This window comes from Gigantopelta aegis, chromosome 8, assembly GCF_016097555.1.
Source record: "Gigantopelta aegis isolate Gae_Host chromosome 8, Gae_host_genome, whole genome shotgun sequence".
Lineage (NCBI taxonomy): Eukaryota > Metazoa > Mollusca > Gastropoda > Neomphalida > Peltospiridae > Gigantopelta > Gigantopelta aegis.
Window position 1 is genome coordinate 26949024 of NC_054706.1, and position 144179 is coordinate 27093202.

General features: G+C 36.8%; 5 protein-coding genes and 1 long non-coding RNA gene across 6 annotated transcripts in view; 3 read left to right on the forward strand and 3 right to left on the reverse strand.

Moving 5' to 3' along the window:
• LOC121380237 (micronuclear linker histone polyprotein-like) overlaps window positions 1-69 on the reverse strand; it is a 3477-nt gene extending 3408 nt beyond the window's left edge. Inside the window, exon 1 of the mRNA XM_041509065.1 lies at window positions 1-69. This exon is cut by the window's left edge and continues 3408 nt beyond it. Coding sequence (XP_041364999.1) covers window positions 1-9 — 9 coding nt within the window. The 5' untranslated portion in view covers window positions 10-69.
• Window positions 70-4389: 4320 nt separating this feature from the next.
• On the forward strand, window positions 4390-25556 carry LOC121378210 (probable low-specificity L-threonine aldolase 2). The gene is made up of 10 exons (XM_041506289.1): window positions 4390-4495; window positions 11750-11972; window positions 15471-15554; window positions 17317-17405; window positions 17914-18096; window positions 19590-19727; window positions 20203-20258; window positions 22302-22438; window positions 23167-23291; window positions 24968-25556. Exons 2-10 carry the CDS (start codon window positions 11759-11761, stop codon window positions 25130-25132), a joined length of 1191 nt encoding a protein of 396 aa, XP_041362223.1. The 5' UTR covers window positions 4390-4495; window positions 11750-11758; the 3' UTR covers window positions 25133-25556.
• Window positions 25557-30652: 5096 nt separating this feature from the next.
• Window positions 30653-86136, forward strand: LOC121380050 (tyrosine-protein phosphatase non-receptor type 13-like). Its single transcript, XM_041508783.1, has 41 exons — window positions 30653-30763; window positions 36734-36892; window positions 37170-37342; window positions 38302-38367; window positions 38970-39068; window positions 41083-41187; window positions 41628-41778; window positions 43264-43692; window positions 44604-44724; window positions 45185-45290; window positions 45531-45605; window positions 46682-46850; window positions 47528-47675; window positions 48480-48774; window positions 49245-49295; window positions 50167-50390; window positions 51247-51335; window positions 52581-52687; window positions 53355-53401; window positions 54270-54406; window positions 55957-56019; window positions 56849-57571; window positions 58450-58555; window positions 58749-58842; window positions 59888-59948; window positions 60431-60673; window positions 62051-62265; window positions 63490-63582; window positions 64324-65040; window positions 65506-65661; window positions 66547-66738; window positions 67939-68175; window positions 68696-68863; window positions 69747-69838; window positions 71724-72237; window positions 72624-72714; window positions 75250-75511; window positions 77705-77870; window positions 78529-78657; window positions 80122-80184; window positions 83037-86136. Exons 2-41 carry the CDS (start codon window positions 36763-36765, stop codon window positions 83094-83096), a joined length of 7167 nt encoding a protein of 2388 aa, XP_041364717.1. The 5' UTR covers window positions 30653-30763; window positions 36734-36762; the 3' UTR covers window positions 83097-86136.
• Window positions 86137-87645: 1509 nt separating this feature from the next.
• Window positions 87646-88647, reverse strand: LOC121379588 (adenosine receptor A3-like). The gene has a single exon (XM_041508236.1). The coding sequence runs from the start codon at window positions 88645-88647 to the stop codon at window positions 87646-87648; it is 1002 nt and encodes a 333-aa protein (XP_041364170.1).
• Window positions 88648-98520: 9873 nt separating this feature from the next.
• LOC121379590 (alpha-2A adrenergic receptor-like) lies at window positions 98521-99852 on the forward strand. Its single transcript, XM_041508237.1, has one exon. The coding sequence runs from the start codon at window positions 98905-98907 to the stop codon at window positions 99808-99810; it is 906 nt and encodes a 301-aa protein (XP_041364171.1). The 5' UTR covers window positions 98521-98904; the 3' UTR covers window positions 99811-99852.
• A 29122-nt stretch (window positions 99853-128974) lies between these two features.
• LOC121378510 lies at window positions 128975-138555 on the reverse strand. Its single transcript, XR_005958740.1, has 3 exons — window positions 138232-138555; window positions 133532-133732; window positions 128975-129060 (listed from the first exon to the last, which is right to left on the reverse strand). It is a non-coding gene; the product is annotated as an uncharacterized LOC121378510 (long non-coding RNA).
• Window positions 138556-144179: the final 5624 nt, after the last annotated feature.

Below are 144179 nucleotides of genomic sequence, written 5' to 3' on the forward strand. Positions count from 1 at the left end.
GCTAGACATCTTCGTTTCCAATATTCGAATATGAATAATCTTTGTATCTAAATAATAACTAGAACAATAAGATAGGTAATGTCGTTGGTTACTAGGCGTCCTTATATATGAAAGGCGCGGACGCAAAGGAAAACACTACCGGAAGTCAGTGATCGTTTACGAAACGTTATTCTTAAGTGTGCTTTTCATTTCGAATTTTACATTATTTTAGAATTTATTATGAACATTTTGTTACTTGTATTTAACACATAGCTGTTCCCTCCAGTATTCTATCTTGCTTTTTTGTTTTCATAAAGTACAAAACCCGCCAAATATATTGTATTATATTAAGGTCGACGACAGTGACTTTTCGCACTCTTTGTTTTCGCTTCTTGCACAATAAATATAGCATATCTTACCGTAATTTCACTTGAAATTCATATTTCGTAAAAGATACACTTTTTTAATCACAATATTTTCATAAAATACATTCAGGTGTATTAGTAAAGTTCAAATAAAAAAAATTCAATAGCAATTTTGCACTGGAATTTTCCCAGCATTCTTAAAACGGAAACGCCACGTACCCAATTTATAGTTACTGTAAGGAGATTCAAAGTGACGTCTTTGGAATACTGACGTATTCAAATTCAAAATTAGCCACATTATTACAATGCTTCGCCACATTAAAATAAAAACTGGTCTACTAACTTCGACACCTGTCAAACGAGCAGACATCGCTGTTTACAGGTCGAGGGTGTTTTATTTTTAATTTATAATTCTGGACACAATATTAATTTTAAATTTTAAAAGATGAAAGAAATAAAAAGTAAAAAGTACCTTTTGTCAAATATAACATATGAAAAAATTACCTTTGGATATGTTTTCTTTATTGTGTACAAAGTCGTCGACCTTCAAATAATGTAACGAGCCATCCATCTCCATAGCCCGAGTACTCTGACTATAAGAGAGCTAGACGGACATTTGGACATAAACACGCTCTCATTACAGTCAGAGACCAGCCTATGTCTTTTTTTGGCAATTCCTGACTACCAAACGGTAGGCAACGAGTCCCGCTCTAATACCACAACAATCCTATGTTTGACGTCAAATACCTTTACATCAATCATTTTCGAGTTAAGTGATACAAAAAAAATCCACATATTAATCACTAATACACGTACTACAGAAAGAAACCCGACAGCACCCACATTCAGCTACGCTTCGTGACACTCCGTCGCAACAATTGCAAAGCTCGGCGATCTATTTCGAGACGTAGACCACGTGATCGCGCACTGGGCGATTCCGCCTTGTGCAGCAGTTACAGGGGCCGTCTCATATCAAGCGAAGTTACAACATGGAAGAGTTGGCTAATGCCGTTTTGGATGAATTTGGATTTCATTACGTCATTAAACCAAAACAATTACACATTATTGATTCCATTTTGAATTTGAAGGATACATTTGGGTGTTATCGACAGGATACGGCAAAAGTATGTGCTACGTACTGCCTCCTCTTATGAGATGACCCTTGTAACTGCTGCACAAGGCGGAATCGCCCAGTCTCGAAATAGATCGCCGAGCTTTGCAATTGTTTGCGACGGAGTGTCACGAAGCGTAGCTGAATGTGGGTGCTGTCGGGTTTCTTTCTGTAGTATGTGTATTAGTGATTAATATGTGGATTTTTTTTGTATCACTTAACTCGAAAATGATTGATGTAAAGGTATTTGACGTCAAACATAGGATTGTTGTGGTATTAGAGCGGGACTCGTTGCCTACCGTTTGGTAGTCAGGAATTGCCAAAAAAAGACATAGGTTGGTCTCTGACTGTAATGAGAGCGTGTTTATGTCCAAATGTCCGTTTAGCTCTCTTACAGTCAGAGAGCTCGGGCTACCATCTCCATTGCTAATATTACTGTTTATCTCATATTAATAGTATTAATTTTATAATATATATGCCTATTTACAATTATGTTAGTTTGAATTTTGTTACATAACTAGTAATCTATAAACAACAATCAATGAACACATTGAATTGAAGATATTAATAGATATAATCATATAGGCCGATTTCGTGTAGCTAGTAGGTCTATTAGCACCATGCCCCGTGTTTATAAAGTTTTCGATTCTGACTGAATTAGTCTGTACTACGTTCCAAATAAGCACTTATCCGTTTGTTCTGACAAGTGGAAATCTGCCCAGACAACCAAAATAGACCTTAATAGTTGTTCAGTGAACAAGTAAAAATTAATAATGCTGTTCAATTTTGAGAAACCAAAAACATTATCCTTGCACTTAAATAGAAGTAACAACTCGGTTGGACAAGTAAAACTATTGGTGGACAAGTAGATTTCTAGATGTACTTGTCTTGTGGACTAGTGACAAGTTCTACTTATTTCTGCCACTGTTGAGGTGACTCGAACTAAAGCAGAGTATACCAAAAATACCGCTCGATATCGGTATGATAGGCCTACCTCGGTATTGGTATGCTCGATACCGAGGTAAATCGCTCCAAAAATACCGATACTGATACAGAACCTCAAATTTAAAATACCGCCCAGCAGCTCTAGTGGGGGGATACTAAAAGAATAGACCAATTAACTAAATAAACAATCATTTTATCATTTCAATGTGGGGTTTTTTGTTTTTTTAATTAGCAGAAGTTTAATGGACAAAAGATGATACATCGTTGGACAGTTATTTCGATTTGTTTTGTAGCCAGTTCGACAATGGTGGTTTATTTTGTACAGGAAAATAATATACACGACATGTATACTTATTACTGGCTTACTGGGATGGATATTATTACAAAACATTTGCGACGCATGCCTGTTTTATCATTCCGCAAAAAATTTACCAAATAAATATAGCCATGTTAGCGTCATTGGTCCACTTTGTCAACGCTGTCAAGCGACCAATTAACTTTCTTTAAAATCATCAAAAAGTATAATAGCCGTCACATGTTTACCGTTTCGTTAACTAAATATAACAATATACTTTTTGATTGTAAGCAGTACTGTGCAGTAAATATCGTTGAATATGCATACTAGTCCAAAAGTCTCGCGCGAGCATCCCTTTAAGGCTCTCGTTTGATGCTCAGTCGGTCTGGGATCGATCCCCGTCAGTGGGCCCATTTGTCTATTTCTCGTTCCAGCCAGTGCACCAAGACTGATATGTAACAAAGGCAGGGGTATGTGCTATCCTGTCTTTGGGATGATGCATATAAAAGATCCCTTGTTGCTAATCGAAAAGAGTAACCCATTAAGTGGCGACAGCGGGTTTCCTCTCTCAATATATGTGTGGCCCTTAACCATATGTGTTTAGTGCGTCGTTAATAAAACATTTCCTTCCTTTACTTTAAGGCTTGGTGGCCATGATGGGAATGCTGGGTGAAATCTACGTCACGGGAACCGGTCATAATAACTACTCGCAGGCTTAAATTACTGGTCTGCAGACTAATGATCTAATTTCAAAACAAACAAAACATATTTTTGACCCAAGGGTATCAACCCCCAGCACACGCGGCTAACCAAGAAACTAAGCTTTCATTTATTAAAAAAACCCAAAACATTTAAATAATAATAATAATAAAAAGTATTTATTGTTTATTTGTAGTCAAAGCCGGATTAGAATTGAGAAGTAGCCCAGTGGGTTATTTTTCGTTCTGGATAGCTAGTGCACTACGACTGGTAATCATAATATCAAAGTCGTGTTAAGTGCTATCCTGTCTGTGAAATAGTGTATATAAAAGACCCCTTGCTAGCACGTGATTCCGGGTTCTGGTTGCAATTTATGGGTGTTTAATTAGTAGCACTCGATGTAGCCCGAGTCGGCCTACTAGCTCTAACTGTAAGAGTGGCAGGACGTATCCCAGTGGTAAAGCGTTCGTTTGAAGCGCGGTCGATCTGGGGTCGATCCCCGTCGGTGGATCCATTAGGCTATTTCTCGTTCCAGCCAGTACTCCACAACTGGTGTAACAAAGGCCGTGGTATGTACTATCCTGCCTATGTGGTGACGCATATAAAAGATCCCTTGCTGCTAAATGAAAAGAGTAGCCCATGAAGTGGCGACAGCGGGTTTCCTTTCTCAATATCTGTGTGGTCCTTAACCATATGTCTGACGCCATATAAGCGTCAATAAAATGTGTTAAGTGCGTCGTTAAATAAACATTTCCTTCTTCTGTCTGTAAGAGAGCTAGACTAACAAATGTCCGTCTAGCTCGATCTCATGTAGCGGGTTTCCTCTCTAAGACTATTCGTCAAAAATTGCCAAATGTTTGACATCCAATAGCCGATGATCAATAAATCAATGTACTCTAGTGGTGTAGTTAAACAAAACAAACTTCAACAATAATTATTAGGACCACTCGGTCGATTACGTATCGTCGTTTACAGAATCGGCCGATGAATGCCGATAGCGATACCGGATTTTACCGAAGTAGTACCATATGTTACAAGAGAGGAGGGTAAAACAAGAAAGAGAGAAGGTTCGGTTCGAAAAGCAATCATTGTCATCTTACAGTAAGTCTTAAACAAATGTATATCAATATTAATACATGGACGGTTATGTGGTTGGGTTTTTTCACAGTTACTGTCCTGTTTTTATAGAATCAGTATAATTAAAATACAGTCATTACAGTTTAAATGCCGACAATCGAAAGCCGGGCTACCGTCGTACTGTACTCAGACTGTAGTGTAGTTCATAAAAAAAGAGAAGCCCTTTCGCTTATGCCGAAGTCTATTTTAATGAACTACTGGCACGGGCGTAGGGAGTTGGAAAAAAGAGTGTGGGATGGGGGCACACACGCTGCTGCTATAAAGTTGGGAGGGGCTCGGGGGGGGGGGGGGGGCACACATGCTAACCCCCCCCCCCCCCCCCCCCCCCAGTTCCTACACCAGTGTACCGGTACTGATAGAACATTTATTATAATATTATCACTGTCAGTCACAGTACTTGAATACTGCAAGCTCGTATCCTTTGATTCGAACTAGCAAGTAACAGTACAGTCAGGGCAGTGAACATAATATATCATTGACTCAGAATTAGGTTACAGAATCTTATCAACATTAATTCTTACTTTGCAAGATATAGTTACTCCTATAAGTGATTTAAGTAAGTAAACTTATGAAGGCATATATACCACGCCCCCTGCCCCATTTAATGCCTCTATTATCATCTATAGGGTTGCTAGTCACTTCGTACCATGGTCATTTCGTACCAAAGTCATTTCGTACCTAATTTGGTCGTTTCATACACTGGTCATTTCGTACCATTGCAAAAAGTCATTTTGTACCTTGGTCATTTCGTACCATTGCAAAAAGTCATTTCGTACCCTAGTCATTTCAAACCTTGGTTATTTCGTACCATAAATGAAAGTCATATCGTACCATGGTATAACAATTTATAACAATCACCCCGGTAATGTCTTTTACAAAATAACATTAAATTACAAATTTGTGGTTAATTTAAGGGATATTTTATCAGCAAAAGACTAAAAATTATTGCCACTTTATATAAACATTAGCAATTGGCTAATTTGGCAATCAGTAAGGTAGTTAATGTTTTAATGGTTGTTATTGTTTATTTCTTAAACAAATAAGATGCAAATAAGCAAGCTTGAAAAGAAGACCTAATAAATAAATAATATTTTGTTGGTCCATTATATTGTTTTGTTGTTTTTGACTAATTATCTGGAGCCATTTCACACAAAATCGCAATTAGTAGTAAATACCATATACGGCTCTTGTCAGGTAAAATGGAAATAACAGTTGACAAGTATTATGGGTACCAATAACGATATGCTGCACAATAACATGTTCTGGTTTTCAAACTATCAAAATAAAGTTTTAAAACAAAACCCACTGCTTTTATGCTATAGTCGATTCGTTTTCTATATACTGGAATGAAATGACTAGGGTATGAAATGACTAGGGTACGAAATGACTTTTCACAATGGTACAAAATGACTAGGGTCCGAAATGACTTGGGTACGAAGTGACTTTTTATAATGGTATGAAATGACCAAGGTACGAAATGACTAGGGTACGAAATGACCAGGCAGCATGGTACGAAATGGATGGTACGATATGACTTGGGTACGAAGTGACTATGATTCATCTATAGTAGATGCAGAATCATGGATTATGTACTTATAATGTACAGAGAGAACTTAATTTAAAGCACTCCTCATTTTTTATTTTTTTGAATGTATTTTTCAGGAGAGCATGATCCGATACCCCCCTAGAAACTTTGCTTGCCACTGTCTAGACCTCCCCCTGCATTATTTCCTTCACAGACACCTGAAATAACAGGATAAGAAACATTGCATTTTCATGAACTGATTGTTGAAAGTAAGGTAAAATTTAAAGCTGCAATCTCTGGTCCAGAGACTGGACTATTTTTAGTAATTTCACTGACATTGTTATGCTCACCATATCAAAGTTTGTGGGGACATGACTGTGTAATAAAATATTCATACCTAGTTTTGTCTGAAATATGATGGGAAAAATAATGTTATCTGAAAGTTGAAACTATTGACTAACATAAATACAAATACCAGGGTTGAAATTAGCAGTCGCTCGGTCGCCCATGGCGACTTTTATTGGCTAAAGGCGACTAAGAATTTTACAAAGATAGTCTGTTGGGCAACCATTGAATTTTTGGGTCTGGCGAGTATGGCGCGAACGTAATTACATCTCATTTGACATTATGACATACTTTTATGAGGTTTATCTAATGATAACATTCAGTTTTTAGTGATAACGTACAATCAAGAATAGAATAAATCGTATAACGACGGGAAGTTTGTAATTTTAATGTTATAAAAACAATGCCAGTCCAAAAGGTCAGTCAGGCCTAACAAAAATATGTTTCCAGTTTCATGACCTATAGGGCAAAGTGACCATATCTTGACCACATCTTTTTTCAAAGCAGTCTGTGACGTATGCAAATGTTATAAACGTAATGAAGTCTCTACTGTTGCTATCCACAACACAGCCGGGCCCTTTTGTGGTCAAAAATAAGACATGTTGACATAACGAAGTATAATAAATGCCTCTTTTATTAAAGATGTCAATTCGACCATTTCTCGACCACATTGGCCTAGTCCTGACCACTTCAACCTAATCCCGATCAGCTGTTTACTTGACAAAAATACTTGATATATTTATACTTCATATATAAACTTGGTAAATCTGATGTAACATTATTTCCACAATACTTGCATATACTGTCTCATAATTGTATGTTGGGGGGGGGGGGGGTTTGGGGGTCAACTTGCCTCCCCCATTTTCTGGAGCAAATGTTCGCTTTCAGGCAAAAACATTGGAGAAGTTCAGGCAAAATTATCTGACTGGAAAACGTGTCACCATGTATTTCCATCATTCATATAAAAATGCCAACAGTGATTCGTTTGGAACACTATATAGTTATAGCAATGTAATTTATACATAAACGTTGTTATTCAAATAAGATAATTTTTAGATAAGATCATTTTCGTTTAATTCGGGCTCCCCCACCACTTTGCTCTTTCTCTCTCCCTCCCTGCCCTCCCCATGTGTGTGTCTCTCTCTCTCTGTGTGTGTCTGTGTCTGCGTGTATGCTTGTGTCTGTGTGTGTGTCTGTCTATGTCTGTGTGTCTGTCTTGTCTCTGTCTCTCTTTCTGTGTCTGTGTGTGTGTGTGTAGAGAGAGAGAGAGAGAGAGAGAGAGAGAGAGAGAGAGAGTAAACACGTGTATAATGGAAATATATCAGATATACCAAAATATACAAAATGTACCTATATATAATACCAATATGTGTTAAATGTCTACACTATAGATACGGAATGGTACCTTGATTTGCGAAGATGGTGCTACCAATCTAGTCAATGTTATCTTGACACAATAACATTGTGTATTTAATTCAGACAAAAGTCATAGATATGAGTATCAGCAGCTTGGCTAACACTACACTGTTCATGGCACCATGTTTCACACTTGTGACATTTTTAGTCCTCATTAGGTGGATCCTCATACTTTTCATAATACTCTCACAATTCCAATATTTGGGGACAATTCTGGTTTTTAAAAAAAATAGTTTTTGACAGATACACATTATACAACACTTTGCATGTCGGTTTCTGCAATGTTAATACTTTCATGGAATGGGATAATCTACAAACAGGATAGTACATACCATGGCCTTTGTTACACCAGTTGCGGAGCACTGTCTGGAAAGGGAAATAGCCCAATGGGCTAAACGATGGGAATCGTTTCTAGATCAATCACACCCATCATGTGGGCGCTCCACATACATGAATACCGGTACATACAAATGGACATGAAAATTTTTGTGTGCAATAATATTTAGGCCTAGCATTGCCTATGTATATTTAAACTTAGGACAATAAGTACATTTGATTTGATCTCAACCACCTGATTTGATCTCGATCATGGTCGCAGCACCCTCAATAGTTTAAGAAGTAGCAGGCTACAACAGTGATGATAGCAGGGGGCAAAGCGGGGGGTCTGGGGGCCTTCCCCAAGAAACATTTGAAAAATCGAAGAAATTAAAGAAGAGAAAACACTTTTTTTTTACCATCAACGAAAAGTAGGCGGCGGCAAAAGCTGTTTCAGGCGGCAATTTGCTACCGGAGACCGGGTACTTTTGAGGGTTCTGTGGTCGTCAATAGGACTTTTACGTGGTTGAGATTAGGTCAAATGTATACTTGCTATATAAACAAATGTTATAAAATTACAAATAAATATTTACTAATATTTATTTTTATCATTTTATGACTGAAAGTTAATTGCATATCTGTTTTAAGATTAAAACCTACAACCATGGGTGATATATATATATATATATATTTATAAATCATGATCCCTGATTTTTTGCAATCATCAAACTAGATTCGGAACATGTTGGTCGATAACGGTTTCTCGGTTTGATTCGATTAAAAAAACTGTTCCTACCTACCCTGTTTTTTTTGTCATGGATAAAACCTGAAAGTTGAAACACACATATTTGTTTTAGGCCTTGGCGAAAAAAAGGGAAAAGTTTGTTTTGTTTAATGACACCACTAGAGCACATTGATTTGTTAATCATCAGCTATTGAATGTCAAATGTATGGTCATTTTGACACAGTCATAGAAAGGAAACCCGCTACATTTTTCCATTAGTAGCAAGAGATCTTTTATATATGCACCATCCCACAGACAGGATAGCACATACCATGGCCTCTGATGTACCAGTTGTGGTGCAAGCTAGCTGTCTGGAATGAGAAATAGCCCAGTGGGCACACCGACGGGGATCGATCGTAGAACGACCGTGCATCAAGCGAGCACTTTACCACTGCTACATACCATCCAGGCCTTGGCGAGTGGAACCACCATTGGCTGCAACCACTGGATGTCAATCTCTACCCTTCTTCTCAGTGAGACATCTAATACAATCAAGATTTAATTTCTGCCACATCTGATGCAATGCAGCCTCTTAGGGCTGTTCAGATATTATGTAACAATATTTTAGTAAAAATTAGACACCTCTCCCCCATCCCTGTAATGCTAGACTATACACCCCACAAAAATATTACGTAAAGCTTGGAGACATCCCCCCCCCTTCCCATTTACAAACAAGTCAAGTGATGGGTGTCATATAATTTAAATATACTGTTTTTCAATTTTGGAAAGTGCTGATATACATTTCAACTCTATTTATAATCTATGTGTGTATACAACTAGATATTACTACCTACATTAAACATTGTCGCTATGACAGAGCATTTACATGTATGGGGAAAAAATGCCAAAAGATTTTAGTAATTATAAAAAGTGAGTTGTATAGGGTGTATACTACCAAATCAAATCCCATAGACGACAATAGTAACATATGTGGCTAAAACTCCTACCTGCAACATATCAACCGACATAAACGCCACGGATATAAATACTACCACCCCTTACACTTAAAGTGAATCAGAAAAAAATGGGGGTCAAGCTGCTCGTTTCTGAGATAACGGGTAGTGTCTATGACTACCCTAGTTTCGCACAAAATTCGAGTACTTTTTTTTACAGGTACCCCATACATGTTTCAAGCACAAGGCTACTTGACACATTGGTACTAGATGAAATAAAATTGCAATTTTTTTTTACCCAGATGAAACTATTATTTTTTTACAACCAACACACTCACATTTATAACCAATCACAGGACTTGTGGTGTTCACTTCTCTATCAAAAGTTCGGTGCACCTCGCACTTTGACCCAGCCGGAAGTTATTTGGTTTAGTACTACCTGTAATGCTGTTAAATACACCCACCCACTCCTTCATTCGTTATGTAATATTTGAATGCCGTAACATCATCTTGATGAAAAACCTTTCAAGGTATAAATAAAATAAAACTTGTATTTTTATCAAATGGTAAATCGGTGTCCTTAATTATTTCAGGTGCTTAATTAATTTCACTCTGTATATATTTCTGTGTAGATGAAAACAAAAAAGTATGCGTAGTCAGATCTTATAATTTTCTGCCTCTTAATAAGTTAAAAGGTATGCACAGTAACTTATTCAGGGAGGGGAAAAGAGTCTCTCAAACTGACATGAAAACACACTCAACATATTTATATATATGCTGGGCATTCATTATCATTGAAAATAGGAGCGTGTTTGAAAAAAGCAAGTGGCTATATTTACTGAAGAAGAGGTTTTCAACAGTAAGCATGAAAAATAGGCAGCTTTAGTGGTAGCTATATTTCATTTCATTTCAACTTATTTTCGTGCTTGTATCCAATTAAGGTTCAAGCAGGCTGTCCTGGGCACACACCTCAGCTGTCTGGACTGTCAGTCCAGGACAGTGAGTTAGTGGTTAGTGAGAGAATAGAGGGTGTAGTGGTCTTACACCTGCCACTTGAGTAGTTAAAACTCGCTCTGGGTGGGAGCCGGTATCGGGCTGCGAACCCAGTACCTACCAGCTTAATAATGTCCGATGGCTTAACCACGACTCCACCGAGACCAGTGGTAGCAATAAGCCGCTTCCAACAGATCTTTACATTGTGTTTTACATAATTATACAATTTTTGTTTTGATGGATATAGTCATATTGATGTACTTATCTTTGTTTGACGCCCAATAGCCGATCTTTATTCTTGTGCTGGGGTGTCGTTAAATATTCATTCATTCATTAAATGCAATAAGCTGCCAAAATTTGCTCTGTTTATGACGTCAGATATATACTGTCACGGCCACAGAGATAATGAGAGGAAACCTGCTCCATGGGTTACTCTTTTCAGTTAGCAGCAATGGATGTTTTATATGCACCATCCCACAAACAGGATAGTACATGTCATGTGCAGCCTTTGTTACACCAGTTTTGGAGCACTTGCTGAAAGGAGAAATAGTCCAGTGGAACGTAAAAATGTCAATGAAATTATTAAAAATAGTCTAGAGATTTCAGCTTTAAATTTTACATTACTTTCAACAATCAGTTCATGAAAATGCAATGTTTCTTGTCCTGACATTTCAGGTGCGTATGTCGGAAATTGTGCAGGGGGAGGTCTAGACAGTGGTGGGTGAAGTTTTTAGTGGGGTGTGGTCATGTCATGCTCCCCTGAACAATACATTACAAATAAGAAATTTGCTTGGATCAAGGAGGGGCATGTCTGACCCCCAAACCACCCTCTGCAATCTGCATTTTCGCCTGTAATTAGTTTCAGATGCGTTTCAAGAATAGAGTTCTGTATATATATATATATATATATACACATGTAATTCTATTTATTTTTGTTTTTCTCCCAGAAGCCAAAAATGTTAAAGACTTTAGTGAAGCATTGTGTTAGACAAAATGCTGGGTTCATCAGCTGCTGTTGCTATAGGAGCGTGACCTCGGAAGATGTTAATAAACCATACGTGATTGACCTACGTAGTGACACGGCCACAAAACCAACCAAAGAGATGAGAGATGCCATGGCCAGTGCCAAAGTCGGAGACGACTGTTTCAAGGAAGATCCCACTGTTAATGGTAAATTATCTTAAAGCTCATATAGACTGGATTCTGTGCATGCAGGGGACAATATTTCAAAATGTTAGGTAACCGGAAGTCGGTTCACGTGAGTTTTGATTGGGTAACCAATTGAACTATATTCATGTAACCGATGAGTTAGACCTACCTATTGTCCGAACCAAATTGTTAACAACTACGAAAAATTACTCTCCTACCTTTAATTGCTGTTAGATTTCCTCCAAAGTTTGTCCAGACACAAATCATGTCATCTATATCGACTTCGCTGAGAGCGCATAGGGAAAAAAGCATGTAATTTTGTATCGGCTGCCATTTTGACTTTTTATAGAATATTCTTCAAGAGGGGTGAAAGGATAGGACTTAATCTAACAACGTCATAACATGTTATGATATAAAAGCAAACGTGATGACGTCATATTATTATTATTATTTTTTGTTATTATTATTATTATTATTTTAATGATACCACTAGAGGTCATAGATTTCATATTAATTGTGTCACATACTTTGGAGGCTTTCACCCCGCTTGAAGAGTATTCCATAAACAAACAACATGGCAGACGGCAGAAAACTGCATGTATTTTTCCCTATGCAATCTCAGCAAAGACAATATCGGCGACATCGTTGCAGTCTCATGTGTGGAATCTGTATATTTGTAGTGGGTTTTTTGAGATTTGTGTCTGGACAAACTTTGGAGGAAATCTAATGGCAATTAAAGGTAGGAGAGTAATTTTTTGTAGTTGTTAACAATTTGGTTAGGACAATAATCCAAAAACACTTGAACTACTGTTCTGTGCTACATTGGTGTTTCAAATGTATTTAAAAAATAAACTGATTTTGAAATTGACTACTGATATATGATACTTATAATTTTAGGGCGTAAACTGTTCACCACGTAACTATAGTTGGTGGTTCATGTGATTTTAAAGTTGCACAACCGACGCGCGAACAGAAAAGTGGTTCTCATGAAATATTGTGCCCTGGCATGCATGCTTTCTTGACTGTTGTGTCTGAGGCTTATGTTTCAATGATAGAAATAAGCAGACTCTTTTACTAGTCCACTGGACAAGTACATCTACATCAGTAGTTTTACTTGTCCAAATATGTTGTTAGGTTTTATTCAAGCGATAGGACAATGTTTTTGTTTGCTCAAAATGAAACAGCATTATAAATAATTTTTACTTGTCCACTGAACAACCACTAATTAGGTACATTTTGCTTGTCCCAGCAGATTATCACTTGTCAGGACAAAAGAATAAGTGCTTATTTCGAACACTGCGTTTTGGGCATATACACTATATATATGATGATTTCATTGTGGCTGGCTGCATGCATTTGTAGACACACATGGGTGGGATGTAGCCCAGTGGTAAAGCGCTCGCTTGACGCACGGTCGGTTTGGGATCGCTCCCTATCGGTGGGCCCATTGGGCTATTTCTCATTCCAGCCAGTGCATCACGACTGGTGTAACAAAGGCTGTGGTATGTACTATCCTGTCTGTGAGATGGTGCATATAAAAGATCCCTTGCTGCTAATTGAAAAAAGAGTAGCCTATGAAGTGGCGACAGCGGGTCTCCTCACTCTATATCTGTGTGGTCCGTAACCATATGTCTGACTCCATATAACTGTAAATAAAATGTGTTGAGTGCGTAGTTAAATAAAACATTTCCTAATACTGTAACAGCTTTTTCACCATTACCTTTAAGGTTAGCTCTGGCACTCACCAAATTCACCAGTTGCAAATTTTAAAAACAATTGGCAAAATTTATTTTAATTTGGCAAAATAATTGCATTTAATAAGTGATATTTTGTTAGAAAATAACTGGGTTTCTGTGATGTTTTAAGTTTAATAGACAATTTGACAAACTGTTTTGCTCACCCAGAGCTAGCCCAGAACTTGCACATTACGTACAATGTTTTATAATTCAGACCTCTGAGAATTGAAAATCTGCGTGACCCATTTATCGGTTACGCAAAAATAAATCCAGGTAACCCATTTTCTTTTTTCATAACCCGATATATGGTGCTCGAAATGTTGCACGAACAAAAAATAGGTTACACAAAATTAGGTATGCGCGAACAAAACACCAAACTGGATTTTGCTATAAAGACCAATATTTTAAAGACCGGAATATTTCCTAATTCTTTTATAATAAAAAACACTCTGGTGTGAAGACCACTCCACTATTATGGATTACGACTAGTAAAGTCAGTCCCGACTGTAATTTTCAGTACATTTTGTCCCCATAAATGAGACTACAGAATTTACTTGTCATGCCACACAACCGACAAACAATAAATAATGTGATAAAATCTTGATAGCTGTCCTCACCATGGTGTAAAAGTTGATTACATGCGTTGCTCGAACAAGTACTTTAATTGTCTTACGTTTGTTTACCTGTAAACACCAAAGTATTACTTTCATCTTAACAAACAGTTGGTCTACAAATTAGCATGTTATGGTTAATTTATAGAATGTACGATGCAGAGTTGTTTCATTGAATATATTACACATACTAATGTTAAAAAGCAGCAGTTGTATATATATACACAGAGTAAAATGTTTTTATGAAAGCAAATGCTATACTATTCTAGTTTATTTTTCACAGAATCTGTCAACAGATGCAGACAACCCAGAAGTCATGTGTTTGTATTACCTTTGGGGCAGTGGGCACCTTAAAGTTTTTCGCTACAATACCGTAACTAGGTTTCTGCCAAAAAGAAATTTTGGGGTATGGCATGCCTTTGGATTTCAGGATTAGGGTTAAGAAAATCATACAGTAATGATAAGAGTCATTAATTTTGTTAAAAGGTCAACTTAAAAAAATAAAATGTACAAAAAAATTAGGTATAGCGCCATACCCGTGTTACCCGCTGGCAGAAACCCTGAATATCATGTAGATGACTGGCCAAAATCAAAACAGGTAATTTTTAAAAATGTGTTTTGTTAGAAATGGGTACCCATGCTTATAATGACTATATATAGGGTAAGATTTATCGTGAGGGTAGGTACCCTTTGAAGGTCACTTTGGGTCATTTAAGGACACCTGGCACAAATTTGGAAAAATCAAATAATTTATATTATTTTTAAAAAATATGCTACTCTAGCTGTTATATTTATTTAGGTGTGCAGGGTTTGATCCAGGCATTCTTTGCATCCAAACATAGGCCCCTTCTCAAAAGAAAGTGGCACAAAGCGGTACTTCTTCATTTGGTGGCCTGACAAAATATCCCAAGTATGATTTACCGGTACTCATGCTACTAAAATTCCCAATCTCATCAGACATGGGACCTTGGCTAAAAAATCCTGGATAAATCCCTTGTATGAATCTTTGCAGGTGTTGGAGTCTAGCAGCAAATATCCGTTCCAATTTTGCAAAGCACAGTAAAAAAAAAAAAAAAAAAAAAACAACCCCACCAACAAATCACAGCACTCTGCTAACTCCACCAGTCTAATAATCCTAGATCTGCCCTTGATATTACCAATTTTGTTTGTAGAATTACAGAGCCGAGTTGCCAAGCTTCTGGGAACTGAAGACGCACTGCTGATGCCGTCTGGTTGTATGGCCAATCTTGTTGCAGGTGAGACGTCTTTAAGACAGGGCGGGACGTAGCCCAGTGGTAAAGCACTCAACTCGCTTGATGCACGGTCGGTCTGGGATCGATCCCTGCTGGTGGGTCCAACGGGTATATTTCTCATTCCAGCCAGTGCTCCACGACTGTTATATCAAAGGCTGTGGTAAGGGTCGAACCCCTCGATGGACATATTCTCTGATTCGGCTTTTTTCCATTCCAGCCAGTGCCCCACAACTGGTGCATCAAAGGCTGTCATATGTGCTGTTTTGTCTGTGGGGAAAGTGCATATAAAAGATCCCTTGCTGCTAATGGAAAAAAACTAGCATGTTTTTTTTCTAAGACTACAGATAACCAAATGATTGACATCCAATAGCCGATGATGAATAATGCGCTCTAGTGGTGTTAAAAAAACCCACTTAACTTTATATCAGTAACAGGTAGATTTACTACTGACCAAATTTTAAAAGCAATTGGCATATTTTATTTAAATTTGGCAAAACAATTATATTATTCTAATGATTAACATTTTGTTTGAAAATAACTGTTTTTTTGCAATTTTTTATATTTGATACATAATTTTGCAAAAAATGTTGTGCTCTCAGAACTAGCTTTGATTAAAGATCATTTGTTGCTATGAGGTTGCGGTTGCCATGTTAGACATGAGTGGGTTTTTTTTGTTTCTCAAAATATAACTCCCAACACACTGAAACATGGCTTATAGTTTCATCTTTAAATGTTCATATCAATGCTTGTTTAAATTTTAAACAAACATTTATTTTTTTTAAACGTTTTTAACAAACAAACATATATATATATATATATTTTAAACTTAAATTAAAAATCATTTAAAATTTGTGTAAATATATATATTTGTTTTTATAATAAACCTTAAACGGTTAATCATAAATATTTACATGACAAATATATATTTTTTAAACTTTTAATAATATAATGAATATAAAGTGGGAAAAGACGAAAGCCATAAAAAATACGTGTTCTTCCTTTGGGGAGCTACATGTACAAGTAGGCACACGTACTGGGTTCACATCCCAGCACAATCAGTGGCACCCACACACAACACATTTTACTGACTTGGTGAGTAACTGTAATGCCACTACACGACTTCTCTCTCAGCAACCACCGGCCTCGGTGGCGTCGTGGTAGGCCATCAGTCTACAGGCTGGTAGGTACTGGGTTCGAATCCCAGTCGAGGCATGGGATTTTTAATCCAGATACCGACTCCAAACCCTGAGTGAGTGCTCCGCAAGGCTCAATGGGTAAGTGTAAACCACTTGCACCGACCAATGATCCATAACTGGTTCAACAAAGGCCTTGGTTTGTGCTATCCTGCCTGTGGGAAGCGCAAATAAAAGATCCCTTGCTGCTAATCGGAAGAGTAGCCCATTTAGTGGCGACAGCGGGTTTCCTCTCAAAATCTGTGTGGTCCTTAACCATATGTCTGACGCCATATAACCGTAAATAAAATGTGTTGAGTGCATCGTTAAATAAAACATTTCTTTCTTTCTTTCTTTCTCTCAGCAACCACTAACAACTAACTACTAACCTACTGTGCTGGACATACAGTTCAAATAGATGAGTTGTGTGCCCAGGACAGCATGCTTGAATTGTAATTGGATATACGGTAAGCATTGAAATAAGTTAAAATGAATAACATAAGTGAGTGGATGTTTGCTTACATGATGGCAACGGAAGAAAGAAACTATTTTCTCTGTGGGTGTTATGTTCATTATTTTATGATTTTTGGCAGCATTGTCCCACTGCCAGAACAAATATTGTGAAGTCATTCTTGGAGATCAGTCTCATATGTTTTTGTATGAAGTTGGAGGAATGGCACAGGTAAGAATGTCTGTGTGTCCGTTTGTGTGTCTGCATGTCTGTCTAATAATAATAAAAAATATATTAATAATACAATGTATTTTATTTTAGAAAAAACAAAGATACATAAACATATACATGTATATATAAACATATTTTACCTACTTTAATATGTTTATATAAATAATATATTATTAAATAAAAATTAATTAATATACACAAATAATTAAAGTGTATGACTGTAATTGTTCCAATTTTATTAAAATGGGGAAAAAATACTTAGCCTTATTAAGAGTCTGGAAATATAGATATATCCCATAATCATTATTGAGAGTTGATTTGTTTTGTTTTTCTCCTGTTTTATATTTATTGAAAATATTTCGACTATTTAAAGTATTGTTGCACAGGATAATTTTTAATTTGTTACACTTCTACAACATATATATACACACATATAATAATATATATACAGCAATATAACTGCAGATCATAATGCCATAGAATTATTGTTTTGTAATTATCGTTACAGTATGGAGGACTGCAGACAAACATAGTTAAGAATCTGGGCGACGGGACCCTGGATCTTGATCAAATAAGCAGCCACATCCGACCAGCCGATGACAGAGACCAGCCGCAGACGGAACTGATCTGTCTGGAGAACACACAGAATCAGTGTGGAGGAAGAGTGCTGCCTCTCAACTACTTGAAAGAGGTTTCCTGAATAAAAACCTTTCATTTGCTCTAGTGTAGGGAATCAGGTAGAATTTTTGGGTGGGATGTAGTCCAATGGTAAAGTGCTCGCTTGTAAAGCTGGGCGATATTGAAATTTCAGGTTTGTTATCGGTATTTTTACGGTGATTTACCTCGGTATCAGTACTGATACTGATATCGAGCAGTCTTTTCGGTATACTCTGCTTTAAATTCATGCTCGAGTTAAGGCTCACTCACTAATTTCATGTAAATAAAATTAAATTCCATATACAAGGCCCTCATATCTATCTATCTATCTCTCCTTTCATTTGCTTTTGTGTAGGCTAGTGATGTTCCAATGATCGATTATAATCGAACTTTGATCAGTTTGGCTCTACCGATGTGAAGTTTGATTACAAAACTCCATAATCGATTGTAAGGGAAAATATTATAGTTCTTCCAGGTTAGATGATAGAATTGATGTAAATAGATGGGGTTTGGGTTTCTTTTCATGTGTGTCTAAAGAAAAAAAATTAAATGGTTATAGATGAACAAATGTTTTAAATATACTTTTATCTTCTGTTTCTGATCTAATTTTCATAATAAAAAAAAAAGAAGAAAGAATGTTTTATTTAACGACGCACTCAACACATTTTATTTACGGTTATATGGCGTCAGACATATGGTTAAAGACCACACAGATTTTGAGAGGAAACTCGCTGTCGCCTCTACATGGGCTACTCTTTCTGATTAGCAGCAAGGGATCTTTTATTTGTGCTTCCCACAGGCAGGATAGCACAAATCATGGCCTTTGTTGAACCAGTTATGGATCACTGGTCGGTCTAAGTGGTTTACACCTACCCATTGAGCCCTGCGGAGCACTCACTCAGGGTTTGGAGTCTGTATCTAGATTAAAAAATTCCCATGCCTCGACTGGGATCCGAACCCAGTACCTACCAGCCTGTAGACCGATGGCCTAACCACAACGCCACCGAGGTCGGTAATTTTCATAATAAATAAAGTTTTCCTGTTTTAAAATATATGTTAAGTTATAATACAAGATATTGATTTTCATGGGGATTTGCCTATTTTTGACAGAGTTATGGTCCTTGAACTTCGAAGATACAGATATTTGTTGGGCCTGGTAGGGGACATGTATTGCTTTAGCAGTACTCTGACTTCATATCAGAATACTTTATAGTAAGTCCTTCAAGAGAAAATTTTAATTTATTGATTTCTACCCAAAACATAAAGTGTATTAAAGGAATAGCCTCGTTTTTAAATAGAAATCTGCCAGTTTAAATTGAATATGTATTGTAATTTGTACACGCGTAGCGCACAATTAATTTGTTTTAAAAGTAGTTATCTTGGTAATGTGGCCTCAATAACTGAATAAATATCTTGTCTTGTCTTGTTGACTGCTTGTTATTTTTGTTGTTCTTAATAACAATAATATATTTAAAACAAGATATTTTTATTGTGATACACAGGCCAACTTATTGTTTTAATTTTTAGGCATATTCAGTGGCCAAGAAACACAACATAAAGTTGCACATGGATGGTGCCCGGGTACTAAATGCAGCAACACACCTTGGTGTGCCTCCCTCTGATGTCACACAATACTGTGATTCTGTCATGACCAGCTTTTCTAAGGTTTGTTTCAAATACGGTAATGTTGCTTGACAGTATTTCATCTTTTAATTTATCTCCAGAAATAATTAAGATCCATTAGCCGATGATTAAGATATCGATGTGCTCTAGTGGAGTTGTTAAATAAAACAAACTTCTTCTCTAGAAATAAAGTGAAGAATATTACAATGCATGCTTATGTACATGTCTGTGTGGTGTATTTTCGGGTGGGTTTTTGTAAAATAAATATGATTTTTTTTTATAAAACTATAACAATAGAACTTTAAAAATTTGTGTCATGAAAATATAAATGTATAATTGGTTTCAAATGTAATTTAATGTTTATACAATAATATACTTAATATTTATTTTCCTTTTTTTTTTTTTTTTAACCACGGCTTCTAATATATAATTTAAAAAAAATCCACTTATTGTTTTTATAGATAATCCACTCTCATAGCAATGATCAGTTATAATATCTGAAAAGTTATTGTTTCAGGGTCTTGCCTGTCCAATGGGATCCGTTTTAGCTGGCTCAAAGGACTTTATTGCGAGGTAAGAAGGAAGGGAACTATATTAATGTGCCCACATCCTTGCGGTTCGGGCACGCTAGGTAAGATAGCTAATACTCTAAACTGGGTCAAAGGACTTTATTGCTAGGTGGCAGGCTCAATAGGTTATTTCTCATTCCAGCCAGTGCACCACGACTGGTCTATCAAAGGCCATTGTATGTGCTATCATGTCTGTGGTATGGTGACCATGCATATAAAAGATCCTTTGCTACTAATGGGAAAATGTAAAAGGTTTCCTCTGTAAGACAATGTAATGACCGGCCTCGGTGGCATCGTGGTTAGGCCATCGGTCTACAGGCTGGTAGGTACTGGGTTCGGATCCCAGTCGAGGCATGGGATTTTTAATCCAGATACCGACTCCAAACCCTGATTGAGTGCTCCGCAAGGCTCAATGGGTAGGTGTAAACCACTTGCACCGACCAGTGATCCATAACTGGTTCAACAAAGGCCATGGTTTGTGCTATCCTGCCTGTGGGAAACGCAAATAAAAGATCCCTTGCTTCTAATCAAAAGAGTAGCCCATGTAGTGGCGACAGCAGGTTTCCTCTAAAAAATCTGTGTGGTCCTTAACCATATGTCTGACGCAATATAACCGTAAATAAAATGTTTTGAGTGCGTCGTTAAATAAAACATTTCTTTCTTTCTGTAAGACAATGTCAAAATTACCAAATGTTTGACATCCAACTGATACTATAAACTGGATCAAAGGACTTTATTGCTAGGTGAGATAACTAATACTCAAAACTGGGTCAAAGGACTTTATTGCTAGGTGGCAGGCTCAATAGGCTATTTCTCATTCCAGCCTGTGCACCACGACTGGTATATCAAAGGCTATGGTATGTGCTATCCTGTCTGTGGTATGGTGACTGTGCATATAAAAGATCCTTTGCTACTAATGGAAAAATGTAGCAGGTTTCCTCTGTAAGACCTATGTTAAAATTACCAAATGTTTGACATCCAATAGCCGATGATTAATAAATCAGTGTGCTCTAGTGGTGTTGTTAAACAAAACAGACTTTTATTGCTAGGTCACGTGAGATAACTGATACTCTAGACTGGGTCAAAGGACTTTATTGTTAGGTAAGATAACGTATACTCTAAACTGGGTCAAAGGACTTTATTGCTAAGTACGCAGTGTAACTAATACTTTAAACTGAGTCAAAGGACTTTATTGCTAGGTACGCAGTGTAACTAATACTCTAAACTGAGTCAAAGGACTTTATTGCTAGGTACGCAGTGTAACTAATACTCTAAACTGAGTCAAAGGACTTTATTGCTAGGTACGCAGTGTAACTAATACTCTAAACTGAGTCAAAGGACTTTATTGCTAGGTAGTACTCTAAACCATGCAGTTATCAGGAGTCTATGTTTACACTTATCTGCAGTTTTGTGTTAATGAAATGGATGTGTTGCTGCCTGACGAAATTGCTCAACTTAATCAACAGGAACATTTGGGTGTGACAATTAAGGACATTTTAGTCAAGTGTAAATGGAAAGACACTTGTCTTTTGTAAACTTCAGTCTTTGCCCTAAAAATGCTGTGTTTTTACCATGAATTAACTAGTCAAGAAAAGAAGGTGGTGTTGTCTGTCACCCTCCGAACCTCTCATCCCCATCTCACATGCTTACGCTGGAAATATCATCAATTTAATCACTAATTAAAAACGTGTTGGGGTGTCATGAAATACTGGAACCAATTTCACAAAACATCGTAAGTTTATGTCTGCGACTAGCAGTTACACGGGTCATACGTTTACATGTGTTTTGCATCTATTTTACGCAGAAAATTACATCATTACGATAGATTCAGCAATTTAAGGACAAAAGTAAATGAAATATGTGTACTTCAAACTATATTTATTGCACTATAATAATAAGAATTGTTGTTTATTTGTCGATTGATGTTTACATGCAAAACTAAGCTTACGATGTTTTGTGAAATTGAGTCTTGTTTCTTTCTTAAAGAGCATAAATAATTACTAAGTTATATTGTGTGTTGCATCTGTTTTTGGTTTGTTTTTGCCAGAGCATTTCGTGTAAGGAAGTCTTTAGGTGGAGGTTTGCATCAGGCTGGAATCCTGGCTGCTTGTATGTTAGTTGCTCTGGACACAACTGCACACAGATTGCATGAAGACCACCAAAGAGCTAGAATGATTGCTGAAGGTTAGTGTTGTTATATAGGGTTAGTTCTGGGTCCGCAGAAAATTTCGCCAAATTATCTATCAAACCTCATAAACTACAGTAACAAAATATCAATTATTTTGATGAAATTATTTTGCCAAATTAAAATTAAATTTGCCAGTTGTTTTGAAAATTTGCAAGCTAGCCCTGTATTATATGTGCAACAATACAATACAGGATCATGCTGACTTGTTTTCAGAATATACCTGTATACACGGCAGACTGAGCATTCTATCATCTGTGAGCTAGATGGACATTTGAACAGTTATGATCACTCTCTGCCATCAGAGATACATGTAACTGTATATTGAAAACACGGAATTGCTGCCTACCACTGGGTAGGCAAAGATTCCCGCTCTAATACAACAATAGCCCTATGTTTGACATTAAATACCATTACATTGATCATTTTTGAGTTCGCCGATAACAAATATTTCACATATTAAACAATAATACACACACTTTTGACATTTAAAATTTCTTCTTTTAAATTTTTATTTGATTCAGAGCTTTTTTTTTTTATTAAACTCTTTTAAAGATAGAGATTAAAAATATATACATATATATTTTACATTTTTATCCATCAGCCACAAAATGAATAACTTTCTGAGTATTTCTTTCTTCTTCAACTTAATGATACCCCATTTCATGACCAAAAGATGTTGTGGGTCACATTGTTTAAAAGTGATTGGTGGTATTTTTTTGTACAGGAGTGATCGAGGTATCTAGTCCAGCTGCGAATGTTGACATGGATGGTGTCGACACCAACATCGTCATGATCGACATCAATAAGGAAGGAGTGTCTACTGAAGACTTCTGCAACAGACTGGCGCAGGTTCAATTCTTTTAAAGAAAGAAAGAAATGTTTTATTTAATGAAAGAAACATGTTTTATTTAACGACACACTCGACACAGATCAGAGATGCCAACCATTACGAATTTAGTGGAATCATTACGAATTTAAAGCATAGATTACACTATTACGATTGTCTTGTTCGAAATTCCAATTTTCAAAAAACAAAATTGTAATTTTGCGTATTTGGTGTTGGATCGTATTTTGGAAGGCACAAATGTTGTTAACACCGGAAAAATGGAACCTTTTCCCTCTTCACCATCAACAATGATAGATTGGTTTCCTGCCTTGTTCTTTAAAATTATGGATTCCAAATAGCGAGCATAGCAAGCATGGCAATGTAGAATAAACCAGTCTAGCAATCAGTTTTCCAAACAGCCCCTATTTTTGCCAATTGGGTACAGCCTTGAATTTGTCTTTACCAAAATGGCGAAAAACATGCTCCTGAGCTATTACTGATAACATTCCTATTTTGGGTGGGTGGGATTTCTATTTTTGAAGGCCTGGATTCCTATGACACTCCAGCTAGGGTTGGCATCTCTGCACAGATATGAATACATCGACTTTGAAGTCAATTAATAGTTTTCACATAAACATTCTTGTACGTATGTCTACTCTGAAGATCGAGGTAGAATGCCAAGGATGTGGTTAATTTGGCAGGGAAAAAGATGGGATTTTTACCTGCATGCATTTCTTCATGTCATGTGTCAATGTGTTCAGTCAAGCATAACATGTCTAAACCTTTCATGTGTAACTGACTCAACACCCAACTGCCCAAAATAGTAACAATTGACCAATCCATAAATTGACAATAAAATTAAGAATATGATGCAGCCAGTTGTAATATTTTTAATTAATAATTAAACTATAAGACCTGTAATAAAGGTAAAATATATATTTTTATTAATATCCAGATGTTAATATAGTGCATTCATAATAGTGCAATGGTATTATTATATGGTAATAATTATTATCATAAATTATACAAACCTACCCCTGTTACATTTAGAACACCAGTGTTTGTATATCCAATGTTTCTGGTTGTCTTTATGATTGTAGTAGTAGCTCAAACTTAATTATGCAGTATGCTGGGGTGTTTTAGTGCTGTGCCTACATGTATATCCTAAAACAATTGAGATGGGGGGGGAGGGGTGTTTACAAAAACAAGAATCAAGGCATGGGGATATAGGGTCCTCTCTTGCTAAACTAAAAGGGTGGGGGCAACTGCCATCCCTGTACCCTCACGCTAGATATCACTCTGATAGTTTAAAGCAGACATTCTTTGTTTTACTAAAAATGAAAGTTTCATGACTAAGCTCTGGCCTGGCCCCGTGCTTATAAACCTTAAAGTCTAGACTTTAATAAAGTCCAGACTTTAACATAATGCTATTTGAATGGCGTTGCCATGATGTTAAAATCTGGACTTTGTTAAAGTCTAGACTTTAAGGTTTATAAGCACGGGGAGTATTGCTCATAAAACTTTTAGAGTCTGAGACTCTAACGTCATGGCAACACCATACAAATTGTATGTGTGTGACGTCATTAGAGATTGAGTCTGGACTCTAAAAGTTTTATAAGCATGGGCCCTGATCTTTAAAAACAGTCATTTTCAGAAGCTTGCCTGACTAAAATACCTTTTTCATTTGTTTGTCTTGCAGGTGACAGAAGCAGAAAGTGTTGATCTCGGCGAACGTATAGTAACCAAGATGTTCCCATTCACCAAGAAGTCTGTGAGGCTGGTCACTCATAATGACATCAGCGATGACGATGTTAGAAAAACCGTAAAAAAACTCCAGTATGTTATTCGGGAGATTTCGGCCTGATTCGCTGGTGATTCATAATGACATCAGCGATGACGATGTTAGAAAAACTGTGAAAAAACTCCAGTACGTTATCCGGGAGATTTTGGCCTGATTTGGAATCTCTGTGTGCATATAATAATTGACGAAAGTCTTGTCTAGACTGGATCTATTTGAAACTCAAAAACATTTCCAAGATTGTAAAAAGAAATATTTTAATCCCATGTATAAAAGATACTGTTATATATATATATGAAATATTAGCCATATTTCAGGTATGGATTCAAGGGTTCTGGATGTGGATCAGACACCTGTTCTGACTCATGCATACACACACACTTACACACCACACCACACCACATCAAACATACACTACACCACACCATATCACATACACTTGCACACATACCATGCACCACACCACATACACACACTTGCACAATTATGACACACCACACACACACTTTCACACATACTACACACCACACACACACACACACCACAACACACTCGCACACATAATACACACTACAACTTAATGCAACACAAACTAACACAGACAACACAACACAAACTAACAGACAACACAACACAAACTATCACAGACAAAACAACACAACACAAACTAACACGGACAACCATACTTGTACTTCAAATCCTGGTGATTTTTTTATGATTTGATGTACATGTATATCTGTAACTAGCTTCTCAGTTATGGAAAATTATTTTGATTATATCTTCTGGAACATTTTAAAATGTTTAGTGTTATTAAACAATGTTATAAGGGGAAGAAGAAGTTTGTACTATGATATATACTTGTATATATTGTAATTTGATTGCCCAAAAATCAAATTTAACTCTATGAATATATATATAGTGCCGTATTCAGACCCAGTTTTTAGAGAAATGGAATGGAATTGCTTTATATTTTATTCCTCTCACCATTGATGCACGGTCAGTTTGGGATCGATCCCCATCAGTGGGCCCATTGGACTATTTCTCGTTCCAGCCAGTGCGCTACAACTGGTATATCAAAGGCTGTGGTATGTGCTATCCTGTCTATGGGATGGTGCATATAAAAGATCCCTAGCGGGTTTCTTCTGATGACTACTTGTCAAAATTACCAAATGTTTGACATCCATTAGGTGATGATTAATTAATCGATGTGCTCCAGTGGTGGTGTTAAACAAAAAAACAAACATCCTCTCACCAAGTATGTTTTACACCATACTTTTAGACTGAGCAAATCTATCTGTAAGAGTGAAAATTTTTTTTGGAAAGAACAAGTACGCACATAAATAGTCACGGTCTTAATTTTAAGATATTGACTTTATCCTGTTGTAATTAAAATGACATTCGCCCTTTGGCCTGAGCAGAAAAAAGCCAATATCTAACACAGTAACTAGTTATTTTCTTTTATCCTGCAATCCTACTTAACATGTTTACAGTTTTATGAGTACTACATGTAGGTCCATGCATAATGACAAATAGTTCTTATTGAAATAATGTATTGCTAAAGGTAGTACTAAACCAAATAACTTTCGGCTGGGTCAAAGTTCAAGATGCATCAAACTTTTGATAGAGAAGTGAACATCACTAGCCCTGTGATTGGTGATAAGTGTGAGTGTGTTGGTTGTAAAAAAAAATAGTTTCATCTGGGCAAAAAAATTTATGCAATTTTATTTCATCTAATACCACTGTGTCAAGTAGCCTTGTGCTTGAAACATGTATGGGGTACCTGTAAAGAAAAGTACTCAAATTTTGTGTGGAACTAGGGTAGTCATAAACACTACCCGTTATCTCAGAAATGAGCAGCTTGACCCCCCCAATTTTTTCTGATTCACTTTAAGGGTTAGGGGTGGTAGTATTTATATCCATAGCATTTATGTCGATTGATATGCTGCAAGTAGGAGATTTAGCCACATATGTTACTATTGTCGTCTGGGATTTGATTTGGTAGTATTTTATTTAACATTAACATTAACTTTATTTGTCTTTACAACATGGCAGCTACGTGGTACACAAATTGTAAAACACTGGTACCAGTTATTTAAAGGTGCCAAATTGTAAGACAAAAAAGTTATCTCCCCCTTGGCCACATTTGTGGTGAATGGTAATCCAAGGGTATTTACTTTTGTGATATGTCACATATACTGTACTAAAATGAATGATTTTATGAGTATGTTATTGAAATCTAGTTTGAAATACTAGTTGAGTTGGGCTTATCTCACTGATGGAAAACAGAAATATATCGACCATAGCCATCAAGTCATATGTACTTTTGAAACCAATGTTCTATATTGTAAAATGTGGGGTTTTTTTTACAAATAAATTGTTGTTGTTATCTTTCCATTTATATGTAGTGATTGCACGATAAATGGAAATGAGTACCCTTAACACAATGGAAGATGTAGCCAGTTGATTGGCTGTTGAGATATGTCTGTGGTCGATTTCTTTTTTTAAAAGCATGTTTACATGTAGCCAAATTATTTAGGGTTTTTTTTAACTGAGGAAGTTTATTGATACAATACTTGCATATTCATAAGTCATGTTTTTATAATCACTTTAATTGTTTTTATATTTCAGAAATTAATGGGAACTTACTTTTTTGTTCTCTTTATTTTATTCATTGAGCAATTTTTTCAGTTACCACAGGTGTCAGAAAATGACAGTGACTGGGTAGGGTGGGGTGGGGTGGGGTGGGGGCAGGTATATATTAATTTGATTTTTAACTGGGGAGGGTAATGCACAATTTCCCCCCACACCCACTTCTGATGTCTATGGTTACATCAATTTAAATTGTTACAAAATGTACACTGCTTGCATGTGTTCCATGATTGTAATATTGTAACAGGGTTGTAAATGAAAAAGGAAAATTTGTGTAGAAGCACTGTTAAATACCGGTACATCCGCATGAGAGATTTATAATATCAGTTGATGATATTCAACAAAAGTTGGAGATATGTTTTAAGACATTTGATTGACTGCTTCATGGTGATGAGCTACATGTTAAATCCAGTTTCTCTACTGAAATTAATACTAAACATACAAGTTTCAATATAATCTTCTAATAACCTGGTTTTGGCAGATTTTTAACGAATAGAATCCTACATACACGTTCTTTTAAATATCAATTTTTATCCTATAACTTACCTATAATATCCATGTCATAAACGCATGTGATAATTTGTGTATTAACCCGGTCAAACTAATTAGTGCTAATCATGATGATGTCATATTACCGATGGCGACGGCTTTAGTACTGTGATTTACTAAGAATTGAAATAAAATGCTATGTTAGAAGTGTTATATAAATAGAATTTTCTTCTCGCTGCCTCGTCTAGTTAATCGGTATTTGTTGAGGCTCGGTTGATATTTTCCATATTAAAAAACACTCGTGACGAATCCTTTATATCTTACACTGTTTAAAAATGTATCCAACTTGCTTTTGCTCGTTAAATACATTTTGAAATATTAAAAATGTTTCACACCTATTTGTTTTTATTGTACTTTCATTATATTTGAAATGTATTTCTGTTTTTGATTAAAAAAAAAAGATGTGTGGAATATTTGATAATTGTTACTATATTTTAATCACATTAAAGATACAATCATTATTAATAAACTTGTTTGTTTACATTTAATAGCTCACCTGAGTCTTAAGAAGAGCTGTGCATGATTTCAAACCATTATTTAACTAGAAAATAATATTTATGATGGGTAGGACCGGCCTCGGTGGTGCAGTGGTTAAGCCATTGGACTACAGGCTGGTAGGTACAGGGTTCGCAGCCCGGTACCGGCTCCAACCCAGAACAAGTTCTTAAGGGCTCAGTGGGTAGCTGTAAGGCCACTACACCCTCTTCTCTCTCACTAACCACTAACCAACTAACAACTAACCCACTGTCCTGGACAGACAGCCCAGATAGCTGAGGTGTGTGCCCAGGACAGCGTGCTTGAACCTTAATTGGATATAAGCACAAAAATTAGTTGAAATGATTGATGGGTAGGTGAGGGGTGGGTGTGGAAGTAATGATTACACAGAGAAAAAACATTTTGTGATGTTGTCCATGTGTAATATTTTAATGCACAAAATCACAATTCAGTTCCTTCCTTATAGAAAAAGAACCCCAACACCAGTTGATTTTAATTACTGCATCTAAAGGATATCAAAGGCATGTCACAGGGAGGAGGGGTTTTAATATGGACGTCCATTCTAAATGGTTAAATATTACAAATATTCTTTAGCAGCTTTAAAGAATCTCGGCTCATTGTTTAATATTGGAGGTTATTATGTATTTAACATGTAATAATTGTGGCACTTAATTGTGTCTAGCAAACAAATTGCTGTGTCACATGAGCTACTTTACTATCTTCTTATCAGTTAGCAGCAAGCAATCTTTTTTTATTATATAACATTTAGTGAAATATCTTAAAATATCAGTGAACTAAAAGTGTTATCAGTCACTCAGCAAGCGTGACTCGTGAGACATAGACAGTATAACATATACCATGGCCTTTGATATCTGTTAGTCAGAAAAACACTGATTACCAGTAGAATAGAAGAAAAAGATAATTTGATAAATGACATAAACAATGTTGACTAATACAAATAAAGAAAAGAATGGATTTTTTTGAAACAATACCTTAACAATATTACCTTGAGTATTCAACATGATTATTTTGAGGCTTAATAGTCTTTGGGGGGGGGGGGGGGATTTGAGAAGAAATGTGCTTCTGGCACATGAGTTGCTACTTTAATTTCAGAAAACCATTTTTTTTTTTTTTAATAGATGCAATTTCCCACATGAGAGCCCAGGCGTGTGACAGTTTGAGTCACAGCAATGGAGTAATCAAAGATATAACATATTTGGGTGATAATATGATACAAATTTAATTTAAAAAAATTGAAAATCCATATTTCAATCAAGAAAAGGTATATATTAATTTTAAAATTAGTTAAAATTATAACACAGCCTTTAATATACCAGTTGTGCACTGACTGGAACGAGAAATAACCCAATAGGTCCACCAACAGGGATCGATCCTGACCGACTGCACATCAGACGGACATTTGACCACTGGGCTATGTCCCGCCCCCTATTGGATTTCAAACATTTGGTAATTCTGACTCGTAGTCATCAGAGGAAACCTGCTACATTTTTCCATTAGCAGCAAGGATCTTATATATGCATTTTCCCACAGACAGGAAAGCACATACCATGACCTGTGACCAATTGTGGTGCACTGGTTGGAACAAGAAAAAACCCAGGCAGTTAAAGGTATATATTTATGGCGTATGGTATTTGTATTAGGTCATAGGGTAGTTATTTTTTCAAGCTATGTGATTATAGTGTGAAGCAACACTGTCCCCCGCCCACAGCTCACAGAAAATAATAATAATAAATAAATAATGATCATATTACTATTTATCTTGGTGTGTTTTACAAATTTGAGCGGTTTCCGTATGGCGTTTAGCAGTTGACGTTATAAACGAATATATGTTGTTTAGCGAGTATTACGTGGACCTCCTGCGTAAAAGGTCGGAAAACGAAAACAAGAAGAAGGAAAATGGCCAAACTAAGCCACTCTTGCCGCACTTGGTCGTTTGTTTAGCAGGAAAACAGCGACCTTTTCGAATAACTGCACGCGTTTTTGGTAAGTCTTGTTATCGAATTAGTAGTTTGCAGATATCATCGCCTCAATTAACTAAAGCCTTAATCAGTCTGGGTAGTATTTAATGTTTGACAGCTTGTGACAGTTGTGTTGAAGTTCAAGTCTTGGACTGTTGCCGTGTTGGATGGGTGCGGGGAGGAATCCTCATACTCGTGGAACTTCTGCCTCTTTTAGAAGTTATTTTTAGCACCAGTATTCCAGAACAGCGTCAACTATACGAACATTTCCGTGATTGATACTACCCATTTAAGGTCATTTAAAAGGGCATGATTAAGTGATATAAAAGGATAAACATATATTTTTTTTAATTTTAGTTTTTATATAAAAAAAATCATGATTAATAGAGATGGACATTCATTCACTTTTGGCATCATTCGACCCTAAGACCACTAACTGTAGTTCTGAGTCCCAAGTTAAAATAATATTTAAAACAAGTTCAAGCCACCACCTGGTGGGCAGCACTGACACAAGTTTTTAATAAGTAATTTGATTATAAATATGTGCAGACAATGACATTACACTTACAGCAGTTCTGGATCACTTAAACAAAAACATGTTAATTGTATTGAATTGATGTGTTGTGTATCTGTAGCAGAACAGAAACAATACAACATAATAAAGACAACTAACTTAATAAATGATTTAAGGAATTTTATGAGAAACATTGCCACAAAATATAATAGTGTGCAAGTTTACATGGTTCTGGTAGTTACAGATAACTTTTAATAGTTCAGGATCACTTTTGGGAGTTGCAGATTACTTTTGGGGTTATCAAAAAGTGGCGTCTCAAGTCAAGTGGTTGCTTAATATAGCTTACTCAAGGTACAGGACTATTTAAATGAAATTGTGAAAATGTTACAGCTGATTTGTAGTCCTGAGTAGCCACTCCCATGGTTTTAAATGTAACCATATTATTATTTTTCATGTGAATTTATGTTGGCAAGTTCAGTGCATTCAACATGTTTATCCACAGTCTACAGTTGAGATAACATCCTGTGTGTAGTATGTTTTATGATGGTGCCAAGTTTGGCACTTTGCCAGTGTATCTGGAAGTTTGCCCAAACATTTCCAGAACTTGCACTACAATATAATATATGTGAATACAGCTTTCTAGTCACTTGACAGAGTTTGAATTACGTTTTTAGGAGGGCACAATGGTAAATTAAGAAATTATTTATAGGGCTCGAAATAAAAATAAAACAAACTAATAAATATAAAATAACAATCACTGAAAATTTTGCTGAAACTGGAATTTAAAATATGTTTTTTGTCCCAAATGGATCACTGTATAAACTCATGGTTCCACCTAGCATCTGGAAAATGGGAGTCATCATGACTCACAGAGTTTTATTTTGGAAGTCATGCATTAAAAAATGGGAGTCATCTATGATATATTTCTTAAATCACATAATTAACTGAATAACTGTCTTGTTTATGTTACATGCATATATTATATCCACTGTGCTATCTGTATAATATACTACTCAAAAGAATTTAAGGGTCAGACGATATTTTCGACATTATTTTCTGAATGTCAATTATATTAGCTAGACCATAATGTCACGCATGGTATTGTTTCATTTTGACGAAAGTGGGTCTAAGCAACCCATAAATGAATTAAAATCCACTGTCATTGACACTGTCGACTAGTTCTAATGGCGAAAACATGCTTATATTTGCACGTAAATTAGGGCGAAAGCGAAAGGTCTGCTAAGTGCCCATAACTTGCTTTTTCACAAAGCGCTTCATTTGCACGCTTTGCACGTGTATTCCATGTTCCCAATGCTAAATTTTCGTATAATTGGAGCTTGCGTTCATGTACGGTGCACACTCCAAATTCGACAATGGTACGACTTCAACTGACTATCGAAGATCGAGGAAGGGCTATTGCTTGGCTTCAGGATGGCAATACGCAAAGAAATGTTGCTCTGAGACTTGGTGTCAGTCAGAGTGTCGTTGGCCGACTGTGGCAATGGTACCAAGTAACGAATTCTGTTCGAAATCGTCCACGTTTGGGAAGACGCCGAAGCACTACAAATAGAGAGGACCGCTACATCACCAATATGGCTCTACGTCAACGCACAACCACTGCACGCCGATTACGTGACAATCTGCGGACTGTGACTGGAACTCGAGTGTCTGATCAAACCATACGCAATCGTCTGAGAGCCAATAATCTACGCTGCCGTCGCCAGGCTGTTCGACCACCACTCCTACCACGTCACAGAATGGCCAGACGTCACTGGCGGTGGCAACGTGTTCAGTGGGGTCGAGTGATGTTCACTGATGAGTCCAGGTTTAGTCTCCAGTTCAACGACGGTCGGGTTCGTGTCTACAGACGTCCTGGGGAGCGCTTCGCTGACGTTAACGTTAGACAACGTCACCGGTTCGGTGGTGGCAGCGTCATGGTGTGGGGCGGCATCTCTATCCACCACAGGATATGTGGTGGATGGCAATCTGAATGGAATCCGCTATCTGAATGAGATTATCCGGCCGTTGGTTCTCCCAGGCCTTCAGCAGGTTGGCGGCGGGGCAGTTCTGCAGGATGACAATGCCAGACCCCACCGCGCCAGGGTGGTAACGGACTTTCTCAGACAACAAGGTATCGCCAGGATGGATTGGCCAGCATATTCGCCTGACTTGGCCCCAATAGAGAACGCCTGGGACGAATTAGGCAGGAGAGTTCGGGATAACCATGCCCCTCCGGCCAACCTTCATGATCTGGGTCAACTTCTTATGGCAGAGTGGCATGCCATTCCCCAAGAGTTCTTCAGACGTCTGATCAACAGCATGAGGCAATGATGTGTCGAGTGTATTCGCGCCAGGGGTGGATTCACACACTATTAAACAAATGTTCTAATGTGTAAAATCCATGTTTGACAACCTTCAACTTTGACAGCATGTCATGTGACTTTCTTGTATACAGTGACGTTTATTTGTGGTTTTTTGTAAATATGGAACAATAAATAAAATTGTTGGTGTAGTTTACATCATCAATCTAATACACTCTGAAACTTATTTGGTTATAAATTTTTGACCCTTAAATTCTTTTGAGTAGTATATATATATATATATATATATATATATATATATATCCATTGTTTTTCTTCTTGCAGCCTAAATAATTTAGTGGGTTTTTTCTTCTTTTTTTATGCACCCTTTGGCTTTTAGTCACAGAATACTCCATACTAATCTGCTTTGTAACATAGCTTTTTCTGCATAATAACAGTTACGTAGGAAGGTGCCAAAACGGGGAAACACACACACACACACATATATATATATATATATAAACCATAGCTGCTAGCTGCTACTTGATCAAGAAAAGTGGGAGGGATACATGACCACCAACCGCTTCCTACACCAGTGAATAATTATGACTAACTCCTATTACGAGATATGCTTCACCATCTACATGTATTTAAAAAAATAAATAACAATATCAAAAACAAAACAAAAAACTAAATATTTAGACCGAACTAAAAACTTGCGGCTGGTTAATTATTACTGATATCCGTAGACAGGCCACGCATTTGACTTTTTTTTTTTAGGGTTTAAATTATTTATTTTTTAATGTAAAAGCGATTGACAGTGAAAAAAAAGCCCCCAAACCCCTATACATTTAGAGCAAACTGAAACCTCACGGCTATTTGTATACAGACCGTGTATTCAACATTGTCGCAATGATCTAAATTTAGACAAAGGGACTGGCACACTACCTGTACATCAGCCACACTAGTTTTCAAACTTAAGTTATGTTATATGTACACTGGTGGCACCTAAGTCTGCGCACCTAAGCATTTGTGTTATATTTTAAAGTTAAAATATTTCTTTAAAAATATTTGTTTCACCGCCACAGTACAATGGAACAATAAACGTGTTCCAACTAAAGTTATTTTAATTTTAATGTTTTTTAAACTCAAGTAATGGGCACATCTTTAGTAGGACCCCCCTGCATTTACTGGCCTGCATGACGGCACATAAGTCTGCGCAGCAAACAGTAAAACAACCACTTATGTCGCTAATGTTTACATAAAACAGCAACAAACAATGGATCCGACTTTTGTAAGTTCTAAATAACAAACACTTCCTGTTATAGTCTGTTTCAGAAACATTTAGATTGTGCAAATGAGATAAATATAAATGGTGTTCCATGCTCCTTAGTTTGGACAACACAAAATGACAATATAAAAAAAGCCAATGTAAACATATTTGATTATTATATTCAATAAAAATTAATGTAAATGAGCACAAATAGTGTTCGTTAGACATATAGAACAATCAATGATAATTTTGAAACAGACTAGCTAAAATAGGCCATGCTGTAAGTTCAATCTTCAAAGTCTGTGTGCAGCCATTTTGCATTGTGTCACTCGGAGGGAAATTCAAAGTATTCTTGGATGTTTACGTCAACAGATAAAATAAGACACTCATTTCATTTATGAATTCATAAATTACAATAAGGTATGTATTGAACCTTCTATGTAAATTTATGTAAGTTGATATGCAAGGTTGATCATTACAACGTTGACAGACACGTGTTGACAGGTGATAGAAAAACACGTTGATCAAGGCTGGCAAAAGTATACTTTTAGTGCATTTATTCATAGTTTTTTTCAATAAAAGTGTTATTGACCAGTTTTATACATATATTCACAATCAAGATGTTTGTTTGTTTACAAACATACCCCGACACTTGTTTCAAGACGTAATGTAACGTCATTAACCTGCGCAGACTTTTGTGCCGCGCAGACTAAGGTGACATGAGTGTATTGATATGTTTAGGAACCAGTTAAACCGCTCGGCTATTTTCGTTTTGAACTTCGTAAATGACACACACGGATTTTACTTAGGAGTATTTTAAGTAAATATTGCGTCGAAAAACCCTGTAAACTGAAGAAAAAAAATCTGGAACTGGAAATTATTTTCCTTGTGCCAAATGTATCACTGTATACAGGTATCAACTATTGCATAAAGAACTATATGTTGGTTTCTTACAAAGCCCTATAAATAGGCACATTAATATAAATTTATTAATAATATGCAGAGCTAGCTCTGGCACTCACCAAATTTGCCAATTGCAAATTTTATTTTAAAATTGTGTCTTATAGAACATCCTTTGAAGAAAATGAAATGGATTTGTCCAATCAGTTTCAATTTAATTTATTAAGTAATTTAGTTTTATAAATACTTTGGGCTAAAGTTTACTCCTGGATTATTTTTGGGCCCTGGGCTGTGAAATCTTTTTGTATTGAGTACATATTATATGACTTACCTTTATTACTTTGTAACACACGCACACACAGACACACACACACACACACCATTACAGAGTTTCTGCCAGAGGGTATGGTGCCATATCCAATTTTTTTTTTTTTTAACATAACATTTTGACAAAATTAATGACACTTATTACTGTATGATTTTCTTAACCCTAACCCTAAACGTAACCCATTTTTTGGGGGGGAGGCCTCCCCCAATACCCCCTGTTGACTGTGGTTGCATTTAATTCCATAGCACCATACCCTAAAAATTTCTTTTTGGCAGAAACACGGCATTAACCTAAATAATTATTGCACGGCTCGAAATAGCTGACTGCAAAAAGTGAAATATAGTAATTTTTTTAGACCTAGCAGGTGATAGAAAAAAAATTCATCAGCTAAAATCACAAATAAATCGCAGGTAATTTTTTCACAAACAGATATTTTATAAAATTACCGTATCTGCTATTTAACTCATGATTCTATTATATTTTAAATCCACAATGCTCTAATTTCAGAAATACATTTCAGAGGTCCTAGTTTTCCATACTCTATCCCTAAGTTGAAACCCAGCCTCCCTTCGCCCTGTACTGTCTTATTTTCAGCAGGCCATATTTTTTATGGCCTGCTATTTATGAAAAAAAATAATGGCAGTTGATATTTTACGTCCTATTTCGATTGTGTGTTCCAGTGCTGTTGTGCCTGTAGAGTCCCAGAAAAATGCCTGGACTGGACATACCTGTCAGTTTGGCCGAAGTGCTCCATGTGCGTGGGGCCCCACTGCGGGAAGCGGAGGCCTGGGGAGTCCTCCACTGCAGTGCTGAGCTTCTCCAAGAACTATTCTTTAAAGGTAAGCTGTCAGTGCATTTCCATTGGTTTTCACTGCCCAATATACAAGTAGCTGCCGGTTGTTTTGGTCTTTGAGTTGTCTTATTAATTCATTAGGTAGTGGGGGTGGGAAATGTTAGCGCTCCTTAAAAAGAACATGATTCTGGACTAGACAACAGACACACCCATGATTAATCACTTTTTACTCTATATAAATAAATAAATACTGTTTTTCCTTTCTGCAAAACCTATTCACTTAGCCTAGATCTACGTGTATTTATTTTGCTTTCTTTGCACAGGAAAAGCCTTCTCTAGAGAAGGTGCTTGTTTCGTGATAAGTCCAGAGACTCTACTTCTGATGCACCAAGGAAGAGTGGCATTCACCGAGTCCCACAAGACGTCCATTGACTGCGGCTATGTGGCACCGGAAATGTTCGGCAGCCAAGATGGGACGGCGATGGGAACAGAAGAGGTAAGGGATACATGTGCTTACCCAAGTTAAAACAGCAACTCATAAAATAAATGCTGCAGAAATGTTTATTATTAATATATAATATGTGTACGATAGCAGTTTAAAAACTAAATGCCAACTTTTGTAGCAGTATTATACATTTAAAAAAAAAAGAAGAGCTTTATTATTAATCCCCTACTGGTCCAACCGGAGAGGACTATAGGTTTCATCTCCATCCGTCTGTCTGTCCATCTCACAAATAGTTTTTCAGATGGGGGTTTTTTCCACAATGCCTCGAGATATTGAGCTGAAATTTATAGTTTAATCAAGTTTGACTTTCATGGTGGTTTATCCATATTTGATAAAGTTATGGCCTTGAACTTAGGAGATATGAACATTTGTTTTCCAGACTGTTTCACAATGCTTCAAGATATTGACCTGAAATTGTGTGTATATTGCTTTATCATTAGCTGTTGCAGACCAAGTTTCAGTTTCATGGTGATTTACCCATTTTTCACAGGGTTATATCCCTTGAACTTGGGAGATAAGAAAATGTGTTTTCCAAATTTATTTTCGCAATGCCTCAAGATCGTGAGTGGAAAGTTTGTGTATATCGTTATCATGTACTGTTACATCATGTTTGACTTTTATGGTGATTTACCCATTTTTTATTTATGGCCCTTGGCGATAAAAACATTTGTTGGGCTCAGTAGGTGACATGTATTGCTTTAGCAGTACTTTCAGAATGCTAGTTTAATTAAATGTAATTATGTCCTGATACTAAATTGTATGGGTATTACCATTATTACAATTATTGTATTGATGTTAGTGCTGCTATTAAGTCATACATTCATTCTTAATTAACTTATGAAAGTTCTCATTTATAGTATCAGTAGATTCCTATTTTGGTTTTGGGGATTTTTTATAAGTTCTCTGTTTGTACTATTTCAATGATATTAGTTTCATTTTGTATTTAACAGATGTACATATATTCCCTGGGCAAAACTCTTCTGTATGCTGTCAATTATGGGACCATTCCTGGCCAGGTATGTTCAGCATTATCTTATACATTAAATACTGTAAACATACATGTTTGTTAAGATATTTCTTTTTAACTTACCTAGGGTCGTTTCAAATATTACATTATGCTTTTTTGACAAAATTAGATACCCTGCCTCTCCCTGTAACATTTATAATGCCAGACCATACACTCCCAAAATATTACGTAACGCTTAGAGATGCTCCTCCCATTCACAAACAAGTCATGCTATGGATTTAATATAATCTACTATACTGTTTTGCGATTGTGAAAATGCAGATCTACGCATTTCTATTGTAATCATTATTATGTGTTTACATCTAGCAATTACTACCTACATTAAACAGTGTCAGAGCGTTTATGAAAAAAAAAATTATATTAAAAAAAATGTAACAAAAATTTTGTAATAAAAAAAGTGTGTAATAAAAAGTGTGTTACATGACGCTGTTCAGTAAGCCCACACACCCCCTGTAACACTACATAACATTTAGACATATACCCAGACACCCCTTGAGTGTTAATGAAATATTTGAATGGCCTGTTAGCCTGACCATAAATTATTCTATGCTTACTAATATTTGACTTGCATATATTTTGTTCTTTTTCCAGCCCAGCACCTCCAGTGTCAGCAGGTACCTGGTGTCGTTGCTTCATTCTATGTCCCAGCAGAACCCGACTGTGAGAGTAGCTTTGGTTCATGTGCTTGAAGTACGTATCATGCTGTGATTTTCAGGTTGTACTAAACCAAATAAAATCCTATAGGCGACCATGTTAACATTTCTGTTTAAAAACACTATATGCAATATATCAACCAAACTATGACCCATAAATAGCAGTACTACAACCCCTACCTGAAAGTATTAACTGAAGAAAGTGGTACCTTTCATGGCTGATTTTCGATATAACTGGATGTTTTTACAACATCCCTAGTTTCGCACAAAATTTTAGTACTTTTGTTTTTTTACAGGTACCCTATACATGTTTCAAGCACAAGGCTACTTAACACAGTGGTACTAGATGAAATAAAATTACTCTTTTCTTTTTGCCCAGATGTAACTAATTTTTTTACAACAAACACGGTCACATTTATCACCAATGACAGGACTTGTGGTATTAACTGCTTTATGAAAAGTTAGGTGCACCTCAAACTTTGATCCAGCCGGATATTATTTGGTTGAGGACTACCTTCTGTGGAAGTATTCAGTAGTGATGTTACGTACAATGATTGATTATAATTGTTTTAAAATTATTGGTTGTGCTCTAATAATTATGTGATGATCCATTATAAAAATCCATAATCAATTGTTGTGGGAAATGTTTACTAATTATTTCGACAATTTGAATGATGTTAATATGCCGGAGTTTGGGTTTGTTTTCCTGTTTATGTAAAGAAAATATTAAATAGGTATTAAATGTACAATTAGCCATTTGTAGAGTCCTTCCCAGGAAACACAATACTAGATGTATAGTCGTAATAATTCAGATCTTTCTTAAAGTTCTATAATTCTAACCGATAGTATGATGGAAGTTGATCAGTTGGTGTACCAGTCAGCAGGGTATCAAACTTTTGTTAGCCAAATGGCCAAATGTTATTTAAAATGTTATCGGTCTTTGTATTTTGAACATTTATTAACATGCACCTTAACAAAGAACGTTTTTGGGGTTAAATTGTGATAAGCGACAGTTACAATCTATTTAAAAATTGAATTGCAACTGGTATTTAATGTTTTTAAATTATGTAGCGATCCACTTGCATATATCAGGGTTCTCACGGACCCGGAGTCCCGGGTCCCTGGCGCAGCAATCATGGATGGGACGCACCATATTGCATACACGTGCGTCCCTGTGGACGCAGTATATTTTTATTTTTATTTAACTTAAATACAATTTTTTTTTTTCTTCTTCATAAAAATTCTTGAAATAAGTGTTATTGGTACAATCAGTTGGTCACTCCAGAAAGCCGCCCTCATCAATGTACCCACTTCGTGGAAATGATCTCAACCATGTGACCCAGATTTACAACATTAACTGGTACGACAAAACATGACTAATAAAAAGTAAAACTTGTTGTCTCTAGTAATCAAACATTTAATATAAAAAATGCAACATGTCTTAAACAGTATTTCATTTGATTTAATCGCATTTTCTACCTTTACGACAAGCAGCTGGCAGTACACTACTGAATAGTAGACTGGCCACGTGGACATGCAAACAGCGCTTATTCATACCTTGAGGCGGATCAACTGAACAAAACCGGTTGAAAATGTTTGGTTCTAAAAATCGTGATCGAAAAAAAATCTTTTGTAATATTTTTTTGTTTTCGCATTATTAGTTGAATATATATGAGTTACCTGGTATTTGTTTTATATTTTATCATACATTTTAATAATAAAAAAATGTGTTCATGTACTTTTTATTATGACATAAAACCATTTAAATCAATAAATGTCAATGTTTTTGTGTTGTCAATGTTATACAATTCACTTGATATTTTATTGGATATATCAATTCATCTTCAAATGTGGACTCTCCTGCATTCCTAATGGACTCTCAAAATATAAGATCATGAGTCCATGGACTCTCAATATTTTTGGAAGAATGAGAACCCTGATATATGAAATAATAACTCTATACTGAACACGTGTTTCCTGCTTTAAATCAAAACCATGTACATTTGTTTTGATAAATCTTCTTTTGATAAATCTTGTTTTCACTCCTGCAGCACTGCATGAACTATGCAGAAAAGCATTCCAGCAGACTTCCGTGTTCACATTATGTGATGAAACTACACAAGTCCATTTTCGGATCCCATGAAGATATCAGCATGGTAGGCTCATTGGTCTAGTGTTTTATTCACTCGTTAAAATCAGTATGCTTTAGTGGTATCGGTACTTAATGTTAATAATTTTACGGAAAGGTTCTACAACTTGGGAAATAACTTGGATCATTGCCTGCTATTAAAAACAACAAAACCAAAAACCACACATGACTATAGTCCTTCCCATTGGGAAAGCCTTTTTTCATACTATGAAATTTACTATTAGTTATTTATTTTTGAGCTGATTGTTTTCTAAATTGCATACAAAAATGGTGGGGTTTTTGGTCATTTCCAAAACACTTTTTCTTTTCTTCTTGCTTCAAACCAAACTGAAATTATTTACCAAAAAAACATTTTTGTAGGAGGATGTGACAGACTATAGAATCACATTTCAGATGTTTGTCCATTAATGCTACTTACAGGATCATTTCTGTTTGACTGTTTTTCAGTTGGACACTTACAATGACAGTAGTTACGGTAGTGACCAGAGTTGTTACAGCACACTGTCCACTAGGTCACGGCGTCGCCGACTACAGCGACGCGAGAGACATGATGAAATGAGGTCACGATCAAGGTCACGATCGCGAAGCAGAAGTCGAGGTAACATACATATTCTGTCCCGGATCAGGCTTCTGGCTATCCAGAGATGGGATCCAGGACAGACATGCTCGAAACCGTAGTGGTATAGGAGCATGTTAAAATATCTCGGCTGTGATTTTTCAATTTATTAAATCTGATTTCATAATTTTTTACTTAAAATAATTTTCACAGAGTAGATTGTATTTGACATGAAATGATAAAAAAAAAAACCCCTATATTTAGGCATAGTGTAGAATATTTAGCCTTTTAAGTATCGGTTCCTTAATATAAATGTGACTGAATCTTGCAGCTCCAGTAATTTTATATAAGATCCTGTTAAATCAGGTTAATTAGCATATTACTTCATTAAATGTTTCTTTGTTATTTAAAAACCCATTAGGGTATTTCTCGCTCCATCCTGTGCACCATGACTGGTATATCAAAGGCTGTGGTATGTGCTATCTTGTCTATGGCAGGGTGCATATACCATCCCTTGCTACTAATGCAAAAATGTAGCAGGTTTCCTCTAAGACTATATGTAAAAAATTATCAAATGTTTGACATTCAATACATGTAGCTGATGATTTACAAATTAATGTGCTCTAGTGGTGTTAAACAAAACAGACTTCTGATTATATGTCAAAATTATCAAATGTTTGACATCCAATAGCTCATGATTAATAAATCAGTGTGCTCTAGTGGTGTCATTAAACTAAACAAGCTTTAACTTTCATTATGTAAAAAAAAAACCCCACCTCCCAAAAGCAGTTAAATGTGTCATTCTGGATTTTTTAGTACGTAGCCAGCAGTTTTCTAATTCTTGATCAGGTTTCTACTGTTATGGGTTTATGGTAGGTGAGACATTTAATTCCATGTAATTCTTCTTTTAATATACATGTACCCGCCACCCACAAGATAACATTTATTTAAACAAAGTATACAAAGAGAAACAATTTAAGCACAATATATATATATATATGATTTTCAGTTGTAATTACTATATGTTTGATAAACACTTTCTTTAATGTTACTAGCTGTTTCATGCACTGGCATAGCCAGGATTTTTTACTGGAGTACGTTGTAAGCTGTTCTAGTATTGTAAGTATGACTTTAGATTGCAGCAAAGCTAAGACGATAAAGGGTGTGCTTAAAAATAAGTATGCCCAAAATAAGCAAGTCCAAATTAATTACAGATGTGCTGACCTTAAAACATTTTACATCAAAATCAATGCAATGTTAAGCTGTAATTAGATTAAAATAACTTGAAATGCATTTCTGAATGTATACAACTCTTTACCAGCTATTACTAAGTTTACTGCACTAAGAAGACCTTGCTTAGAACACACAAAACACAGTTGTGTCCAAATTAGTGAGATCTACAGCCCTGGTAAGACAGGCTGTTATATAAGATTGGGGCTGGGGTGGGGACGGGAATGTGATTGGGGTGGGGTGACCTCCACCATTGCTTTTATGTCATTCTGGAATTATCCTGATCGACTTTTTCAGCAACTACAGATTCTGGTTATAGCGCACATGCCAGAGAACGCCAGATGCGAAGGCGAAGAAATCGAGACGACGACTATCCACAAAAAGGCCCCTACCACAAACTCGTTCCGCCATTCCACGAAGATGTGGAGAACATCGCTCCGGAACACTTACACCTGAAGACTGCATTGCGAGACAACTCGAACTGGCAGACGTCTGGTGACCAAGCCGAACCCCCGCCATACCTCTCGGAGAACACGGGTAACCACGAATACAAGGCAGCGTACGACAAGTATGTCCGTCTCAAGTACAGACAGCAGAAACTGCGAGCTCTGCGTCAGGGAATCGGGGAAGACGAGTGCCACATGGATTTGCCAATCACTCTGGGAGTACCAGTCGAGTCGAACTCCGACACAAAGTCCATGGCTTCCCTCATGTCCTACACATTTGGTATGTGAGAATGTTGTTGTTTGTCAGTGGAAAAAATGTTTTTTTAATACATTAATCTAATCTCTCACCTTGTATATTATCTCCCCCCTCCCTACCCACTGATTCATTTGGTGTAAAGTCAGGTTAAGTATTTTAAAAAAAAGAAAGAAATTAAAGTTTTCTTCAGTTCCACTGTTAATTATGTTTCAGAGTTGCACATGCATGTAATAGTCTGTAGATTTTGTTTTATTTTTGTTGATTCTTTGTCTTAGATGAAAATAGCTATGATCATTGTGAGAAGTTGTGTTCTGGAACATTTCCCTTCATATTTGCATTAATTTAGTGCTCATGTTCTATATATACTAACATGTTTTATTTTATTATAATATATTTTATATTTCTTTACTGACTGGGGCAATAGAGCACTCACTGAGGTGCAAGATCAATTGCCGTTGATGGACTAGGTGATCCCCCCATCTTATAAAGTGCCCAATTACTGGTATATTAAAGGCTGTGGTACATACTACATATATCTAATGGAAATATATTTTACTGGTTTTTGGAATTAGTAGCCTTTGTGGCTGCAATGAGCCTTCTAACTCTTATTCTCGACCAAGTGTCAAAATAACTGTTAGACACCAAATAGCCACAGTTTAAAGTGAGATGGTGTGTTATCAATTAAAAATTCAGGGCTAGTTCTGGCACTCAACAACTTCGCCAATTAAAAATTTTAAAAGCAATTGTCATATTTTATTTTAATATGTTGGAAAAAATTACATGTAAAAATTGAGATTTTTTAACAAAATATATCAGCGTTGTTTTGCTATTTTTGAAGTTTAATACATAATTTGGCAAAATGTTCTTCTCACCCAGAGCTAGCCCTGAAATTTCTTTTCATTTCCTTACTCAGTGTATTTTGTTTGTTTATCCAGGAAGTTATCTCCCAGAGTTACACAACATGTATGGATCCGACTGGGCTCTTCATGTTGGCAGTGACATTGATAGTATTATGAGCAGTGAGGTTTCCATGTTTCCGGACGCAAAACCTCTCAGGTCAGTTGGAAAACTAGGATAAACATGTCTTTGGTTAATTTTTATTCAGGCTCTGAAAAGTACTCCAACAACCATTTCATTCGTTCATCTCTTGTGCAGTAGAGTTTTGTGTAACTGATTTTTCAATCACATGCCCATTGGGCTATTTCTCGTTCCAGCCAGTGCACCATGCGGCTGTGGTATGTGCCATCCCGTCTGTGGGATGGTGCATATAAAAGATCACTTGCTAGTAATAAAAAAATGTAGTGGGTTTCCTCTCTAAGATTATATGTCAAAATTACCAAATGTTTGACATCCATTAGCTGATGATTAATAAACAAAACAAACTTTAACATTTTTCATTTACACATTAAATTTGAGACATAATTTATATATATATATATATCTGTTATTGTCTTGTCTTACAATTATTCATGTTATGAGAAAAGATGGTTTACCTTAATGTTAATATTTTGTGCAGAGCAAGTGAGGAGGCGGTCGCAAGCAGGATTTCAGACGTTTCAACTCTAAAACCTGTTGTAGAAGAAAAACCAAAGAAAGCAGTACCAGTTAACAGCAAGCCGAAGGTACAGTTCACTTTTTAAAATTCATTACTTTAGACTTAATGGTACATCTAGAAGCTAATTGGTAACATTAAAAGCCCAAACAAAATGATATAAATAAATCATTAAGTGGGTGGATGTGTTTTACGTAATGTTTTGTTGTAGAGATAATTTAGAAAAACAATTACGATTTTTTTTATTCGGTCTGTTTATCCTTGTTTAAATAACAAACATATTGTCAACACTAGTACTTTTTTATTTCAGGAATATATTGGACCTGAATTTGCTTATCGGATTAACAAAACTCCAATACAGTTGCATGTTCCACTACAAGGGGAGGTAAGTTATTTAGATTTTGTTTTTCTTTTTTGTCGACATTCCAGTTCTTAAATAGGGAGATGAGTTTCTACAAAAGAGTTATGTATGGGATCTTTTATTAGTAATTTTGTTGATTTTATCATGTATCCTGAGTTGGGAACTGTTACTGTGTACGTTTTACCTATTTTATAAGTGGAGATGGTTGGGTGAGAATTTATGCTGTATAATAATAATAATTAAATATATTTTTTATTACTAGACCTTGTTCACCCGAATGAATCCATTAAATGAAACTTCACTTTCAGTTTTGTCCAGTTTTTATTGTGGTAATTATTATATTTACCTGAATGTCAGTTGAATTCTGCCAATTAATACCTTGTGTTTTAAAAAAAATTGAATGTGAGAATTTTTGACATTCATTCAAGTATAAATCACCGAACCGTTTTACACACTGTATCAATATGAAATCTTTTCAGTAAATGTCATTATACTACATTAACAGTATTTTAAAACATGCTAATAAGACATTTTGATATTGTGTGGGGAATAACATAGCCCAGTAGTAAAGTGTTCATCTGATGCGCGATCGATCTCTGTTGGTGGGCCCATTGGGCTATTTCTCGCTCCAGCCAGTGCACCATGACTGGTACATCAAAGGCTGTGGTATGTGCTATCCTGTGTATGGGATGATGCATATAAAAGATCCCTTGCTGCTAATCGAAAAAAGTGGCCCATGAAGTGGCGAAAGTTGGTTTCCTGTGTGGTCACTAACCATATATCCGACGCCATAATAACCATAAATAAAATATGTTGAGTGCGCCGCTAAATAAAAAAATGTCTTCCTTCATTCCTCTCTAAGACTAAGACTATATGTCAAAATTACCAAATGTTTGACATCCACTAGCCGATGATTAATAAATCAATGTGCTCTAGTGGTGTCGTTAAACAAAACAAACTTCTTCCTCTCTTAGACTATACGTCCAAATTACCAAATGTTTGACATCCACTAGCCAATGATTAATAAATAAATGTGCTCTAGTGGTGTCGTTAAACAGAACAAACTGTTTAAATTGGTGTGTTCTGTTTTTGTCTTACAGGGCCACAAGCATCCATCTGTGGCCCGCCGGGTGGTGGTGGTTCACGTGACGGGACAGAAGTTTGAGTTGACCTGTGACCCCTCAACAACGGCACGACAGCTCTTTGACACCATCATCACTCACATTGATCTTCCCGAATTTTACTTCTTTGGATTATCGTATATTTCTGGTAGGCAGACACAAGTGCTGTTTTCTTAAGCACCCTCATGTTTTAGTATAAAACATATTTGGGTCCAGGCATGAACTTATTAGTGATGGCATTTAAGAAACCAAGTTTGCTAGCTTAATTAAAAAAGATTATTTATTATAATTAATTCCGGTCAGACTAAGCACACAGTTAAAGCTGATGGGAAATGACAGGTGTGTGGCACTGATAGCCACAAGAAACAAGCACATGTCACAATTGGAGAAACAAGGACTGGGATGTGGAGGTGGAGAGCAAAAGACATTGAAAGATGGAGAAGTTGCCAGATCGGGAAGAAGTGAGATGGAATTCACAGGAGAGTAAGGAAAGGGGGCAGTGGGATTAAAAAAAAATAAAAAATTATATATGTAATTCCATTTATAATGGATTGTATAAAATAGAAGAATAAACATTATGGACCAAATTTATGAATTTAGGTATTTAGCCCTCTAAGTTTCCTAAACAGCTGTGTATATTTAATCATTTACAGTAAACGTAATAAACCAGAAATAAATTTTCCATATAATTCTGGTTTACTTCAACAAATTTGAATTCATATTTATATTTTAAGATGTATATTTAAAAATTAAAAAAAAATATTAAAATTAAAAGACAGATTATTTAGTATGTGCATGATATATCAGACTGTTCTGTGTTAACAGATGGAGAACACTTCTTTATGGACAATGACACGAAGCTGCACAAAGTGGCCCCAGAAGGCTGGAAGGAAGGCAAGAGTCACGGCTCCACTGTCGACTTCTCACTCTACCTCCGAATCAAATACTATGTCGACTCTCTCTCAGACTTCAGGTGGGTTTCATCTCTTGCATAATCACAAGGGGCAGGATTTAGCTGTCGGTTGAGTGCTTGTTTGGGGTGCTTGCATCGCAGGATCAAACCACCGTGATGGATCCATTCAGCTGATTGAGTTTTTTCTCGTTGTAACCAGTGCACCACAACTGGACAAAGGCCGTGGTATGTGCTTTCCTGTCTGTGGGAAAGTGCATATAAAAGATCACTTGCTGCATTAGAAAAAAAATGGGTTTCCTCTGATGACTACGAGTTAGAATTACCTAATGTTTGACATCCAATAGCCGATGATTGTGTCGTTAAACAAAACAAACTAACTTGCATAATCACAGTGGTATTTTACAGCCAGTAATCTAGATGCATGGAACTGCTTCAAGCAATGAATTTTGTGTTAATCACACCCTAGTATATTGTTTAAAACTGCGTTCATGGGACTGAGTATACTTTTAATGTTTAAGTATCGAGTTTTATTGTCTTGCCATGATGTGCCATTACCATTATTTCAGATCTTATCTGCAGTTTACCCATTGGGCTATTTCTCATTCCAGCCAGTGCACCACGACTGGTATATCAACCAAATGTTTGACATCCAATAGCCGATGATTCATAAATCAGTGTGCTCTAATGATGTAGTTAAACAAAAATAGACTTTAACTTCATCTGTAGTCTAGTTCACATTGAAAGGCAGTGATTTGAGTCACTGCATAAATCTTGTGTGCAACATTATGTGTACACGTGCAGTAAATATTTACTTGATTAACTTTACATCAATCTTTACATTTGTTTTTCTCCTCTTTTTCACAGGCACCGTGAAAGCTACCACCTTCTTTATCTGCAGCTGCGTCACGATGTCGTGGAAGAACGCACTCGCTGTTCTGACGAGCAGGCCCTAACCCTGGCTGGCCTGGCCCTGCAGGCCGAGTTTGGTGACCACACAGACCAGACGGCGCTATCGTTGAACTACTTCATCCCTGAGCAGTACGTCTCCAGCCACACCATCAAGAATGTGGGCATACAGAGTGTGCAGGAGCGGGCCGCTTTGGCGCATGCAGACAACTGTGGCATCGAAGCCAGCCAGGCAGAGATGAAATTTATTCAGGTGAGCGTGTAGATAGTGGTTTTAAATGGAGTGGGGTGGTGATGGAGTGTAACCACTTTAGGAAGTGTGAAAAGATTTTGGAATTGTACCAGGCGTCGGTGAGGAAATTCTGGTATAACTGGCGCAAGTGCAAAAATAAAAGGGAAAGGAAGGATGATGGATATTTGACCAGTAATAATATTGTTAGATGTATAGAAAAAACATGGAAATGATCCACACAAAGATTTAAGTAAGCATTAATCCTCTACATTCATTCATTCATTCAATGACATTCATTCATTCATTCATTCATTCATTCATTCATTCATTCATTCATTCTTTCATTCATTGATTCATTCTTTCATTTATTTATTCATTCAGGTATCTTTAACACAATCCTAGAATTAAATTTCAAATGATAACCTTCTTTTAAACGTAATCTAAACCCTGTAGAATATTGTTTACTGATTTGATTTTTTTTTTTTTTTCAGTTGGTACAAAAGCTACCTGAATATGGGATTCACTTCCATAAGCTTTTCAGGGTGAGTATAACTAAATGTTTTCTTTAACCTTCATGGAATCAAATCGGCAAAACTGTTTTGGCATTCAAACTTAAATAATTAACTCGTTCAAGTGCATGTAGCTATAGCATTCAAGCTTTTTATGGTTATTGTATTCAAAGAGTCATGCTCATAACATTCATACCCATATAGTAATAGCTTTCAAGCTCATATAGTGATACTTTTTAAGCTCATATAGTGATCAAATCCAGTGTTCACATTTTTTTGTGAAAGAAAGAAAGAAATGTTTTATTTAATGACGCACTCAACACATTTTTTTATTTACGGTTATATGGCGTCAGACATATGGTTATGGACCACATAGATTTTGAGAGGAAACCCACTGTCGCCACTACATGGGCTACTCTTTCTGATTAGCAGCAAAGGATCTTTCATTTGCGCTTCCCACAGGCAGGATAGCACAAACCATGGCCTTTGTTGAACCAGTTATGGATCACTGGTCGGTGCAAGTGGTTTACACCTACCCATTGAGCCTTGTGGAGAACTCACTCAGGGTTTGGAGTCGGTATCTGGATTAAAAATCCCATGCCTCGACTGGGATCCGAACCCAGTACCTACCAGCCTGTAGACCGATGGCCTAACCACGACGCCACTGAGGCCGGGTTTTTTGTGAAAGTCACTAGCCCTCACAGAAGCTTTGGCTTATTGCCGTATGAATTATAATAATACAATTGATAGTTTCCACTAGCTCAAACAAAAATTCCACTAGCTGGGACTGAGAGCTTGTGAATTTGTCGAACCCTGTCATTTCTTTGTACAAGACTGTTGCAATAAAAGTTCCATAATCTTGTGATCATTTCTGGAATCGTTTAAAGTGACATTTCTATTGCAGTCGAAGAATGACACCACACACGTTGTCTGGGTTGGAATAGCCAGTGTGGGTTTGTTGTTGGCCGAGAACCAGGGATACCGACGCGTGATTGTCGCTCGCCACGAGTGGCAGTCCATCAAGAAGATCTCCTTCAACAAGAGAAGGTTCAGCGTTCAGCCGAAGGAAGAGTTTGCTGGACTGGGCAAGCCGACCAAAACCAACCTGTTCACAAACAACTATAGGAAGTACGTTCTTGTATCTTATCATTTGTGGAAATTGGAGCAGGACGTAGCCCAGTGGTAAAGTTCTCACTTGTTGTGCGGTGGGTTTGAGATCGATCCCCATCGGTGGGCCCATTGGGCTAGTTCTCGCTCCAGACAGTGCACCATGACTGGTATATCAAAGGCTGTGGTATGTACTATCCTGTCTGTGGGATGGTGCATATATAAGATTCTATCTGCATTAGGAAAAATGTAGCGGATTTCCTCTGATGACTACGTGTTTGACATCCAATAGCCGATCATTAATTAAGCAATGTGCTTCAGTGGTGTCGTTAAACAAAGCAAACTTTACTTTTCGTGAAAATTAGTGCATCTGTAGACCAAGAACCATTTTCACATATTATCGTAAGCCCAGTTGTCTCGCCGTTACAAAGTAAAAAGGCAAGATATAGGTATTACTTTTCCAATAGTAGAAGCGGTGACGACAGCTTCAACTTCTGTGATGAATATTTGCGTTTCGATCAGTTTGTCATAAACTATAAGTCCAAGGTAAATTTTGTGTAATTTTAAACAGCATTAACTCCTCGAAAAAAAAAAAAAAGTGAAAAACCCACGAAAACCCCATAACAGTTTTATGTGAAAATATGTGAATAAAAGTTACTTATTTGTACCTCTCAACATGAGTATTGTCAAAAATTAATCCAGTAATCAAAAGATTAATTAAAAAAGAAATCCTTTTTTTTTTTTTTTAATGTCTGATGTTTTTTTAAAAATCATCCTTCTTTATTTTTTATCATTGCTTAAAACATCACATTATATTATATTCCATCTCATATTTCTTTTGTGACTTTGTATATATATACTTGTGTTTTATTTTTAGGGGACGATACCTCCTGCAGTTTTCCACAGCGCAGCACAGATTCCAAATGCGAATGAGGAACCGACCGAGTATTTCCGACACACGCAGAGGTTGGTTGATAGAACATAGCGATATATTACTAAGTTTAGAGGATAAATTGTTAGGTCCATTACCAAAAAATTTCTTTATTGATCTTAATATCCCACCAACATTTACGTTTTTGTGTTATCACTATCACCGTTCTTGTACACAGTGATGAACACTTGATTGAAACTTTGGAAAATTACCATTTGAATTTTAATTAAGTGGAAATCACTTGATCTCAATATTTTTACTGTTATGTTAAAATTTATGTTAGATGCTTCTGCAATTCTTGACACATTTTTATATACACTTTCAAATTTAAGATCGTTAATACTATAACATGAAACATCTACCTTAGTCAAATCACTTGTTGCAACGTAGGTCATTATTTTGATACTTCGTCAGTGTGTTCATTGTGTTTTAAAGTAGGTAGGAGGCTGTGTATTTAAATTAGGTTGTTATGTTAAGCATGTTCCTAAGCAGTGTAAGTAATCTGTAAATTAAATGTAATTTACAATAACTGGTAGGCAAGGTACAATAGCTGATAAAAATTGCCAGTTGTCGGCTTATTTTGTAACCTTGCTCAGACCTTGCCATTTATAAAATAAAGTTTAACCTTCTGAATACTACAGGAGAGATATGTCACCCAACGTCATGCAAGTTAATGTTGGGATCTATCACTCTTGGAGCGGGATTTACCTCAGTCGGTTGAGTAACTCGCTTGAGGTGCTTTCATCGCACAATTGAATCATCTTGGTGGATCCATTCAACTGACTGGGTTTTTTCTCTCTCGTTCCAACCAGTGCACCACAACTGAACAAAGGCCATGATATGTGCTTTTCTGTCTGTGGGAAAGTGCATATAAAAAATTCCTTGCTGCATTAGGAATTACCAAAATGTTTGACATCCAAGAGCCGATGATTAATTAATGAATGTGCTTTAGTGGTGTCATTAAGCAAAAACTTCTTGTTTTTTAACTATCACTCCAGTCCTCTGAGACTTATTTCAAGGAGAGTATTTTGTAGCTCCCCTTAACGTTTGGATTTAAAATAATAATATTACAAAAGGATGAAATATCAATGCTCAATATGGAAATATCAATGCTCAATATGGAAATATCTTAAATCTTTCCCATAATCCAAGTTAAGGGAGAAATAACCACTCCTCTCAATTTGTTTTCATGGCAAGGTCTGTAGCTTTGTGTACTACATGTATGCATGGAAAAGATCCCATTTAATTTTCTTTGATTTTTTTTTTTATATCCGTTCCAGGTAATGATGATAAAGTTTCGACGTCCACTGACCACGAGACCGTTGTGAAGACTGCCGTACATGCCAATGATGATGGCTTCGAGTTGCAAGACAAACGGAGCCTCCAGGTATCATTTGATCTTACGACAACGTCACACGATAGGGGTGCCTAGTACGAGAATAACCGACTGACAAGACAAACGTATTGATGGCTGTAAATTTGGCTATTCGCGTACGAGACACTTGTATCATGTGGCGTCGTCTTTAATATTCAGTTGGTTACATCCAGATTGAACGACGCGTTGAAGAAAATCGTCATTTTGAAAATAAAAAACTATAACAGAGAAAGATTTAGCTCAGTGATAGAATGGTTTCCCCAGTGGGGTTTTTCCTGCCATCTTAACTAGTTCGTATGCACTGTCCTGTCTTTAGGAACTTGCATATAAAATAGGAAAGAACACATAAGAATTCCCTGAGTATTAATTGTAGTTACTGTAGTAACCGATTCTACAGCAGTGCATTTTTCTGTCATTTTTTTGGACCTTGTGTCAAAATAACTATATGTTAGATGCTGAATGGCCAGAATGTAAACTGTTGTAAAAAAACAAAAAAAACTGGGGTTTTTGGTGTGTGTTTTTAAATATGCAGTTTTAAGTCAATATACATGTATCACTGAGCTGTAAATGTTTTGTTTAATAATAATAATAATTTTTGTTGGATAAAAGTTTCATGTTTAACAAGTGTTTATATAATTGATTTTAAAAATCCTCATTGCCTGTTTAAATTTGTTTTAAGGTGTCCTCCAGTGAGGTAGACGATGAACCCCCATCCAAGTGTGGCAGGTATGTTGGTTAATTTGCTGATCTGTTTGTAGCATGATGAAGTATATATATAAACAAGATGCACATTTGATAACCAACTCTAATGTAGATATTCAAAATTAACAAATTAACCAATGTTTTAACATGATTATTTAGTAAATATAAAGATTATTTAACCAAAGAATTTCATTGAATGTCTTCTCTTTAGCTTGTTCACAACACATAGCAATGAAAGTTATAGCTTTAAAAAAAACAAAAAAACCATACAGCTTAGCATGATTAAAAATCATCAGCAAACTCCTTACAACATGAAGTATAGTATTGAATATTATGTTGCTCATGAACTATATTTGCCAGATATACTTTACTTTTAAGTAGACTTTTTTGACATGTTATAATTTGTTTTTGTCTTAAAAAAACCTATATGCAAGCCACTTTTTCTCTGTCACAATAGTTTTTTATGCTGTTACATGACCAGATAAACATAGCATTTTTTTTTTAGCACACCGACTGAATTTAATACATTTTGTTGGGTTAGTTTGAAACCAAGATGCAGTGTTTAATTTTCTTAAAAAAGTGGGATGGGATGGTGTGGGGGATCTTCAACAAATTCCTTTTTTTTTAGGGTTGTTTAATATATCATTCAGTAAAAGTTAAAACAAGATGAGATTTGTTTTACTAGAAATGTTATGAATAAATAAATTTCAAGGTATAAATGGTTAGTACTTTGTGCCAGTAATTTTAGCTTTGTGGACTACAGAAAATAACAAACTTGTCAAACACTGCTTTAATCATAGCGGCCTTTTCAGGTTTTGTGCAGGTACTGAAACTAATTAAGTTTTAAGGTGTAAACACGCATGATGCTTGACATATGCATGCTTTTTGATAGTCCTCCTCCATACCGACCCGCCCTTAGCCTCAGTCTGGATGACCTCCGCAGTACAGCGCCACCTGGGAGTGAACGAGGCTGGCTGGCTGACCTCTCGGCATCTTGTTTTGATATTAGGCCTGATCAGCCACTGCATGGTATGATGCTTGCTGGTTTGTATTTAATATTTTCAGGCCCCTGAGAATTGAATATTTGCATAAACCATTTATGGGTTACGCAAAAATAAATTCAGGTAACCCATTTTCTTTTTTGTGTAACCTGCTATTTCCATGTAAATAATATCCTAAATTTAAAGCACGAATGGGAAAATAGGTTATATTAGATTTGCGTGAATGACGCGCAAACGATACAACTGTTCTCGAAATTGTCAGAGGCCTGAAATTTTTTTGCACCATATTTATTTTGTTTACCTATGGTTCAGTTAAATGAAATCATAGAATTTGTGTATGATTGAAGTTAATATAATTATCTTTTGTTGTAACTAGCTAATTTGTATACGATAACATTGATATTTATTTTCTGTCTAATTTAATACCTACAGTTTTCATACAAAATATTTTTTTTTTATCAAATACTGAATCAATTTTGAAATGGTTACCTTCTTAAATATTTGATAAACGTAGTTACTTAGACATTTTAGAGGAATATTTAAAGCAGTTTCCATTTTATTTATCAACTTCAACATATGAAATGAGGAATTGTTTTTAAATTATTCAAATTACCCCCCAAAAAGAGTGTTTTTTAAATTAAATTTATGACCTACTTTGATTGCACTCGGTACATGTATTTAGCATGTGTGTTTCAGTTTAAGATTTTTTTTTTTTTTTTTTTTTTAACTGCATGGTAATTAATATCAGAAATATAAAAACTAACACTAACAGATATTCCATAATATAGTTACTAATGTATGCAGTTTCGTCTATTTTGAAACTTCAATTTTCAAAGCCAGTTTTGTTTTAAAATGGTTAAATTTTTGTTAATAGGATTATATAAAGCTTTAAACATACATGTAGCTGTTGTAACCTGAAAAGTAAAATGTAAGAATTTTTTTTTCACTAACATATCTTCATCTTTTTCATTCTTCCTGTTACAGTAATATTCTTCTAATAATAATAAATGTTTTGACCAAAATGGCATCTTAGGTGATATGTGTAAAAGCAAAAATTACTGGGGGGAGGGGGGGAGGAGGGCAAGATTTAGCTCAGTCGATTGAGTGCTCGCTTGAGGTGCTTGTGTCACAGGATTGAACCACCTCGGTGGATCCATTCAACTGATTGGTTTGTTTCTCGTTCCAACCAGTGCACCACAACTGGACAAAGGCTGTGGTATGTGCTTTCCTGTCTGTGGGAAAATGCATATAAAAGATCCCATGCTGCATTAGAAAAAATGTAGCGTGTTTCCTCTGATGACTACAAGTTAAAAATTACCAAATGTTTGACATCCAATAGCCGATGATTAATTAATCAATGTGCTCCAGTGGTGTCGTTAAACAAAACATACTTTAAATTATCTAGATATTTTTGTTGGTTGTTTTGTAATTTATAGAGCTCACAGTTTATAGTTTTGTTCAGTAAGAATACCAGTGAATAAAATAGTAATAATGTCACTAAACAGGCCGATTATTAAAAAGATTTGGATGTAATATCTGCTGTTACATTACGTGTATTTTTATGGCACACCATTTCAGATACAGTCGCCATCAACGGGGACCAGACATCGTCACCTCTCATCAGTAGATCTATGTATTATGGTAAGTGTTCTTAACATACAGTGAAACCCCTCTAAATCGGACACCCTTGGGACTAAGTAAAAAGTCTGGTTTTAATAGGTATTTAGAGAGGTTCTCTTCTGTACAAATATTTAAAAATGGGCTGTGAAATATGTCCAGTTTTGAGGGAATTCCGTTTTACAGAGGGTCCGGTTTTGAGATGTATATTATTTAAAATTAAATTGAATATATTTTCTTAACTAGCGACTGTCAGGTGCTGAGTTGACACCTATACTGGCTACAACACAAAGTGGTTTTACGGCTCTGTAGGGAGATACTGATTTCTCTCTAAGTAACTACTAACAGATAACTATTAACTCTTTGTCTTGGATATCTGGCCCAAATATTGGAGGTGTGTGCATAGAACAGCTTTATTGAACCTTAAGTTAATATAAGCAAGGAGAAAAGGAAAAAATTGAAGGGGAAAAAATCTGGTTTTACTCACCAGGTATTTGTCAACAGTAAAACGGTCAAACCAAATGGTTTCAAAATTATTTGAATATGCAGGGATGGTTTTCAGAAAGTAGACTGGAAAATGTCCATTATTTGACTGATTATAGTGTTTTCACTTTTAATGTTTAAATGAATAACACCTCCCTGATATACTTTTTGTAAGAAAATGCCAAAAGCAAATGATAGATTTTACACAGCATTTTTGGAAGCAATTTCAAAAGTAAACCAAATAATATTTATCCTTTGTTTGCTGACCAATAAAATTATGATTATTAAGGTTTTGTTTAGAATGCCATTATGAAACTGTTTTATTCATGGTGATATCATTTATATCAATAACTGAATCTTTATTTTACAGACCCATCTCAGCAGAGCAACGAGGATGGTCGTTCTCCTGAGTTATCTCCCTTTGCATCCCGCCAGATTATGGAAGTGACACTGGAGAAAGACCCGAGTCATGGAATAGGACTCACCATAGTCGGCGGCGAGACCACTAGCAAGCTTGACCTGGGAATATTCATCAAAACGTTGACGCCTGGCGGCCCCGCGGACACTGACGGGAGGATTCAACCGGGGGACAGGCTCCTGGCGATCAACGGACGAAGCCTGGAAGGTGTGCAACACAACGAAGCCGTCCAGCTGATCCGCAACTCCCCGTCGTCCATAACACTGCTCGTCTCCCAGGTCAGACTTCCCTGCTCGGTCCGTCGCCGTTCGTTTCATTCCACACTCGATTCTGCTGCTGAGATCGGAAATTTAGATCTTGTAGTTAAGACTGGTCCATCACTTCATTCCACCCTCGATTCTGCTGCTGAGATCGGAAATTTAGATCATGTAGATAAGACTGATTTTTCATCTCTTCATCCTACAGAAAATGTTACAAACATTCCTTCAGAGACTAAGAATAAACCTGTGCCAAAAGAACGAAGACGTTCGGCTGATCCTCCTCATGGATTAGATGTGGATAAGAGTGTCTGCCCGTTAGCTGATGAGATGTGCCAGCAGGAGAGTTGTGGTCGAACTGACTCGATAGTCAGTCACCCAGATGAAGCTGAAAATGAAGAGTTGGAGCTTCTTGGAGGTATTTCTATCCACTTTTGTATGCACTAAGTACAAAATCTCCTGTCGGTGGATCCATTTAGCTGATTGGTTTTTTTCTCGTTCCAACCAGTGCACCACAACTGGACAAAGGCCGTGGTATGTGTTTTCCTGTTGTGAAAACATGCATATTAAAGATCCCTTGCTGCACTAGAAAAAATGTAGCGTGTTTCCTCTGATGACTATGAGTCAAAATTACCAAATGTTTGACATCCAATAGCCGATGATTAATTAATCAATGTGCTCCAGTGGTGTCTTTAAACAAAAAAAACTTTAACTTTTAAATTTCCCTAGAACTGATAGATATCAGTATTGTCTTACTTTTTTGATGGCTGCGGCGATGGCAGGATCAACTTTTGTGTTAAAAGTTTGCATTAAAGTTTCACGTTTAGATCGGTTTCTTATAACTATTAAGCCCTAGGTCAGTGAAACTTGGTTTATAGTTGCATCTATAGAAATTCATCGTACTGCACTGAAAAAGTTTATAATAGGTGAGACATGTAATTCCGCAGCATATTTTGTGGAATTCTTGTGCAGATCTATGACAATGAAGACAACAAATTCACTGTCGCCACTATGCTGCCAAATAATTGTTACATGCACTGAATGCGAGAATATCACAAACCAAGACGAGAGTTTTATTCAATTATTGAGACCAAAACCAAGATAACTACTTTTAAAAACAAAAAGTAGTGTTCTATGTGTACAATGCGTATTCACTTTAAACTGGTAGGTTTCTCTTTAAACGTAAGGCTATTCCTTTATTAATATACAGTTACATTCTTCTCAGATTATACATTTTCTATAAATTCATGCTGTGTAACTAGTTTGGTGTTAATTATAAATTATATTCTGCTTCAGAATTGGCCGACATGGAGTTGAATGGTGAATCTTCGTCGGATTCTGATTTTGATACAGCCATTCAGAATGCCATAGATGGTAAAGGAAGAGCCAAGCCAAGGAAGAGGTGTGTGTGATTGTATTTTAGGATGGCAATATAGTTCATCCTTGTAAACATTTCTACACAGTGTATCCAGAGGTTCGGCTTTGTTCAGTTGATCTTGTTTTATTATATACTAAACAGTTTAATGAGGAATGTAAGACATTTTGTGTTTAATTCATTAAGGTGCATAAAATCAAATATATTGTTTTTCTTTCAGGTCACCTAGTCCATTGATGGAGCCCCCAGTAAGTTTTGAGTGGTTGGAAGTCACTCTGGAAAAACAAGATGGTGTTTTGGGCTTCTCCATAGAGGTAAGTATTACTTTTCATATTATGTGGTTATAAGTAATTATCCAAACTGTTTATAACCTGGAGTCTGTGCAATTTATTGCCCCTACCCACCCTCCTATGACTTAGGCCTGAAAAGCCAAAATGTGCAAAGGAAAATATACTTTTTCAGCTTAGTTTGTTTTCATAAATATGTCCACCTGAGATTCAGTGAAGGTGTCCAAGGTACATAACTTGGCTATCTGGCTGTTTGTCCATAGCATGGGTTAATAGTGGTTACAGAGAAAGCTGTTGGTGTAGAGGCCTCAGAACCGTCACCTCTGAGGTGCTTGCATCGCAGGATCGAACCACCCCGGTGGCTCCATTCAACTCATTGGGTTTTTTCTTGTTCCAACCAGTGCACCACAACTTGTCAAAAGCCGTAGTATGTGCTTTCCTGTCTGTGGGAAAGTGTATATCAAAGATTCCTTGCTGCAAATGGAAAAATGTTGCGGGTTTTTTCTGATAACTATGTCTCAATTACCAAATGTTTGACATCCAATGGCCAATGATTAATGAATCAATGTGCTTTTTAATTTTCCTTCACTACTAAGCTATACTCTGGATTGGAATTTAGTACCAGGCACGATATATAAATCGACTTCAGATCACAGGATGGGGTGTATCTCAGTGGTAGAGTGAGGTGTGCTGGGTTATAAGATCAATTTCCTTCAGTGGACTTCAATTTTTTTACCGTTACAACCGGGACTCCGATACATAAAAGGGTTTGGTACGTACTGATATATGTGGAAAAATGCATACAAACGATCCCTTGCTGTTATTCATTAGGAAAAACCTGTATTGTGGCAGTGGGTTTCTCCTCTCTCTAGACCATGTGTTGAAATAGCTATATGTTAGACACCATATGGCTATAGTTAAAAATGTGCTAAGATGCCATCAAACAAATATTCCTTTTCTATTATTGACTCCCCAAAGACTGCCTTAAATACATGTCATTGTATGACACTTGACATTAATGTACCGGTTAATGTATTGGAGTGACAAAATGTTTTTGCCTTTTTATCTGCAGGGACAGGATGGGGATATATTTGTCAAATCTGTGGATGACACCAATTGCAACATTCAACCAGGTATGCCACATTGGTTTAGTTTTTCAATACACCACAATGTTAAGTTTTACACCATAGACTGTATAGTTAACACAAATATATGTTTGATGATATTCATTGTCGGTAAAACATTAAAATGTATTATTTATCAAATTAGCTACCACAATCAGCTGTCAGCTTAGTATGACTGACACATTCTGCCATTGTTGTTAAGTCAAAATAGTCACTGAAAAACCTCCACCTTTTCAATTTAAAATTCCCAGTTATTTTTCGCAGACAAAATTTAATTGTTCACCTGCATTAATACTAATGAGTTATAAGTAATAACTCAGTAGAATATAAACAAAGTCAGTGTTTTAACTCTTACTGTGTGTTTTGGTTTTGTATCCTTGTACTAATTCTGTGGCAAAAACTGATACAACTCACTGAGCATGTGATTTACAAGCCATCTTATACTCTGTATTTATTTTGTATATTTTAAAATTTTAATTTCCATTCTGTAGGAGACCAGATTGTTGCAGTTAACAACACTAAGTTTGATAACGTGACTATCGTGGAAGCGATGGAGATTCTGGCCGACGCCCCACCGGTGTTTCAGATGATGATCCACCGTGACGCAGAGGAAGACGAGATTGACCCGGGTGTTTTGGTCAAAGCCAGTCCATGCAGACTCCAGCCCAGTAAACCAGTGGCTGAACTCTCACAGCGAGACTCCAACAAAGATCCATATGCTTTTGTTACTGATGGTGAGACAAAAAGAAAGTTATGTTAAAGTGTTATGACACATGTATTTGTTTATGGTCAGTATGGGGTCATGTCATTATGACCTTGCGTTCAGTTGATTAATATTGCATAATTCACTAAAAATTGCTGTACATAAAAAAAACTACAAATACGTTACATTTTTAAAAGAAATATCAAAAATACCTTCACAAAACTTGATATTCTTGGTATATACATGGCACTGACTAGTTGTGGTAAGCTTGGAAGCATTTTTTTCGGCACAGTCCAACACCACAGTCACGGCACGAAGTTGTAATCCTTGTACCCTTGTAACCACCATCTCTAGCCTTGGCACAAACAACACACATTTTTCTTTTCCACTATCATACCCCTGATCATCAGAATACTGATACTCACATTGATCGATGTCACTACCACTTACTGAGGCATTATCACTCTCACTGTCATATAATAATTCAGTTACCTCCTCTAAACTGAACAAACGCCTTTTTCTCGCACTGCGACGAACTTTGCTTGTCGCCATGTTTTCATTCACCTTGACCGTGGTTCACTAAAATAAGTGACTGTTATTGTAATCGCTGTAGAATAAACACGTCAAGCTGACATCCCATAGCTAAAACATTACTTAAAACGCAGACACCAGTGCCAGTCTATTTTTCTAATGGTGCATTGTTTACAGGTTGTACAAACCGATCACGTGATAAAACGACATTTATGTCGTTACACCGTCCAACCGATAAACAACATTTTTGTTGTTGCTCCGACCAAAGGGTTAATCATAAGCTGTTAGGTATTGGGGAATATAGTATTTGTGACAGCTAAATGAGCATGACTTTTTCATTACATTATAATTTATTGCCTGTATAATTATTATTGTTAAAATATTAATCAAAAGATACACTTATTTATAAATGGATTTTGACTGGTTAATGATGTTGGATATTGGGTCCTGTGAAGATAAGAATGGGTAACTCTGTATGGCTTTCTGAATAGACTCCATTTCATCTTAAACAAGATACAGCTGATATCTAATGTCATTATTGTCTCACCGATACCTTTAAGAAGTGAAAAGGCTTGATTATAGGTATTATTGTTCTGACGGTGGTGGCAGTGGTGTCGACGGTGTCAACTTTTGCATTACAGTTTAATGTTAGGGTTTGAAGTTTCTCACAAAGTATCATTTTTAGGCCAATAAGCTTGGTTTATAAATTGCATCTATGGATGTTCATCACAGTGCTCTGAAAAAAAGTTTATGATAGATGAGACATTTAATTCCATGGAATTCTTGTTAACCTTAGGCTCAAGTGATATTCTGTTAATTTATCCTAATCTGCCAATACAAACAGTGGTTACAGGATGACGACTGTGTATAATTTCAGACAAAGTTTACGAGGTTGAGTTGTCGAAGAACAGCAGTGGTCTGGGATTCAGCGTCCAGGGAGGAGCTGGGGTGAACCCGACTGACCCTGTGCTGTGTATTCCACGCATCAAGCGAGTCTTCCTGGTGGGACCCGCGGCTCAGAGCGGCAAGATAAAGATTGGGGATGTCATCCTGGCAGTTAGTGGCCAGGCAGTCCGAGGGCTATCATTTTCTGTGAGTTAATACTGCCACTTTATAAAGATTGGGGATGTCATCCTGGCAGTTAGTGGCCAGTCAGTCCTAGGGCTATCATTTTCTGTGAGTTTAATACTGCCACTTTATAAAGATTGGGGATGTCATCCTGGCAGTTAGTGGCCAGTCAGTCCGAGGGCTATCATTTTCTGTGAGTTAATACTGCCACTTTATATAGATTTATTAAGGGAGATTGGGGATGTCATCCTGGCAGTTAGTGGCCAGTCAGTCCTAGGGCTATCATTTTCTGTGAGTTTAATACTGCCACTTTATAAAGATTGGGGATGTCATCCTGGCAGTTAGTGGCCAGGCAGTCCGAGGGCTATCATTTTCTGTGAGTTAATACTGCCACTTTATAAAGATTGGGGATGTCATCCTGGCAGTTAGTGGCCAGTCAGTCCTAGGGCTATCATTTTCTGTGAGTTTAATACTGCCACTTTATTAAGATTGGGGATGTCATCCTCGCAGTTAGTGACCAGCCATTCCGAGAGCTATCATTTTCTGTGAGTTTAATACTGTCACTTTATTAAGATTGGGTATGTCATCCTCGCATTTAGTGGCCAGCTATTCCGAGAGCTATTATTTTTTGTGAGTTTAATACTGTCACTTTATTAAGATTGGGGATGTCATCCTGGCAGTTAGTGACCAGTCAGTCCGAGAGCTATAATTTTCGGTGAATTAATGCTGCTACATTGGCACAAAAATATACCATTTCTTTACAAAAGTTTGAAATTCATGAGTTTATCCTTAGGCAAGTTTAGGGTGTGTATAGTTAAACCAAAATCACATAGGCAATAATAGTAACATATGGCTAAAATAGCTACGTGCAAGATTTCAATCAACATGAAACGAGGGTAAAAAAGGTGTTTAAGCAGCTAGTTTCAAACATAATGAGAAGTGACTAACCTAGATTCGCACAGAAATTGTCATCCTATTTTCGTTTCAGAACAATAGTCGCTGATACAAACGAGCTATATTACACAAATTTACTGGCCAGATGAAACTACATTTTATGACGGCAAACACTCATATTTGTTACCAATGGCAAGGCTGGTGTCGTTAATGGGGCATTAAAAATTTGGGTGTATTTTAAACTTTGAACTGAAGAAATGCTGTTTAGTGGACTACTACCTATGTTACACTGACGTATTATTATATATGGTGACTGACTGAAAAGCTTGTTTATAAGTTTTGTGTTATTTTCAGGGTTTGTTACAGAAACTACGCTCCACGCCGTCCCCAGTCAAACTGACGATGTGTCGACCAGACCCTGATGATCTGCCGCCAATTATTTACTCTGTGAGTTTTTTTCTTTCATAGACTGGGGGTGAGATGTAGCCAAGTGGTAAAGCACTCACTTGATGGGTGGTGGGTTTTTTATCTGTCCTTGTCAATGGGCCCATTGGGCTATTTCTTGTTCCAGCCAGTGCACCACGACTGGTAAATCAAAGACCATGCTATGTGCTAACCTGTCTGTGGGATGGTGCATATGAAAGCTCCCTTGCTACTAAAAGAAAAAGGTAGCGGGTTTCCTCTCTAAGAATATTAGTCAAAATTACCAAATGTTTGACATCCAATAGCTGATGATTAATAAATCAATGTGCTCTAGTGGTGGTGTGAAATAAAACAAACTTTTAAACTTCTTCCCTAGACTTTGCACAAGGATAATACAGTTTTAATTTATAATGATGATAATGATAGAGACAAAAATGTTAATGATGACGAAGGTATTGAAAAATGGCATGTCATGAGAGGAAACTAATTATGTGGTGATCTATTTTAAATGTTTAAAAAAAACAATAATAAAGAAATTGGTAACTACAAACAAAACACTCATCCATATTGTCAGGAAGTTAGCTGTAAAACTGACATTGAATCGCACATGATTTTTGTGGTACTTTTATGCAAACATTCCTGTGCTATTAGTGAATTAAATTCAGTCTACAGTACCATGTGTTCCTGTATTACTTTCTGTGAATATATTTTGTGATGTATTTCTGTGTTTTATTCTTATTTTTTAATTCTGTTTCTTAATTTCAGGGTAGTGAGACTTCCCTTGACACACTTATCCACAGTCCCAGTCCTGGTTCTGGTCCCATGAGCTTCCTGTCTGCCGTGCCGCAAAACGACTCGTACTCTTCATACTCCGACACCGACAGCGTGTCGCCAAACTCCACCATGACGACTCCTCGAGACCACACGCTGGTGTCTGCCCCGGAAACAACACCACTGAGGGACGAGCTGGAGGCTAGAACCACATCCACAACCAACATCTTGAATTCTGCGAGAACAGAGCTGGAAAAGCTGAATCAGTTGTCTGACAATGCTGATCAGTCATCTGTGGTAAATCAAAGTTCCAACAAGGGTGATACTGATGATGTTGTGATAGCTGCTGAGCTTAAAAATGACTCTGAAAACAGAGATATTGAGGATGGGAGTGATAATGATGCTGATGCTCATATTGAGGTTAAGAGTAATGATAAATTTAAGAGTGATCTTGAGGTCAAAGCTGATACTGAGGTCAAAGCTGATATTGAGGTCAAGAGGAATAAAGAATTCAGCAGTGCCAGTCAGAAGTCTTTGATTCGACAGGGACATTTGGAAGAGGATGATGACAACCCTGAAGAGTTTACTGTTGAAGAGGAGATTGATGAACCTGTGGAAGCTGAGAAGTTATCTCAGTCAAAAGAAATACCTAAGAGTCAGATGTCTTCAGATGATCCCAGGATGAGTAGGCGAGATTCTGACTCATGTGAGGTAATACGGAATATCTGTTTATTATCAGGAATCACACTGGAACTAATTTTGGTGTGCTTAATTTAAGGAATATTGTATTGGCCAAAGACTGAATGTTGTAGCTGCTTTGGATAAAAATTAGCAATTGGCTAATTTGGCAATTGTCATGGTGAGCCCTGATTATTAAAAGACAATGTATTTTATTGGTGGACTGACCCCATTAGTAGAGCACCAAATTAATGTATATGATTGGGTGATAGATTCATTAAATGAAAGAGTGAAACTATGTGATTAGATGACAGATCTCATATAATATCACTCCACTGTGTTAATTTTGGCTCAGTGGTAATGTGCCTACATTTGTTTCCCTTAAAATTTTCAAAAAATGAAACCCTGGCACATTTGTAACCTGTGATAACAGGTAACAGCATTTTTTTCTTTTCAGTGGCTAATTTTTATAGCAACATTATATTTTTTTTCTCTCAGGAATTTGACGTGACACTTAGGAAGTCTGAAACTGGCGGACTTGGCTTCACAGTAGCCGGTGGTGCCAACACAACTGGAGGCTGCTACATCAAGGCTGTAGTGTTAGAGCCAGCACTTTCTGATGGTCGTCTCAGGCCAGGAGATAAACTCATTAGGGTACGAACTGTTCTCATTCTGTCAGTCAGTCTTAAAGGCATACATTTTTTGATACATATATAGTTTATTGTTTAAAATAGTCATCTCAATATATCCAATCCAGTGTGGTCTTGGTTGTCATAAAGAACAAGTAATTATGTAATTGGTGCACACCAGAATTTTTATGATATTTGGTCTTTATAAGGTCCATTTTTAGATGCATCCTACTGAATCATCAGCATGTTTGATAATTCAAAACACTACAGATGATCTTGAATATAAGCATTTACAAGTACCTGTCTTAAAATAAGACTTCAAAATTTTGAGTTGAGTAATACTAAGGCTAATTTCATTACCAGACCATCAGTATTAAATTTTTCAATTTTTTATAATATATATATATATAAAACCCACTGTGTTGTAAAAGGGCAAGTACCTCCTCACTGAATACACAAATAAACATATAATATAAAAAAATGTTTTTATGTGGACTGATGCCAACTTGAATGAGGTGATTTTTAAAAAATTGCTTGTAATTAGTGACCCTTAGTAAAATTAAGAATTTTGTTAGGAGGGGGGTCAGAGGAGTGAGTGATTTATAAGTATTCAACAATCAAGGTTCATTATTAGAAACTATTTATTACACATGTCATATGCCTCTAATGATCAGTAAACAAAAGATTTTTGTCTTGTGTAGTTTACAACAGAATATTTAAAACAAGGGATGAATTACTTCTTTCTTTTCATAATTAATCACATGGGGAGTGGAAAGTGTTCTTTTTTTTCATTTATATAAATATCTGTTTGTTATTAAAAAAAAGTGCTTGGTACACACCACCATGTGCATAACAGAAGTTAAAATTTATGTAAAATGTGTGGGCCTTGAGTTTTGCTTTCTTTGTCCAGGTGAACAGTGAGGATGTGAGTAAGATGAATCATTTCGATTGTGTGACCTGTCTGCGGCGAGCTCCCTCCATGGTGACCATTCGCGTCCAGCGTGGCGCCACCAACCAAATCTCCCCAATGAATAATACAATGGATCACCACGGGAGTGAGGGTCGTGCAGATTCACAGAAGACAAATAAGCAACAAAAAGATGTAAGTTAACTTTTTAGAATTTATTCAAGCAACTGAAAATTGATTAGCAACTACTATTTAATGTTTTAAAAATGTCTAGCAATCTCTGAAACGTACATAGCGAATTGCGACGTGATGCTGAACAAAATGTTCTCTGTATATTTTATAATTTGATGTGCAGAATCTCATCTAATTGTACTCCCATACCAGTCTAACCAAAGGAAAATATAGGCTTTGTCTGTGTTTGTCTCTGACTGTCCATCTGTCTGTCTGTCCAACATATTATTTTTATGGATTTTATTTTTGCAATGCCTCAGAATATTAAGCTGACAATTTGTGTCAATCTTTATCATGTACAGCTAGACCGACCGGGCTATCTCCTGCATGATACAAATTTTAAAGCCTTCAGTTTTTTTAATGATATTTCTTTGATCAGTCATTACAAAACATTACTTTTTACCGTAGCTAATTATTGTCACAAATTAAATGGTATAAGATTAATGACTTTGTTAAAGGAATAGAAGTTATTTTCTTTACATTTAGGTTAATGTTTGTTTTGTTTAACGACACAACTAGAGCACATAGGCAAGGTGGTTTGATCTTTCGACCCAAGCACCTCCATCAAGCGCTAACCCAAACTGAGATAGGTCCACACTCTTCATTTAAATTATTTTATCCTGCAGCCACTATTTCTATTGCCCAATTATGATGACTGATTAAAACAAAGTCATAAACATATACTAGCAGATTATGACTTTGATTTCACGCATTGCTACATTACAGAATCGCTTATTTGACCTCTAGGTTATTGTACAATGTAGCTGAAATAACAGAAATAATTGCTTTTCCCCTTAATTTTTATGGTCTGCAGGATAAAGCAGGGCTCACACTGGAAAAAACATGTGTTTTAGCAAAAATTTTGAGTTGTTAAGTATTTCCTTGAAAATTATTCCAAATTTAAAGAACATTTTATTAGCCAAAGACTAAAATGTGTAGCCACTTTGTATAAAAATTAGCAAATGGCTAATTTGGCAATGGACAGGGTGAGCTCTGATGAAGATAATAACTAGTTAATGACGTAAGATATCAGCTTTATCCTGTTCAAGCTGAATGAAAAATTCTACTTGGCAAGCCTAGCAAAATTTTCAAAGCTGATATCCTACATCATTAACTACATATTCTTTATATAATTTTCGTCCATAAAAAACCTGCACATTCCAGATTGTTGTCACAAAACATTCAGCTAAATTGCCCGCACATGAGTTGGATTCAGAGAGTGTATGGCAGAGCCCCAGGAAGTCGATAGTCGCAGTCAAAGATAGGATCAGGTCCTTCGAGCAGTCCAACGTCCTCATCCGCCCCCATGACTACAAGCAGACATCTCTTGACAGTCGACACGAGGCCAGTGATGAGGAGGAGAGGGACACTACTGATGAAAAACAAACACCATCTCCAGAGGTATGTTACTTTCATTTTCACTTTTAATTTAGTTTAGTGCTTCTATCCACGATAGTTGTTGGGGTTGTATGTCCAAGATGGGAGTAAATGATCAGTTATTATAAATGGCAGTAAGTATGTTTTGGGTTTTTTTGACATCTAATTAATTTCAAATATAGCAAGACATAAAAGGTTAGTATTTTTTTATTATTGGGGGTTTTTTTTGGGTGGGGGGGGGTGTTTTTGATTAAAAACATTAACTAAAAAATAAATAATATATTGAATTTGATTTAATATCTTTGACCATTTTCGTTGTTAAACAATCTGTAATTTTTTATGAACACACTGGTCTACACAAAGTTATTATTATTGAAAGCACAATCTTTTTATAATTACTTATAGTTTCATCAACACTTTGAAAATATTGCTAATTGTAACTACTCATGTTTTTATTTTAAGTTGAATTTTTCGCATTAATAGCCTTCCATGAAGTCTTAGCATTTTGTACTGTATAATGAACCCAATGTTTGGTTTCTAACAGTTTGAGGTTATTCAAATAGAGCTGCACAAACCTGACTCTGGAAGTCTGGGATTCAGTCTGGTTACCACGGAGATGAATGGCCAGACTGGGGTGTATGTTAAGACTATAAAGCCTGGAGGTGTGGCTGATTCTGATGGGCAGCTCAGAGTTGGAGACAAGCTTCTGCAGGTATTGGAATGTGAAAGGTCCACAGGAATAACCTATGATGTCCAAACAGTCCGTATTATAATGGCCGTGTATGTCAAGGTCACTGACATGCTAAATTAAAAACCTATAATTATGAGAGGCCATTAAAAGTAGTTGGTAAGTTATGCTTTCTTAGGCATAAATATTCCACGATTGCAGAGTTGTAAACATTAAAATAAATATATATCACTTTACTAAAAATGTGACATCACAGGTTATTCCAATGGACCCTGCATATGTTATACAACCTGCGTTGTAACGTAACCATAATGCTATGTCCCCTGTATTGTGTGCTGTGATGCAGGTAAAACCACTAGACCAATCCTAGGCATGCAGAGTTGTGCCCCCCCATGGCCACCAAGCTACCTTCTTGTTCCAAATCAAAATGGACTCCGATACACTGGTCTCAACTGGATCATGGACTGCTGTGTGTATGTTAAGGGCAAATGAAAGAACTTAACTCATAGATCAGGACATTGTCACAACCCATAATTGTCGCAATGGTTATTGTGTGCAGTAAAGTGTCTTAAACAATCTTCTTCTTTTTTTTTAAACTCCAAAAACCGAAAACAAAACATTGAAATTTATTTTTGTCTTCAGTATAAGCAGTGTGTTCTAGTCTTTTTGTCATTAATCACTATCATTATTTATTTGGAATGATTATTTGCTATTTATTTTAAGCACTGAGATGGTACCCAAAATATATAGATTTAAATATATTTTCATAAAACAAACAATTATTATGTGACAGTAGCTGGTTCTTCTTTTTATGGCCTCGTTTATATATTGTGGTTTATTAAAAAAAATTAAGTGTTGGTACATTTAAAAAAAAAGGTTCTTGCATGACATTGTTTTAATTTTGTAGGTAAATGGTGAATCAGTTGTTGGCCTGAACCACATCAAAACGATATCAATTCTAAAGAAAGCTCCAAGCAGAGTAGTTATTAATGTATCCAGGTAAGTGCCATTGAATCCATTATTCTGGTATTAGTAATGAGGCTGATGAAATTAAATAATATATTCAAAGCTGTGTTGAATATATATACATGGGTGGGATGTAGCCCAGTGGTTAAGCACTCGCTTGATGTGTGGTCGGTTTGGGATCTATCCCCATCGGTGGGCCCATTGGACTATTTCTCATCCAGCCAGTGCACCATGACTGGTAAATCAAAGCTGTGGTATGTACTATCCTGTCTGTTTGGATAGTGCATATAAAAGAACCCTTAGTACTAATGGAAAAATTTAGCAGGTTTCCTCTTTAAGACTATATGTCAAATTATCAAATGTTTAACATCCAATAGCCAATGATTAATAAAATCAATATGCCCAAGTGATATCATTAAACAAAACACTTTGATACACAAGGTTCATTCCCACCCTCATCTCAAACTATCAGCTAATACTTCATTTAATTTGGTTACAGTTTCTACCCAACATGTCAGTAAAATCCAGCAACCTTAACTGACGCAATCAGGCAGCTGGTTACTGCCAAAACAGTAAAAAAATTGGAACCAGATAATAAAACGTTTAACGTTTTTCCAAATTGGGATTTTTGTATTGTATATTAATATCAAACAATAGATTGGCTTGAACCTATATTGTAAATCAGTGATTGATAAACTAAACGGACAACATTACACTTAGAACAGTCTTTGTGCTTAAGTCTCGCTGTCCATATGTATCATGACAAAACATGGAAATGGAAGTATATCTAAGGATCAAGCGAAGATGTTGAATAAGTATAGTATGTTGAATGTTTTTTTTTTATGAATGGATATTTCATTGGATTAATGAACATACTTTAAACATCTGACTTCTTATACCATCTTCAAGGTTCTGCCTAGAAAATGATGAGTGATAGAATAATGTCAAAGTGTGAAATTTGTGACTTTATTACTTTGACATCATATATTGTTAAATTATGGTTAGTAACCCAATTGATGGTCGAGACTTTAAAATGCCAGCCCCAACAACCATTAGCAAAACCTTTCATCTGTAATAACTATATGCAGTGTATTTTTTGTATAACTATGGATATCCAGTTTGATACTCAGTAATGAAGTCTTTGTCAACACATTGAGAGTGGGTTGGGTATGCGAGATCCAGCACAGTCAGTAAAATACTGGCCAGAGGTGTGTCTGGGCCATAGGATCAAACCCTGTCGGCAGATCCATTGGTTATTTGAGTGCTAACTGCTGGTCTATTGTAAACTGGTAGGTGCTGTCTTGTCTGGGAAAGTGTATCTGAAAGATACTTTGCTGCTATTGGAAATATATTGTAGGTTTCCACTGAAGACTATGCATCAGAATTATCCAAATTTGACATACAGTATCCAGTGGTTAATTAATAAATAAATTTATTACAGTGGTGTCATAAAACAAAAACTTATTTATTCTGTCATCAAATTCATCACTGCAGACAGGTGATGGATATGGCTTCACAGTATTTTGTTTCTGCTTCCTAGATCATCCGTCGACCATCAGTTCATGTCAGATGACATCACTGCAGACAGGTGATGGATATGGCTTCACAGTATTTTGTTTCTGCTTTCTAGATCATCCGTCGACCCTCAGTTCATGTCAGATGACATTCACAGTGTTACCTCCCAGAAACAAACTTTTATTTATTCTGTCATCAAATTCATCACTGCAGACAGGTAATGCATATGGCTTCACAGTATTTTGTTTCTGCTTTCTAGATCATCCGTCGACCCTCAGTTCATGTCAGATGACATTCACAGCATTACCTCCCAGAAACAAACTTTTATTTATTCTGTCATCAAATTCATCACTGCAGACAGGTGATGCATATGGCTTCACAGTATTTTGTTTTTGCTTTCTAGATCATCCGTCGACCCTCAGTTCATGTCAGATGACATTCACAGCATTACCTCCCAGACCTCTAGTCAGGAGTCTCACAGAAGTGGACGTAGCAGCAATGAAGAACCACCATCTCGGTCTAAAGACTCAACTGGTGTACAACATAACAAGATGTCTCCTGAACAACACGATGCATCAGACGAAGACATAGATTCCATCGCAGACGAAGCTGAGAACTATTTAAAAGACAATGGACCGTTTTCTGACAGTTCGCTGATGTCACCGGCCAGCACTTCTCTAGATAAAGGGGCTGAAAATCAAAATATAGATAACAAGGGAGATAAGCAAGATCAGGCAGCAGAAGTGTATGTATCGCCAAGGAAGTTGCCCATCAGAATTCCGCAGACCATAACCTCCGACTGGCTGAGTTCCCTCCCTTTGTTGTCGATGAGCGAAGATGATGAAGATGAGATTCTTGATCAGCTGCAGAAACTTGCGGCAAAAGTGGAGGAAGGAGAGGCATTTGATGAGTTTATGGTAATTTATCAGTGTGTGCAAATTTAGTTAGTTTTTTTTCAACATTGACATATTTTGTCCAATTGAAATCTTTGATGAGAAGATTAGACAAGATTGCTAGGTTGTTTATTTAATAGCAGATTAGATGGAAAATTTATATTTTTGAATAATTAGAGTATTGATAAGAACGGCTGTAGATCTAGAGTGTAGCTAAGTTTTTTTTGTTTATGTTTTTGGTCGGTGCTAGCTGTAATGATAATAGTACTGACTGACAGTTAACATATCCAGGAGACCAGAAATGTATTGTAGAAGTGAAATAGGTTTAAAAATTTAACAATATTCTTCCAAAGCATTTTTTTTTTTTTTACAGTATTTAAAAAAAAAAAATGTTTTTTTATTTTTTTCAGACTCTTCGTCAAATAAAGATGGTGGATGAGAGTGAAGTTGCTAGACTGCCAGAAAACAAACCAAAAAACAGATACCGAAATGTTCTTCCATGTAGGTCTTATTAATCATAAACTCTTGTATAATCATTTTAATTGCTGTTCAAGCTTATAACCAATTAACTTTTAGACTACTGGATTAATTTTTGACAAAAACCACATTGAGTGGGTACAAGTATATAATATTTACTCACATATATTCACTTAAATAATTTATAAATACATAAAATGAAGTTCACATATGAATCGGTAAGTATTATTTTCGTGGGTTTTTATAATTTTTGTGATATTTTAAATCAGTTAATGTTGACTAAAATTAGGCAAAAAATTGAAAAAGTTGCATTTACTTAAGGCATTTGTGGCCAGCTACCGGTGTCGTGGTAGGCCATCGGTCTACATGCTGGTAGGTACTGGGTTCGGATTCCAGTCGAGGTATGGGATTTTTAATCCAGATACCGACTCAGTATAGGCTCAATGGGTAGGTGTAAACCACTTGCACCGACCAGTGTTCCATAACTGGTTCAACAAAGGCCATGGTTTGTGCTATCCTGCCTGTGGGAAGCGCAAATAAAAGATCCCTTGCTGCTAATCGGAAGAGTAGCCCATGTAGTTGCGACAGCGGGTTTCCTGTCAAAATCTGTGTTGTCTGACGCCATATAACCGTAAAATAATGTGTTGAGTGCGTCGTTGAATAAAACATTTCTTTCTTTCTTTGTGGCCAGCTGTCCAGTATTTATGTCTATTATTCCCAATAACGGTGGTTTTCTGACTAGAATGCTTTTTAAAAAAACGAACTCTGATTCATATCCCAATATTTGGTGATTTTCGTTTTTGGTAAAACGATCAAATTTATAATCAAATTAGCTGTCACAATCAGCTATCGATCCCTGAAAATGACTGCAACATGCCGCCATTGGTGTCAACCGAAAATACTTGACGAAAACCACTTTTTCAACTCAAAATTACTAGTTATTTTCCAAAGAAAAACATGTTTCCTGATATACCAGTCTTTCCGGTGAGTGTCATGTGCAGAATGGTGGGAACTATGAATTGGGGAATGCACTGTATACAGTGTACAGTATGTCGACTGGCGTGATGTCTGGCGAGATATCTCGCCTGCAGTAGTTAGAAGGTTAACATTCATGCATGCTCACACTTATGCTATGTGGGCTTTTTGTTGAGGACAGATAATACTTATAAGTAAGCATGCCAATCGGCATTGCCGTGGACATTGATGCAGTATATGTACATTAATGGCACTGTTGTATAAATCATGCCAAACTTTCTGTAACAAGTGGGGCGGGACGTAGCCCAGTTGTAAAGCGCTCACTTGATGCACGGTCTGTCTAGGATTGATCCCCTTTGTCTGTGGGATGGTGCACTTAAAAGATCCCTTGCTACTAATGGAAAAATGTAGCAGGTTTCATTTCTAAGACTATAAGTCGAAATTAACAAATGTTTGACGTCCAATAGTAGATAATAATAAATCAAAATTAATTTTAAAAAATCAAAAAATCAATGTGCTCTAGTGGTGTGGTTATAGAAAACAAACTGTTTTCGGTATCAGATATTGAAGAAGTTTGTTTTGTTTAACTACACCACTAGAGTGAGTACCATGATCATTGGCTATTGGATGTCAAACATTTGGTAATTCTGACACACCGACAGAATAGCACATACCATGGCCTTTGATATACCAGTTGTGGTGCACTGGCTGGAACGAGAAATATCCCAATGGGCCCACCGACAGGGAGTATCGGATATTGAAATTCAGACTAAGGCATCAGCCAGTATGCAGCGATAGTAAATAGTTTATCATTTTCAGTATCAATAAGGCAAAAAATAAAACTGCTCTGACATACAGTTAGCTGAGAGTTGGAAACAACAAAAAAAAAAACAGAAACACTGCCAAGAAAAATGTTCAGTTCATTAATTGTCAGGGTTGGATTCATTGTTAGAGTGAGAGATGTTCATACACTTTAATTTTCAGATGTGTGTTTGATCTAGGGTTTTTCCCCTCCCATCCCCCACCCACCTCCCATTTAGATATCGACTTATTCAAAACAAATCACTTGATATTGGTATCATTTTGTATCGGACTTCAGATGACTTCAATTGCGTCTGCTCTAGCTTGTGTTTTTTGTTGTTGTCCTCTATGACTAATATTTAGACTTATTTCAATATCTACCGTATAATGCATAAAATCACGGCTTCTAGGATGTTTATAAAATCCACTAGCCATGGGATCAGTGATTTTTTAAAATTTAGAAGCCACAATTAAAAATTTACTAGCCCTACTTTCCTTGTTAGTTAATACAATTTTACTAATAGTAATAATGCCACCTAAAGAGCTAGAGCTTAAAAATACTAAAGATGGGAGTGGGGGGCAGGATATTCATATTTACAAAATAAACCGAAATGCAGCATTTGACAACTTCTTTTCACTAGCCATTGGGCATGGCGATAGTAGTTACGTGTATTAGCCGAACACTGAATATCACTAGCCATGGGATTGGGGCCACCATAATCTAGAAACCCTGATAAAATACTGAAAACAAATCACTGCATACCTTTATGTATCTGACTTCAGATGACTCGAACCGTGTCTGCCTGTCTTCTGAAGAAAGCTACATCAATGCCAGTCACGTGAAGGTGAAGGTCGGTGGTGATCTGCTCCATTACATCGCCTGTCAGGGTCCGCTGGCCTTCACGGCTGACGACTTCTGGCGCATGATCTGGGAGCAGCAGTCTAATGTCATCGCCATGGTATCACTAGATGTGGAGGCCAATAAAGTCAAATGCTACCGATACTGGCCAGATTCGACCGATGTTATTTTGCCAGTTTGTAATGAGTGAGTTAATCCACTTTTTTTTTCTTTGTCTTTTTATTTGTGATTTTTCAGTTGTTGTATTCAGTTTATAATCAGACCTGTCAACCCTCCCGGATTCCGCGGGAGTCTCCCGGTATTTGATCAAATCTCCTTTCACCTGTGCGGGAGACGGTTTCTCCTGTTAAATGACATTTTTGTAAGCATAAAAAAAAAATCTATCCTCTTTTGTCAAAATAACAGAAGGGAAGTAACTCTGCCTTTTTTTATCATTCGGAAAATGTCGACTACTTTCGGTTTCTGAGAATGTAACAGGCCGAATTGTCCCGACTGTTTAACCTTTGCCGAAGTGAGAATTGTGGGATAGCCTATTCATATTGTTAAAAAAGCACATGGAGTTTATAAAATGACGTGTTATTATAATGTTTGTTGTCATCGTAATGGCTACGAAGCGTGTTGCCGCTAATTCAACAGGCTGTGTATTGACATTCAGTGTTGCCATATAAAAAAAAAAAACTATCCAATTTAGTTCTAATAACACCTCTGAATTGTAAAATGTCTTCCCACTGGATTACATAATGCAACTATGAAGAATCTGAACTGCCAGACTCCCGAGTTGACAGCGATACACACGATGCATGTTAAAATCACATGTCACAGCAAGACAACGAAAAGACCAATTAGCTGTATAAATATACTTGTGTCAGTTAATTTTGTATGTTTGTGCAGTAAAATGTGGTTATAAGGGTACACTTCAAGAAATTATTTTTGTACAATTAAAAAATGTTGTGTTTGACATTGACGTAAAGTTACTCACGGAAATGGATATAATTCCGGTATATTTCACACGATGTCCGTAATGAGGTTTTACTTATGATTAATGAAAATACAATGTTTATTGCATCATTATAATGTTTTAAATAAGTACCACGCCACCGTTCCTCATTATAGTAAAAACTGAATATTAATTTTTAAGATTTATATAAATTTGTCTTTGGTACTTGGGTACACTAAGTTAGTGTGACTAACCACAAATAATAATGTAACTCAACCTGTAAGGCTGTAAGTGTAATACCGTAAATGTACTAATTAATTTTTTTTATTTCTTGTTATTATTATTTTTTTTTTAAATATGTATTAAATCATAATAATATTTAAACTTAAAAAAAAAAAAAAAAAATTTTTTAATAATTTTTTTTTTTTTTAATGCAAGATCTAAGGTTAAGAAGTATATATGACACTATAAAGTATTCATATAAGTTATTGTAATAATTTTTTTTTTAAATCTTGCGATTTTGGGTTAAATTGTGTGAATTTAAAAAATCTCCTGCTTTTTGACAAAATCTCCTGCTTTTTCAACACACACCTCCTGCTTTCTCTTGACTAAAGGTTGACAGGTCTGTTTATAATGAGTTGTAATATTTGAGTTTCATTTAAGAGATGTTATTTTAGTTGACAATGAGTTTGAATTTGTTTTAATTGCTCATTAATTTGATGTACGATTCCTTGGTTTATTATATGTTGTTTAGGTGATTGCATTTGTCAACTTTGTAAGTATAATCCATTCCACCATTATAGTCTCAAGTGAGAAAAAAGTAACTTGCACTTTTATTACTACATTCAATTTCAAATTGGTAATTTCCAAATTAAATAATATATACTGTATGAAATAGGTTTTTGTAATTTAAGCCTTTGGTTGTTTAGCGATTGGTAAATCTGTCGTTAAACAAGTATTATCTGAAAAAAAAGGATGAAAAAGAATTTATCGCTGGGAGGAAAAAATCTAATCATAGATGTTTAAATGAGTCACGTTTCATATTGTACTCCAGGGGCGGGATTTAGCTCAGTTGGTTGAGTGTTCGCTTGAGGTGCTTGCGTCGCAGGATCGAATCACCTCGGTGTATCCATTCAATAGTTGGGGTTTTTCTTGTTCCAACCAGTGCACCACGACTGGTCAAAGGCCTGTGAATGGGAAAGTGCATATAAAAGATCCCTTTCTGGGTGCATTAGGAAAAATGTAGCGGGTTTCCTCTGATGACTTCGAGTCAGAATTACCAAATGTTTGACATCCAATAGCCGATGATTAATTAATCAATGTGCTCCAGTGGTGTCGTTAAATAAAAGAAACTTTAATTTTATATTGTGCTCCATGTGTTTCTGAGATGCATCATGAAGCAGAGGTTTTTATACTGACCAAATTCTCATCATTTATTACAGCACGTTACAGGTGCAGTTGATGTCGATTTATCACTTGGAGAATATCGACATCCGCTATTTCTCCATAAGGGAAGTGAAGACTGGCAGACAGTTGAATGTGTGTCATCTGAACTACACGACCTGGCCCGACCACGGTGTTCCTGAAACGGCCGTGCCCCTGCTGCAGGTAAGTTTGACTTGTTTACTGGGTAATTTGTACTTTATTTTCATCCTTCTATCCAGTTGAAGCTGCTGATTACAGTTTCTGAGGTACATACTTTGTTTTGCATAAAATCCTTTTGAGCTATAATAAAATCCAGGCCTGGTGCTTATGAAAATTTTAGAGTCTAGACTCGAAACTTCAATAGTCTGAGACACTAATGTCATGACAACGCCATACAAATTGCATGTGTCAACTTCATTAAAGACTGAGTCTGGACTCTAAAAAGTTTAATAAGCACGGGCTTTGGACAACCGGAATTGATAATTTAACACATTGTAATAGTTAGCTAATGGTTCAAAAGGTGTAATAGTCAAAAATATTTTCCATTTCCTTAAACCTATGGTTGGCAGCATTTATGTCTTCAAATATATATTTTTTTGATTTCTGCTTTTTGCACAAAATTGTTTTAATAATGTAGTCTTAAATTTGACGTGACAAGTTGACAAGTAATCTTTATTTACGGTATTGAGTTTTAAAGTTTTTAAAGATCATTTCAAGTTTTATTTTTAAATGGATGATCACATCTCTGTGTCTTGTGCATGCTCACCTCAGCTATGTTAATTGTTTACCAGGATAACTCAAGAGAGCTTGGTACAGATGATGTTTAACTTTATTTTTCCAGTATATAAGACTGCTCCACATTCTACAAACCAGCGGTCCCATCGTCATCCACTGCAGTGCTGGAATCGGGAGAACCGGTGCTCTGATCACCATTGATGTAGTTCTGTGCCATATTGAGCACCATCTTCAAGTAAGTAGTTGCAGTGGTCCAACTCAAATTGATCTTGTGGTCATTCCACATTCATATCAAAGCCAAAGGTTTCTTTTTCGTTCATTTGTTTTGTTGTGGGGGTTTCTTTTTATTATTATTTTTTAATGTAGGTTAATAAAATGATACAAATGAAACACTGAGACAAAGACACTTTTTGGGGGGACAACTTAAACCTCGCCATGAAAACAACCGAAGGGAGTGATTAATTGCTCTCATAACTTAGATTGTGGGGAGCCGTTTAAGATGTGACCATACTCAATACCATATAAATTCACATGCTAAGGGGAGCTAAAAAGTACTCTTTGAACTAGTTTCAGGGGGAGTATTGGGGACTGAGGGTGGTAGCTCCCCTTAAATGGCAGCATCTTGACAACAGAAGCATATGATGATGAGATGAATGCTGAAGCCACAGTATTTCTCCTTTGGTATAGGACTATTTGACAATGCTGTACTCCATGCTTGCTGTTTGTTGATCTATCACTGTATCAACCACGCTTGTGGTACATGGAACCAGCAGTGCCTGCTGTGTACTCCTCCTTGATAATCATTCCCCCATATGCGATCATACACTCTGGAGATGCCCTATAATTAAACCAGTGAAGTGGGTAAGCATGATATAGTCGTCCTAACACTTTTCATTGAGCTGATCCATCCACTTACCTTGGATTGGAAGGAAGGAAGGAAATGTTTTATTTAATGACACACTCAACATATTTAATTACGGTTATATGGCATCAGACATATGGTTAAGGACCACACAGATATATAGAGAGGAAACCCGCTGTCGCCACATCATGAGCTACTCTTTTTTGATTAGCAGCAAGGGATCTTTTTATATGCAAAATCCCACAGACAAGATAGTACATACCTTTGTTACACCAGTTGTGGAGCACTGGCTGGAACGTGAAATACCAAATGGGGCCACTGACAGGGGATCGATCCTAAACCGAACGCACATCGAGTGAGTACTTTACCACTGGGCTACATCCTGCCCCTCCTTGGATTGGAGTTTGTACTGAAGTGAAAAATAGCCCATACCAAAGCCAGTATTAGCCAATATCCAGATGACTGTTCATTTAAACCAATCGGAACACTGCTGACATAATTGATTCAGCAGTTAAACAAATCGTAACTTACTTGGAATGACTGTTTACAATGAAAGTTCATCTGCACACAGTCACATTGGCTCATATCAAATCTACACAAAGAGAAATCTAAATGGAGTAGACGAGATCTTATTTCTAACAGAATGCTAGTTGCTATTGACAACATCATCCTTTGTTCATTTACATATTTTGTGTAAATTTAAATAAAACTGTGTCAATAATTAAGAGAAAAATGTAGTAGTGTGGATATAAAATTCATGTCATGTTGTTTGTTATTAAATGTAATCACACTCAGTCTGGTGCTCATTTTAAATTTTTCTCTTTTTTTTTCTTTCAGTATAACATTTTCGATATTGTTTGTGATCTGCGCAAACAGAGACATGGGATGATTCAAACAAAGGTGAGACTTTTATTGTGGGTTTTTTGTTTGTATTGATAAATTGTAAATAAAGCAACATTAAGCTTGGCCATACTAATATCTGAAGATTACTATCACGGTAGCACTTTCAAATACCAGTTCTTCTTGTACCAAAGTTAAGCCACATTAAGCTGAGTTATTAATACAAATGAGTGGGTTCTTGGATGGGTTGAATTTATGACTGATATGACTCTATGACTGATACAGTAAACTCTCTATGTCAAACTGTTTTCTCAAATGTCACGCTATTTCAAAGCAACAAGTGGGTCCGAACCGTTTCTCTATATAAACATGTAAGAGTTTGTGTGTTTATCTCAAACTTTGACATAAATATACACACGTTATGTCAAATGACATATGTGGTCCCATATGACATATTTACTATATGTTTTGTATATTTTTGTCGAAGTTGAAAACATATTTTCCATAAATTAAAATAATAATTATTTAATAAAATTATTTCGATAAATACAGTAAACCAAGCCAAGGCCCTCCTTTTAATTTATTATGTTTGTGTTCGATCATTAGAGACCAGTGGATTAACTTGTTGTTATTGCCAAGTATGCCTAATTAGTATTTATTTAATCCGGTCATTTGAAAGACTTATTTCACGCAATAAAAGATTTTCTACTTTACATGACGATTTTACTTTTTTTCTCCATGAGAATTTAGTTATCTCAAATGTAACGATATCTCAAACTAACCGGCTGGCACCAGCAAATTTGACATAGAGTGTTTACTGTATTTTAAAGACCGTAATTTATGTATTTCTGTCTGTGGGAAAATTGTGCAAATAAAAATATTATTTTTCTGTTTCTGCAAGCATCTGTGATAATGTTTACAAGTCATTTCAGAGTTGGATCCAAGGGAGGATCACAAAATTCTCAAGGACAATTTGAATTTGTCAAAAGCATATGAGCTGAACTGCCAGAGAGAGAGGGAGAGAGATCTTTTAGGGGGCTTAGGGGCATGCTCCCTGGAAATTTTGAAATGAAGTTGCTCAGAGCATATACAGGGCAATTTAGTGCTATATATTGTAGATGAAGATTTTAAAAAAGAAATGTATTTAAAAAGGGTACACTTATGTCACCTTAGTCTGCGCGGCACAAAAGTCTGTGCACGTCAATTACGTTACATTACACCTTGAAACAAGTGTTGGGCTATGTTTGTAAACAAATAAACAACGTTAATTTAATTCATAAAACAATGGTTAAAACAACACATCTTGATTGTGAATATATTTATAAAACTGATAGATAACAATTTGATTGAAAAAACCCTCTGAATTAATACACTAAAAGTATACTTTTGCTTTTTTGTATCACCTGTCAACATGTCACGTCTGTCATTCTTGTATATCAACTTACACAAGTTTACATAGAAGTTTCAATACATACCTTATTGTAATTTATGAATCCATAAATGAAATAAATGTTTTATTTTATCTGTTAACGTAAACATCCAAGCATACTTTGAATTTCCCTCCGACTGACGTAATGCAAAATGGCTGCACACAGATTTTGAAGCCTGCACTTACAGCATGGCCTATTTTAGCTATAGTCTGTTTCAAAATTATCATTGACAGTCCTATGTCTAACGAACACTATTTGTGCTCATTTACACAGTTAATAACAAGACAATTTTTGTTGAGTATTGATCAAAATGTTTGACATATGCTTTTTATATATATTTTCATTTTGTGTTGTCCAAACTAAGGATCATGGAACACCATTTATATTTATGCCATTTGCATAATCTAAATTTTTCTGAAACAGACTATAACAGGAAGTGTTTGTTGTTTAGAACTTACAAAAAGTCGGATTCATTATTTGTTTGCTATTTCTGTAAATATTAGCGACAGAAGTGTTGTTTTAATGTTTGTTGTGCAGACTTTTGTGCCGCCATGCAGGCCAGTAAATACAGGGGGGTCTCACTAAAAATGCACTCATTACTTGAGTTTAAAAAACATTAAAATTAAAATAACTTTCAGTAGTAACACATTTATTGTTCCATTGTACTGTGGCGGTAAAACAAATATTTTTAAAGAAAGATTTTAACTTAAAAATATAACACAAATGCTTAGGTGCACAGACTTAGGTGCCACCAGTGTACATCAAGTGGACAGGGGAGGAGGTCACGGGACCCTTATAACCCCTCTGGATCTGCCAGTACATTTATTTGTGTTATAAAGAAAGAAAGAAGTGTTTTATTTAACGACGCACTCAACACATTTTATTTACGGTTATATGGCGTCAGACATATGGTTACGGACCACACAGAGTTTGAGAGGAAACCCGCTGTCGCCACTACATGGGCTACTATTCCGATTAGCAGCAAGGGATCTTTTATTTGCGCTTCCCACAGGCAGGATAGCACAAACATTGGCCTTTGTTGAACCAGTTATGGATCACTGGTCGGTGCAAGTGGTTTACACCTACCCATTGAGCCTTGGGTTTGGAGTCGGTATCTGGATTCAAAATCCCATGCCTCGACTGGGATCTGAACCCAGTACCTACCAGCCTGTAGACCGATGGCCTGCCACGATGCCACCGAGGCCAGTCTTTGTGTTATAACTATACTTTACATTGCAAATTAATTACTTTGTTAAAGACTCACACTTAGCTGCTTTGAATAAGCACTGTCATGCTTCCAAACTTAATGAACACTGCAAGTTGATTAATACCAGTACTTATTTTATTATTCTGTTTGACAGATCATTACTCATTTTATTTCTTTTGATTTTTAAAAAAAATAAAAATTAATATGTAAAGTTACAACAATTTTGTAATAATCTTCTTCTTTTTTTTTCTTCTTTTTTTTTTCTTTTTTTTAAGGATCAATACTTGTTTTGCTACACTGCCTGCATGGAGGCACTTCTCAGTCAGACGAGCTGAGTGGAATAATATCCAGACAGTGAAATCCATCCAGTTTTACCAAAGAACCGTCCATATATGAGGCTTGTATAGCCTGTTTTACACTCTTTACAGTTTGTATAATGTAGTCGTGGGGTATATTTTGTTTCATTCCCATGTGATTCATTATGTATTAATAGTGCTCTTATATCAGTATTAATATATTTAAATGTCAAATTTATCATTTATGAACAATGTACGGTGAGATTTCAACATGAAAAGAGTTGAGTACCAATGAGAATTAAGTACTAAGCACGAAGGTGACTAAGGAAATTCATTTTGAAGAATTAACGTTTGCTTTCCACATTACCTGTCCTCAAACAAGTGCAAACTGTAACAATATGTAGGAAGAATTCCCCACATAATACAAGCAATAAAGATACGAAAAACGATAAATGACTCCGAATAAATCAGAGCCAAATAAAAAGACGTCCGAACCAAACAGCGAAGGAAAAAAGAAGGAAGTTACAGTGACCGGAACTAGAGGGAGCATACAATAGAAGAATTTAGGCCATCCCATTGGCTTTTGGGATGTTCGGACCAGACTACTAGCCATAGGGGGGAGGGGGTAGTGCACTTGTTTGAGGACAGGTAATGTATCATTAAAAGAAAACACCTAAGTTTTCTCCATTTTATTTACATCTATTTTTGTGTACATTTTTGTAATATGCACAGAAATGTTTCAAAGCGTTTACGAATGTTGAGAAATGCCATGTGCAGGTAAACAAGCACGAATAATAAACATTTGAAGTTACTTCGAGATTTATTTCTGAGTACCACCTCTGGGGTTGAATCTTTTGCTAGAAACACTATTAAAATGTTATCCCTAATGAGTAACTAGAAATGTTAAGTGCTTTTATTTTATATTGTAAGCTTATTTTGTAAGCTATTTGTTTTGACCTCCAAAAATATTTGGGATTGGATATATAGTCATGCACATGCCTGTCCCTTATTTATACATACACATGTACATGACTCAGAACATTTAGTCTTAGGGTCTTGAATTGTCTAAATTTCATTTTAAAAATCTGTTTATTGTGATATTAAAAAAACAAAAACAACTTATTTCAGAAGCACTGGTAAAACAAGTAGAATCAGTGATAAGAATTTTTGTCGTTGATAACTGTCAACAATGGTAAATCAGTTGGTTAAAAAAAATAAGATTTATCTCCCTACTGTAATAACACAGCCTGCAGCCATATTGTGTAAACATTATTTGCGGCTGTAAAAAATGTATAGCTGTTTATCTCGGTGGTTACATCTATGCTACAGTGTATTGTTAGATCTGATGTGCTTAATTTTTATTTCATTTATGTAAAGAACTCGTCATGTAACCATGTATAGAGGACACTTTTTTCTCAAAAAGACCTAAAAAAGAAGAAAAGTTTGTGATAATTTATTAATTTAAAGGGGCGGTCTCAAAGTTGCATAATGACCAAAAATATATTTTAATTTTTGTTGTAAAGTATAACGATTATACCTTGAATTATGTGCCAATATTTTTTTTTTAATTACTGCTATTTATGAATTTATTTTATTGAAAAATAATAAGGTGGATTGACAGAGGTAACCAATATTTTTGACTATTTACAGCATATAACAATTTTTATATTCGTCAAATTAATTATGCAAAGATTATATGTGATATTGATTAATTTGTGGTTGTTTATATCAGAAATATAACAAAAGTAGGGAAATATGGCACTTGCAACTTTGAGAAGCATCTTTAATTTGTGTTTGATTAGTATTCCATTTACTGATATTCACAACTTTACAGGTACTGTTATTCAGGACTGAGAAATTTCTGACAGTTTCTTTATCATGATGTTTTTTTCTTGACTTGTGCAGATCTGTTCGATTTGAATAAGGTTTTATATACCAATATAATTTAAGACTTTTTGTCTTTGAAGTCTGCGTACATATATTTATTTATCAGTTTTCAGTTGATATTATTTTATTATTCAATTGGTGCAATATATAACCACTGAATGCCTATTTATAACCAAAGTAGCATTTATGATATCTGCGTGCAGATTGGTTTCTGTGATAAAATAACTAATTTGTCTAGTCTGCTTTTATTAATTTAGTTTAATTATTTTACTTATTTAATTTACTTACTTAACAAGTTTTCTTTTGTATTTAAATCACATAATAAAGTTTGCATAAAAATCTTGAAATAATTTGTTTGGAATGAAGTGCAGAGGTGTTAAAACATGTATGGGGAAAAGTTACTCTTCATAATTTATTATACCTAAAGACATCTGTGATGTTGAAGATTTATGACATAATATAAAACAGATAATGTTCATGCATGTCCCGCGTGTCTTCTTGTTTTACCAAGAATTAATTGTGATAGTGAATACAGAGGGTGCCAATCAGTGAAACTTTGATCTGAATTTATGAAAAGTGATCATCGCATGTTTATTTTAAATTAGTGTGAAGTCTTAAATGTAGAGAAAACAAAACTTGTTTGCATGTGACTAAACATCTGCATTTATTATAAAAAAAAGTTACACAGCTGTTTAGGAAAGTTATATATAATAGATAAAAACGTTTCGTAACTATATAGGCCAAATTGAAAAAGAAAATTGTGAGAAAGGGTACAGAGTGCAGACCATGTGAAGAATATGCTTGGGTAGCCATTTGAAAATAAACCATATACATGTACTATTAATATATATCAAAACACATTTTGGTTTTGTAACACTAACTGCAGTAATACATTACAGATAGTATATATTTGTTTAACTATTTCGAAAAGCATTATACCATATAACTGTTTTTACAATACCTCAGACATTTACAGTGAGTGTTTGGGTTTCTCGATTTGTTTGTAGTCATTTTAACTGTACATATTTCTGTATATGTATTCCACATCTTCATGTATACACTGGGTGAAAGTAATATCAAAAGGGTTCAAGTACATCTATCTTTTATGTATTTATTCATTGTACATGTAACTAATATATTTGTCCAATCATTATATTTATTATAAATGCAAATAAAAGTAAAATACTCATTATTTACAAAGTTTGTTGTTTTATTGATGAATCTGCATGCTTGTATATTTTTGAAGATTTCAAAACAGAAACTAAAATGTTTGTCCAGATTCCCCTGTTACTGGAAGGAAGGAAGGAAATGTTTTATTTAACGTACTCAACACATTTTATTTTACGGTTATATGGCGTCAGACATGGTTAAGGACCACACAGATATTGAGAGAGGAAACCCATTGTCGCCACTTCATGTGCAACTCTTTTCGATTAACAGCAAGGGATCTCTTATATGCACCATCCTACAGACAGGATAGATGCCTTTTTTGCACCAGTTGTGGAGCACTGGCTGGAACAAGAAATAGTCCAATGGGTCCACTGACGGTCATTGTAATGATTCAAATGAAAATCAGTGTTAGTGTTGACAGAATGAAATGCTTCTTGTCTTCAGATGTTTCCAGACAGACAGATGCGTAGCTAGGATTTTATACCGGGGGGTGGGGGGGAACCAACACTAAGGTTTGATTTGGGGGGGGGGGGGGGGGGGGGGGGGGGGGGGGGAAGCAACACCACTGTATAATATATACTCTTAAAAAAAAGTAAGGGAACCTGAAATATTAATGTTAATATCAACTATTAGACCGAACATACGTTTTGACAAGAATGTTCAGGTCTGTTTATCAACACACCGAAACACATGCCATAGTTTGCACATGCATCACGCAGTTGCCCTGTACACGTGCGTGGTGTGTCATTCTCGATTTTGACCATTTTCAGGAAGGTCCATTAATCACTGAGTAGTATAAGGCCCTTATGCTACTACTGTGGAACATTATTTCTGTCAATCTTTTTCATTCTGTTGATCATACAGTTGTTATTTTTTTGTTTTTAGTCATTTTTATTGTTTGAATTTGCGATTTACTGATAAAAAAAAAAAGAGTCAACTTTCCAATTTCACTTCTGACCCCAATCGTCCTTCAAGATCTTTGGTGATCATAAAACCTACTGTAATGTTTGTCCAATTAATTCACTATTATTATATAACCATTCCCCACAGCTAATATACCTTACAATTTTGGAAATTGTAAATTCTTATTCGAGTTCCCCTACTTTTTTTGAATAGTATATATAGGATTGATTCCTGTTTTGAGCTCATTGGGCTATTTCTCATTCTAGCCAGTACACCGCGACTGGTATATCAAAGGCCATGATATGTGCTATCCTGTCTGTGGGATAGTGCATATAAATGATACCTTGCTACTAATGGAAACATGTAGCAGTGTCCTCTCTAAGACTAAATGTCAGAATAACCAAACGTTTGACGTCCAATAGTCAGTGATTAATAAATCAATGTGCTCTAGTGGTGTTGTTAAAGAAAATCAAATTTCTTAAACAGTAAAAAAGATCATGGTAGTTAGTGTCTGAGAATGTACATTTTGAATAACATATCGCAGACGGGGCACATAGTGCATTTTCCACAAATCAAACATTTAAATGCATTCCTATTTCCACAGTGCAATTTTTCACGATCAAAACCTTTAAATGCCTTTCCATAAATTACACACACTGCATTTTCCACGAACCAAACCTTTAAATGCTTTTCTGAATTCTTTGCTCATGCAGGCATAAATAATAAAGTTGATTCCCGAATTGGCTATCCCCAGTGTGAGGCACACCCGAAAGACCAGAGGCTCTGTACCAACCGTCAGTCCAAGAATCGTGAAGACGTACGCCGGACTCCAACACAGGACAAACATCCCGTACACGACCAGAAAGAGCCTCGCGGACCGAATGACAGTCCGTTTGAGGAAGTCTTCTTTAACACGCTCTATGATGATCAGACTGGACACCGCGTTTCTCTGTCTCAGCGCGACCCTGGTGATGCCGATATACAGCGCTGCAGTCAGCAGCATGATCGCGCCCATGTACGGAACGAGGAAGTACAGTTGATACCTTCTGCAGAGGATGCTGTAGAACTCACACTTGCCTTGCCAGTTCATGTTCCATAGCGTAGAAAGACCTACCCACAGAGATACTACCCACGTTGAAAGGATGATGAAGCCAGTCTTCCGGATGGTGAAGATTCGCTGGTATCGCAGTGGATACACTAAGAACACAAACCGGTCCAAAGCTATGCAGAATATGCATAGAAAGGAATTCGAGAGAAAGGTATAGATGAGAAGATATCGTGCCAGACACAGGTAAGGTCTTGTGGCCAGATAGACCATCATGGAAGGGAAGTCGGTCAGCGTGAAGAAAGGTACGCTGAGTCCGGTAAACATGTCGGCCACGGCTAAGGCGATGATGTACATATTGGGAATGGTCCTCAGTGAAGGAGAGCGCCAGACCACTAGGATTGTGAGAGAGTTGGACAAGACGATAGATAGAGCAAGCAGCCAGTAAATGAACGTGAACACAGCTACTACACCTGACATACCTGGAATTCTGTCCGCTGTTGTGTTATCTGGTTCGTGGTCTTTCATTTCAGCTGTCACCATAGTGTCGGCTACAAAGTATGCTGACGTTTTGCCTTCTTCCATCAGAAGTTAGCTGATTCTGGCAGGTATAATATTATAACTGGTTCTGTTCTTGTTCCAGATGTTATTCTATGTGAATAGTATCTATTGCTGCTGATGCTATTGTTTTATTTCTTCTTGTCTTGTTGTTGCTGTTCTCTTGTAGATGGTCTTTCTTCAAAATTCCTTTTCAGATTCTTCTTAGAAATCGGACACCTTATGATTCATAATCTTAATTTAATGTACGTAAAACTTGATGTTGAGTAATTCTGGTTAGCCAAGAATGATCTCCAGAAAATACAGATGAACTTTACCTATAAGAATCCATTTCCAGTATGGATCACACTTAGGTCCTACCATGTAATTAAGATTTTAATAGCAAACGTTTGGTTTAAAATATAACTCGATTAAAACAGTTTTAAGAAAGGTATCTCATTGTTGAAACAACTTGTCTGCGTAAAAACAACCCAGTCACACACGGTTCTACATATTACATCAATTAAAAAAGAAAAAAAAAAGTTGCTAATAACATTGCTGATCTTATATCTGGAACTGTTGTTTATTCAGTCTGTTGCACTCTAATGCCATTTAAGAGACTGATATGGATCGTGCTTTTATAGATAAGTAGCATTATCATCTTTAGATGAAATTTCTTTAGTGTCATTGTAGATTGATAACGCAACTGAACAAACAACCACGGAAGCCGTCTTATCTCTAACAAAACATTCCAATCTATCACAGACCAACATGGTGACACAAATACAATAGTGCAAATCATTTGGAGAACACTAACGTTTGTTTGCTTTTGATTGATTGATTCACTGATTGTTGTATTTGTTTTTGTTGTCGTTATTGATTTAATCGTTTGTCTTTTGTTATTCCAAATTATCGATTGAATGGTTACCCATTCTGACAATATGAATAACGAGTATGGATGTATCAAGAGAGGACCATGATTCTGTGTACGCGGTGTGTGTGTGGGTTTAAAAAAAATAAAAAAAATTAATATTAAATAAGAAAACTCAGCCTTTGCCCTTTGAAATATTATGTTTGGCAGACATTTTGAATTTATGTATAATTGCCTATTTGAATGTACTTTGTCGGCAATATTGGAATTATACAAATGAAGAAAATGTCCGATAAAACTAGGAATTTATTTATTGTGTGGAATAGCTTTCTATTCTCAATTATATAATATATACTACTCAAAAGAATTTAAGGGTCAAAAATTTATAACCAAATAAGTTTCAGAGTGTATTAGATTGATGATGTAAACTACACCAAACATTTAATTTATTGTTCCATATTTACAAAAAAACACAAATAAACGTCACTGTATACAAAAAAGTCACATGACATGCTGTCAAAGTTGAAGGTTGTCAAACATGGATTTTACACATTAGAACATTCGTTTAATAGTGTGTGAATCCACCCCTGGCGCGAATACACTCAACACATCGTTGCCTCATGCTGTTGATCAGACGTCTGAAGAACTCATGGGGAATGGCCTGCCACTTTGCCATAAGAAGTTGACCCAGATCATGAAGGTTGGCCGGAGGGGCATGGTTATCCCGAACTCTCCTGCCTAATTCGTCCCAGGCGTTCTCTATTGGGGCCAAGTCAGGCGAATATGCTGGCCAATCCATCCTGGCGATACCTTGTTGTCTGAGAAAGTCCGTTACCACCCTGGCGCGGTGGGGTCTGACATTGTCATCCTGCAGAACTGCCCCGCCGCCAATCTGCTGAAGGCCTGAGAGAACCAACGGCCGGATAATCTCATTCAGATAGCGGATTCCATTCAGATTGCCATCCACCACATAGAGGGGGGGTCCTGTGGTGGATAGAGATGCCGCCCCACACCATGACGCTGCCGCCACCACCGAACCGGTGACGTTGTCTAACGTTAACGTCAACGAAGCGCTCCCCAGGACGTCTGTAGACACGAACCCGACCGTCGTTGAACTGGAGACTAAACCTGGACTCATCAGTGAACATCACTCGACCCCACTGAACACGTTGCCACCGCAGATGAAGTGTGCACCAGTGACGTCTGGCCGTTCTGTGACGTGGTAGGAGTGGTGGTCGAACAGCCTGGCGACGGCAGCGTAGATTATTGGCTCTCAGACGATTGCGTATGGTTTGATCAGACACTCGAGTTCCAGTCGCAGTCCGCAGATTGTCACGTAATCGGCGTGCAGTGGTTGTGCGTTGACGTAGAGCCATATTGGTGATGTAGCGGTCCTCTCTATTTGTAGTGCTTCGGGGTCTTCCCGAACGTAGACGATTTCGAACAGAATTCGTTGCTTGGTACCGTTGCCACAGTCGGCCAACGACACTCTGACTGACACCAAGTCTCAGAGCAACATTTCTTTGCGTATTGCCATCCTGAAGCCAAGCAATAGCCCTTCCTCGATCTTCGATAGTCAGTTGACATCGTACTATTGTCGAATTTGGAGTGTGCACCATACACGAACGCAAGCTCCAATTATACGGAAATTCAGCATTGGGAACATGGAATACACATGCAAAGCGTGCAAATGAAGCGCTTTGTGAAAAAGCAAGTTATGGACACTTAGCAGACCTTTCGCTTTCGCCCTAATTTACGTGCAAATGTAAGCATGTTTTCGCCATTAGAACTAGTCGACAGTGTCAATGACAGTGGATTTTAATTCATTTATGGGTTGCTTAGACCCACTTTCGTCAAAATGGAACAATACCATGCGTGACATTATGGTCTAGCTAATATAATTGACATTCAGAAAATAATGTCGAAAATATCGTCTGACCCTTAAATTCTTTTGAGTAGTATATATATATAAAAAAAACGTTAAGATGTTAGAAAAATCATATATGTAGACACATTTTTCATTTCAAAGATGTGTTAACAGCCATATTGGAATTATGCAAATGAAAGAAGTTTCGGATCAAACCAGGAATTTATTAAAACAGGTTTCCCATCCAAAACTATTGCTATTGTTTGAACGGCTCAAAAATGTCTTCTAGATTCCATCACATTGTACAATTCAAAACGCTGGCCACCATTTTGAATTTATGCAAATTAGGCATATTTTCCCAAGGGGGAAATTTGGAGGATTTTTAGTATCCTCATAAGAACATCCCTAAAATGAACAGTGAAGAAAAATAAATCTTTTGCAAATTGTTTTGGGTCCAGCCCTATTTTGTCTAGACTATTATTATTGATTTTGTTTCTATGCTTTAGATAATGTAGACCCATACTGTTAGGGAATTACAACTGACATAATTTTCCAGGGTGCATTTTTGGCAGTGGGATCATATGTCTTGCTGGTAACTGCCCCCCCCCCCCCCCCCCCCCCCCTCATCCCACTTAGATACGGCCCGACTACTTTCATATACAGATAAAAAATAAACCATTTCCGAAGTTAAAATGAAAATTCACTCATAATATTCACCATACATTGTTTTGACAAAATGTTTTATCGATTTGTGTTCGTTCATGCATCTTTGTCTGACACCCAACAGGTAATTACTTCTTTGTATTGGTGTGTCGTTAAACGGACTACAGGGCGGGATGTAGCCCAGTGGTAAAGCGCTCGCTCGATGCGCGGTCGGTCTGGGATCGATCCCTGTCGGTGGGCCCATTGGGCTATTTCTCGTTCCAGCCAGTACACCACGATTGGCATATCAAAGTCCGTGGTATGTACTACCCTGTCTGTGGGATGGTGCATATAAAAGATGCCTTGCTGCTAATCAGAAAGAGTAGCCCATGGAGTGGCGACAGCGGGTTTCCGCTCTATATATATCTGTGTGGTCCTTAACCATATGTCCGACGCCATATAACCGTAAATAAAATGTGTTGAGTGCGTCGTTAAAATATAACATTTCCTTTAAACGGACTACATGTATCTCAAGGATTGAGCCATAGTACGATATTTCCGACTAAAAGACTCCTTTTGGCGACTAAATTACATTATAAATACATTGTCTTGTTTGTATATCCATTATATTTGCGGTCGAATGCTAATGTTCGTAGTAGTCATTTTTCATTTTACATCGTAATATATACTGTTCCCCCAAAAAGTAAGGGATAGTGAAATGTATGATGACCTCGAGTCAGAATTACCAAATGTTTGACATCCAATAGCCGATGATTAATTAATCAATGTGCTCTAGTGGTGTCGTTACAAAACAACTACAACACAAACCCCAAACTTTTCTTCGCACTCTAATGCAAAAGGTTGTAGGAATGGCTTTACACAAGTATCTTAATTTATACTTAAAACATGTTGCACGTGCACTTGTTGAGCATAAAAGGCTGTGGGGATTGTGATTTCATAGTCACTTGCTGAAATGTAACAATGCGCCGACTGACGTTGGAGAACGTCTTTAGACCATAGGGATGCTCCAGATATGGGAGACTATGAGAGCGACATAGAACAACGAAGTGGATGTCCAACTGCCGCCACCAGACGCCAAGACAGACTCCTTATCACCAGAGTAATAGTCAAATTTAGCCTTCAACAGCAACTCCAACATGCAACAGCCGCCAACAGGGATCCGATTCTGCACACAAACAGTTCGTAACTGCCTGCATTTTTCTTTGTTAAGTAGGCCATCGGTCTACAGGCTGGTAGGTACTGGGTTCGGATCCCAGTCGAGGCATGGGATTTTTAATAAGAATACCGACTCCAAACCCTGAGTGAGTGCTCCGCAAGGCTCAATGGGTAGGTGTAAACCATTTGCACCGACCAGTGATCTATAACTGGTTCAAAAAGGCCATGGTTTGTGCTATCCTGCCTGTGGGAAGGGCAAATAAAAGATCCCTTGCTGCTAATCGGAAAGAGTAGCCCATCTAGTGGCGACAGCGGGTTTCCTCTCCAAATCTGTGTGGTCCGTAACCATGTCTTACGCTATATAACCGTAAATAAAATGTGTTGAGTGCGTCGTTAAATAAAACATTTCCTTCCTTATTTGTTACGCGTCAGTGGGCCCATTGGGCTATTTCTCGCTCCAGCCAGTGCACCACGACTGGTACATCAAATGCCGTGGTATGTGCTATCCTGTCTATGGGATGGTGCATATAAAAGATCCCTTGCTACTAATCGGAAAGAGTAGCCCATCTAGTGGCGACAGCGGGTTTCCTCTCCAAATCTGTGTGGTCCGTAACCATATGTCCGACGCCATATAACCGTAAATAAATGTGTTGAGTGCGTCGTTAAATAAAATCTTTCTTGCTTTCTTTCTTTATTCTTTGTTACGCGCCAATAGACCGTGCATTCCTTTACCTTTAACTGCAAGACATCGCAAGACATCGCCAAACTCGACTGGAATGGTGTCGGTGTCATGTGCGATAGACAAACGCTCGTTGGTCAAATAGCATGTTTAGTGACGAATCCAGGTTTAATCTGGACTTCAGTGACGGTCGTGTAAGGGTTTGGCGCAGGCTAGGTGAACGCTGCCAAGAGGCTGCTATGGTAGCTCATGATCGGTATGGAAGTGGGTCAATGATGGTGTGGGGTGGCATCACCATGACACGCAAAACCGATCTCCATATTATTCAAGGGAGAGTCACAGGCCTGTATTGCAGAAAAAAACACCATCAATCGTCATGTTCTACTATTTTCTCATTGTCATAGCACAGGACATGTGTTCCACTATTGCATTGCAAGAGCATACCGTGCACGTGTTGTCACAGATTATCTACAGAGGCATCAAATCCAGACCTTGCCTTGACCAGCAATGTCCCCTGACCTTTCGCCCATAGGACACGTGTGGGATATCCTTAGTAGACGTATACAGCAACGTCAAACAGCAACCACGAATTTCAGGAAGAGTGAAATCAGGTTTCACAAATGACGATAGACATCCTGATAAGAACCATGCGACAAAGGTGCAATACATCAGGCGTCTCGCTATATGTCATAAGCACCCATTGGCAGCGATAGTAATATCCGCCATCCGTTTATTTAGGCTGCCATCCACAATCACAAGTCATGCCATCGTCTTGAACTACCAGAGTAATCAGGTTCATCGTCGTTTACAAGACATTTTCTAAGTACTTGTACCCGGCAAATCTTAGGTACCATCCCTTCCTATAAGTGGAACCAGCTCTACCGATTCCCTCTATCCCTTTCCTGAATACTGGAGAGACCACTGTACATGTATTGACGTTAGAGGAAGTCCAACACGATACTGACATCTTGTGATGTTCATGACATGTTACTAATCCCAATGAAATCTAGTGCACATATAAGTTATGTGTTTGTTAATGTTGAAATTATTTCAATGTTAAAGAGTTTTTGGTAATTTTTGGTAATATACCATACTTTTTGTAAGTAGTATAGATATTTTGTTTCGTACGTTCGAAATTATTTGAAAGTAAACGATAAACCATTGTCACACTGATAATTTAAACAAGAAAATATTTTTAATATGTAATTTTAGTCAACAGAAAATGCTCCGTGTATCGTACAAGTGTTACAATGGCAGCAAACTTAGGATTGACCCCTTAAATGTTCATTCAGGGGCGGATTATGGGGGGGGGGGGGGGGGGTCCCCAGTAGCACGGAAACCCCCATCCCGGCTAAAAAAAAAAAAAAAAAAAAAAAAAACCCCACCACATAGATCTAAATTGATAATTTCAAATTATAAACATCTACATATTGTTTCGCCCCCCCCCCCTCCCTTACCTAAAGCATAATCCGCCCTTGTTTACTTCATTTGCACCCGTCCCTACACTATGACAGAAATTGTGGAGGTGTTTTGTTTGTTATCGTTAACTATGATCACGGTGTGTATCACCTGCTTCGGTGGCGTCTTGGTAGGCCATCGGTCTACAGGCTGGTAGGTACTGGGTTCAGATCCCAGTCGAGGCATGGGATTTTTAATCTAGATACCGACTCCAAACCCTGAGTGAGTGCTCCGCAAGGCTCAATGGGTATGTGTAAACCGCTTGCACCGACCAGTGATCCATAACTGATTCAACAAAGGCCATGGTTTGTGCAAATAAAAGATTCCTTGCTGCTAATCAGAAGAGTAGCCCATGTAGTGGCGACAGCGGGTTTCCTCTCAAAATCTGTGTGGTCCGTAACCATATGTCTGACGCCATATAACCGTAAATAAAATGTGTTGAGTGCGTCGTTAAATAAAACATTTAATGGTGTGTATCATCAATGCTGATATAACAGACACGGGCTGCCTAGCAACTACCTTTATAGGAACTACTCACTATCCGGCTGTCCAAATACAAAATATCATTTGGTGACACTTTTCGCTAAATGGGGATTATTGATTTTGTCTCCTGACACTGGTGCTAGTCAAGTCCGTATTTAATGTTAGCATTACAACGTTTTATCTCATTGTGTTGAAACACGGTAACTGATAATACAATCACATATCAGGGCCGAGTAGTTAATAGTCTAAAACTCCTCAAAACGGTTAAGAAGAGAGTTTTCTTTAAATTACTATAATGCTTTCAATGCTTTAATGTTCACCAAACGTTGAGCACTGGTATAACCGACACAACCTCCCCCCCCCCCCCCACCCCACCCCATCTCAATGAAATAATAATAATTAAAAAAACACACCTAAAATATAATGTTCAGTGGATACGATCTATGACGTGTACACATAACCAGGGCTGAATCTTGTCGACATGAATTTGTGCCCAATTTTACATGCCACTTAACTTACCGTACACCTATTCTTATATTGGGCATATGTTTATATGTAAAAGCAGACCTACACTTTTTCATGGTGCAAAGTAGGCTACATAGCTGTACTTTTATTTATTTATTTGACCCCACTCCCGTCTCTCTCTCTCTCTCTCTCTCTCTCTCTCTCTCTCTCTCTCTCTCTCTCTCTCTCTCTCTCTGTCTGTGTGTGTGTGTGTGTGTGTGTGTGTGTGTGTGTGTGTGTGTGTGTGTGTGTGTGTGTGTGTGTGTGTCTCTCTCTCTCTCTCTCTTCCGTCCCTCACTCCCCCTCTATGCATATTTTTAAGTTGCATTCGCCATTACTTTACAACAACGTTGATACTCCTGCACCATGCTGACCAACAGCACCAACAATGGTACCCGCCCAACCTCCTCAATAATAAAAATAATAAATGCATATGCATGTGTATGTATATATAATAAAAATAATAAATGCATATACATGTGTATGTATATATAATAAAAATAATAAATGCATATGCATGTGTATGTATATATAATAAAAATAATAAATGCATATGCATGTGTATGTATATATAATAAAAATAATAAATGTATATACATGTGTATGTATATGTATGTATATGTATATGTATATATATTTATAATATAATAATAATAATAACAACAAAAAAGAAGAAGAAAGAAATAACAAAGCAAAAACAAAAACAAAACGAAAACAAACAAAAAACCCATATAAAAACAAAACGAAAACAAACAAAAAACCCATATAAAAACAAAACGAAAACAAACAAAAAACCCATATAAAAACAAAACGAAAACAAACAAAAAACCCATATAAAAACAAAACGAAAACAAACAAAAAACCCATATAAAAACAATACTCATCCGTTATTTTAGGCTAGTTACGGCTTTAAAGAGATAATCCTGATTTTGCTACCATTGTTACATGTTTACTAACAAACCCTTTTTGATAATTAAAATTATATACTGAAGATATTTTGTTTGTTTAGAATACCAGTGTCTGTATCTACACGCTGTTCGTTGTCATACTAATGTTTGTAGTATTCCAAACAAGATTTTACCTTCCAATAATTCTATACGTAGGCTACTGAACCACTCGGTTGACTGTCCCGCTAATTGGTTGAAATAAAGCTAAGCACTGGATTTAAAAAAAAATCACGTACAGTTATTGATGATCACGATGGACAACAATGGCAAAATAGTTGCTATGTTACTATGTGGATGAAGTCTGAAGAATGATCCGTGGTGGGGCATTGTTTGTCTCTCTCTCTCTCTCTCTCTCTCTCTCTCTCTCTCTCTCTCTCTCTCTCTTACTATCTCCGTCTCTGTCTCTCTCTCTCTGTCTCTTTCTCTCTCTGTCTGTCTCTCTCTATATATCCGTCTGTGTTTGTCTCTCTGTTTGTCTCTCTGTTTATCTCTCACTCTCTTTCTCTCTCTCTGTCTGTCTGTCTTTCTCTGTCTGTCTGTCTGTCTCTCTCTCTCTCTCTCTCTCTCTCTCTCTCTCTCTCTCTCTCTCTCTCTCTCTCTCTTAACAATGTGCGGCTTCTCGTTAAATAACCATTCTGTTTCTTCGTTTACGATTTGACTAAACTTTTAACAAAATACACTAACACGTTAATGTAGAATAATTACCTTTTATGTAGCCAAACAAATATAAAGCAATTAGCAACATTTACGTTAATAATAATATCAAACAAATTGATCCTGCATTCTGTGCAAATAAAGGTATTCAAACACACACAAAAACAAGTAACTCGGTCAATGCATTTGCGGTGACAATATTATGTTCATTGTATTACAACCACTCCATTAGTTCAACCAATCATAACCTGTTACCCCCCCCCCCCTACCATATCCCCTCCCCATGTTATTGTTTGGTATTACAAAAGCTACTTGGGTGTGTGATATGACATTATTATTTATTTTTGCATTTTAAATTGACCAAATGGATCGGTTATTTTGATATCATCGACATGAATCTTTTTCAATCATTTTTCTGCGTTCATCAATTGATTCGACTCGTGTTGTAATTCTCGGATTTCAAAAGATATACGGTCTGATTCTTTTATTTACATGCACGGGTATATTGTTTACATAATGCAGAACAATATCGCCCCATTGTGCATGTTTGCTCCTTTTCAATGGCCCGGAATTTTCCACTGATGGCAAACCTGTTAAATGCAAGTCTCATCCCGGTTCACTTCTCAAAGCACCAGTTGAAAAATGATGGGCCACACAGCATTTTGTTCAGCGGCGTTTTACTGCTTTAATATTTAGACAGATGGATTACACAACAGACGGTGATTACATATCTTATCTTTAAAGTGGCGACAATAATGTGATAAAAAAGTATCTTGAATTGCAAATACTGGTGAATCCCACCATGTATTTTCATCTGCAAATTGTCGAAGGATATTCTACACATGGGAACAGACTCCTAAATGACTTGTTTAATAAAATCAACCAGATGAATGGTTGCCATCTATCCGAACTAAATCCTGGATACATTGATTATAATTAGAAAAAAAAAGAAGAAAAAAAAAGTGAGCTTACTTGAAATAAAGAAAAGTTCAAAGTTTGCAGGATTTGCCGTCTTTCCGTAAACATGGATTCTGACAACAAGACATCTTCAATTGTGAGTCCAGCCGTATTGGGAATGACTATGGCAACATGTGCGATCGCTTTCGTTGTAATCGTCGGTGGAAATATTCTGACGCTACTGGCAATATGGCGCACCGAGTCTTTGCGGACACATTCCAACATGTATGTCGTGTCGCTAGCAGTTTCAGATTTAATCACAGGAGCTCTGATTCCCACTGGTGTCTCTATTCTGCAGGGCGTATCTGACCTCCATTACAATAAATATCTGTGTTTATCTCAAATCGTATTAACTTCAAGCATCGCGGGGGTTTCGGTGGTAACAATGACCTTGATAGCATTGGATAGATATCTTTACATTAAATACCCTATGAAATACACAATGGTCGTCAGCGGAAGAAAAGTTAAAATTGTCATCGGATTAGCTTGGGTTGTAACATTTCTTCTAAACAGTTTTATGTTTTTTGTCAACAACTGGAGTGCTAAAGGGGGATGTTTCGTCCTGAAAACAGCCCCTAGCACATTTCGTGCCGGCTTCATATTTTTGTACGTCATAATCGGATGTGTCCTGTGTATTTTCTTCTACGGGAGCATATCCCTCGTGGCCAGACGTCAACAGAAGGCAATCACTTCCGCAGCTGCGCACAACACGCCAGCCGTCACGAGAGCCAGCTGGCGACTGGTGAAGTTGTTTCTGGTTGTTTTCGGAATTTTCTTCATTTGCTGGATACCAATTTCAGTCACATATATTTTCGAAGCATTTGTCCAAGTTCCTCTTGTGGTGTCATATGTTGTAACTCCATTGGTGTATGTTAACGCAGCCGCAAATTGTTTCGTGTATGGATGGTTTAACAGGGACTTCCGGCGTGCTTACAAAGGGATATTAGGATATTTCTGCAACTGTTGCAAATGAATTCTACAGTTACTAGCTGCAACCCATGCTGAACACAGGAACGCTTTGACGGGGTGTGGTAGCTTTACGCTAGGTGTTTTCCCAAAAATGAAACAACCACATATTTAACCAGTCTTTATTCGGTGAATTAAGTTATATACACGGTCGCTGTGTATATAGTCACATCTATTTTAAGTCACAAAGATGGCGGTTGTATTTATGGAATTCATATTTGTACGCAATATTTAGTAATGACATTGTGTTTATGGTAGTCGGGTGGATCTGATTGCACAAAGATCCTTGCGTCAAGCGGCACTGGGTAAGTACAAAAGACAGCCGGCAGTGCAGATCGAGAGAGGAATGTCCATGCTGGTGTTACTATGTCTATACCATTTTAATCTCCACTTGAAATCGTTTGAACTGATTTTGCACGTGAATTAGTTTCTGGCATGACCGATGGTTCATTGTTAACCAGGTTTATCTCTCAGTACAGTTGAAAGTTTACGTCTTTCACGTTTAAATCTTGAATTTTTATATTGATGTTGATCATCACCTTATTTGTTTGCATTACCGTGCTGGGGTGTCGTTAAACATTCATTCATTCATTCATTGCTTGAACCGCGTATGAGAAATCGGACTCTAAGGTTCCATCTGAACGCTTGTCATCAGATGCAATGGGGCGGAACGTAGTTCAGTGGTATAGTATTCGCCTGATGCGCGGTCGGTTTGAAATCGATCCTCGTTGGTGGGGCCCATTGAGCTATTTCTCGTTCCAGCCAGGGCACCACGACTGGTATATCAAAGACCGTGGTATGTGCTATCCTGTCTCAATCTGATTAAAATTAGCTCTACTGGGTCTACCAGTAGATCTAACAGCATTGCATGGACTCCCATGTCCAGGTGACATTTCATCTATAAATAATTAAATATCGACCAATTGCACTTCGCCTTTTATAGCGTTATTCGGGAGCATACAAATTCTAAAAATATCGGGCGAGACTAATTATGCAATAGGCGAACTTGTTGGTCTATATCAACATTGAAAACAAACAGGGGGAAAAGTGCAGCAATAAACTCTGGATTGTATACTAGTATAAACAGATTTTATGGCTATATCATCACGGTTTTTTTTTCGTCTTGAACTAATTTTATATAAAAAAAATTATTGCAATTAGTTTCCGGCATACACCGTAATTCACTCGAATCATTTCTTATACCCTCGGCCTAATCCCGAATATTTTCAAATTCTTTTCAAATCACTGGCATGATTTCACAAGTAAGGTTTTGATTGGTCGAATGAAAGGTCAACTGGACATGAGCTGCAACGGGCTGCTGTTAGATCCACATGTAATAGTGGAGCTAACTTTAATTAAATTGATCCTGTCTGGGATGGTGCATATAAAAGATCCCTTGCTACTAATGAAAAAATGTAGCGGGTTTCCTATCAAAGACTATATGTAAAAATTACTAAATGTCTGACATCCAATAGCGGATGATTAATAAATCAATGTGCTTTAGTGGTACTACTCAAAAGAATTTAAGGGTCAGACGATATTTTCGAAATTATTTTCTGAATGTCAATTATATTAGCTAGACCATAATGTCACGCATGGTATTGTTCCATTTTGACGAAAGTGGGTCTAAGCAACCCATAAATGAATTAAAATCCACTGTCATTGACACTGTCGACTAGTTCTAATGGCGAAAACATGCTTACATTTGCACGTAAATTAGGGCGAAAGCGAAAGGTCTGCTAAGTGCCCATAACTTGCTTTTTCACAAAGCGCTTCATTTGCACGCTTTGCATGTGTATTCCATGTTGCCAATGCAGAATTTCTGTATAATTGGAGCTTGCTTTCGTGTACGGTGCACACTCCAAATTCGACAATGGTACCACGTCAACTGACTATCGAAGATCGAAGAAGGGCTATCGCTTGGCTTCAGGATGGCAATACGCAAAGAAATGTTGCTCTGAGACTTTGTGTCAGTCAGAGTGTCGTTGGCCGACTGTGGCAACGGTACCAAGGAACGAATTCTGTTCGAAATCATCCACGTTCGGGAAGACCCCGAAGCACTACAAATAGAGAGGACCGCTACATCACCAATATGGCTCTACGTCAACGCACAACCACTGCACGCCGATTACGTGACAATCTGCGGACTGCGACTGGAACTCGGAGTGTTTGATCAAACCATACGCAATCGTCTGAGAGCCAATAATCTACGCTGCCGTCGCCAGGCTGTTCGACCACCACTCCTACCACGTCACAGAACGGCCAGACGTCACTGGTGCACACTTCATCTGCGGTGGCAACGTGTTCAGTGGGGTCGAGTGATGTTCACTGATGAGTCCAGGTTTAGTCTCCAGTTCAACGACGGTCAGGTTCGTGTCTACAGACGTCCTGGGGAGCGCTTCGCTGATGTTAACGTTAGACAACGTCACCGGTTCGGTGGTGGCAGCGTCATGGTGTGGGGCGGCATCTCTATCCACTACAGGACCCCCCCCCCCCCCCCCTCTATGTGGTGGATGGCAATCTGAATGGAATCCGCTATCTGAATGAGATTATCCGGCCGTTGGTTCTCCCAGGCCTTCAGCAGATTGGCGGCGGGGCAGTTCTGCAGGATGACAATGCCAGACCCCACCGCGCCAGTGTGGTAACGGACCTTCTCAGACAACAAGGTATCGCCAGGATGGATTGGCCAGCATATTCGCCTGACTTGGCCCCAATAGAGCACGCCTGGGACGAATTAGGCAGGAGAGTTCGGGATAACCATCCCCTCCGGCCAACCTTCATGATCTGGGTCAACTTCTTATGGCAGACTGGCAGGCCATTCCCCAAGAGTTCTTCAGACGTCTGATCAACAGCATGAGGCAACGATGTGTCGAGTGTATTCGCGCCAGGGGTGGATTCACACACTATTAAACGAATGTTCTAATGTGTAAAATCCATGTTTGGCAACCTTCAACTTTGACAGCATGTCATGTGACTTTCTTGTATACAGTGACGTTTTTTTGTGTTTTTTTGTAAATATGGAACAATAAATTAAATTAAATCTAATACACTCTGAAACTTATTTGGTTATAAATTTTTGACCATTAAATTCTTTTGAGTAGTATATATTGTTATTATTACTGTTATTTTTGTTGTTATTGTTACCAAATGTTTGAAATTTTCATAAACCTAGTAATAACTTGTAATATTGTATTCATCACATGTAAACACCTTGCATTAAAAGGAATGTTGTATATTGAAATCACACAGCTTTGTTAATAATTTTTTGTCCAAACAATGTTAGCTCTCTTTTCTTTATCGATGTTCCTCCTTAAAGATCTACTTTTAATAAAGTTAGTTTAGGCCTACTTTTAGTCTTGTTATTTTAATTTATTACTATTTATGTCCGCTCCATTGCAGTTATTCCGTCTGCCAAGAGTGAAAGTTTAAACAATGGTATTTATAAATGTGTGTGTGTGTGTCGGGGGGGGGGGGGGGGGGGGGGGGGGGGGGGGGGGGGGGGCAAGAACCGAAAAAGCAAATAAGAAGAAAGTACTCTGTCTAGTGGTTTTACTGACAGACAAACATTATTATTATATTTTTTTATTTTTTTGTTGGTTTTTTAGGGATTTTATTTTATTTTATTATTATTATTTTTTATTTTTTTTTGGGGTGGGTGGGTGGGGTGGTGATGTGTCTTTCAAATACGTGGTTGTAGGCCTACTAATTTCACATTTTTCACATTTTTCTTGTTTTCCATTGATGTTTTAAGATCACAAAGATGGCCTACCAGATTTCTGCGTCTGCTGAAATAAAACCCTGAAAATGGTCAAAAGTTCTGAAGACTTCGCGGTTTTTTTACTTCAACGATTATAGCCTATAGGCCTATCATAGTACAGTCGCGTGTGCAGGGGATCTTTTGGGGGTCGAAACCCTCCCATTTTCACAAATTAGAAAAAAAGATCACTATATTTTCCGGGCAAGCACGACTCGACTCCCCCCCCCCCCCCCCCAATAAACTTCACTCGTCAGTCTATACCCCCCCCCCCCCACACACACACACACACACACCTCTGCTAAAATCCCTGCACTCGCGCCAAGTGTTAGATGGAAATAGAAACAACAAATCAAACTTTCTTTCTCTCTTGCCTTTTGTCTTTTGATTTAAACCTTACATACTTTTCATCATGCTGGTAGGCCTCAGTTACAGGGGGCGAGACGTAGCCCAGTGGTAAAGCGCTCGCTTGATGCGCGGTCGGTCTAGGATCGATCCCCGTCAGTGGGCCCATTGGGCTATTTCTCGCTCCAGCCAGTGCACCACGACTGGTACATCAAAGGCCGTGGTATGTGCTATCCTGTCTATGGGATGGTGCATATAAAAGATCCCTTGCTGCTAATCGAAAAGAGTAGCCCATGAAGTGGCGACATCGGGTTTCCTCTCTCAATATCTGTGTGGTCCTTAACCATGTAACATTTTGAATGCCGGCCAAAAATTTAAAGTCTAACTGAGCGCTTGGAACGGTTGGCGACTACGGGGACGAGATGAAGTGCTTAGCGTTGAACTGCGGCACCAGTTTCCTCCAACGGTGGACTAGCAAGGTCTTGGCTAGCTCGACGTAATGGGCGCCGGCGATGATCTTCAGTACTCTGTAGACGATGTAGTTGTCCATGTCTTCGAAGAGTGTTCCCTGTCTGTAGAGATCATCCCGGCACGACGTCACCACAAGTCCAAACTTCCCGTCTCGTAGTTCCATGGCGTGGATGGCACACTCAACTCCGTCAGGAAACTTCTTAAAGTTGCCCTCAAGAATGCCTCCCGGCAGTGAGCTGGTGTCCGAGGTGTCCCCGACCAAGTATCGAGCGTACTGGCCCTTGATCTTGGCTCCAGGCGGCGTCCCTGCTCCGGGCGGTCGCGGAAGGCCGGGCCTTGGCTAACTGGCCACTACTCGGTGGGGTGACGGCCTTCCGCTTCGCAGCAGCACCATCCATAAGGGTTTTGGTGGAGCCCCCCGGGGGTGAGGGTCTCAAAGCCGACCGCCTCGAAGCGGTTGGAACGGGAGACGCACGCCGTGGAGTCTCGCAGATCGCTGTGTCCAACTGCGCCGTCGACTGGTCTACTGGCTCAGTCTGTTCAGACGTTTCTGCTTCGGCTGGCACTGGTTCGTCGGGTCCCGGTGAGAGCAGAGCGACACGTCTTTTCTCATAGCTCGGAATGATTCGATTTGAGCGATCAGTTTGGGCATACGCATGCGTATACTAACTTTACGTCTGTTACTATATTTAGCTTATTGCGTAATTTCTGACAAGGGCTATTCCAGTGGAAAGTGTGTGGGGTCACCAGAGGTAGGCTAATTAAAGGTCAGGTGGTACACATTTGAAGAAACTAGTACATTTTAATTTTCTTCACAAATATTAATTTTGAAATATGCATTTTGACAGGTCATGACCTCCGATCAAGCGATCTGTGTGTCGCAACTCCACATAGATCTTTTCTTCTTTTTTTTTTCTTTTTTGTAAACGTGCATTGTCTGGAATATTTTTATTATTTAAGCATTTAGAACAGAAAATCCCATTACGTTTGGTGCATATAAGACGCCGCACTCCGAATTGGTTTCACTACACTGGCTTTTCTAAGTTAAAAATAAACCCACTATTTTGAAAGTGGGACACTTTTGCCGGGCTCCCTCTGGGCTAAAAATAGTACGGTTCGGCTATTGTTGCATTACAAAAACCGAGCGGATTCTAGCAGCCAATTACGCTAGCAGCCAATTTCAGCATACCCTCATGGCGACGTTCTAAACACCGGACTCATACGCCTTTCGATTGTTACCTGTATTTCACACACTTTTAAACAAACTGTTATGCTAATTTTTATTATTCACTACAACTTAAGAATTTTAGAGTTTTAAAGAGTATCTTTATATAATAACAACACAAAAACAAAATAACAACCAAGACTCATTTTCACAGTCTTATTGTTACTAATATCCGTATAAATACAACTTAACCGTTTTATTAAGCACTTTTATAATATCTGAAGTATCACTTTAAAAATAGTCTGTACTACGGTAATGTAGGATGTTCAACTAGTTTCGTATAGCCCACCCCACAACACACATTATAAAAGGCGTATGAGTCCGGTATTTAGAACGTCGCCATGAGTGTCTGCTGAAATTGGCTGCTAGCATAATTGGCTGCTAGGAAGTGGCTGCTAGAATCCGCTCGGTATTACAAAATGGCGAGAATTGTTCTAACTGGCTAGTAAGCATTTGACGATATGCGTTAATGACGACAACTCGCAAGTCAATTAAAAGTGCAGTTATACTTGTATTTGAACTTAGAACTTGATTATATACGATTGAAACCAGACATTGCAGCTTTAAATACAGTAGGCCTAACGTGTGCATGGTTCTTTCAATTCATACTGTTAAACCGAAAAATACTTGCTGTCAATTCTTATAATTAATGTTGCCAGCATAATTTAACAAAACATTTTTTTTTTTTTTTAACCAATTTGTTTAGCATTCATGTTTATAATATTGTTTGTGTGAACTTCATTTAATCATTGATAGATGTTTGGCATTGGAATGAAACGTTTCATTGATAAATAGCTGAATGACAGGCACATGACGGAAGCAGGTATAGACATTGGGGGGGGGGGGGGGGGGGGGGCTGATTGAGATCCAGGGCGAGGTTCGGTGATTTACTACCAATATGTTTTATTCAGAATTATGGATGGTGACCTGGTTCCTCAGCCCCCTTCCCGCACTTGAATGAAGTGACCACAACATGACGTCATTTTCCCCGGTCGTTAATCTACAGGTGCATTTTCATGTCTTGTTTAGTTATTTTGGAAGTTATTCTGTGCGAATTTTGTTTAATTTTATATTATTATCATTGGTATAGGATATGTAAAAGGATGACTAAAGCTCTCATTCGGGTGGGTTGGTGGCCCTTAAAAGGGCCTTTATCAATTTTGAAAACTCCTTCGCTTAAGACCTTCCCCGGAGTCTTCCTGTCTGCCCGTCCCACAGCAGTTTGGGACTGTTGGGTGGTGTCAGACAGTCTGGTGTTGTCCTCGTGTGTGGCCTTGTAAGGTATCAAAATCCCACCACGAAACTTTTTTCCGAGACGGGCAACATCCAATGTTAACATTGCTGGTGTTGCAACAGATCAATACGTCTAAACAAGTTTGTTAACACTTTTGTATCCAAAGAACTCAAATTGAAATAACGTCCTTTAGGTGAAGTCATATATTTTAACGTGAACATTCAGAACAAGTGCTCGTTTTAAATATAGCGGACGCGCGGACGTAACGGAAACACCCTCTGTTAACGTCTGAAAGTTTTAACGACGTCACGTCGCGCTGATTAATTTGTGTTTTCGAGACGAAGATTATATTAATTAAACAAATATTGGGATCATGTTATCTTCAGATAAATATTGAAAACAGTTGTTCAATAGCCTTTTGCGTGTTGCCTTATTTTGAAAGATAACAATGAAAAGTGTTTAAATAGTAATATTGCTGATAACTTTTCGATAATCATAAAATCATCTTGTCATCATTATTAGAATTGCCAGAATTATAAATCAAAGCCAACAATCGAACTATTTTCGCCATCCACGGGTTCTCCAGGGCTGGAATTTAACGGCTGCCAGGCGGCAAATTGCTGCAATGCCCCAGTCAATTCCCACAATGGCCAGAACATTAATGATATGAACTGGCCGTGCCTTATTCATAAGCGTGCGAGGCATGGTGAAGGGGGGGGGGGGGGGGGTGCCACCCCCTCCCACCAGTGCTGGAGCAAATCGTCAAATTCGGACATAAACGACAGAGATATTTAAAAACAGCTGAAAATTGGGATCCAAGTAAACGTCTTTGCGATTTTTTATTCTTACATTCGGTGGACCAACAGACAGGGCCGTACCCTGATCAAAATCCTAGTGGGGGGGGGGGGGGGGGGCACTACTTTTTATAAACAAATGAATCACTATACAAATTAAACCCTGAGATGTGTATGCTATTTTCTGGAGTAAAATAAAAAAGGGCAACTGGAGGGTATGGCCCTGACAGTGTGGATTGGGTGTGACGACAGGGTACAGGAATCCAGACCCACTAGCACATTCGCTGTCTGGAATGACCCATGTTTGGTATCTACCCTCTACCACAAGATAATGGACAACCCCTGCATGCGCTAAAGGTTCCACAAAGCCTATTTCATCTCTTTGCATTGTTTTCACAAATACTTTGATTTATGATTTTCAAAACAGCTTTGACGTATTCTGCTATATGCCGCCATGCAATGGGCTAATCCTTCCGATTAACAGCAAGAGCATGCCCATTTGGTTGACATGCCTTTCTCTCGACACAATGTAACCATATTGTCCCAGTTAGTTCGCCACCAGGTCACTACACCCCATACCAGTCTCTCTCCCCACCCCGCCCCCAATGTCAATTCGCTCCAACTAAAAAACCCTGTACAGGTGTAGTTCTCAAACGTTTTCAGCAAAAAGTATTGCATAAGGTATTGCATCCCATTTAATTTTGTCACTGATTCATTATACCTGTATCATCAAAATGCCATCTACATGTTAACCGTAACACGTTTTGAAATACATGTACACATGTACTTGGAAAAAACCTACATGATAAAGCAACTACTCCAGTAGCAGATCCGGGCGGGGGTGGGGTGGGGGGGTCCAGGGGGTCCGGACCCACCTTTTTGAAAACCGACCATAACCTTTATTAAGGGGAAACGTGATTACATTAACTGTTCTAAATGCTGTAAGAGGTGCGCTGTGTAAAAGAAGAGATCAGTCATGAATAACATTTGGACCCCTCCCCCCCCCACCCCCCTTTCAGAAATCCTGCATCCGCGCCTGTTCTCGTTGGCTATGTCAAAATGACCGAAGAATATTGTTTGATATATGGAAGCCAGTGTGGATTTGAATTTCTATATAAAGATCAAGGCATAAACAGGGTTACTTTCAGTTGTTAACCTTTCATTTCTAACAATGGAAGGTGAACTGCTGTCATTGCCATGTAAATTATCGAATGCGACCAGGTCATCAATATAGCGGAACGTCTAATTAAAATGTTTTGCTACATGTAGGTTCCTTTGTTTTAATTTTGCCAGATTAGTTAGAAATTCTGAATCATGTTCACTGCAACTTTGGTAAGGGGAGTGCTAAATGACGAAGACAAGCAAATATTATTTTATTGGAGAGTTGCAAAAGTTACAATTAAGTATTTGTGTAATATAAAAAAATGTTGCGGGAGGGTTCGGACGAACCCCTCCCCTAAATACAGGCCTGCATCCAACCCCTGTAACGCTACATCCACCCTCTCGAGCGTTATTTAATGTTTTAATGACCCCAATGATATATATAGTTCTCACAACGGCTGTGACACGACAGATGCGTACTAATTTGAAAACCTATTAATCTACACTGGCATCGAGGAAATGGAAAGGGGGGGGGGGGGGGCATGTGTCCCCCACGTTTTAAATATATTTATACATAGAGATTATTATACGAGCATGTGTGTCGTACTGATTTTACGAAACGAGTGTCAGGATTTTTCTATTACCCGAGAGAGAGCCAGTGTAATACATGAATCCTGACACGAGTTTCGTAAAAATCACGTGAGTGTAATAATTTCTTTATTATTCATATTATTATTGTTGGGTTTTTTTTTATGAATAACAAGACCTAACTCAAAATGTTTCAGCCACAACTAGGAGACGACCAATCTAATTAAAATTAGCTCCACTATTACATGTGGATCTAACAGCAGCCAGTGATTTAAAAATAATTTGAAAACATACCGAATTATCCTGAGGGTATACACATGTTTCGTGTGAATTACGAATGGCTTAAAACATGTTTTATTTTATAAAATAAATAATTTGTAATGTAAAACTGAAGACTGATTTAGTTTTAGTTTTTTTTTTTTTTTATAAATAAATAAATAATTTTTAATGTAAAAGTGCCATTTTAATGCAATTCATTATAGATTTTGTACCAGAATAAAAAGAACTTTTGTTTTTGAAATTTATCTATAAACGTGATTAAATTACAAAGTTATAGCAATATTCAGAACAGTGCGTAAAGTGGTTTATATCGTTTCTGTGCATGTGTGTCCAAAATAAAGGCTTTTAGAGCAAAAAATATAAAAAAATATATATATAAAAAAATAGCCGAGGTAATAAATACAATAACAAACTCGGTACCAGTTATTTTCAAATGTATGTCCCTCGTGAAATAATTTTCATTTGTCACTCGCTAAAGTTCGCGATAACTGAAAATTATTTCACTCGGGACATTAATTTGATAATAACTCCTAACTCGTTTATTATCCTCTTATGTGTGTCCCCACCCCTTTTTGGCACCTTCCTACGCCCGTGATCTGGGTTAATCATATTGATGTGCGTATCTTAATAGTTAACTGTTATCGCCGCATGCGTCTCCAGATGGTAAATATCTTCCTGATACTTAATTACTAATTCCACTAGTTTAAAAAAAAGGCACAGTAAATATATACATTTTGTGAGTTTTTTTTTTTTTTTTTAACAGACTAAAGATCTGTTCCCTGTTCTCAATCAACAGTGCAAACAAAGACACACGCGCGTGCATACTGAAAACAAAACAAAAAATAAAACCTCCGCCAAAATCGTCTTTATTACCTGACATATTTATATTGCAATTTTACAATGGAATTTTGTTCAGCATTCTGAAACGGAAACGCCAAGCAACCAATTTATTGTTATTGTAAGGATATGTAAAGTGACGTCATTGGAATTTTGATGTCATTCAAATCCAAAATTAGCTGTATTATTACAATGCTTCGTCGCATTAAAATAAAAACTGGTCTACTAACCTTGACCCCTGTCATAATTTTATAACGAGCAGACAACACTGTTTACAGGTCGGTATGTTTCTATTTTTCATATTAAGTCTGGACAAAATATTAAGTTTAAATTATAAAAGGAAGGAAGGAACTGTTTTATTTAACGACACACTCAACACATTTTATTTACGGTTATATGGCGTCGGACATATGGTTAAGGACCACACAGCTATTGAGAGAGGAAACCCGCTGTCGTCACTTCATGGGCTACTGTTTTCGATTAGCAGCAAGGGTTCTTTTATATGCACCATCCCATAGACAGCATAGCACATACCACTGCATTTCAAAGTACCAGTCGTGGTGCACTGGCTGGAGCGAGAAATAGCCCAATGGGCCCACTGACAGGGATCGATCCCAAACCTACCGCGCACCAAGCGAATAATTTTAAAAGATGAAAGAAATAAAAAATACGTTTTTTTGCAAATATATCATATTAAAAAATTGCCGTTGGATAGGTCTATATGTTATAATTGTGTACGCAGCTAAAACATGGGTGCGAAAAATGAATGAATGAATGTTTAACGACACTCCAGCACGAAAAATACATCGGCTAATGGGTGTCAAACTATGGTAAATGCAAAAACAGTGAAGAGCAACATCAATATAAAAATTCAAGATTCAAATAAAAACAGTGTAAAGAACTGTACAAAAATACAAATATCACTGACTTTTGCGAAAAATGACTCATCAACCTTAATTTGCAAATTCTGAAAGTATGTGATCAGAAAAATATCACATAACTTTGATTACACTGGATATACTAGCTGTTATATAATAAATATATATAGCCCGTCCCATCCTTACAGAAATGTTTAGTTTTTTTGTGTGTTTTTTGTAAATAATTTCGTAAGAAGAAATGTAAATGTGTTTTGGTAATAAAAAAAAAAAAAAAAAAAAAAAAAAAATAATTCTATTTTTGTATTCAATTTAGAAAACAGTCGCTCAGAAATAAATAAACTATAAATATAAGTTAACACCGTGACCTGCTACAATGGCTGAGGATGTTTTCACATTCAATGCTCGTTGCTGATGAGATGCGCGCGCATCCTAGTGGGTATTCGACTGGGAGAATAATGTTGCCTCATTGTGAATGTATGTTAGCTCCATTAAATTTACATTGATAACCACAAGTACCAGGACGGTTCATATATCAAGTGGAAAGTGATGGGCGACAGCATTTCGTTCGGTATTTTATTTACCGGTTTAACATCCAGACCGATGGAATATAGGCTATACGACAGTCGGTGGTTAGGCCCACATATCTTATCTTTGAAGTTGCGACAATAATGTGATAAAACTAAAGATCTATTATTCTAAATTCAAATATTGTTGAATTCTAGCATGCATATTCTGCATATGGTGACACATCGTGAATTGTTTAAAACCAAGCAGTCACATGGATAGTTGTCACCTATCCGAACTGAATCCTGGATAGCCTTCATTGATTCCTATTAATTTAGGAGATCGCGAAATGCCAAATGAATGTTAAGAAAGTTCTTTTTTAAAAGATTAAAAAAATAATAATATAAAAAAATAAAAAAATGGGGAGCTTATTGAAATAAAGAAAACAGTCAAAACTTTGCAGGATTTGCCGTCATTCTGTAAGCATGGCTCCTGTGAACGTGACATCAGATTCTCCGAACGTGAGTCCAGCCGTATTGGGAATGACTGTGACAACATGTGTGATTGCTTTCGTTGTAATCGTCGGTGGAAATATTCTGACGCTACTGGCAATATGGCGCACCGAGTCTTTGCGGACACACTCCAACATGTATGTCGTGTCGCTAGCATTCTCAGATTTACTCACAGGAGTCCAGATACCCATTGATATCTTAATGATCAAGGAAGTGTCCTACTTCCATTATATAAAATATCTATGTTTGTCTCAAATCGTACTGACTTCAAGCACCACTGGTGTTTCTGTGTTGACAATGACTTTGATAGCCTTGGATAGGTACATTTACATTAAATACCCGTTGAAATACTCAGTGGTCGTTAGCGAAACAAAAATTAAAATTGTCATTGGATTAGTATGGCTTTTAACATTTCTTCTAAATAGTTATATGTTTTTTGTCAACAACTGGACTTGGAGAGTCGGATGTTTGTTACTGAAAACACCTCCTAGTACATTTCGTGGCAGCTACATATTTATCTACGTCATAATCGGATGTGTCCCGTGTATTTTGTTCTACGGAAACATAATCCTCTTGGCCAGACGTCAACAGAGGGCAATCACTTCCGCAGCTGCGCACAATACGCCACCTGCCACGAGAGCCAGCTGGCGACTGGTGAAGTTGTTTCTGGTTGTTTTCGGAATTTTCTTCATTTGCTGGATACCAATTTCAGTGACATATATTTTACAAGCATTCGTCCAAGTTCCACTTGTGGCATCATACTATGTGACTCCATTGATGTTTGTAAATTCAGCCGCAAATTGTTTTGTGTATGGATGGTTTAACAGGGACTTCCGGCGTGCTTACAAAGGGATATTATTAGAGTATTTCTGCAACTGCTGCAAATGACTTCTGAAATTGTATCTATAAGAATCTCGTACCCAGAAATGTGCGATCACAGTGGTGATCTGGTGATCTATAAGAATCTCGTGCCAAGAAATGTGCGATCACAGTGGTGATCTGGTGATCTATAAGAATCTCGTGCCCAGACATGTGCGATCACAGTGGCGATCTATGAGAATCTCGTGCCCAGAAATGTGCGACCACAGTGATGATTTATAAGAATCTCGTGCCCAGAAATGTGCGACCACAGTGATGATTTATAAGAATCTCGTGCCCAGAAATGTGCGACCACAGTGATGATTTATAAGAATCTCGTGCCCAGAAATGTGCGACCACAGTGCCTCGTGCCTACTTTTGAATACATTAATAATAGTTATAATCATGTAAGACGCTCAGTCAAGAGAGGTCGGGACGTAATCGCTTGTTGCGCGGATGGTTTGGGATTGAAAAATGTAATATACTTTGATAGCACGCAAATCGAGTATCGTCTAACTAACTAGTAAGGCTTTTGCCATATGACGTCATACAAGATACACGCTAGCTACATTCTGTCACATTCAAAAAGCGTTTCTAAACTCCAATTCATAAACAAATATACAAGTTTTGTATTGTTATCGCAAAACTAAAATTTAGTTGCATTTACTGTACTTAAAACAAATGATTTAAAGAGTATGTTTATTGAAAATCTACTCTGAAATACTCGAGTCGAGTCGGGCTTATGTCACGTGACCTAAGATTTATCTAGTCATCATATCTTGACAATGAATATAATGATTGCGGGATAATATATATATATATATATATATATATGCCTATATGATAATAAACGAGTTACCAGTTATTATCAAATTTATGCCCCGAGTGAAATAATTTTCAGTTGTCACGAGCTTTAGCGAGTGACAAATGAAAATTATTTCACGAGGGACATACATTTGGTAATAACTGGTACCGAGTTTGTTGTTTTATTTTTTACCTCAGCTGTTTTTACTCTCTAAAAGCCTTTATTTCCACACGTATGCAGGTACGTGTATAGAAATGATGAAAACCACTTTACGCACTATTCTATGTACATGTATTCAATTGCTATAACTTTGTAATTTAATCACATTCACAGAAAATTTTAGAAAACAAAAGTTTTCTTTATTCTATAAAAAATCTATAACGAATTGCATTAAAATCACATTTTGTTATAAATTTAACACCCAAAACAGAGAGCCGTAAACGCAAACTCTTTAAACTACACAACGCCATTTTGTGTCTTTGCCAAATCGTGATGACGTCTTATTTAGTATCGACAAGGTCATTGGTTTGTAAGCGTCAAATCGTCCAATAGTATCGTCGATTAGACCAATGCAGAATATTTCTCACTGAGAAAATATGGAAAATATTTTCCCTGTCATGAGTGACCGCCGGGGTAAATAAATAAATATATATATATATATATATATATATATATATATATATATATATATATATTACAATAAATGTTTTTCAATTTTTCAACATTGGTAGTAGTCTAGAGGCAGAATTCAAAATGTACCTTAGAAAACGATTTCTTTGTACCAGAGAGTGACCATCATGGTTATTCCATGTAGGATCATGTTCTGCATCCTATCCTAGTGGAGGTCAACTTTAAAAAGTGTGTGTGTGTGTGTGTGGGGGGGGGGGGGGGGGGGGGGGGGGGAAGAGGGGTCACCAGAGGTCATTAAAGGTCAAGGAAGTTCAAATTTAAGCACAAATTTAATTTTAATTTTCTTCATGAATATTATCTTCATAGACCTACCTTTTATGTAGGGTTACTTTTAAACACAAATACCACACTGAATTAGCCAAACATTTATTCAACATAAAATTTCAACTTCAACGTTAATTTTCTCAGTTTGACTGATTTTTGAAATAAAACAAGTGGTTTCAAATACACAATGTAGGATATCGTTTTACCAGATAGGGAGTCAAAGTGACCACTGTGGTTATTCCGTGTACAATGATGTCCTGCATCATATTCATGTGGATGTCAGCTTTGAAAAGTGTGTGGGGGCCACCGATAGGTCATTAAAGGTCAAAGGAACAAGAAAACATTAAATTTAAATTTTCTTATAAATATTATCGGGATTGCTTATAAACTCAAATAACAAATTGACTTAGCCAAACTGTTGTTTTATAATTTCGATTTGTATAGTATTCAATAAAAATAATCGTACCTTTAACGTCACTTTTATCAGTTCATTGATTTTCAACTAAAAAAGGGTGTTTCAAATAGAATGTCGTTCTACAAGAGAGAGAATCAAAGCAACCACAATGGTTATTTCATATTCCAGGACAGGTATCTTTCATAAACCATACTTCAGTTAATATTTTGTATGAACTTTCTCACAGACAGGACAACACGTTACAACCTTTGGTATAATAATTGTGAGACATTGTGTGAAATGGGAAAATAGAAAGATCCACCACCGTAGATCGATCCTCCAACCCATCGCATGTCAAGCAAATGTTTACAACTGAGCTACAAAACCCGAAGTAATTGTCATAAACTGCTGGCGTTCAAAATGTTACCAATAAATACTACAAAATGTATCGACAGAGTCGACCTTTATTGTAGCATTTTAAATTGTTACTAATGGTTTCTCGCTCCAGCCAGTGTACCGCAACTGGTACATCAAAGGCCGTGGTATGTGCTATCCTGTCTGTGGGATGGTGCATATAAAAGATCCCTTGCTGCTAATAGAAAAGAGTAGCCCATGAAGTGGCGACAGCGGGTTTCCTCTCTCAATATCTGTGTGGTCCTAAACCATATGTCTGACGCCATATAACCGTAAATAAAATGTGTTGAGTGCGTCGTTAAAATATTTCCTTCTTCCTTCGCATTACACTAATGGATGACATTGCAACCGCTAGTGTCCATTGTTACACTACTGGTCAGGTTACCACTAGCGGGCGCTATGTACAGTGCTCTACCACTGCGCTACACTCCCGCTGTTCTGGAATGAATGAATGAATGTTTAACGACACCCCAGCACGAAATACATCGGCTATTGGGTGTCAAACTATGGTAATGCAAACAAATAAGGTGATGATCAACATCAATATAAAAATTCAAGATTTAAATAAAAACACAGTGTAGAGAACTGTGAAAAAATACAAATATCACAGACAGATACTGACTTTTATTCAAAATTTTAATTGTATCCCGAAGAAAACAAGGGGATTTGTGCTGTACTGACCATTATCAAAGAGAATGTTACACCCCTGCACCACGGTGAGGTTACAGCACGCGAAGGGGACCTCTCCTATAAACGCTGACGTTACTTAACAGCATTGTTTATTGACAGAGTGAGAACAAACGCGGAAAATAAGCCTGTCTTTATTTGTTGTTGTTTTCTGACACCTCCTATGTTAGATGACTGATGGGGCATACTGGCATCAGGAGACTAACAAACGTATCAACTATTTCTTTCAGAATATTCCAATACAGCAATATTTCACGACAGTAGAAGATAAAGAACGACTACGGGGTTATCGAACTGAGGGATCGGTTCTTTTTAATTCTGTACGGCGAGAGCAGTCCGGTATGGATTATGGACTCGATGAAGTACGTACATATCAATAAACTCGGCAGGAAGAATTACTACTCATCGAAGCGTAACCCCATTTACATCAAATCGGTCGAATTTGAAATTGTAAGTGACAATCTTAGTTGACCTGAAACATGCTATTGCGTATAATGCATATATACAAAAGTCATCCATCTTAATCACAAACATTAAATGGCGTCTGCAATTTTCCATAAATAAATTGATAAATAAATATACGATTAAATGAACTGAAAGAATAGGAGATATTTTCTTAGTCAAATCATTGTCTTTTTAATGTATTTATGAACATGCTCACATATTTGTGTATCTCTCGACTGTTTAATATCAATTACAAATTAATTGCTTTAAAACTGTTTAGATATGTGAAAAGAATTTGTCCTTGCTGGTAATAAAATTGAAATAACGAGGAGTGTTTTCAAAAGTTATGTCCACAATTACACGAGGGATGCATATATAGGTCTGTATTTAAAATACTACAGGCATGTCTTAATCTGGTATGTAAAACTGGGTTTTTTTAATTTCCGCTCGAGTGGAATGAGAGTATTTTGTACTGGTGAACCGGAACTGATGAAATTCGTTCACAATTTCGTATTTCCACTTTTAGACTATTCCAAAGATCAATTGTTGAATGTATAAATGATTTTTTAAAGTTTTTTTAAAAATTTATTGTCCCCAGAAACAAGAGCAATGTCACGGTTAGAGGCCTCGAATCATTACTGTACAATTGTATGCTGTATACATTTTTCATTTTTTTACAGAAATTTGTTTGTACTGTATGTAATATAAAAATAAAAGACTTCTTTGAAAATACATAGCTAAATCAAATTCGAACACACCCCACCGAATTTTTAAAAATAAAATAAAATTAACAAATAAATAAATAAATAAATAATAAATAATAATAATAAAAAATTAATTAATTAATTAATAAATAAAACAAATAAATTAATTAATTAAATTTACAAAAAAAAGATGATAATATATAAATAAATAAAATTAAAAAACAAAAAAACAAACAACATCATTCTATGGATCAGAGAAAAGAGGAAGAATAAAAAAAGAAAGTGAAGACAAGAAAGAAAAAGAGATGAAGGGGAAGGGCGAGTTTGTATTCTCCCACTCTGCAGTATGAGCATAAATATAATCATCCACTTTTTCATGATATAAGATTTGTTTTCCTTTATTTTCTATTTAAAAAGTCCAATTTTCGGTGAATTCTTTATAATCACAGTTTTTAAAAATAATGTATTTTTCTATTGCAAATTGTTGTAGAGTATTTTTAATTGCTTATATATTTAAATTCTGGTTTTTGGTTCTCATTCTGTATATATAATATTTTATGTTAATTGTAAGCTAGTTTACAAATCTGCTTTTTTCACTGTCTATCATATCAAATATTATTATTTTCTTTTTTAACTGAAGATTTACACCAGTTTCTACCAAAATCCATTTTTCTACTTCTTCTACAGTCGTAAAAAAGATGTAATGTTTCAGGTACTAAATTGCAAAAACTGCATGAATTTGATTGTATATAATGTATTTTGTATAAAAGAGTATTGGTGGCTAGAATTCGTTGTATTAATCTATATTGGAACCACATTAGTGTTGAATCTTTTAGACATTTCAATGGTAAAACATTATTTTTTTTCCATTCTTGCGGTTCTGCAATAAACCATTCATTTTCATATTTTATTTGAGATTTTGGCGTTATAGGTTTGTAATTTATTAGCCTGTATTATATTGTATTGTATTATATGCGCTTTTTAGAAGTTTTAATTTTAATGGAAAAATTGGGTTATTCTCCATTTTAAAACTCTCACTTTTTAAATCGTGTAAATTGTATATGTGACATTTAATTGCCTTTATTATTGCAGCATATTCTAGGAAATTGGTTTTTACTTTATGTAATTTTTGAAAACTTTTATGTTATGAAATTCCCTTGTTCATAACATAGATCATTTAGAAAATATACTGAACAAAAAAAGAAACTTCCGATTTGTACATATAGTATTTGTTGTGTTAAAGAATTCATTGTGTAATGAAATTATATAGGTAGTATTAGCCTTGAGCTGTATTATCAGGATTCATGAATTTTATCGATTATTTTTGCACTGTTAATCGTCGACAACGTGAAATTCAATTTGCACGTACATGCATGGTTCGACATGTCCCGTGTAGTATTCGGTCAATTTGTTTTACTTGTCTTACTGACATTGTTGTCAAGTGAACGAAAATGTTTCAAAATTTGTAAAAAAAAATAACGTTTTTTACATTGTAGCATTTTTAGTATGCCAAGAATACCCAATAATTTACGCGAACGGGCGATTGGCATGCTTGATGCTGGCATGTCGACAGAAGACGTTGTAAGGCATGTTGGGAGTTCTAGTCGAGCGATACGAAATCTTCGCGTACGATTTCGAACGACAGGAAGCACCAACGACTTGCCACGTCGTGGACGTCCGCGTGTTACAACGCGTGGTCAAGACCGCTATATTATGAACACGCATTTGCGCAATCAATTCCAAACTGCCACTGCTACTGCTGCTAACACACCTGGGCTTCATAATAACCGAATCAGTGGGCAAAGTGTTCGTATTCGTCTGCGGGAGAACGGTTTACATGCACGACGTCCTTACGTCGGATGCGTTTTAACGCAACGTCATTGTCTAAATCGTCTTAATTGGGCACGTGTACACACTCGTTGGATACGGCGACGCTGGAATACCGTTCTTTTTTCGGATGAATCCAAATTTTCTTTACAACGTGGTGATGGCAGGGTGCGCGTCTACCGTAGGAGAAATGAACGCTATGCTGACTGTTGTGTTCTTGAACGAGATCGTTTCGGGGGTGGGGATTGTGTCATTGTCTGGGCAGCCATTGCCCATGGTTTTCGTTCACCACTAGTCGTCACTGATGGCAATTTAAATGCTCAACGTTACCGCGATGACATTCTCGCTCATCACGTCATTCCTCTGTTCCATAACAACGCCAACATCTCGATTTTTCAGCATGGTAATGCCACCTCTCATACAACTAGAGACACTGTAAATTTTCTTAGGACAAATAACATTGATTTCATTGATGACTGGCCCGCTAAAAGTCCTGATCTCAACCCCATCGAGCATGTCTGGGATAGTCTGGACAGACGATTGAGGCGTCATCCCAACCCACCCACTAACGTCAATGAACTTCGTCAAGCGCTCATTCAGGAATGGAACAATATTCCACAGGCAGAAATCAACACTTTAGTCAATTCTATGCGCCTGTGATGCACTGCAGTGGTCAATTCAAGAGGTGGTCATACCCGTTATTAAGTGGGTGTGGGTTTTTTTAACCTCTACCACACTTGGTCAAAATTTCTCCCAGTTTTTGTTAACCTATGGCCATGATTTTTGCACCAAACGATGCATCATGGAACACTCTTTAAACGCATATATAACAATTATTCCCCCGGTTTGTTTTCATTAAGTTATGTTCAAGCAAAGTTAGCGGACATTTCTTATTTTGTTCAGTATATATTCCTTTTTCTACATACTTATTGTATACAAAAGGTTTGTGATCGATGAGTATCTTGCTGTTGTACCATATATTAACTCCTAATATGTCCTCAGTGCATTGGGGGATTTGTTTTACTTGAATTTCTTCATAGCTAAGTAAAACATCTTTCCAAAAGATATTTGAAATTTTCAGTTTTTTACGTTTAATAAAATTATTACCATATATTATAAGTTCCTTAATAGAAATACCCGTTGAGACTTGGAATATTGTACTCCATTTTGTATCGTCTGTAATAACTCTTCTTACCCATGTTGATTTTAGAGCTATTATGAAATGTTTTATGTTTATCATTTTAATCCCTCCATCTTGATAGTCCTGAGTAATCAAATCTCGTTTCAATTTGTCGGGCTTATTTTGCCAAATGAATTTTAAAAATATTGTATTAAAGTGGTTTTTTATTACCATTTCATTTGGGTTAGGTAAGGAAATAAAAAGATGGGTTAATTTTGGAATAATCATAGTTTTCAGAACTGTAATTCTTCCCAGGGCTGTTAATTTCTAATCGACCACATTTTAATGTATTTTTAATATCCTGTAATTTATTTGTATAATTTAAATCAACAATCTGTTCTAAGTTAACTGAGAAGTTTATACCTAATAAATTGAATTCTGTTGTACCCCATTCTAATTTCCATCTTGTGTGATGAAAAACGTCTTTTGAATATTTTTTGCTCCCTATCCACAAATTACTTTTGTCTTAGCATAATTTAATTTAGTAATAATAATAATGTAGTGTAGACATTGTGCTGTCTAGATACTCGGGAGATCAATCGAGAATGAAACTTGTATCATCTGCATATTGGGATATCAAATATTCTTCACCTTCTATAGTAATTCCTTTTATATTCTTAGAATTTCGAACTAAAATTGCAAGAATTTCTGCACAGATAATAAATATGTATGACGACAAGGGATCACCTTGTCTACAGCCTCTTTCCAGTTGGAACGATTCGGACAAAAATCCATTCTGCAACACTTGTAACTTAAAACAGACATATTGCCAATGATGCAAACTTAATTTCTTACAGTAATATTGTAGTCATGTCCTATCTCCCATTAGATGAACAGACATTTACTGTGCGTGACCTACCCCAGATGTCACTGACCTATTAGGCCCACTACTTATTCTGACACGCTAATTTGTGTTCTTTGTGAAAAAATACCGCACAAAATTATCGCATGTGATAGTGTTCATTGAATCATGGCTTGCACGAGTGACACCTCGATGTCATCACGGTTTTCTTTGTCACACAATGTTTTGTCTTTTTCTGGTATTTGTTTCTTTTACGGAGGCATTCGTCAGTCCTAGTAGAACCACACACTGTTCACCGAATGTCCACAACAATAACTTACTCAAACTACACATACTATCGCCATAAACAGACCAAATTGTCGGAGCTCACAAAAACACAACATGCAGCGGCGGCCATCTTTCGTTTTGTCATTAACGCTTAACTACATGTGTATACTAGTCTTAACGCTACACATTAAACCGAACGACCATTTCGGGAACCAATCAAAATAGTTTACAAACCTGTATGCGAAAACGTGGGTGCAATATTATCTCATTTGTGCCAATACAAGCACACGTACGTGTATTGTGTATGCCCACAAAAAGACTGTCGGGCACAATAATTATAGGTCTTAAGGTGTGATAGTCGAGACGGTCCACTTTTCACGGACTGATTCTGTAAACGTTCTGTTGCAAAATCAGATACCAGTTTTATTCCTCATTAGACACACCCCGAATTGCCAATCAGATTTTGTGATTTATTTACCGACTTGCACTAAATGCAGCATGCAATATGTGTGTTAGACATACGCCCCCTTTCGCACGCGTCTTTCAGGTCACCGTCCAGTACTGTGATCAGTGATGTACATGTCCTTAAAGCAAAGCATACATATGGTGTAAATAGCCATGTAAGTCCCCCCACACCCCCCCCCCCACCCCCCCCACCACCCAAACCCCCCCCAACCCCCCCCCCCCCCCCCCCCCGTTTTGCTATTGAACCTACCAGTGATACCCATGCACCTAACCTTAGTTATTTTGTCAACAGCCAGGCTTCATCTTACACTGTATATAATTACCAAACCACCGATAACATAAACTATACCAATATGAAACACAACTGTATTTACTTAAAAATACTCAGTTTAAATGTCTGTGGCCTAAGAAACAAATTGGTTATACCTGACTTTCTAAATTTTGTCTCACAATATAATATTCTATGCTTTACTGAAAGTAAAACAGATGAAAGTGATTGCATATCACAGTTAATCCCAGGTTACACTCTACATTTCAATAACAGAAAAGGTAAAAGATCATCTGGTGGTATTGTTATTGGTGTAAGAAATGAACTGACCAACCTAGTTAAAATAAATGTAAAAAATAACTCACAGTATATTTCATGGTTTAGTATTTTAGACAAAGAGTGTATAGGTAATAGCGTAACTGCTGGTGTCAAAGCTTGATACTTTAAATGTACCCAGGGACAGAGCAAGCCAGGATAAGGGTAAGGTTAACAGCCATGGTCTCAAACTTATTGATTTGTGCAAACATAATAATATATATATCCTCAATGGTAGATGCGGAAAAGATAAAAATATAGGCGCAGTCACCAGTAAAGATTGTAGTTTGATTGATTATGTTATTGGTACTCACCACATCTTTAAATCTGTCATTGACTTTGAAGTGTGTAATTTTGACCCACTCTTTTCAGATATCCACTGTGTAGTTGTACTTACCTGAACGATTCAGACAGATCGTGACATACAAACTAAACATAACCAATGTGTAAATGAACGCCAATAAAAGTGAAGAATTTATTAGCAATATCAATACAAACTTACCTCAATCACTATCGGTAATTCTCGATGATGAATCTATTAGTATCCCAAAACGTGTAAACCAAACAGTCGACACGCTGAACAAGCTATTTTTTGACTCAGCCAACTTAACATTCGGCCACGTGCCGACACGTAAACATAGATCTGGCATTTCGCCAGATAATAAGCGACCCTGGTTCAGTAAACGTTGCAAACTTCTACGAACAAAATATTTTGAGGCAAAAAAATGTTTCTCGAAACATAAAACTATAGCAAATAAAATGAACTTAACAAACACAAGTAAATGCTATAAGAAATATATATTTAAATCTTATTCTCATTACAAATTTAAAACAGAGCAGAACATGAGGCTATTAAAAACAAATGACCCCAAAGAATTCTATAAAATATTTAAAGAGACAAAAAGCAGGACAGAAAGTGTACCACCGGTGAATTAAATAAGGACCTATCGGCTGATACAGTGCCCGACATAAATATTGATGATCTCGTAGACCAAGTAGGCAACGATGATATCATAAATGGAAGATTCAGCGAGGACGAAATACTAAAATCAATAAAACAACTAAAAAACAATAAAGCAGCAGGTGTAGATAAAATAATTAACGAATATATTAAATCGACAGCCCATTTATTGCTACCATTCTATGTTAAACTCTTTAATATACTTTTAGACTATAGTGTGTATCCAGAAGAATGGCTGACTGGAATAATTATACCAATCTTTAAAAATAAAGGTAGTAGTTCATCCCCTGAAAACTATCGACCAATTACATTACTATGTTGCTGTTCAAAGTTATTTACAACAGTATTAAATAACCGGTTAACTACTTTTATTGAAGAAAACGATGTTATTAGCGAAGCCCAAGCTGCTTTCCGCAGAGGTTATTCGACTATAGATCACTTATTTACACTTCATTCACTAATTGATATCCTGAAAAAAAGGAAAAAGAAACTATATTGCGCATTTGTGGATTTTGAAAAAGCTTTCGATATGATCCCAAGAGCACATCTATGGCACAAGTTACTAGAAAATAACATAAATGGTAAATTCTTTAGAATCATATATCAAATGAATCAAGGTATAAAATCATTAATATTTGTAAATAACAAGAAATCACCATTATTCGCATGCCATAATGGTGTACGTCAAGATGAAAATTTATCCCCGATTTTATTTTCCCTGTATCTAAATGATCTAGAAAACTATTTATTTAATCACGGTTGTGAAGGTGTTTCTTCCATCGCAGATAATAAAAATAACACACTAGACATTGGAATACATCTTATTTGCTTATTGTACGCTGACGATACTGCTTTACTAGCAACAAGTGCGGTCAATTTACAACACACGTTAAATATATTCGATCAATATTGTAATATTTGGAAACTTAAAATAAATACTACAAAATCAAAAGTCTTAATTTTTAATGGAAATTCTAAAGATTATAAATATACTTTTAAGATTGGAAAAAACTACTCTCGAAAATGTCAAAGAATACAAATATTTAGGTGCCATTTTTACTAAACTAAATAAATTCAAAAATACTAAGATTAGACTTAAACATCAGGCGACAAAGGCTATGTATTTCGTTCTGGCAAAAGCAAAAGATCGTCATCTATCAATAGAATGTAAACTCAAAATGTTTGACTCGATGGTTCTGCCAATATTATTATATGGATGTGAAATATGGGGATTCGAAAACAAGGACATCAATAACTCTGTTCAAATCAATTTTATTAGACATATTCTCCCTGTGAAAAAAGCTACCCCAATTTGCATGTTATATGGTGAACTTGGTAGAATGCCAGTCGAGTTGACAATCCACAAAAGATTAATTTGTTATTGGGCACGAGTTATCTCGGGGAAACAATCTAAACTATCTCTATTATTATACAAATCAATGATGAGAGACCATATTAGCAATGGAACTAACTATAACTGGATTACTACTGTTAAAAATATTTTAGATCATCTAGGAATGAGTAATATATGGCTATCACAAACCTTTCTATCGGTAAAATGGCTATCACAACAAATTAGCATACGACAAAACAACCAGTATTTACAAACATGTAAAAATAATATTTCAGAATCATCGAGAGGTAAAACCTACGAATATTTCAAAGACCAATTAAATTTTGAAAATTATCTTAATATTATTCCTGAAAAATTATGGACTGTTATGATAAAATTTAGGACTTCTAACCATTATTTACCTGTTGAGACTGGACGTTGGAATACAGTTCTATTAGAAGATAGACTTTGTACTATTTGTGATGAAAACGACATAGGAGACGAATTTCATTATTTATTTGTATATCGTTTTTTCAGTAATACCCGGAAAGAATGTTTACGTCCATATAGAGAACTTATGAGCAGTAAAAGAATAAGCACACTAAAAAAATTAGCCAAATTCATTAATATAATTTTTCAAGTATTTAAACGCCCATAACAACAACAATACCCAACAACAACCAAAATTACCATACATTAACCAGTTAATGAAACTAAAGGTCAACATACAACTATACTTGATATATTTTAAATCGTATTACATTATTTTGTCTTATTGTTATTTTATGAAACATTAATTTTTATTATCATTGGCTTTGGGTAGCTCGTGTTGTTTTATATTCTGTTCACTTATAGCCAGTCTGTTTTTAACTTAATTTCATTTCTGTTTTATTCCCCTGAGGAAGTTTAAAGTTTTTATACAAAACGTTGGGATTTTAAGATAGTTTTTAAGACAATTTTAATATATAGTTTTTAACCACAATTATAATGATTTTTACAAACATAAATTCAGCTATCGTTTATTTACTCATTCATTTATTCAATTTAAATTGTATGTTTTTGTTACTCAGTGCAAAGTACAATGTCAAGAGATACATTAATCATATCTGTTTCACAAACCTAAACTGTCGTAAGCTTGCAACTGCATTAAAGGGACAATCCTGAGTTTGCTCCATTGTAAGATGTTTCCATCTAATAAAATATTTCTACGATTAAACTTACATATTAAATACATTGTCTTGTTTAGAATATCAGTGTCTGTATATACAATGTGTTTTTGGTTGTCTTAATATTTGTAAGAAGCACAAAATGGATTTTGTCTTCAAATAATTTCGTACGTACGAAAAAAAGTTATTTTAGGAAATAAAATGAAATTTAACCTAGTACAAATGTTAGAACGATCAGAAACTTGTTTAATATGCAGTCACTAACATTTTATGCAGAAAAATATATCTGATATGTAATTACAATCGTTAAAAAGTCTTTGTTAGTCGATAACATCTTAAAAATTGCAACTAACTCAGGAATGTCCCTTTAACAGTATCAAGACCGTTTATTTTTAACCACATGGGCAACAAAGAATTATACATCTATTTTCTGTGCAAAAGTATAATTTGATGGACTATGGTCGGTATATCTGCAAGCATCAGTAAAATAAACGGAATAATCATAACAGCCGCCGCCGTGTAGCCTATTGAGGTCGATGATTTTCGGGGATCGGGCGCACTCGTCTTTTTCCGTAATGTCGTGGAAAGTGTCGAAGTATCTACTTGAAGCTTTTTTACAATTTCTTCAAGAACTTGTTTCAGTTCTTCGTTCGAAAGATCCGTGTTGCTGATATTGCTGCAGACAACGCTAGACTGGCCTGAGATACTCGATTCCGGTTTTATAGACGATGCCAGCTGATTTAAACTAGACTCTAGCTTAGTGGATGATGTCAGTGGACTGTTAACTGTGAGTGCAGAAGAGAAATGGTAGGTCTCAGTGGGAATGGCGGGAAATACTTCACACGGCGGACAGAGATTGGAGGCATATCCGCTTGATGGCTGAACTTGTCCTGACGTCACGGCGATGGTTGATAAAATGACAGAGGTAGTTCCTTCGATTATGGGTGTTGGTGTAATGGTCACGGTGATAACAATCGTTGATGTGAAAACTGACGGCATACACGACGATGTAACGATGCACGCTGTTGTCACATTAACGGTATCTTCGAGTGTAGGAAAGGAAGCAGCAATGGTTGAAGTAACAAGAGCACTGGTTGCTGAAAAGATAAAAAAAATCAACTATAATATACTTTTCAAAAACAGTAAATAAAAGTCAATTAAAGTATTAAGTATCACTGTCTAGGAATAGAGGAAATGGAAATGTTTTATTTAACGACGCACTCAACACACTTTTATTTACGGTTATATGGCGTCGGACATATGGTTAAGGACCATACAGATATTGAGGGAGGAAACCCGCTATCGCTACTTCATGGGCTACTTTTTTTCGATTAGCAGCAAGGGATCTTTTATATGCACCATCCCACAGACAGGATAACACATACCACGGCCTTTGATATACCAGTCGTGGTGCACTGACTGGAGCGAGAAATAGCCCAATGGGCCCATGAACGGGGTGTCTAGGAATAGATGCATGATAATAATGAAAGAATTGGGAAGAAATAACACCAAACAGTTGATGTTGGCAGCAGATTGTATTGCTGCAAAGACCTTGAAACAGGACAGGGATAACATGTGAAAACTGAACGTTCTCGTCTTTTGATCAATAATGGGTAATACCCCCACGGTTCGTCAAACATTCGTTTATTCCACGTAACATGCTACGTATCAATCTCCCAATGACCATTTGAGGAAGTCTATCCCACTCCTCTTGCAGCGCCTGGCTAAGTTCAGCTAAATATCCCAGTGTTTTAGCTAGCAATAAATAGAAGGGCGCTGTATCCTGCCCCTGTTTTGTGCCTCCCTGCCCCGTTTGTTGCAGCCCTGCCCCTGATTAACGCCACACAAAAATAATAAAATAATAAAATTAAAATCTTGCTTTCCGCTCAGTGTACAGGGTTGTTACGGGTCTGAATTACAAACTAAGAAACTTTTGACAATACCTCATTTGTATGGGGGAATGGTCAGAGCTCATTGCTGGCCATGGCGTTCTAGTAACGTTTTGCTGCTGAAGGTAGTCATTTACGATATGTGCACGATGGGCCCGATCATGTCATCTCGAAGCACAAACCGTCGACCAGCACGGCGGGTAAACGGGACAACAATCGGTGCCAGCATGTTGTCCCGGTAGTACTGACCAGTGGTGTTCGGTCAGTGATAGTGAAGCCACCCCACATCATAACTGAATCACCACCAAATCTGTCATGTGGCCTGGCGTTGACGTTTGCTTGGCGTTCATTTCGGCTTCGCTAAACGCGACCACGATCCAGTTAGAACATCTTGGGCAGTGCTCGGCCCAAGATGTCCTTTGGCCAAGAGATGCCATATATGCGATATAAAATAAATATATTAAATGCTACTCTGTTATATTTGCTTAAATAGTTAAAATTTTGCTTCGTTTAACGATAACGAGCACATTAATTAATTAATAATCGGCTATTTGATGCCAAACATTTGGTAATTCTGACGCGTAGTCTTGAGTGGAAACCAGTCACATTTTACCATTAGCAGCAATGGGTCTTTTATATGCACTTTTCCAGAAAAAGGACGGCACAAAAAAAACCTTCGATATACCAGTTGTGGGGCTCTGGTAAAACCATTTAAAGGTATGTGCACATTTTGAAACTGTGTGTGCCCAAACGGGTGAGACTTTCCTTCGCTTGTAATCCGTTTGTTTGGTGTAGCCCAGTGGCAAAGCGCTCGCTCGATGCGCGGTTAGGCTGAGTTGGTATACTTGTAGTCAAAGTTAATCTTGATGAACTAGAGGTATACTAGCGTTACAGTAGCAATACCTGTATATGTGGTATTCTCTCCAGGCTGACACGGAGTGGGCGTGTTACTGAGGTCATCCGCACCTTGATACGAATTGGTGTCTGAATTGTTCCAAGAACCTGACAAATAAACATCAAGTGGTTAGTAACATTCAAGCCACTTAATAGGATGTTTAGTTATTTACTGATTATTTTTTTTATCAGCTGTAGCTTTACGGAATATAATCCATTCCAGTTTGACTCTCATCAAATTAGAACATCCATACACGCATCCTAAATCCGCTTTCGAACCTACGTGCGAAAGATAATTAAATTTCTAAAAACCATTTTTTTTTACAATTGTTTTTGTGTTTTTTTGTGTTAAAAATTGAATTTGTTTTGTTAATTGGGAAATTTTAAAATATTTTTTAAAAGTTTTTGAACAGAATCTGGTATATTATGCTTTTGTTTTAAATATGTCATTAAAGACCGTTCTTATACAGACCCTGAAATAATTGCAAAGGTAAAATGTGAAGATGTTTCTGATGATAAACAAGCATCAAGATGATGATCGATATCTAAAATTGGATGGTGGAGAATTCATAAAATGCATTTTTTGTTCAACATACAAATGACATTTATGTTTTTAAAATGAACAGAATCTGGTAATACAGTGTCGTTGTAAAAAGAAAAGGAAGTGGATGGGTGTTAAGGGTGGCAAAATGAACGTAGTGATAGTGCTTTTAAATATTGGAGTTGGCCAATAGGTGCATAGAGAATGTCGTCGTTCTTATACAGAAGATCTAGTTTATGGATAATTCTGAAAAGATAATTGCTGGAAAAAAAGGGAAGAAGAAAGTAAAATGAACAAGATGAAGATCGATGTACTCTGTTCAGGTGGGACAGTATTTACATTTAGGGAAGATTGTCTAGATTGTGATGATAGTTTATGGATAATTCATTAAAATGAACAAGGGACAGACCTGTTCAGTTTCAACTCATTAAAAAGACCCTTAACACTACGTTTAGTTAATCTACAAACCTGTAACGCATTTGGATAAAGTTACAATTGAGTGAAACACGTCTGTGACTTTGAAATGGTGAAATACCCTAAAAAAACCCCAGACTAAATTACAACTCCATAACTGGTACTTCTCAGAAGCACGTGCGTTTTTAAAAATATGAGAAAAGCATTTTGTGATATTAAAAACACCAGGATGACCAAAAACACTTCGAATGTACGGAAACTGATCATCTAAACCATAAAATCTAAGTAAAGTATGATTTTAGTTATCAAAAATAGCTATAATAGTCAACAATATGCATTAGTGTAAAAAAAACCTAGGGTATGTCCCTTTAATGATATGAGACGGTAAAAATATCAAGAGTTTTATAGAGTTAAAACATTTGAATATCAAGATAAGATAAGATAAGATAAGATCAGATAATGTTATTCTGTACTTCAGGTGGACATTGCCCATTGTACATTTTTCATTATGTTTATATATACCACTATACATGCTATGCTACAGATGGTAATAAATAATAATTTAAACATACAAATAGTTGTGCACATTTAAATATATACATAGTTGTACGTTTATTTAGTTATTAATATGAATACTCAATGTTGATCAGGATAGTAACCACAAGCATGTACTACATGTATGTATACTTAGACGCATATATAATTGTACATATTGCTCATTGTAATGTAGACAAGATACATTGTACTGTCGGCTATAATATTAATACTAATTACTTTCCATTTACACGAGTATTATATACTGATGGAAGGAAATAAGGTAACGCATGGTATTTGAGTCCCAATGTAATTCACTACCGGAGTAGTTTAGTCTGTATAAAATATAGAGAGATATATTGTGAAACTACATGTCAGTACTGTGGGGTTGACGTCCAGTAACACGGTTAATTTCCTGATACTTGTGGATGAGCATTTTGGTTGTAGTCAACATTTGATGGTACTACTCGCGTGTTCCTTATATTGTTTGAAATTTGTTCATGTAAACTGTGATAAGCTGCAACTTTCGAATGATAATTGCATAATTGTACCTACCTACATGTATTCTTGTAGCTCATACAATATAGCTTTTCAACATCAATACTTAAAACAATGCTCGACGCTCTAGTGGCATATGGGCATGTAAATAGTGTACTTAAAACAAGTGGTAGTTTTATAACTTTAACATACCCCGTTTATGCGTACATAAGATGAGATCTATGAAAAGAGTAAACACAGTAAAAATTATTGGAGAAAGACAGTTATGGCTTTGATCGAGTATTCTCATGATATGCATGCATGCAGTTTATCGTCAGTCTTGTAGTGTGAGGTCTAGAACTGGAAAAGCCATGTCAGATGATAGTACTGAAACACCTATATGAAAAAGAGAGGTTTTTTTTTTGTTTTTTTTTTAATTTTTATTTAACGACGCCACTAGGGCACATTGATTTTTTATAGTATCATCGGCTATTGGACGTCAAACATATGGTCATTCTGACACTTTTTTTGTTGTTGAGGAAACCGCTGTCGCCACATAGGCTACTCTTTTACGACAGGCAGCAAAGGATCTTTTATTTGCGCTTCCCACAGGCAGGATAACACAAACCATGGCCTTTGTTGAACCAGTTATGTATTGCGAACGTTTTTAAAATCAAATAGATCTGGTGACTGGAACCTCCATTTGCAGGCTGTTCTTATCTGCCGCCTTTTGTTTCAGCAGCCGGCTGTGTATGTTTATCAAAGACAGTATGTGTCTTTGATAAACATCATAGATCTAAAGTCAAGTCACCCGGAAACTCTTTATGAAAAAATATCATGTTTTCAAAAGAAGTGATCAGGGACCTAATTCACAAAGATCTCTTAGGCTCTGCTATACAACAAAGCATCCTCTTTGCAAGTCTTTTAGCATTGCACTGCGAGATCGTAAAGTTGCGAGAGTTTAGTGAATTAGGTCCCAGATCTGCAGAGCACTATATACAGATCCGGTTAAAAAAAACCCAAATGTTGATGAGACTCAAAGGACACTTTGGCGTCCGTCAATATCAATTTCTTTGGTCCATAAAACCTGATACTGCCCTCAATGACGGTCAATAATTGATAAAAATATGTGTGGGATATCAATGACATTTGGAAAGAAACATATTATCTCTTATTTATTATATTTTTCTCTTTCTTATAAGTAAAAATGGTATGTATTTAATATTTGATCAAAAATAGTCAAACGACATTAAGAGACGTGTGTATTTTATTACAAAATTTTAAATTTTTGTGTTAAAAACACAAATGTTTATTCAAAATATTACTAATTTTATCTATTTTACACAACAATGCATAATTTTTTTGTCATTAAAGGGCATACAAACACGAGAGCTGCTTTGATATGTTATTCTAGATACATATACGAATGCAAAAAGCAGGAAGAAAATATTTTAAAATTTAACAACGCACTCAACACATTTTATTTATGGTTATATGGTGTCGGACATATGATAAAGGACCACACATATATTGACAGAGGAAACCCGCTTTCGCCACTTCATGGACTTCTCTTTCCGATTAGCAGCAAGGGATCTTTTATATGCACTACCCCACAGACAGGATAGTACATACCACGGCCATTGGAACACCAGTTGTGGAGCACTGGCTGGAACGAGAAATAGCGCATCATCTAAGGGTTGTACCACTGAGCTACGTCCCTCCCCCTTGCAAAAAATAAAACAATATTTGTTGTTACGGTAATTTCCTGTTAAACTGACTCCACTAATATATGAATGTTGTCTTTCTTTCTTGAACTTATTTTCGTGCTTATATCCAACCAAAGTTTAAGCACGCTGTCCTGGGCACACACCTCAGCTATTTGGGTTGTCTGTCCAGGACAGTATGTTGGTTGTTAGTGGTTAGTGAGAGAAAAGAGGGTGTGGTGTTCTTACACATACCCACTGAGTCGTTAAAACTCGCTCTTAGTGGGAGCCGGTACCGGGCTGCGAACCCTGTACCTACCAGCCTTATGTCCGATGGCTTAACCACGACACCACCGTGTCTTTCTAAATATGTTTTGGTATTGGAAATGAAGAACACTTTATATGATGACTGTTTAGAAACACTGATCACCTATGGTTTACCTTTAAAATAAATTATATTTATCTTTTCTGTACCACATAAAATGTATTTGAAGCTATTATAAACACCAAGACAACCAGAAACACTATAGACAAGTACAGATATAAGTGAACCATTTAGTGGTAAAAAGTGTGTTGAATAATACCTGAACTACGGCTATTTGTTGTCTGATATGTGGTTATTTCTACACACACACACACACACACACACACACAGAGAGAGAGAGAGAGAGAGAGAGAGAGAGGGGGGGGGGGGGTCACGCTGCTGTCACATAGGCTAATCCAAAAGCTAAAGAGGATACAGTTTTCGAAATGGAACCAGAAGAGTAATACAATAGATAATATTATCTAATATAAAACATAGAAAGGATATAGTACACTCGATATGATGAACTTGACATTTTGTGTGTGGAAAACAAAAGAGAACAGAGACAAACAACAACTGAAGGGAACAGGGCGATATGAATCTTACCGGAGACTTGACAGTCTTTGTAGTATAGTTGAGTGCTAGAGTTTGTCGATGAGATCGCCAGTGCACAGTTATCAGCCCTAGCGGCGGCGGCCATCACGCATCCCTGTACTGTCATACAATAATTCTGGCACCAGCTTGCTGTGGCAGACGACACTTCTGCAAAACTAATGCGTGTGCCTGTGTTTGTGTAGTTACAGTTACCTTAAAATAATGGGAAGAAAAAAATATTTAAGGAAGGAAGGAAATGGTTTATTTAACGACGCACTCAACACATTTAATTTAAGGTTATATGGCGTCGGACATATGGTTAAGGACCACACAGATATTGGGGGAGGAAACCCGCTGTCGTCACTTCATGGGCTACTCTTTTCGATAAGCAGCAAGGGATCTTTTATATGCACCATCCCATAGCACGGCCTTTGATGTACCAGTCGTGGTGCACTGGCTGCAGCGAGAAATAGCCCAATGACGGGGATCGATCCCAAACCGACCGCGCATCAAGCGAGCGCTTTACCACTGGGCTACGTCCCCCCCCCCCCCCCCCCCCCCCCCCCCCCCCCCCCCCCCCCCCCCCAAAAAAAAAAGAAAAAAAAAAAAGAGAAGAAAATTAATGCCACAGCGTATTTTGTATAAGGCTGTTAGGTGTTTGGCACGGTGATTGCGACAAGTAAGAGTGATAATGTCTTCTTCGGCCTCCTTTAAAAATAAATAAATGTTATCAATGCAGGATTTTAAAATACATCTCAGAAGAATGTCAGCGCTTTTTTGAAAATTTTGGATTAGAAATGCGCTTCAAAATTTAATTATAATATCCCCCCATATTCCTTTGGACTTCAAATTCAAAATTTCCCCGGTAATTATTTTGTCCCGGATCCAGTCCCTGGTTATCCAGAGACAGGACCCGGGATGGACATGCTTGAAACCTTAGTGGTATAGGAGCATGTTAAAATTAGCCGCTTCGGCTTCCGCTTTTTTGAAATTATGACTATTTTACTTTCTAACATGAATATTCTAACATTTATTCTAAGCAATGAGATAAAAGTAGCAACAGCCACTGAGGCTATTTCTACGGAATACATCCAAGAATATTCTGCATATACATTCTAATAATCAGAAACGCACATACCACGGCCTTGACATATCCGTCGTGTGTGCTTTAGCGAGTGATAATGAACATTATTTCATGAGGTACATCAATTTGACAATAACTGATATCGAAAAATTTAAACTGGCAGAACATCAGTTAAAAGGTATTTCCGATGGTTTAGAAACCATGTTACATTAGTCTATAACTTGGACTCATTTGATAATATTCCACATGTTCATATTATTATTAATCATAAATTATTTTTAGAAGATTAATTTACTGAAATTAGAGGTAAGACAATTTCTTATTCATCTTATGTTAAAAAGGAGTAAATATAAAAAGCAATTAATCCGTGAAAAGGAGGAGGAAATAGTGACCACTTAGACTTTATCAATATTCAATTGGTCCGTTTTGATCTCGCGAGATCTGTGAGCTGGGTAAATATCAGGGTCAAAGGTCAAGAATTGTTAAACACTGCTTTACAGGTTGAAACTGAATAAAATTAAATGTCGCCTTTGTAATTAGTAATACTATGGTTAAAGTCTTATTTAAAAATATATACACCAGTTACAGCCACAATTCCACAAAATACGGTAAAATAGTGTAAGTATATGAAACTATATATTATGCAAAATACAGCATTTTTGATGTTATGACCTTGACCTTGACTGCTTTGCATTATTATTTATAACCTGCTAAACATTATGTCATTTAAACAATTTTCTAAATAAGCCGCTGTAATTTTTAGGATTTTTGGTGATGGGAAAAGAAAGAAATGTTTTATTTAACGACGCACTCAACATATTTTATTTACGGTTATATGGCGTCAGACATATGGTTAAGGACCACACAGATTTTGAGAGGAAACCCGCTGTCGCCACTTCATGGGCTACTCTTTCCGATTAGCAGCAAGAGATCTTTTATTTGCGCTTCCCACAGGCAGGATAGCACAAATCATGGCCTTTGTTGAACCAGTTATGGATCACTAGTCGGTGCAAGTGGTTTACACCTACCCACTGAGCCTTGCGGAGCACTCACTCAGGGTTTGGAGTCGGTATCTGGATTAAAAATCCCATGCCTCGACTGGGATCCGAACCCAGTACGTACCAGCCTGTTGACCGATGGCCTAACCACGACGCCACCGAGGCCGGTAATGATGGGGAATTCTCATCTATGCAAACGGGAAAACAATCGGCGCCAGTATGTTATCCCGGTAGTACTGACCAGTGACCCTCTCTTTAACAAGGGACGGGACGTTGCCCAGTGGTACAGCGCTCGCTCGATGTGCGGTCGGTGTGGGATCGATCCCCGTTGGTGGGCCCATTTTGCTATTTCTCGTTCCAGCCAGTGCACCACGACTGGTATATCAAAGGCCATGGTATGTACCACCCTGTCTGTGGGATGTTGCATATAAAAGATCCCTTGCTACTAATCGAAAAGAGTAGCCCATGAAGTGGCGACAGCGGGTTTCCTCTCTCAATATCTGTGTGGTCCTTAACCACATGTCTAACGCCATATATCCGTAAATACAATGTGTTGAGTGCGTCGTTAAATAAAACATGTCATTCTTTCTTTCTCTCTTGAACAATATGGAGTGGTGTTCTCTCAGTCATAATGACGCCAGCCCATATCATAAATGAACCACCACCAAATCTGGCATGTGGCCTGAGGTTCACGTTTGCTTGGCGTTATTTCGACGTGGACAAACGCGACCACGCCTATCCAAAAACGTCCAGAGTGAATCGGGACTCGTCAGAAAACATTACACGAGACCATCGACAATTCCCCCAGTTTCTACGCTGTTCACACCATTAGCGCCTGTTTACCATAACGGTGGCACAACACGTGGTCGCCGAGCATGCAGATGAGTTGCATGTAGACGAGTTCTAATTGTCTGACTCGTCACTCGGACCTCAGTAGCCTATTGAAATTGTGAATTGATCTGAGTCGCTGTTTGGGCACGATTTTGTAGAACTTGGGTTCTGATGAATCGATACTGGTTGACTTTTGGTTGACCTGGGACGCCCTGAATGGGGTCGGTCATCAACATTTTGGGTCTGCTGGTATCTGTTCCATAGTCTGCAGATAACAGATGCCCGAAACATTGAACATATTGGCTACATCACGCTGTTTGAAGCATGCCAATAGCCCTAAAACGTTTTACGAGTGGTTTGTGTTACACACCTAACTTTTTAGTATTGCTTTCCAACTACCGTAAGTTTAGTAGGCCATTCCAACAGCTTCCACGTGGTTAGTGAAAAATGGCAACTATCTGCAGTGTTTGCCAAAGCGTGATGACTTATATTTAGTATGAACGATAATGGCATTGGTTTGTAAGCGATAAATCGCACAGTAAGGTCAAACAAAATTTATAGTTTTCAAATAATTGTTCAACATACCATAATTTATGCTATGCAAATAATTTTATTTAAACTAAGAAAATCGCTGACATTTTATATTCACATCGAATACTAGCCCGAGTACTCTGACTGTAAGAGAGCTAGATGGACATTTGGATAAATACGCTCTCATTACAGTCAGAGACCAACCTATGTATTTTTTTGGCAATTCCTGACAACCAAAAAGTTGGCAAAGATTTCCGCTCTAATACCAAACCAATCCTATGTTTGACGTCAAATACCTTTACATCGATCATTTTCGAGTTAACTGATTTTAAAAAATCCACATATTAATCACTAATACACATACTACAGAAATAAATCCGACAGCACCCACATTCAGCTACGCTTCGGCAAACTCCGGACAGCAGAATTCTAAGTTCGCCGACCTATATCGTGACGTTGCGTCACATGATCGCCCACTCAGCCATTCTGTCTACTAGGCGGAATAGCCCAGTGGGCGATCACGTGATCTACGTCTCGAAATAGGTCGCCGAGCTTTATAATTATGGCGACGGAGTGTCACGAAGCGTAGCTGAATGTGGGTGCTGTCGGATTTCTTTCTGTAGTATGTGTATTAGTGATTAATATGTGGATTTTTTTTTTATCAGTTAACTCGAAAATGATCGATGTAAAGGTATTTGACGTCAAACATAGGATTGGTGTGGTATTAGAGCGGAAATCTTTGCCAACTTTTTGGTTGTCAGGAATTGCCAAAAAAATACATAGGTTGGTCTCTGACTGTAATGAGAGCGTATTTATGTCCAAATGTCCGTCTAGCTCTCTTACAGTCAGAGTACTCGGGCTAATTGAATACGAACAAATTGTAATTAATGTCACCACCATTTTCACTAGCCAAGGGTCCTATTCCGTGACGTTACCCCTTATATGCAGCGTTTCTGCCAGAGGGTAAAATGAGTATGGCGCCATACTCAAATATTTTTGCAGAATATTTTTTTTTTAAGTTAAGCTTTTGACAAAATTAATTATTCTTATTATTACTGTATGATTTTCTTAACCCTGACACTAAAATTAATCCATTTTCTTTCTGGGGGAGGCTCACAATACCCCACTATTGACTGTGGTTGCGTTCAATTCCATAGCACAATACCCAAACATTTCTTCCTGGCAGAAACACTGATATGGGCAAAAAAGTTTATATGGAGTCGGTTCGGTACAGGACACTTGGCTTGCGAACCTGGTTTACCACTTACTGGCGGGGATATGCTTTTCACATATAATTCTGTTGCGCGTTGAACACTCGCGTATCTCCCATATGTACTGATCCTTTTGCAACCGGAAGCATAGCTTATTAGAATCATACGATTCATGGCCGTTTCGAAAGTTAGTCCAGCCGGTGAGCGTCTGGCTCGAACACTGATTGTCTGACCAGTTGAAGCCGTCTGCAGAAGAGGAGGATCTGTACAGTCCAATCCACGGGTGGTCCCAACCCCTGTGAAAATAAAGCAATGCAATGTTTAATCAACTGCTACACCTCAGCGCAGTCTTTATAGGTTGTACTATATCAAATAAAATCCCATAGGCGACCGTGTTAAAGTTTGTGTTTAAAAACACTATATGCAATATATCAACCAAATGATGACCCATAAATATCAATACTTCAACCCCTATCTCAAACTATTAACTCAAGAAAATGGTACCTTTTATGGTTCATTTTCGATATAATTCCATTTTATAATTACTGTTTTGTAATAGGCGTCTGGATTGGTTAAAATGCTATCACGTGATCTAAAACAATCAACGTTCATTCTTCCATGAACGTGAAAACTGCACTTTTTTGGTAAACAAATAAAAACAGAATGTTATTTCCGGAACTACTTTTTATCATTTACGTCGACAACGGAATCCCCGAGGATTCCATCGTTTCTGTTTGTATCCCAATATCGTCTGCACTGTGAGTGACAGTGACACACTGACAGACGACAATCACAATGTCGGATGACAGACACGAAAGTTTTGTTGGAGACTTTACATTAAGCCACCGCAATTCAGGCTTTAAACGACTCCGGTTTTGAACTCAGACACATAATGTATATGACAGGCCAGAAAAACGAAGCTTCTATTAGAAGTTATAGCAGATAATACTCAACAAATTAAAAGAGAGACATGAGCGCAGCTCTGTCACATTTGACAAAAACACCAAATCGACAACTTACACGCGCGAAAACACATACGCTTTCGTGCACAATTACGCGACCTGTTCTTTCCGGGAATAATATTACACAATCACAAACTTCCTCTGAAATCCACACACACAGTAACACTGAAACCACTTTATCCCTTTCAAGTCAATCTTCACATTCACTTTTCACTAATTTTGACAACTGCAATTTTAATATAGTAATTGATAAATCTTCTAAATAATTTGACGCTCTCCCTTATGTTAATTAGTTCAAAATCCATACTCTAACCGCTTTACAACAAATCTTCTATTTAAGTATATAGATCGTTCAATTCTTAATTAATTATCGTTTGATATTTTTGAGAAAAAAAAATGTTTGCATTATCAGTTGATGTTCAGTTATTTTAAATTTTATAACCTTTTATCCACATTTAATTCAGAAAATTAAAGTTTATAAAACCTTATGTAAATCATTATAACGAATCGGAGATTTGACGGAAAAAAACAAAAACGAATGTAACTTGCTAAGGGAATTCCCTTATTTGTGTATAGATACAGTTGTAAATCATTGTGGAATAGAGTTCGACTGGGTTTTTTAATATAGTTTTGTATAATCGCAATACGCCATTCATACAGTGTGTAAAACGGTTTTTTGTGTTTATCATCACATGAACGTCAAAAATATAACGTTCAATTCTTAAATAACCGGATGTCTTTACAACACATCTAGTTTCGTACAAAATTTGAGTACCTGTTTTTTTTACAGGTACCCCATACCGCTGGGTGAGTGCAAGAATGTTGTATATACAAAATTCCCATTTTGAGAAAACGAGCATTAAAAAATAATAAAATAATCGCGGAAGCCATGACTTTTTGTATTCTTCTTTTGGTAGTTTCCTCCAAAATCTGAAGCAGCATACACTGATATAACACTTACAACACTTTCGCTCCGAGTCAACTACAATATATATACAACAGTTTAGCTGACTTCAAATTAAGCAACAAGACCTGTTATATGAACATACAACATTTTTGCTCTGGAACATATAGGGTCCATTACATTGTGAAAATGAAGACCTTATTTATCAACATTTTGTAGATACTACATTTTTGCAATGACCCAGCGATATTATTTTTTAATGCTCGTTTTCTCAAAATGGGAATTTTGTATATACAACATTCTTGCACTCACCCAGCGATACATGTTTCAAGCACAAGGCTACTTAACACAGTGGTATTAGAAGAAATAAAATTGCATACATTTTTTGCTGAGATGATACTTTTTTTTTTTTTTACAGCAAACACAGTCACCTTTTATTAGGTATTTTAGATTGTTAAATATGATGTGTGTGCATGCGTGTGAATATGTGCATATGCGTGTATGTATGTGTTCAAGATAAACTATGATATTTAAAAATTAATTACTAACATACCCACAAAACAATATCCTCTAAAACGTGTGTACACAGAACTACAGACTAACATATCCACAAAACAATATCCTCTAAAACGTGCTCTGCCCCGGATTGGGCCCCTGGCCTCCAGAGGTCGAACCCTGGGAAGGACATGCTCGAAATCTACGTGGTACATGAGCATGTTAAAGCCTTACCAGACCAGATCTAAAACGTGTGTACAGAAAACTACAGACGTGTCATTTGCCAATAAACTTGATTATCGCTTGAAATGCTGAGCAAAGAACAGAATATTAACTGATGCTGCATGATTACGCTTTAATAGTAACAAACATGGACGGTGAAGCATCACCGACGCGTGACTACCATTACAAACATAAAAACTCGCTGAACTGACTTGATTCTCATTAACGATTATTAACAGCTATTCATCAGCATTATTTCTCTACAAAGCTTGTTCTAGCATACTAATAAATACAGGTGATAAAAACAATCAAAATTGACGTGCACACCATAGTAGTCTATAGAAACGGGTTGTACCGTGGATATGCATCCCGCGACATAATCAAGCCTTTACATTAAACCATTTATGAAACCTGTAGAGAGTTGGTACTTCATTAGGTGCACGTGCAATTAATACCGTCAGCTTATTCGAAAACAAAAAATATATTTACTGATTTAAATTAAAAACATTCAAAGTAATATTATAAAATATTAAAACATTATTTCTATTTTTTCTTTCTTTAAAGTGGATACAAACAATCGTTAAATGTTCTGTGATGGTAAATAAGGATGCGTTATTTAAATATACGCTTATCACTATAATATTTAGATAGTTCATAATTTACATGTTGTGTACTGTTGATTTGTCGTGACCTTGAGTCATCAAGCAAGGTTATATTCCAATTGTCAGACAATTAGTAGAAAGTCAGAATAACTCTTACCTGTTGTTATATTGCATTAGCCTAATAAGTGAATAATTTTTTGGCGTTCATACATACTTGGTCGTCAATTAAAGGCATACTGTCACGGATTTAAGGACCTTATTTCTCTAAAAATGGATAATAAATGAAAATTACATTCATTGTTGGAAACCAAATCTAGCTATCGTATCACCTTAACTGAACCATGATGGAGTGAAATCTATGTCAACCCTCTTTAGTTTTTGAATTATGGACCATTGCCATAATTCAATTATTTTTACAAAATATCATTAATAAATGGAGTGCGGTGGTTATGAAGATGGTTGAATAAGTACATTTATGGACAAATCAAATTATTTTTGTTCAGGTAATACTTTGTTAGACCATTAAATAGGTCAGTGGTCTGTGACAATATGCCTTTAAGATGCCTGTGAATATGTAACATGATTAGACTGTGGTGTAGCTCGTGAGTCCTCTAGCCCTGCCCTGTTTATACGTTAGGTCGGGGATAGAGATGACTCAATCGAACAGATCATCAGTTTTCAACGACCGTACCGAATGGTCGCCAATAACCGTGTCTTACGTTTCTAAACCGGGTGCTATAAATTTTTAGTTTGATCCATTTCAAATTAAAACAACATTAAACAAACATATTAGCATCTAATATAAAAGCTATAAAAAGAAACTGACTGGTTGTGTGTCGGATAGTGGTGTCTGGTTTCTTCTTGTAGTGTCTGTACTAGTTGGAAACAGTCATATGATAGTAAAACTAAATATCTGTGTCATCAAATTTAAGAAATTATGTAGAAACAAATTAATAATTGAAGACCATTAAATTTTAAAAAGAAACAAAATTGGGCATATCACGTGAAAGGAATTGATTAATTTGGGTTTTGGGTATTATTTGTTCTGTCACGAACTACATTCAGCATATGCCTATTTGCCAGCAATACAGAACATCAGGAGTGAAATTATTATTTCACCAAAGTATACTATGTATAAATATGTTATCCTGCAACCGCTGTTTGTATTGGTAGATCCTGATGACCTCTATTACAGCAGCACAAATCATAAACTGCTAATAGTAACATGTTACTTATAGTCCATGAGCCAGAGGGGTCGGTCGGTACCATCTTGGGGCACGAATGCTCATAGTCATTTTTTTTCGTGGCCTACATCCCTTTCCAACTAAAACGTATTTACGGCGCTTGTGCTTGTTCATTTAAATAATATCTATATTGTACATATCGATTTCGGAAGTGTTAATTTCATTGCATGTTTGGGTTCAACATCTAGGTCCTCACCAAGAAGCAGTCAATCAGATGTCTTTAAATCGATTAGCAATATATAGAGGATATTTCATGTTTTTTTGTCAAATATGATTTATATCTCATTGAGTGAAGTTTGCAATCATATCTCACGAGTCGCGCTTGCGCGACGAGTGTGATATGATTGCAAACTTCACGAGATTAGATATAAATCATATTTGACAAAAAACATGAAATTTTCTATTTATTATTTACCTTCATTTTTAAAATGCCAGCAGCAAAATAGTTCCGGCTTTCTGACAGTGACGATAACACTTTCTACAGTGACGATAACACATTTTAGAGTTAACTTTTCACTCTAGAATGTGTTATCGTTATCGTCAATGAGTGACTGATAACACTTATTTCACTGATATTTTAAGATATTTCACTAAATGTTAGATACTAAATGTGTGATATCGTAGCGTGATATCATTAACCTGTCACGGTGTTATCTCAAATAGGGGTGTAAGGACCAAATGTCAGTCAGGTCCCATTTCTTAAAAATGTGCTTATTTATCAAAGTACGAGATGCTGAATCCACATCTGAGAAATTACGTTTAGAGGGTCAAAATTACAAAAACAAAATGATAGTATACCCAGTATGATCCTCTATGTAGAATCGATAAAATGTAAGTTTTGCACAAATTCTCCTGAAACATTACAACACTTATTTTATGATTGTCATAAAGTTAAAATTATATGGGAAGCATTACAAGAATGGATATTTGAACAACTGAAAATGAAAAGTTTGCTAAATAAACATATAGTTATGTTTGGCCTGATAAATGGTGAAATAAACCAAGTATATGTAGTTAACTGGTTAATAATTAATGTAAAATATCATATCTATTGTACGAAAATACTCGGCAATCATCTTAATATTAATATTATTAAAAATACACTGCGACATAAATTTCATACTGACAGATATATTTACTTCAAAAACTGCGAGTATGACAAATTTAATGAACGTTGGGGAAAGTGGCTTCACCTTTTTAATGATGATACATAACATTATATCTTGCATATTTGTATGCCTATGTTTCTTTCTATAAAATGACATAGCTTGTTTGGAAATTAAAAACATATCTTTGCTATATCTCTTTTTAAACATCATACTTTTACTTTCATACTGTGTCTGTCTTTTCTCTGTTAGATACCAAATGTCATTATTATATCAAATACCCAATAACAATCAGTTTTAAAGTTGACCTGGGTATCTAACGAATCTCTGCTTGAATTCTTTTCCTTATCTTCCCTTACCCTTCCCTTCTCTTCTCTCTTTGTTTTTTTTTAAATTTTATTCCCTTTTGACCCTCAGATTACAAGTTAGAAACTAATTGTATGAGGAAGCCTATATAGATTCATATTTGT

Coding starts and splice junctions, on each gene's coding strand:
- LOC121378210 (XM_041506289.1), top strand. CDS start 11,759: ATGTTAAAGACTTTAGTGAAGCATTGTGTTAGACAAAATGCTGGGTTC. Junction 17,406..17,913: donor AAGTTGGAGGAATGGCACAG/GTAAGAATGTCT, acceptor TTATCGTTACAG/TATGGAGGACTGCAGACAAA. Junction 23,292..24,967: donor TCTGCAACAGACTGGCGCAG/GTTCAATTCTTT, acceptor TTTGTCTTGCAG/GTGACAGAAGCAGAAAGTGT.
- LOC121380050 (XM_041508783.1), top strand. CDS start 36,763: ATGCCTGGACTGGACATACCTGTCAGTTTGGCCGAAGTGCTCCATGTG. Junction 60,674..62,050: donor ATATGCTTTTGTTACTGATG/GTGAGACAAAAA, acceptor GTATAATTTCAG/ACAAAGTTTACGAGGTTGAG. Junction 77,871..78,528: donor CGGCCGTGCCCCTGCTGCAG/GTAAGTTTGACT, acceptor TTATTTTTCCAG/TATATAAGACTGCTCCACAT.
- LOC121379588 (XM_041508236.1), bottom strand. CDS start 88,647: ATGGAAGAAGGCAAAACGTCAGCATACTTTGTAGCCGACACTATGGTG.
- LOC121379590 (XM_041508237.1), top strand. CDS start 98,905: ATGGATTCTGACAACAAGACATCTTCAATTGTGAGTCCAGCCGTATTG.